The 115,041-nt window shown below is 32.5% G+C and overlaps 3 protein-coding genes and 1 non-coding gene across 8 annotated transcripts; 1 reads left to right on the top strand and 3 right to left on the bottom strand.

Annotated features, from left to right (window-relative positions):
• Positions 1-9,771: 9,771 nt before the first annotated feature.
• LOC148282546 (PRKR-interacting protein 1 homolog) lies at positions 9,772-11,455 on the bottom strand. Of its 3 annotated transcripts, none has more exons than XM_088224907.1 (3): positions 11,090-11,455; positions 10,835-11,014; positions 9,772-10,375 (listed from the first exon to the last, which is right to left on the bottom strand). In XM_088224907.1, the coding sequence occupies exons 1-3, from the start codon at positions 11,204-11,206 to the stop codon at positions 10,016-10,018; spliced, it is 657 nt and encodes a 218-aa protein (XP_088081033.1). In that variant the 5' UTR covers positions 11,207-11,455; the 3' UTR covers positions 9,772-10,015. The 3 variants fall into 3 exon arrangements, with proteins under 3 accessions (XP_088081033.1, XP_088081035.1, XP_088081034.1); XM_088224909.1 differs by having other exon boundaries at positions 10,843-11,014; positions 11,090-11,435; XM_088224908.1 differs by lacking the exon at positions 11,090-11,455 and having other exon boundaries at positions 10,843-10,981.
• Positions 11,456-11,533: 78 nt separating this feature from the next.
• Eno (alpha-enolase) lies at positions 11,534-19,687 on the top strand. Its single transcript, XM_088224906.1, has 6 exons — positions 11,534-11,646; positions 12,156-12,249; positions 16,389-16,583; positions 17,496-17,748; positions 18,060-18,256; positions 18,673-19,687. The coding sequence occupies exons 2-6, from the start codon at positions 12,178-12,180 to the stop codon at positions 19,255-19,257; spliced, it is 1,302 nt and encodes a 433-aa protein (XP_088081032.1). The 5' UTR covers positions 11,534-11,646; positions 12,156-12,177; the 3' UTR covers positions 19,258-19,687.
• Positions 19,688-24,659: 4,972 nt separating this feature from the next.
• Positions 24,660-84,665, bottom strand: LOC148282543 (uncharacterized). 3 transcript variants are annotated; one of them, XM_088224903.1, is made up of 6 exons: positions 84,130-84,665; positions 32,707-32,905; positions 31,935-32,085; positions 26,736-26,878; positions 25,705-25,890; positions 24,660-24,971 (listed from the first exon to the last, which is right to left on the bottom strand). In XM_088224903.1, exons 1-6 carry the CDS (start codon positions 84,211-84,213, stop codon positions 24,784-24,786), a joined length of 951 nt encoding a protein of 316 aa, XP_088081029.1. In that variant the 5' UTR covers positions 84,214-84,665; the 3' UTR covers positions 24,660-24,783. The 3 variants fall into 3 exon arrangements, with proteins under 3 accessions (XP_088081029.1, XP_088081030.1, XP_088081031.1); XM_088224904.1 differs by lacking the exon at positions 84,130-84,665 and adding an exon at positions 46,634-46,800; XM_088224905.1 differs by lacking the exon at positions 84,130-84,665 and adding an exon at positions 46,349-46,772.
• LOC148282544 (U2 spliceosomal RNA) lies at positions 61,089-61,281 on the bottom strand. Its single transcript, XR_015822072.1, has one exon. It is a non-coding gene; the product is annotated as a U2 spliceosomal RNA (small nuclear RNA).
• Positions 84,666-115,041: the final 30,376 nt, after the last annotated feature.

The raw sequence follows: 115,041 nt of genomic DNA, 5'->3' as shown, positions 1-115,041 counted from the left end.
GGACTATGAAATATTCTAGTGTAAAAACCACCTTTTTAAATAAATATTTCATCTCAACCATGTCTGGAATCGAACCCGAGACCTCTTGTATGGTAGGCAAATGCACTGACCACTGCTCCACGAGGCCGACAAACATATACACAAGTATTTCAATATTAAGGCTATTATCCAACTATCCAAAAAAAATAACCACTTGAAATGATTAAGAACCTAACATCTGAGTAAGTATGTGCATCGATATAGTGAAAATATTTTGTCACTATTGAACAAAATATTTTGTGTATACTGGACTTTATTTAAAATAAATTCACACTTTACGAAATCAGTCGTATGACGCATCTGTACATATAAAAATATATACATGTACAAAGTGTAAAATATTTCAGTAAAATATGTTTTATTCTAAAGATATACTAATCAAAACGTCTTGATGATTTACAATGAAAATTATTGTGGTGCCGTCAGTTAATAAAATGAGGCTTTTCATAATAAACAGAAAAAAATTCAGGAAACTCTTAAGAGAACTTTCATACCACCTTGTCTTTATTCTGAAACAAGGAAAGAAGCAAATAAAGTACAAACCATTTAACGTTCTGCATGCAAAGACTTTGCATGCAGAGCTCGCTTCCTCTTTTTAATTATTTCGACTTTTGACATGCCCATCTTTAAGCATTTTTTGTTGAATTTGGTCATGGCATGTCTACCTTGGTCTTTCTTATTTTCTTCCAATACAGCACTCTTTTTACTTATTTTGTCAATAATGCTTGTCTCAGCCTTAGATAATGCACGGATCTGGACATTTCGAAACCGTCTACGTATAATATCATAACCCACAAAACACGAATTTACAGGAGAAGGATTTAATCATTTTATTATTCATAAATTTAAATATAGACCGATTTAAAAAAAAGTGCATTTACATTTTTATATCTTTTTTCATATATGCTTACAAAAAACTTGAAATGATTTGCAGTTTTTTTTAAAAGGCACATACGATATTATGCTTGGTAAAAGATGTAAAGTAAAATATTGAATGAATGACATACAACATTTTTCATCAGAATTATTTGAAAAAAACAGTTGTATTTATAACACATTTGATACAAACAATGTATTTAATACAATAAACTGGTTTGTTTTATCAAGCATTTTGTCTTTTGAATATGGGCTTTGGTTATTATTAGATGAATCTGTTGTTGGAGTTTCAATTGTACGTAGTGTAGATTAACTTTCTAAGGCTAAATCACATTTCTGTGCTCTAGTTGGCTTAATTCTTTTATTTGTCATATCAGCGGGATTTATTTTGGAAAAAAATATGGTCTGTCTAGTCTGGAGAGCACAATCTATCATAACTGATACTTACGTCGCTAACGGTCATCTCTTTAGTCCCCCGAAAATGAGTGCAAGGGTTCATACAATAGTATACTTTTCAAAAAATTTCAGATACGACAATATACGTCCCAAAAAAAGTAACTAATTGCAATTTTTTTTTTCTTTGTTGGAACTAAAGATGTAATAATATTATATAGACTAATTTAAAAAAAAAATTGAACATTTGTGGGTTTAGACATTAAACATTGGAGAGGTCGATTTGGGCATAATTTTACCACACATTCGCCTGAGAGATCACATTTTGACAGCATTTGGCCTACTTTAATCCTTGTTTTTTCAATTTCATAGGTACTTCGCTCCCATACATAAGGATCGGCACCAGAACTCTATTGTGAACTGATAATATTTCCTCCTGAGACAAACATTTATTTACCGATTCAATTGCCCTGTTCACCCTGTTCCCGGCACCCACCCTCCTTTCACTAACTTTCCCAGTCTTTTCGTCCCAAGTAAACATGTAAATAACGTATTCTGTGGTAAGTTTTTATTTGATGTTGTTTTGTTAGTTGGTGAAAAATTAATACATCAAATAATTTCCTTATACACAAAAAAAGACGCATTGTGAATACCATATATATATTTTTTTATACGACTCCACTCGCTTGCGAGTGATTTTGGTGAATACTATTTGCCTCATTAAAATGATTACGTAAGTATGTATAGGTACACGTGTAACTTGACATCATGCAACAATAAAAATTTGACAGTTCACCTTCTCAAATAAATTAACATCAAAATAAATGGTATTTAAAAAATTTCTACTAGTTTTGACTTGGATTTGAATTGATGGAAATTGTGCATATATTTATGTGGATTGGATATACATTGTTTATAATAGCCACAATGGTTTTGATTGCATTTAAATGGTGAGATTTTTACAAATAATTGATTTGAAATAAATTATGAAAAATAAATCCATTACAATTAGTTACATATCCTAGCTTCTTTTTTACATTTTGTTTTGTGAAACTACAAATTCTGCTGTTATTTATAGGTACTGAAATTATTTATACATACTAACTAGTGACCTATTAAACGGATAGTGGTTTGGCTGGGTATTGGATATTCGGCGAGCTCCTAAGCCAGATACCTGAATATCCGTCTCATTGTCTAACAGTAAAAACATTTCGGTACTTGAATTTATCTCATAGTTAGAAACAAAACTTTTAATGAGCATAAAATAAAAAGGCTATATTTTGAATGACCACTTATCGATATAGTTTATAAGTTTATTATTTTAACATTTTTAATGGATTTGGGTAGTTTCACTACTTGTGCTTTATTCTTTTCACAAAAATATATATTTAATTAAAAAATAATTTTTGATTATCATTTTTGATTTGCAAGTTAAATTCTTTTTTTAGTGTTTACTAAATACCGACAAACATTTTTATGCACAAAGTTAATTTAACAAGGGTTACCTCCGTTTTCCCAAACGTGGTCGATATCAATAAACCAATTTAGTGGCATTCATTTCATGAACTTTTCGCAGTTTAATGAATATTACGTATCCGCCGGATATTGAGCTGTTATCCAGTATCCGGACGATAGTAAAATTAGGCCGGATACCAGATAGTTACCAGATACCCGTTTCATCTCTAATAGTAACAAATGCATATTATTATTTATCTTCTTTTTTACTGTCATGTTTAAAACCCCTGTGTTATCTATCTTCTTCTAAATATATACAAGGCAATGTTCAAATGGTTGTAAATGTACATCTTTTCCACGAGAAGCTCATAAAATCTTCAATTTATTGAGTACAAAAAAGTTGGGAGCGTAGATGTTTTTTTTATCCATCACCAGGGTTGCATTCGTAGAGAATGCGTGTACAAAAAAATGGATGGATGTTATTTTTTTGTGTATAAAAAAAGTTTATTTTTGAATGTTTACAAATGACATTCGTTTTTTATGGATCCCAATCAGATTATTTCATTGAATTCCTTATAATTTCTACCCATTTATTTCTTTTTACTGGATTTTTGGTTATACTAAAATAATTTCAGCTGACATTCTATACATTTTTGAAAATCGCATTCCTGACTAGAGTGCATCCCTGAGCAGAGTTTGACATTTGCTAAAAGAATTCTTTATTTGAAAATAATAGATTATTGGTTTAAGTGGCTACTTCACAAATTCACTTTACAATTCAAAATCATTTCTTCACTAATTTCAAGAATGGAAGAATTGAAGAAATATGGATATTCAAACAGGCAAAATTGTGAATGTTACACAGTGTGTAAAGTGGCCACATAAACCAGCCAATGACAGGTCATAAGTCCTGTAAATGCCTAGACTTCCATATTCCCTTCTTAAGGTATTTTCCACTCCGGTTGTAATTTGTTAATCATTTCAGTTTTATTAAAATGTATGTATAGATTTTTTATAATTTCAGTTGGGAGTACAGTTGCAAACGCTTAGGGCGAAATACCATGCTGGGTACAGAAGTAATACCTTCAAGTACCACGGCTAGTAACAGCTTTACTTATATTCCGTCTCCTAAGGCTAACTACCTGATACCTCCTGGAATAAGCGATGGTTTATCAGAATTTGAGTATGCTGCATATTTTTATAGTAAAATAATTTTTAAAAAACATATCGGCCCTGTTGATTGCTTTAATTATTTGGTATTTTTGTTTAGTGACAGCATAATGTTTGATCAGCCAATGATTCTATCATCCCCAAACCCGTATTGTCAACAGAAAGCTGAATCTGGCTTCTCAACAACAGATTACCAAAAAAATGATAGATACACCTCGACAGATAATGCAGACTGCCAGAATTTGGACTCGAAATACTTTATTGAAGATGATTCGCTACAGTATTTTATTAACGGGTAAATTCATATGATTATTTAGTTAGTAGATAACTTCATAAAAATAATTACGTGTTACAGTTAGTAGCAGATTTTTGTGCTCAATGGAGTAAAGTACATATTAAACAAAATTTATTTTGTTACAACTAGAAATTAAATTAATTTTGCAATCACAGTAAAGCTCCAATTCACCAGATTAATGACTGACAGATTTTATTGCTTTTGAAATAATACAGCAAGTTAGAATTACATTAAAAACTTACTTTAACATGTCCAGCTAAGTAAATTTCATAATGAAAAACTTCTCCTTTATTTTTTATTTCCTGATAACAATCTGGATGTTTGGCAATCCGAATTACTGGAGTTCGGATAAACGGAGTTCTACGGTGAATACATAATATAAAGACGTAATTTATTTATTCACACTCTTTATCAAAATACAATACCATATTCACTTTGCCCAGCTAACAAGGGTACATACCCCGTTCCAAGCTAGGCAATTACATTTTAATATATTATAATACTTAACAAATTAATATAGAGCACAGACAAACAAAATATAAACTTATTCGGATACACATTTTGATTCATATACATACAGACATACACATATATACACACATGTATATACAAATATACACATATATACACATGTACATACACACACACGTACATACACCCATGCGCATACACATACATACATTCATAAAAACATAGACAATTTATTAATTCTATCGACAGTTCGTTTTTGATAGAGTTCCATTAAAATTTGATAGTTATTGGGAACATTATTATGATGTAGAAAAGCATTATTTTATTTTGGTTCGGAATTAGTGCATACATCAGATCTTGTACAAGATTTTTACAGAACAACACATTTTGTGCTTTTTTCAAACATATTTTAGTTTTGTTATGAGCAGCAGTGAAATCTTCATGTTTATAATTATGTACATTTGAACAGTTTCAGTAAATCTGTCTTGAGTTTAAACTCCAGCAACGATAATGATAAGGATTATTGTGAACAATCTACAATACTACTTTTAAATGAAAAAGAATCACCAGATTCTTCTCAATCAGACGAAAGTATCGAAAAAAGTTTACCATTTTCCGGAGATTCAATGAGTAAAAGTTCAGAAGAAATTAATGATTGCCCAAATGGAGGCAACGATTTTCATTTTACGAATTCCCGTATGATTTCATGTCTTGTATCTGATATATTATAATATGTAGTAAGCATGTATGATTGTTGCATAATAAATTATGATAGGGATATACCTTCTTTACGTGATGAAAATAGAATATTAATGTAGAATGGAAGTTTCTCATTTCATAAGAATGAGGAAGTTCAGTGCTAAGGAAAATGGATATAATTTATTTATTTTTTTATAAAAAGAAATATTTGCGTTCTTATAATTTAAGCAAATATTCAATTTTGAGGCCCATTTTTAACGAGTTGTAATTTAACCACTATTAGAAAATAGGAATCAAGTTGGGGTCGAGGGGGATTCGAGACACTAGCCACGGGACCACTCAAATGTTTTATTACGCATGTTAAAAATTAGAGCATTAAATATGGTGAAGTTTCTTGAAAATGTATGAAAAAAAACTGCTTGAACCACGTCAATAGTTCTTTCGAATCAACCAATGATAGAGTGCTGTGATAGATTTCCGGTTTACGGGAACCGATTTCTACAATCAGCAGAACTCTCGAAGAGAACTTGTGACATCACATGCGGAGTAATTTCAAAATTACAAAACTTAAAAAAATCGTAATGCTGATAAGACAATATGTAAAAATACTTTTGGCTTAGTTTGATGGTCTCCATTGACAAATAAATGAAAAATCCACTAAACTTCTTCATTTGTCGGGATTCTTTCAATTCATGTGATTCTATCGTGATAATTGTTCTCCCACCTCTTTTTTCAGTTTCAAAATTACACAGTGCATAAATTAAATTAAAAAAAATAAATGCTTATTTAACAACGGGTAATAATAATATTATGAAACTATTTGAATTCCCTAGATCGCTCTTTTACTTACCAGGTGCAGGGCAGGTATGGCGAGGTATTTGCAAAGGAAGGGTGATAGTGAATAATCTTTGTTACGATTTTTTTTAAAAAGGTACATAAAAAAATAGTAAACAATTAAATTTTTTAAGATCCCAAATCGATTTTTATACAAGGAAACCTATCCACAATATTTGAGTTTGTCCAAATGTTTGTAGACAAAAGACTGGATTTCACCCCCTCAGGAGTCATTAAGATTAACAAATTACAACAGGGATGGAGAATATCTTAAAGAATGGAAAGGAATATGGAAGTTTAGGCATTTTCAGGCTTTATGACCTGTCATTGGCTGGTTTAAGTGGCCACTTTACACTGTGTAACGTTAACCATTTTGCCTATGTTTGAACATCCATCATAAATTCTTCCATTTGTTGATTTTAGTGAAGTTAAAGACCCGAAACCTTTATTGTTGTGAAGAGATTCATCTAGCTTAATTATTTCACATACTAGGCAACGCATGAAAACAATTTTCTAATTTTCAAACTTCTTCTTGGACCAGTTGGTTTTATTAATAAGGTTTCGGCTCTTTAACTTTACTAAAATCAACAAATGGAAGAATTGAAGAAATGTGGATGTTCAAACATAGGCAAAATGGTGAATGTTCCACAGTGTGTAAAGTGGCCACTTAAACCAGCCAATGACAGGTCATAAGCCCTGTAAATGCCTAGACTTCCATACTCCCTTCTTTAAGGTATTCTTCTTCCCTGTTGTAATTTGTTAAACCTATCTACCATTGCTCTTTTTTGAGTATACTTTTTTTGCACGGTATTGCGTGGAACATATCCCCCATGTTAAAAAAGATTCCGGTGTTTTGTCAATATTTAATGAAGGAAAGAAAAAGGTGAAGATCACCAATTTGGAGAGCTTTAATAAATATGCCAATTGCATTTCATTGTTAAGATTTCCTTGCTCAATATGCATTTAAAGTAATCATTTACATACTGCGTGAAATATTATTTTTGATCTGACGCCTTTTTTGACTCCTACGCAAATATCTTCCACTTCTCACTTAGTTGCATGCCTCAATTAAAATATAATTGAGAAATCAATTTAGTTCTTCGAATTGAAATTTTGAATACGCCCTACTAAAAAAATTACAATAAATCATATTATAAAGTAAATAAAATTACTATTGAAAGTAAATCACTCAAACGAAAAAGTTCAGTGATACGAGAAATTGAATATGAAAATGTTTACTTACACACGGTAAAAATTAGAGCATTTCATTATTAAACGGCAATGATTCTCAAAATATAATAAAAATGAACTACTTTGCGATGTCAGAAGTTCATGTGACCACGTGTTTACAATAACCGATCAATAATAGCGTTCTTATGTTGTTGTGGCAACCGGAAATTTGCCGGGGTAGCCATGTTCTTCGACATTAAGCGTGTTTACATTTAGTGGGTACAAATAATTTATTTAAAGAATTGTACAGAATTAACCTTTTTAATGTCAGAAACACTCACCGACTTAAACTTGTAACTTTTAAGTTTCAATGGGGATTTTAAAAATTACAATACTTTAAAAAATCATAGCGCTGATAATATGATACATATAAATATGATATTATCTTGTTTAGTTTGATAGTCTATTACAAATTTTTAAAAAACACTGAACTTCCTCATTGTCGCTTGTATCACAAAATATTAGAAAAATTTATGGGTTTTTTTCCTAACTTTGTATGCATATATACATTTAGCTAGTCTTAAGAAATTAATATTGTTAAAGTGTTGTTTTTTTTTCGAAACTGATACTACAGCGCTACTGTCAAGTGGCAATGTTTAATTAAAATGTTACAAATAATCTAATAAAAATTGCTACACAATATTGCATGAATATATTGAATTATATATAACAAACTATCTGATTACATATGCCAGCTGAAAGAACATAAAAAAAATGTTTTTAAAGTTTATTCCGCAAATAAAATACTTTTTACTGTTCACCAATGCCTTTTAATCAAAATAATCGGAGTGATCAGACCATAGATTCTCAATTTAGTAGGTGTGATTTAAGAAGAGCGTAAATCAATAGGATTTTTAATTCGATTAATTGTATGATTTAACGTGTTCACCGACACTTTTCTCATAGGATCCACTCATATCATAACTTTATTTTTAGAATATTTCACTTTCGATTATTCGACTAACATACTGGGACACTTTTGTTGCTGACTGTTTTTTATTGAGACACAATATCTCTTCCTACCATATAATTACTGCAGTTTCACATAGGATATAGCGGTCTTTTCACTACCAAGAATTCTGACGGCTAAAGCTGGCATAACCGCGAACGTGTTAGAACAAAATGAATTGTTATTACTATACTGCATGAAAACTCTGTGTACGGGCAGACAAAGAATACAATTCTGTTTGTTGAATAGAATCAGAATCCTGGAGTCTTTTCAAATCGATAGCTGCTTTCAGGTCTAAATCCTGAATAAGGAAATAGAGTGGAGATAAGGCTTATGATTTACCCAAATATTTCATTTTGAGGGCCATTTTCAATGAGTTGTAAATAACTCACTATTAGAAAATGAGAATTAAGTTGGGGTAGAGTGGGATTCGAACCACATACCTTTGATCTGTGAGTCCGAGACACTAGCCGCAGGACCACAGCCTGATTATTGTTATTGTTTCTGGACTTTTTAAACGGTGATGATTCATATCAATGACACTTATAGATTACGCTGACAGGGATTATAGATTAAGCTTATAACCGAGTTGCACAGTTTAAACTTGCGCTATGTCAGCGGGTATCCCACAAAACATAGGACCTTCCTTACCAGTACCCGGATTGTAGGACTGATCGTCATACCCTTAATACGCTGTATTTGGTTTACCAATGCACTACTGGGTGTGGCTTTTCCCTTTGAGAATGATGATGATGATGATATGGACACATTAGAATACATACAGAATTGATTTAAGGGTCCTCGTCACTAGGATAACTTATTCTATAGAAATCTATTATAATAATAGTGTTCACATGTCTCAAATATTTTAAAAATGTCTTCTTTTTCAATATTATGTTTCAACTAAATTATTTTTTTTAAATAAATTTAGTTGTAATTATATATATCGTCTGACTAACTTGCAAAACTCCAATCTCCAAAAAAAAAAGTTTTACAGGAGAAATTTGTTGAAATTATACTGTTTTTTCACCCTCCTGTAAAATTTTGATTGATTGGAGATTTGCAAGTTAGTCAGATGATATATAATAAGCTCTTAAATACCAAGACTTCTTTATTACCTTCTTTAAAATGTCAGTCTTGATAGATTTCTTAGGGAGTGAAATCCGAAGATTTGGACAAAATATTCAAAGCACTGTTGATATACATAATAAAAGGCGGCCTATGTGGTGTCGTGGCCAAGACACTTGACTCAGGCACGCAATGTTTCCGGCTTCGATTCCCGGTGAGAACACAACATTTAAATGTTAATTGCATGGTGTAACTGGGCCTCCTGGCCTGTTGCGTTGCAAAAAATCATGTAAAATAAATAATAATTTATTTGAAAAATGCAAAAGTTATAGGTTTATAAAATTAAAAGTTTTATGCATCATTTCTTGCTGATATTTCGGATAGCATTAGACCCCTCATTTGGGCTAGTGTCAAAATTAACATTAGCGCTACAATGCTGTCGACAGCTCATCGATGAGTCATTAAGAAATGCTAATATAATAGGTATTGACATCATCTCAGAGGAACACACTCAGTATTCAAAAGGCTGTAAAAATCTAAGAAGTTGGATCATTGTCAATTTTATCTATGCTTTCTTCGTTGCTATTGGCAATATCTAGTTTTTGTTTCTGGTTACTTTCATTGGTATGATCATCAAGAGTTTCTCTAGTACAACTATCCTCTTCATCTTTCTGTGCATTTTCTTTCTCTGCACTATGATCACCATCCACTTCTTCATCTTCCTCGCTACTTTGCTCTTCACTACTGTTCTTTGGCTGGTTTGGTTTTGGCTTTTTCTCTTTATTTTTGGCTAGTTGCTTCTTTTTTGATCTTTTAGCCCTCTTTTTTGCAGTTTTTTGCTCCGCGGCCATTTTGTTATCCTCCAATTTCTGGTGGTATTGATCATCCAAAATTTCCTGTAAATATTTGAGTTGAGAATAAATAATTCGGATTGAGATTAAACAGTTAGTGCAGATTAAGGGAATGATGATGATTGTCAAAAGCAGACCCAGTGGTGTAATGGGTAAGACACTTAGGTTCCGGGTTCGATTCCCGGTGAGATCACAAAAATTTAATCTGATTTTTCTAAAGCCTAGGTACTTCTTGTCGATGTGGGCCAGTGTGAAATAAGCTACTGATGGTCAATACGACCTGTGTAGATCTATTGAGCCTCCTGGCCTGTTGTGGTGCAGACAAAAAAAATCTTAACAAGATGAAACCAATCGCCGGGTGTTTAAAATCTATGGACAAAATGATCTGATTGTGGGTTTTATTTTTTTTCTTAAACATTATTAATAAAATAAAAAATGGGATGTTTTGAAAACACAGATTCTAAGAAAAATGTTTTTTTTTCTTTTTACAAAATAATATTTTACCTTTTCACCTTTTTCCTGTATGAATTTTTGTCTGGAATATTCCTTTCTCCGTAGATGTCTGTAAACATGGAACTCTCCGGAACCTGCTCCAGCACTCGAACCCATCACATTCCTTACGAAGTCAGGTGCTGATGGCATATTCTTGCCTTTCGGGCGCTCGGGAATTATGACGGGCTTTTCCTGAAAATAATACAAACATAAGACGCGGACAAATCATACAATCAATACCAATTCTAGATAAATATTGTAACATACGGGATTTTTCATTAATTTTTCCAGCCGCAAGCGTTGCAAGTCTGCTGGCCCTTTCACGACCCTTGGTTTTTCATCAGGATCTAATCGCGACCTTCCTTTATTCTTTTTTTCATCCATGTTTACAGGTGTTGTTATTTATTTACTCCCAATAACTGTTCGTCTTTCAAAAATTATTGGCGGAAAAATATATTAGATTGATTAAAAGTTTCAAGAATGATTCCTGGTTTACATCAAAATCATTTATGTCGTTTTTCATAGAGGAACTTCAATTTGAATATCCGTAAAACTTAAAATCTAATAAGGAAAACAAGAGGCGGCATGACCAAATTCACAACCAAATTGACATAAACAGATGTCATAGACAGTAATTGTATTGTCTACTTCTGTCATCTAATAGACCATAGACTATAAAAAAATATGAACGGTAGGAACTTCATCGATTTTATTTTTGTATTATGGTAATAATTTTAATGTCACCTTGGGAAGGTCAAATTCATCGTCTTAAAAGTACTTCGTTTTCGGGAGTTTGCGGCAGCCGGTTATTTAACATTTTGATCGTAAGTTTTTTCCTTTTTATTTGTTTTCCACGACTTTTACATAACCCTTTTCATAAATATTTAGTATAATTAAATTTTATACATTTTGACACTCTAAAAGCGTACCGGCTGGATTGTTAAATAATATCTTCATCGTTATCCACCTTGATTTTATTATTAATCTTTAAATTACGAAGGATTTTTTTGTGTAACTAAGGTGTGTTATTATTCTCCTAAATTATAATGTGATATTTACAAATATTATATGATTCTACAATATGCAATTCAGGTACCTACTACAAAAAATATATATTTGTGTCTCTCACACCTATTAAGAATATAATGTTGATACTGTTTTCTAATCAGCCTCATCACAAAATATGTGAAATTATAATTTTCTATATGTTAGAACAAATTAAATATACTTTGATTCTTTCTTCTCCAGATTCCGAGTGTTTAATACTGTTTGTTAGCAACATATAGTGTAATTATTTCATTTTTCATGCCGGTGTTCAATTATTTATTTACAGATTCCCAAGTAATATATTCAAGATGCCAATCAAGAGTATTGTTGCCCGCCAGATCTACGATTCCCGCGGTAATCCCACCGTTGAAGTTGATCTGGTAAGTACAACATTTTAAATGTCATACAATGTCATACTGTCAATAAATCCAATGCCTTATTCCATAAAACAAAGTTGAAAAAAAGCTATTCAGTATGTAGGCACCAAATTAATATTAATTGTTCATCCAATCTATTAATATTATGTACTTAAAAAACATGTTTTTTCAACTTTTATTTGGCAAGCCTGTATCAAATTATTAATATTACGTATAATAACTACGGAGTTTTTTGTAATTTTTTACTTAAATGTTTAAATTTATTATATTTGTTTTATTGTCTGAGCCCTACTCAATTTACACACATAGTTAGTTAATTTTTAAGAAAGTTAATTTTGCACATGTTATAATTATAAATAAGTACAACCATAAAGAATTTTCTCTGTATCCCCTTTGTTTTGAAAGTATATGTATAATATACATAAATATGTTACTTTATTACAAATTATTGCAATTAAAAAAAAAGTTTTTTTCAAACAAGATTTGTTGAATTTAACCTTTGAATGACCTTATACCAGGAGTTTCTTTGAAATTTTGTAATTACTCTTAATTTAATCTTCTAAAGATACATATAGTTCAATATGTCATGTTTTAATTAATTTTAATTCAGGTGTTATATTTATTTCTTTATTATTTGTTTTTAACTGACCTTGGAAGATAAACCTGTGAACAATAAGTGTAATTGTTATCATACACGGGACACAATGTGAGTGCAAAACTGTGTCTAGAAATTAACCCTTATACTGCTAAACAACGATATATCGTTGTTGTTAATCCCTATCATAAAGTTCCAACTAGACTGATGCTGACGTCATAATCCCCAAAAGGGTAAATGAATTTGGGAACTGCTTGTTGCACTTAACCGTCAGTGGTATAAAACATTTTCAAAACATACAAATTACTTATTCGACGGGTTATCATTTAGTTTCGTACCTATTTCAGCCCCACGGAAAATTTAACACAAAAAATGTTTTCTTACGCGCGGCTAAAATTTGAGCATTAAATTGTACAGCAAAGTTTCTTGAAATGAATAAAAAATATTTAAATAAAAACGAACTACTTTGAATGACGTCACTTGTTCATATAAATCAACCAATGATAAGAGGATTGTGGAAGATTTCCGGTTTGCTAATCGTCAATGGACCAATTAACAGAACTAACCGAGAAGAAGCGGAAGAGAACTTGCGACGTCACACGCGGGTTAATGTCAGAAATACAAAAAATTAAAAGATCGTAGCGCTGATAATACGATACTTAAAAATTAAAAAAGCTTTTTCTAATAACAATTTTTTTTAAACCACTAAACATCCTCATTATAAATTTACTTATGCTGTTTAAATTCGCAGTGCTTTTAAGAGAAGAGAAACGACTAAACACATGAAACTTCTAGCTAGTCGGGACCTGAAACAGTGGACCTTTTTACATTGCAAAAACAGTCAAATTAAAAATAAATTAATGTTAATAGTTAGTTTTTTAATCACTTATATGATATTTGAAGAAAATAATTGCATTCGGTGTTTTTCCCGCGATTAAACCTGATCCAATAATTAAGAAAATATTGATGTACTTCCGTACTGAATAACTAATTAAATACTTTACTTTTAATATAATAACTCTTATCTAGTGAGGTCCCTATATCACCGGAAAACCCCAGAATTAAGAATATAAACAAATAATTAAAGAGCCATAAAACATAAAAATAATTCACCATGGAACCTAATGATTGTCAATTAGGACGTTTGAATATTAAAAAAATCATTTGTTCATTTATTATAATAGGTGCCCACAGCAATGGGAAATTCAAATGTTTTAGCTGTTCATTAGGTAGTAATTATTACTCTACTAACAAAACGTAATTATTACTATACAAACACTATTCTACAAACAAAACGTAAATGAGGTATATCAGCTCGATATTGATCCAAAAATACTTTAGAAAAAGCTTCTTCGATTTCGTGCTCTTCGTAAGAGTCATATTATAAATTATTATCACTATCACTTAAAAAATGATAGTTATTGTCTAATTCACTTTCGGAATAGGTTTAGCTGCTAAGCTTCCGAGTTTCTCGGTGAGGTATTATTATTTCTATATCACTTTTAATATCCGTTATCATTTTGAATGATATACTTTGTATATTTATTCAAAATAAAAAGGACCCTTTGCAGAGTTAACTTGTCAGTTAGAGTAACAAAGTAAGATTAAAAATATATTTAAATGTAAAAATATGTAATTTACCTAAGCTGTTTGTAATTTCGGCAACTGTTGTCTATCTCGCTCAATCCATTATGCGTGAACTAGCTATTAGTGAAACGGAATATTTTTCTTAGAAGAGATATCAATTTGTGAGACAGTTGTACAAAAACATTATTTTTTTTAATTAAAATTATATTAAAACATCTACCAAGAAATAATATTACTTCTTAGTACATTTACCGGTTACTTTTAAGTTTCAATCTAAATAACTCCCTACAAACATTTGGACATACTCAAAATATTGTTGATTAAAATTAAGTATTTTTAGGCATTACCTAGGTGAAATAATTTATCCAGGTGAAACTCACCGACATCAATGAAGGTTTCAGCTCTTTTAGTTTGCAAAAGTCAACAGATGGAAGAGTTGAGGTAATGTAAAAATAGTCATGAATGTGGATGTGTGAACATACCTCTAAAATAGTGAATATTTTGTAGTGTGTAAAGTGGTCATTTAAACCAGCCAATGACAGATCATAAGTCCTGTAAATGCCTAGACTTCCATATTCCCTTAGCAAAAATGTTTTCCCTCTCTGTTGCAACTAATTTCAAGATATATTTTACACAATTTTTGTTTAGCATGCATTGATGGAAGTGGTAGGTTTGATAATATATAACAGAGCACTTTGCCCCGCAATCAGCAAAAAACGATCATTATTATTTCGTTTCAATAATAACTATTCAAACAATGCGCCTTGAGATTGCTGTACGAGATCAGTTTTGTTTGTATTTATTTTCAATCTTAATTAAAAGGGTTTACAACCGCTGTACGAAAATTATCTATTTGCGGCACGAATTGTCTATCTTGCTCACTCCACTGGGCTTGAATTAGATATTTATGAAATGGAAGATTTTTCTTGGAATTGCTATGAATTTTTAAAACAGTAGTGTGTTTGGAAAACAACGTATTCGATAAAATATTTTTAAAATGTATTAATAATAAGATTTCTGATTAGATTCTTGAAAAACTGCGTAGCAGCGTAAGGGTTAAAACAGTTATGCTGGTTTTCTAGTAAGATTTTAATTAGTTTCATACTGGGTTTATCTTATTTCAGTCCAGGCAGAATAACTTATGATTGGGCGTGCCCACTAGCCCTGAACAAAAATAAATATTTAAATTTTAAAGTGTTTTGGTACCGTGGTTGTGTTGCCGACCCACAATTTAGTCCATATTTCTACCAGTTATTGAATAAGTTGAAAATGGCCTGGGCGTCATGATCGGATTACGTTCATGATACTATGAAAGTACCTAATTGGTGTTTTCGCCGACAACATTGACAAAGTCACACTGTTGAAATTGCGTGTAATAACTCTAAGCTTTGTGAACTCAGTAAGTATCGGCTTGGCACCTCGTTACAATTTGTAACTTCTGATTTTTGTGTGTGGCGGTTTGACTTCGTGAGGAATGAAGAAACGAGAGAACAGACACAGCAAACTCAGGTGACAACCGTCATTGAGCGGAGGCAAAACGGTTGGCTGGGCCATATACTGCGGATATCCCGTGAGAGCCTTAACCACGCTTACCTACTTTACGAGGCATCAGGTTCTCGAGGTCCTGGGTGTCTGCCGCTGACTGTTCATAAGCAGTTCATGTCAGAATTACGTGTCGCAAACCTGATTTAGGAGGATGCTCATTAACTGATAGTTGACAGAGATGCCGGCCTGCTCCAACTAGGGACCTCTTCCGCCAGGCTACTACTAGATCAACGCCCATGTGGGTTGTTCAACTGTTTTGTTAGTGGCCAGGCAGTCCCATACTTTCGAAGTGGATCTTGGGGGTATAGTTGTAGTCCCAATCTTGTAATAACACTGTATTGCTCCACAGTTATCAAGATTGATATATATTGCATAGTACTTATGTATTTATGTCAACGTGTGTTTTGCTGTTCAGGTGACCGAGCTGGGACTGTTCCGTGCTGCCGTACCATCGGGAGCTTCCACCGGAGTCCATGAGGCCCTCGAGCTCAGGGACAATGACAAGGCCAACTACCACGGCAAGGGAGTCCTCAAGGCCATCGACCATGTCAACAAAACTATCGCCCCCGAGCTGCTGAAGCAGGGGTTGGAAGTCACCCAGCAAACAGAGGTTATATTTTATTTCAAATTAAAAACTTGTGTTATCAGTGTTTGTTTGACCAGCTCATTACTTAAGAAGTAAGGAAATATAAATTAGCTATGGGGTTCATCTTTTAAATGTCTGAAAAACTAACCAACTTAAATTCGTGACATCGCGCCCGGTGTAATTTCGGTTGGGATTTTTAACCTTTCCCTTACTGTCCTATAAACACTCTCGAGTTACGGTGCTGTGTAGTCACTATACATTAATAAAATAAGAGATTTAAAAGGGGAAAAATGAAATATTTATAGGGAATAATGGCTTTAATTAACCATAATTTAATTCAAAGATGATAATATTTAAAATCTAACTGCTGAAAACATGAAAAAACCATTTAGTATCGCTAATGACTCAGGCGAAACGTGCACCCGCGCCAACTTCCCGAGAGCTACTGAGTAGCTATATAGAACTGGACTGCGTGACTGACTGAGAGTATATTTTTGATGATATTTGTAATTTATCCCCGATTTACGAAAAAAGGATTTTTTTTGTGCCTAATAAGTACTTATTGTTTAGTAACAAATTATTTCAGTCGATACGTAAATGTGTAATGGAGGAATACTGAAAATCTAAACTCAATATTTATTATATTTATAAAGATATTATAGTTATTAGACGCAATGTGTACTAGCTACACATCACCGGGGAGGGAGGGTTAAAATTACAAAACTTTATAATATGATATAAAAAATAATAATAATTCAGCTTAGTTTGATACTCTATTAAAAAAGATAAAAACCACTAAACTTCCTAACTGGCCATGGCCACAAAGTTAAATTGATTCAGTAAATTATAAAATAAAAAATACCTATTTATAAAAAGCATTAAAAAGGCCAAGCTTTTGTGTTGAGAATTTGTGTCTAATATTGAATTTGTTTACAGATTGATCAGTTTATGATCAACCTGGACGGTACGGAGAACAAGTCCAAGTTCGGAGCCAACGCCATCCTCGGCGTGTCTCTGGCCGTGTGCAAGGCAGGTGCCGCCAAGAAGGGCGTCCCGCTGTACAAGCACATCGCCGACCTTGCCGGGAACAACAACATCATCCTGCCCACCCCCGCATTCAATGTCATCAACGGGGGCTCCCACGCTGGCAATAAGCTCGCCATGCAGGAGTTCATGATCCTTCCCACCGGTAAGTGAATTAAAAAACAAAAAAAGGTTTATAATAACATTTTGAAAATATATTTCTTTAATTCTTCCATGCAGAAATATGAAAGTTCAAACTTAGGCAGATTGGTGAATATTACGCTGTGTGTAAAGTGGCCACTCAAACCAGCCAATGACACGTTATAAATGCCCAAACTTCCATATCTCTTTCTCTAAAATATTCTCCATCTCTGTTGTAGTGTCAAATCATTTATATTTTGTTAAAACTACTGTTTCAAATGCTGCTGATGTAAGTTTAAATATTTTTTAAAACTGAACTGTGTCTTGTTTATTCAGGAGCCACTTCCTTCAAGGAGGCCATGAAGATGGGCTCCGAGGTGTACCATCACCTGAAGAAGGTCATTCACGCCAAGTTTGGGCTGGACGCTACCGCTGTGGGAGACGAGGGTGGTTTCGCTCCCAACATTCTCAACAACAAGGATGCTCTCTTCCTCATCACTGACGCTATCGCCAAGGCTGGATACACTGGAAAGGTGATGATTTGTACTTTGAGTAACTTTAGGTCCCCAGTTCTATTCTTCAGTGCTCTATGTATAATGAGCCAAGAAAAGATATGACTGGTAAAATTAGTCTAAAGCTATAAACATCAAGACATGTTCAAATAACAGGTACCCTTAAATGCTCTTTTTTTTATTCCCAATCCAAATACTTCAATTTTTGGGTAAACACTCTTTAACTCTTACAGTTTCATTTAGCCGCGCTTCGAGATAGCAGTTATTGGAAACATTATGACTCAATAACGATTTACATTTGAATATAAAATATTTTATTAAAACAGGATTTATGGTACCGCAGACAATATGGAATAATTAAACTGAGTATTTAAAAATATACGTTTTAACAAATATCCAGTTTTTAGTGTATTCTGAAAGTTGTTTTTTTTTTGCAGATCGAAATTGGTATGGATGTAGCTGCCTCGGAATTCTTCAAGGATGGAGCTTACGATCTGGACTTCAAGAACCCTAACTCTAACAAGGCAGACTGGCTGAGCCCCGACAAGCTGCAAGAGCTGTACATGGAGTTCATTAAGGAATTCCCCATGGTGTCTATCGAGGATCCCTTCGACCAAGATCACTGGGATGCCTGGACCAACATCACCTCCAAGACTGACATCCAGATTGTCGGAGACGATCTCACCGTGACAAACCCCAAGCGCATCCAGACCGGTATCGACAAGAAGGCATGCAACTGTCTCCTGCTGAAGGTTAACCAGATCGGCTCCGTCACTGAGTCCATCAAGGCGCATCTTCTGGCCAAGAGCAACGGCTGGGGCACCATGGTCTCCCACAGGTCTGGCGAGACTGAAGATTCCTTCATCGCCGACTTGGTGGTGGGTCTATCCACCGGGCAGATTAAGACTGGCGCTCCTTGTCGCTCGGAACGCCTTGCTAAGTATAACCAGATTCTCCGCATCGAGGAGGAGCTCGGGCCTGGTGCCAAGTACGCTGGAAAGAACTTCCGTCACCCTGTTTAAATAACGCAATTCTAGTATCGCTGTTGCATTTATAAGCGTAACTTATCTTCGATTCCTTTCATTCTCTGTAATATACATATGGCTATATTAGTGTACATCCCTCTTTAGCTGTTATAACAATTGTATAATTAAAGACATTTTTACTAGTGTAGTCTCTAAAATACACTGTACTATTTTTGTGTAGGTGTATCATTTGAAATCCTATCGATCTGGTCATTTATTTGATGAATTTGCTATAGTTTTGTGATATAAGCGTATGGTTCTATTTTTGAGCACACCCCATTGTATTATTATTTATTTTTTAATATAAAATTTTATCCATGATATTGATGACTTTTGTTCATCCTATTGAATAGAGAGGAATAATTGTTGGACATTATAAATACATGTGCGCATTTTGAATGAAATTATAAATAAATGTTGAATGAAATTAGTGTTATTTTTACTTCCCATTCCTAATAAAACTATTTACACTCTTCTAAGTAATTTGAGGAATAATCCAAATACTAAATATACCTTGCTTAATATTAATTTTATAAATTTAAAACTATAAAAAAATAATGACTATTTACCTATTAAGGCTATTTATACATTATGTTCATGGCGTGTGTGATAAGAGGTATGGGCGGGGCAGAAACTCCCTGCTTTTGCATCTCACACCCGATGGGTCCTCAGTCCTCACTGTCAGCTATCAGCGCTGTTCATGCCGCTTTGATGTGGTCGATATTTTTTGTTTCTATTAAAAATAATCCAAGTTTTGTTTCCATCTAAAAATCTAAAGTACATATGCAGTTATCAATAGCATTACACACAAATACGTTTTTTTTTTGTTTAAAATATTTTATTTACCACTTACATTGTGAGTAGATAGGTACTTGATATTACTGATATAAATATAATATTCCTCCATTTTTTTTTCATGGATACTTTTATTATCATCATCATCATTACCTTTCCGAACCTAATGGTGCATAGGGCACTGCATTTGTACACCAATTGCAGCGTATCTTGATCGTTTTTATAATCCCTGGACTGGTACCTGAAGCGTAATACTGATCATCTTACCTCCATGTAACAAAAATGATGAAGATACGCTGTGATTGGTGTATCAATGCAGTGCCCTATGCACTACTAGGTGCGGAAAGGGATCGATGATGATGATGTAATAAAAAATGTAACAAATGTAAACAAAAAAATATATAAATAAAAATATTTTTCTCATAGCAACCAAAATGTTTTTTCTCTATAATAATAAAAAAATTGCGATTTTTAACATGTACTGGACATGTAAATATCCGACTCGTGATCTAATGGTCCGAGCAGTTACCTATCCTATGATCTTAGGTGTTTTAACACGAGAATATTTCCTAGTCCCAGGATTTGCACCTGAAGTGTAAGACTGATCATCTTACCTTCATGTAACAAAAATGATTGATTTATACGATTGGTGTACCAATGCAGTGCCCTATACATCATTAGGTGCGGACAGGATGATGACATAATTTACAGTAGGTACCTACACGTAAATAATATTATATTGCAATTATTGTAATATTTTACAAGCTAACTGAATAATATTGTTTAATGTAAAATAGTCTTTATGCAAATAACACATGAATGTTATTTTACCATACAACATTTTTCTTACAGGTGCTTGTTTAATTTCATGCTATTATAAAACACCTCTGGGCATCTGTCAAAATTTTCAACTTTCGACATTTTCGAGTTTAAAGTTCGAAGGTGGTTCGAAGCCATTCGAAGAGTCCGCCGAAGGTTTTTTTTAGCAATAATAAGTCGTGATAAGTGAACAGTCTTATTTTAATATGTTGTCACAAACGGTGAGACGATTTTCAACGCGTGTTCCAATGATCAAGTTTCGACAGGGCGGAATACCACAAGGGGGACATTCTGCTCCTGCTGTTGCTCCAGGATCACAGGTTATTATAATCTACAAATGTTTCATAACTTAAAACTGTGTTTAACTAAGTGCTTATTTTAACCTTTTATCAAATATACATCGCTTTTCTAGAAGGTAATCGATTTTTTTTTAAATTCTGCCAAATTTATAAAAACTAATTATTACCTCAATCAATCTTAACGCACGTTACGGCGCTCTGTGAAGTCATTACACATACAACAAATGATAGGTTTTTAAATTTATATTCCTATGATGCCTATGCAATTGCTTCAATTATTTATAGTTGAAGTCAAAAGTAATAACATTGTAAATCTAATAACAGATGTTTTTTATTAGTGATGGAACCACTCAATTCTATGGATGGAACCTTTATTACTTAATTTTGAATTTCATTTGCAGCCCAAATCGAACAAGGTGACTTCGTCGGTTGTCATTGAAGATTGGCAGCTTCCTAGACGCTACTGGCGGCGCCCTATTAGTGAGGATGAGTGTGACGCCATCAATATGGGAGGTGCTCCATCTAACTAAACTTCCTGCAACACATCACTTGTCACAAGGAATATTATTTTCCATCCTTAATGTGGGAAGAAACTCTCAGCATATTGAAATTGTAACCGACGATGATTCGAGGTGACAAATATACACTCCATAGCTATGAAATTATTCACACACGCTGTTAAACAAACATTAATGCGTTTTTAAACTAACTGAAAAGTCAAGATGCTTTATTTAATTTTATGTAATTTATTTCCAAATATTCATTTATTTCTATAGTTGTTTAGTAACAAAATATTCCATTTTGCAAATTGTCTAAAACTAAAGACAAGTTTTACAAATAAAAATGGAGTTATTTTGAAATGAGTTTTAATATCATCTGCGTCATTCTCCTCCGGCGGTCCGAGGGCCGTGACAATCCTCCCCATATGTCTTCAACACGTTGTGGATTGTCGTCCCCCACCTCTCCCGACACAACTCCGTTCGCATCGCTCCAACCACTGATGTTCCTGTGGCAGCCTTGATTCCGCCAGTCCATCAAGATGGACATGATACAGCCTTGACTTGCACCTTTCTGGACTTGGAGTTCTGAAGTTGACACGCCTGAATAAGTCTGTGTTTTAGTGTAAGCAATACCAAATTTGTCATATTTCTATACTGATCAGTTTACTCGTTGCATGTCCTTAAAATTATGGAATAATTTGGGTTTTGATAGCGTAAATGGAATGAGCATCTGCAGAAATTTGAGACATTGAGTTCTTATAGGGAAATTTAATCAATTGTATGTTTATTTATTTTTTATATACATACTCTCAAATGGAGTAAAGCTATAATAAAACAGAGCTCTATCTCCTATTTAATCTCTATAAAATCTATTAAACACGTGTACTGTTTGATTATCGTGGGTTTATTTACCTAAACAAAATAGTAGGTACAATTTTGGAGTGTATATTTTGTACAAATATTTGTTTATCGTGCTGTCTTTCTTTTTCACTTTCTCATTATTTAAAAAATACTATTTAGTTATGTCATGTTTGTAAATAAAATTGTTAAAAAAAAGCCATTATCTTTATTTATATAATTCCTCTGTACGTGTGATGTCACCGTACTCCTAAACGGCTCAACTGATTTACATGCTGTTTTTAGAGAAATATAAATCTTTGCGCTGTGTGTTAGTAGATATTAAAATCTCCAATCTAATATGTAAAAAATAAGTAAGGAGCATAAATGTGTTATTCATCGATCTACCAGGGTTGCATTCGAGGAGAATGCATTTATAAAAAAATGGAAAGATGTTGTTTTTTTGCAGATAAAAAAAGTTTGTTTTTCTTAATGTTTACAAACAGTTTTTGTTTTTTGTGGATCTCAATCAGATTCTTTTCTTAAATTCCTTATAAATTCTACTATTTTTTTTATTTTTGCTGGATTTTCGGTAATACTAAAATAATATTAAATTCAATACATTTTTAAGAATCGTATTCCTAGATAAGTACACCCCTCTGTTGGTGAGAAGACTGGAGTTTGACGTTTGCAAAAAGAATGCCATATTTGAAAAAATATTAATTTTATGTTTTGGAATTCAACCATAAACAAGTACCTAGGTACCTACTTATCAATGAAAAGTCTTTTTCCAAGATAGGATAATATAATAATAAGCAGGCGAACCAACGTTCGGTCAGGACAACGTCTGTCGGGTTTGCTAGTTTTTATATATAAATACAATGCACCCATATTTATTTACTTTAGGGTATTTGCTAGAGAACTGAAACAACATGGGTAGGTTCAGAATAATTCATTTTGGCCAAATTAAGACTTGACTACACTCGTCATGTTAAATGTCACTATTGTGATTTTTAGGAGGATTGTCAGTGAAATTTTAAATGTATACAATCCCTTCTAAAAATTATTACAATCAAAAAACAATAAAAAATATCGTGGCCTTCCAAGTGTAGTGGTTAAGTCGTTTGACTCGCACACAGAAGGTTCAGGGTTCAATTCCCGATGAGAACACAAAATAAATCAATGTGATTTTTCTCAAGCCTGGATGTTCTGTGATGTAATTCACTACTGTAATTGGGCCTGCTGGCTTGTTGTGTGGTGTAAAGAATTAAAAATTTCAGCGTTCAGATAAAATGATTAATTTAATTTCAAGAAACGGTTTATGCCGAGCTTTGGCACATTGTACAATCAGTTTATATTATAGTCTTCATGCCTATGAAGATCTTAAGAGGACAGCACAGGGCAGACTAGAGTGTCAGATGAGATGCAAAACTTTGCTGCAAACTAATCTATCTTAAGACTATTGAAACCAGAGAAAGACAAGCAGTTCGTCTTCAAGATATTAAACTTTCCCTTACTGTCCTAAAAACACCCTCGAGTTACGGTGCTGTGTAGTCCACTATACATAAAAAAAAAAAGAGATTTAAAAAGGGAAATATTGAATATTTATGGGGAATGGCTTTAATTAACCACAATTTAATTCAAAGATGATAATATTTCAAATCTAACTGCTGAAAATATGAAAAAACCATTGGGTATCTAACGACTCGGGCGAAACGTGCACCCGCGCCAACTTCCCGAGAGCTACTGCGTAGCTATACAGTACTGGACTACGTGACTGACTGAGAGGATACTTTTGATGATATTTGTAATTTATCCCCGATTTCCCATAAAATGCTTTTTTTGTGCCTTATAAGTAATAAGTACTTATTATTTAATAAAAAAATATTTCAGTCGATACGTAAATGTGTAATGGAGGAATACTGAATATCTAAACCCAATATTGATTATATTTATAAAGATATTATAGTTATTAGACGCAATGTGTGCTAGCTACACATCACCGGGGAGGGGGGTTAAAGGGTCTACCCCAAAATTCTTATATTATTCCTCTCATTTGAATCTTAGGAAATAGTTCTCTTCCATTCTACATAGTCCACGGTGGTAAAAAATAGAGAACACTTCATGTTATGTTTAATTAAAGACAACATTTTACAACAGTAGGTATAATATAGATTTAGAAAAATATAGGTTGATTGGAATGACACGTAGCTTAAAGCTCGTATAGATATAGAAGGTACACGTTATACAGTAGTAATAAAGTCAATAGAATCCTAATAATAAGGAACACTAAATTTGGTCCTTTTTGCCCCGTTCTTATTTAAGATATTTTCATCTTCCTCGTAATTACATTCTTTGTTGGGCACAAATTTCAGAACCCCGTACTTTGCGAACCGCTTCTTCCACTCTCCATCGTGTGGCAGTGTTAAGAATATTTCCACAAGTGTTTCTTTAAGTTCCGCTGAAATTGAAATGCACTTGTTAAACAGTAAAAACAAGGTTATGAATGAATGATTATAAAAATTTTCAACTAAGGGTAATTTCAAACACATAGGTACCCCCTTCCTAGAGGTTTAACTTGTATTATTTTCTACTTTAAAATATATTTATAAAGGTAGGTTAACTTAAATGTAAAGTTATAAATGAATAAAAACTTAAGCATTATTTCAATGTCTTAAATCTTCTTTCCAGGACAAATTTGTTGAATGATAAGAAATAAATAATTATACATGTACATACTTAAATAGAAGAGAAAATATTGATAAATCACACTCCGTTGCAAAATAAATATAACCTTTTTTATATGTTTGTGAAGAACAAAAATTATGTTCCAACATTGAATCATGATGAAGATTTTTTTAAATGTCAATTTGCAGAATTTAAAGTTTACAAAATACTTAAACTAAATAAAATATTTTTAAGTTCAAAATTCAAGAAAACAATTACATTTCTCCTTGGTTTTTGGTCTCTCAAATTATTTTATATATTGGCCAGCAAGTTGCATGCCAAACAACAATATTATGTATAATAATCAATATTTGAAAGCGGTTAATTTTTTAAAACTGATAATAAATCATTTTAAAAACTCGTTTTTTAGGAACACAATATTATGCAAGATAGCTATTTTACTTAAAAAAAAACATAAATGTAAATAAAATATTTTGAAAAAACTTAATTTTTAATGTTATTTTTACCTGGTAACCTGGCATTGACCACAATGGGATAGGCAGGTAGTGGACCAATGGATTTAAGGACTACAATGTCCTTTCCAGCATCTTGCATGTACTTCTTACTATAGAGAAGTGTTGTGGCATCAACCGAGGCCCATTCTGCCTGCTTTGTGAGGACCATCTGAGCAGATGCCATGTGGGATCCAGATTCTGATGAATTAAACATTTTTGAATCTTTAGAAATCAACACACATCAGAAATCAATACATATATCTGTAATCAACAAATATTTTGTGATGCTGGTAATGCATCTAAAAAATATTGTATCTAAATTTACAAAAAGTATGTTCTCAAGTTGTAGGGTATAAAAAGACATATTTTATTTAAATAAATTGGCATTTTTTTGTAATGAATTCAGTGTATTAATTAAAAATATATCTGAATCTAGTACAGTGTAATTACCTTTAATAAAATGTTTGTATTAAAAAAAAATCAACACATGTGAAATCAAATTATCACGCTTTTGAATTTGGATTATTAGATGCGAGTGATACTTATTATATTTTTAGTTATTTTATTCAGAAAACATAGTCATTCATATTTGATATTGAAACATAGATTTTTAAATATAAAAAGAAAGTTTTAAAATGAAGTTTTTTATAAATTAAGTTAAAAAATGAAAAAATTAAATGTGACAAAATAACATGTTATGAATAACCAAAAATACCAAATGCTCACACTGTCTCACTCATACACTTGCATATTGTCCTTGATACTGCAATACCGCGTAACCTGTTTTTAAAAATGAAAATGTTTTACTGCAGTACATTTGTTATAGGGACTAAGAGCCGTTAGTTTTAAATTATTGCTTAAAATTGTAAGTAATACATTGAAGCTTCTTAGGTTCCCCTGGTGAAAAATTCAATTGATAGTTACGCAGTGCAGTATCACCGATGATATACAAAGTTATGTATGTGATTTTTCATTCCTCGCTCAGCCTAGGGTCTACAAACTAAGTGTATTGAAGTTTCAATCGTTTGGCTCCGATTACTTACTTAGGGTGTTACCAAAGAATGTAGCGTTTTCTCCGGCTTCATGCAAAGCTTGGAGAATGACGGCGCTCCCACTGAGAGAATCTTCGCTACAATATGCAAAACTGCTTCCCCTCAGGTCCTGAAGATCTGTCACATTGTGTGCACTAAAACAATGCAAAGGACGATACAATACAATGTGGCTATTAATCGGCAAGAGCTGGTCAAATTTTCAGCAAAGTCGGGTCACAATAATTATGAGAATCCTTAGGGATTGATATTAGTAGCAGTGCCCGTGTAACAATGGGAAGTTTAAAGTTTATTATCTACAAAGTGAAATTAAGTTTTCTGTAAGAAAAATGGAAAATGGATAAAAAAAAAATTCTAAATATTTATTTATTTATTAACGCCCAAAAGGCTAGAAAGAAAATACTAGAAACTAAAAATACTATTCAAAAATTTCAAAGAATAATTGGACGTAGTTATGCAGAAAGCGTTCAACCCTCAAAATGCTAAAAACGCGTTTAATGCAGATCTTGATAGCATCGATATCTTCTTGCGTTGAAAATGTCCAAGCTCCCAAGTGCTTTACTTTTTTGCCAATTAAATAGTTGAAAAAAAAAGAGCTGCAGAAAACAGTTGAACCACTTGGATGTTTTTAAAGTTAACATTTCTCTCACTAAGCATCCAAAAATTACACATGATCCGAACGGGGGGACCAAACGACCCCGGCGCCTACTTGTATATGGCATTGGAAGAATAAAATGTTGGAAGTGTTTATGACCGTGCAATAATTTATTCATATTTTCGCGTACACATATTTTACTCATTCGTGTATTTTATTCATTTTTGTTAGATTGCCGATTGCTTATGTGCATAAAGTGAAATTGACCAAATCAGTCTATGAGGGATTCGAATCCCCCCCCAGCCGGGACGGCTAGGTTTATATAACAATGATAGCCGTGATGCGGGTTAGAAATTTCTTTAATTGGCATAAAAAGTATAGCACTTAGAGCTTGGACGTTTTCAGCACATAAAGATATCGTAGTATGCTATCGAAACCGTCATTACTCATTTTTAGCATTTTGAGGGTTGGACGCTTTCTGCAAAACTACGTCCAATAGGCTCTTGAAGTTTGATAAAGTTCTATATACATTTTTGGTCATCAGTATACTTGTTCCCGAGAGAGTGAATTCTCGGGAATAAAGAATTAATGTGCGAATTGGATTTAGATGTATTAGTATGTCTAAAGTATTTACTTATATAATGCCTCATTGGCCTATTACCCTATTAGGCACATTGAGATAGATACATTTGACCATTTGGAGCATCAAAAATATTGTTTACAACTTTATACAAAAAAAACATATCAGATATTATTCTTCTTTCACTAATTTAAGTAAATTTAATGTATTATGTAACTAGATAGTTCATATTTTCTCGCGGTAAATGCAATTTAAAATTTATGAACCGGAGAAATTCATGCTGGATTTTTTCAATTTTATTACAATAGGTAAATGAAATTAAAGTATTATTAATATTTAAAGCATTAACTTTGTGGTCAAACATTTTACTTTATGTTATTAAATATTTGTATATAACCAATATTTGTATATCCACTTACCGATTTTTTTATGTCTACCGGTTTCGAGACATACCCGTCTCTTTGTCTGGACACCAATTAAACCAACATGCAAAACCCACTATACACCTTCACCATAGTTTCAAACAACAGAATATTTTCATTATTCAATCAGTGCATGTTTGTCCTAATCAGTACATGTGCTTATTAAAATGCGTGTCGTGTTGGTTTTATATTTTTGTGCAACAACTATGGTGAAGGTGTATAGTGGGTTTTGCATGTTGGTTTAATTGGTGTCCTGACATCTTCTCTTGACGGGTACGTCTCGAAACTGGTAGACATAGAAAAGTCGGTAAGTGGTTATATACAAATATTTAATAACATTTAGTCAAATTAAAGGTTTAATTGATAATACAAATTATAGGTAGGACAAAGATACATTAAATTTTCACACAAATATATACATTTTCATACATAAATATTGTTTTTACTTTATACCGTCTCGATTGTACCGATGAAGATAGCGTTTGTAATCGCGGCCCAGGTTGTAAAAAGGATCTCAAAGAAGTTTCCTTATGCAAGGGAATAAATTCCCTTCATGAGTCATTTAAAAACAAAATTGAATCTCAGACTGAATTTCTTCGGAAAGAGATTGCTTTGATGGGCTTTAAATTTACTATCTCGGGCTGAGATTATTTTTTTTTAAAGGAACCATTTCTTATTTTATTTATTGTTTCAGTATTTACTTCGTGGAAAAACATTTTGAATTTACCACACAAGAGTTTAATACATTAAAACACGACTAGTTTCGGGTAATCAGTATTACCCATCCTCAGGTGTAAGTTTATATTTGTTTAAGTGGTAAATTTATAGTGTTTTATTTTAAATAAATTCAGACCCATTTCTTCTCTTATCGCTCAAAGTAGGTACTGCATATTACATTATTTAAATAAATACACAGTTACACTACTTACTATGAACATGATAATTAAATTGGTGGCTAGTGACAAACTAAGATAAAGATTATATTGCTTATTCTTGTCCTATTTTGGTATTGTCCTACATTATAAAGATTATTTGTTTAGAAATGTCTAAGATAAAAATATCAATTGTCATAGGTCAAACTATGTCTGAAGTGATAAAAATACCATTAGGTATTATTAATTATGAAGAATATTTAATACAAAGAAAATGATTCATCAATTTGAAATTAAAATACTCTTAAAATAAAATAAGAGAAAATGTGATTGTTTTTGTAGCTAGTGTGAGTTCTTTCACTCTTTTTTAATCTTTATGAAGCAGACAGTTTAGTCTAAGCCAGAGACGAGCAAACCTTTCAGGAACGGACCAAAAACAATTTTATGGGGTAGTGATGTTTTCACGAAAACGTCTCTTTGGCCAATAGAACCAAAATATTGCATTTATATGCTTATGCTAACAGTTGATTTTGTAGGACCGTCCGATTAAATTTTATTTTAAGCAAATAAGCGTATTTTAATAACTTTATCTATATTTAAGTGATTTTTTAAAACATTCAAAAATTGTGTATTGTTTTAGTATCTGTAGTGGGCTGGAGAGAATCTATCGGGCCATCGTTTGCCCGTCACTAGTCTAAGCCATTGTTTCTTAGGTCTTTTAGTTTATGACTCCCTAAATAACCAAAAAATAAGGCTAAAAAACCTTACAACCCCTTCACTATATATTTTAATGTTTCACATTACTAACGTTACATACGTAACATATAATGTGTAAACCACTTACTACAAATAATGTCGAGCAAACAGGACATATCCTTTTGTTATCATATTGCCTTTACCAGTTCTAGCTTATGCCGATATTTTAATTAGTTGTTTGTGAGATTGTACATAGTTTAAATGTTTGTTTTCCTTTTTCCCAAAAACTATTCCCTTTGAACACAGAATTAACGTTTACGGTCTATGGATACGAGAAGTCTCATCATACTCATTGAGAACACACCTTTTAATATAAATATTTAATATCAGGTTGTGGTCCCGTGGCTAGTGTCTCGGACTCACGTCTCAAAGGTTCGTGGTTTGAATCCCACTGTTCCGGACGCGCGGGCTGAAGAACAAGACTTATAAATGTTATTAAATTGTGTATTTTATAAAGATTTAACTAAGGATAGGGCCTCGGTACATGTAAGAAAGTCAAGTGCCGAATCCCCAATAAAGACGAGTTGTTTCACTTTCGGATTCAGCCTTGACAAATACCGAGGGTAAAATATAGCTTAAAAAAGGAATTTATTTGAATAATGTAAAGTATTGGATATTTAATTTTCGTATATGTTTATTTATAAGTATGTGTATTCATTATTGTATGTTGTGCGCCGCGCGGCATACTGTCCACTGAACCCGGCGGACGACGCTATTTACGTGGCCGGCCGTCGGGCAGAATAGAGTGGGGAAGGCCGGGCGAATGGTCGCCCGTACCCCCACTCCCCGGCGGCGGCTTGCGTACACGGCGGCGGCCGCGCGCTCGGGCGTCGGGCAGTCGGGCAGTGCGCCGCGGGCGCTTTATGATAAGCGATCAGTTCGCTCAAGGCAGTTGTATTGTGCGTAAAGCTAGGGTTTCCTAGGACAGCGGTGCCCGTATCTTAACGGCCGCAGTAAACGGTGATGCGATGGACAGCCGTCGTAACGATGACTTGAGAGTGGTTTCCAAGGAAAACGGTGTTAATAAATGTTGTCGAAACCGTTTTCCTAAGAAACCTCTCTCTAGTCACTGTTACGACGGCTGTCCACTGCATCACCGTTTACTACGGCCGTTAAAGCTAGGGTTTCCTAGGAGCGCGGTGCCCGTATTTTAACGGCCGTAGTGAACGGTGATGCAGTGGACAGCCGTCGTAACGTCGACTAGAGAGTGGTTTCCTAGGGAAACGGTGTTAAATGGTGTTGATAAAACCGTTTTCCTAGGAAACCACACTCTAGTCACCGTTACGACGGGTGTCCACTGCATCACCGTTCACTACGGCCGTTAAAATACGGGCACCGCTGTCTTAGGAAACCCTAGCTTAAGATACGGGCACCGCTGTCCTTGGAAACCCTAGCTTTACTCTCCGCCTCCGCGCCCTTCGCTTCCCGTCGGACTTCATGCTTCGCTGCTGGCTTCCGCCGTGACTGCTCTGACTGCGCTTGCCTCTTTTCACCAACAGGACCCGTTGAAAAGCCCTTTTCAGGGCTACTGAGGTTGACTTAGCGGTCAGTGCTTTCTCGGTGCGCCGGACTCACAGGCCTCCCGTTTACACCGAATGGGCCGATTGAGTGGAACCAGGGAGACGAAGCCGCCAGCCCCCCTGTAACGGGTCGGTTACACCCACTATACCTCAACTTGATTACCATATTCAAATAGTGAGTTATTTACAACTTGTTGAAAATGGCCCTCAAAATGAAATATTTGCGATCTAATATAAAAATAAAAATAAATCTATTTTCCAGAAGATAATTAACTTCAAATTCATTATTCAATAAACTAATTTTGTACAGCTATTTGCCCCTTTTTGACAAATTGAGATCCCCCATATACCAGCTCATGACCCCCTGTTGAGAAATGATACCCTTATTCGAGTTCCATAATCACGAGAGCAGGTTTAGTACCTACGATAGTTGTTAAAATATACTCACGTTTTGTCTCTATGGATGATGATGTCAGCATAGTATCCGGATTCTTGGTTCACATTTTTTGGGTGAGAGAAAACTGGAGTGACGGGAAGGATTTCAACAAACTCATTGTTATTTTTTTGCAGCTTCATGTAAGAGGCTGCAGACATGAACGCTGGAAAAGAGAATCAAATTATTATACATTGAGCTGAATTTAATTTCCATAGAAACAAAATGCTTCATTTCTAAAAAAAATCAAAGTAGAAATGTATCGAGACACTGCACACCATGGTGTATATATGACTTTTTTTCTTAAGATAACTAAAGTAGTGAAAGTGTTTTTTTTAAACCGCAACAGGCCAAGGGCTCAATTAGTGATGAATTAAAGTACAGAACACCCTAACCTTATGCACAAAAATAGAATAAGCAATATGTGTATATAAATAAATTAATATCGATACTAGTCAATAGGAAAAGGACAATAAAGGGGAGAGGAAAAGGAGAGGTTAAGGAAGAGAAATGAGATGTTTTTTAGGGCGTAATTTAAAGAAATCTACTGTAGAAACATCCTTGATACGGGATGGAAATTATTCCACAGTCAAGCTGCATGGACACTATAATATGAGTTAGAAAAGAAGGAATTATGGATGGGAATAAGAGGGTGCTTTGAGAGTGAGAACGAAGAGCCAAACCATGAATTGATAAGCGTTGAAATATAAGTACAAAGAAAAAAACAATATAAAAATAATCAACAATTTCAAACAAATTGACTTGAACAAATATAATTGTAACTAACCTATATCCGCTTCATCAGCTTCGAAAGGATCATCTCTTCCTTCCAGTGGTCCTGCTCCCCTACTCTCGTATATCAGGGTACAGTGGCAGTCCAGCGCCTTCTCTAGGAGTTCCATGATAAGCTCGTACAGCTGCACCGGGTGAGTGGGGCACATGTACGTTAGCACCCGCAGGTTCCTCTTGGTGTTTGGTGAAGACATCTGGAAATATAATACGCATACGTATTGACATATATTTGATTAACACAGATGGAGAATATTTTAGGGAAGGCGATACGGAAGTTAAGGCATTTACAGGTCTTAGGACCTGGAACGTGAAGTTTAAGACTGATCATTTTACCTTCATGTAACAAAAATAATGATTAAGATACGCTGCAGTTGATCTACCAATACAGTGACCTATGCATCGTTAGGCGCGGAAAGGGAATGATGATCTGAAAAATGATACATTTGCATTCTTATGATTTATCCAAATATGTCAATTTTGGAACCCATTTTCTTTTAGTCGTAAATAACTGTGTTAGAAATTATTGAGAAACAAGTTGTGGTAGGACGTGATTCGATCCTCAGACCTCCTGCTCTGGAGTCTGCACACTACTCACGGCGGCCTCCGTGGTGTAGTGGTCAAGAAGCTTGACTCACACACGGAAGGTTCCGGGTTCGATTCCCGGTGAGAACACAAAAATTTAATGTGATTTTTCTCAAGCCCGGGTGATCGGTGATGTAATTCACAACTGCAATTGGGCCCCCTGGCCTGTTGTTGTGCAAAAAAATAAATTAAATTAAATAAAAAAAAATAATTAAACATAACCGATCTATACACTGTGTACGATTCTGACTATGTTTGAACTTCCATATTTCTTCAATTCTTCCACCTGTTGATTTTTGCAAGGTTTTAAAGAGATGAAACTTTTATTGATGTAGGTGAGATTCATCTGACTGAATTATTTTTTTTTTATTTTATTTTTTTTATTTTCTTTTATTCAGGAAACATACAGTACAGTTACAAAGTTTAATATTTTACACAATTGGACTTAATTCTAATGGACCAGTGAAGTTTCCATATTAAAAAGCAATTAAATCTAATGTTAATTATGAAAGTATAAAAAAGAGAAGGAAAAAGAAAACATAAATGAAAGTTGTTTAAAAATTTAAATTTAAGTGAAAAAAAAAATATATTTTAAGGTTTGTAGTTTGTAGTGAGTATTTACAAATGGAAATAATATTAAAAATGAAGAAAACTTGTAAGAGTAATTAAGAATTAAGAATGGAAATAAAGAATGAAAAACATACTCAGATGTAAAAATAAAATAAAATAGTAATAACATTTTTTTTAAAAAAAAGGAAAAACATAAACACATATTTATTTTAAGGGATTCAAAGAAACGATGAGAAGAATCTTTAAGTGAAATATAAGACAGTAAATTTAAATTTAGGTCAATTTAAAAAACATCTTCAAAATTAATGACACATTATAGTAAGAACAGCAATATATTGATTTTATTAACATATATAATATAAGTAATTAAAAGTAGTTTAAAAGTATAACAAGTATAAAAACATGCCAATGGCAGCAGAGAAAAAAGAAAGAAAAAATAAAGAAGGAATAACAAGTATGGCAAGTAATCATTTAAAATTTGAAAAAGCAATATAAGGAGAAGATTTTAAACCAAGAGAAGTCGATAAAATTTCATTAAAGCGATTTTAGAAGTAATACAAAATTTCAAAAGAGAAATTTAATTTATAATAATATTATGAATGTATGTAATTTGAGTGATATAAGAGAAAAAGGGACCAACCGGAGTTTTATTCAAAAGTTTTCAATACACTATTTTTAAATAATTGTAATCCTGTATGATATATATCTATATGGTTAAAAAAGCTGTTAAAAGTGGAACATGATCTGTGTAAAAACGAATTCTGGCAATAGTTCGTATTGACACTAGGTATTCTAAAGGTTGGGTGATTTCGTAGGGCAAAACACTTTCACTGAGATACTGTATATGCGGCACCTGAAAATATTTTCAATGTTTGTGTTTTTTGTTAGACCATTTTTTTTGTTAGACCATTTTTTTTCAATGTTTGTGTTTTTTGTTAGACGATCTAACGATCGACTAGTCGATCGCGATAATTACTATTGAAAAAAAATGTGTTTTTGAATTTTGAATATATTTTTTACTTCATAAATTATTTAAAATTAATTATTAATGAGCAATGAATCTCTTTGTATTATCTTTTAAATGTATGTCCATTCAATCATATAAGTTTAATTTTAGTAAAACGTATTTTAAACTTGGCTTAAATATAATTTGTAAGGACTAGAGAATTTTGCCTCGAATCAAACAAAACAGCCAGAAGCCAGGTGCCAAACTAAAATACGAACTTTTTTCTTTTTTAATATATGAAGAAAAAATAAAAAACTTACTTATGGATACCATTTTTTTAAAATAAACTCGTCGCTTTTCAATTTTGGTAGGAAGTAGTAGGTTAGGTAGGTAGATACGCCAAATAAAGTATGAAGAGTATTTAGAAATTAATGAACGTACAATGTCAATGGATATTTTTTAAAACTTTTTTCCCCGAAAAATAATATATATATTTTACGCGTTTGGTGGGAAATCGTAGGATTCGAATGACAGACTTAAATTTCGTGAATATTTGAATAAATTCCCTTGCAGAAAGGGTTAAGTAATATATCGTCATGTTAAAATTTTTAAGAGGATTATCATCATTAATAGATGGATTTCTCATCAAAAAGTAACGTGGAAGTGAAGGTATTTAACAATAAAAAAAAAAACAACATTCTTAAGACACGGAAATATTCATATTTTACATTCCTAAAATATGCCGGTAGCTTGATAAAAGTACCTGATTAAAAACACATTTTATGTGAAGCAGCGGCGAACAGTGACTTTTTAACAGGTAATATATATTTTTTTTAAATTTGTAGGTACTTGCATGTTTTATTTTATTTTATTTCATTAGAAAGCCAACAGACATTTAAAAATTTATAAGATACAATAATAATCTAAATACATATCATAAAGTCCAATTAGAGCCTTCCACATAATATTGTTATTGTAAATGTTGTCACATAAAAATTATACATAATATAAAATAACTAATCATACTGGTGGTTTAACTTAAGCTGGCGCGTTCAGAAAACTCAGACTAACGCATTTAAAATCTACAGGATGTTGATTTTAAAAAACGTTGTATTAAATTTTAACCAAATGTGCTATCTTTTTTTAAAATTCGATGTTGGATTAGAGGGTTGTGTATATGTAAAAAAATACAATGGATTAGGAAAATGTGTTATTTATTTACTAAAATATTTGTTTCATTATTTTGTATTTTTAAAATGTTGCGTTTTACTAATTTTACTAATGCGATTTTTTTTTAAATATATTTTTTTCAAAGTCAATTACTCTACAACTAAAATGCGAAGTTGTGTAGATTGTTTGAATTTTTATGAATAACAAGATTTATTGTTTATATTGATAAATTGAAGTGTGCACTTATTGAAGTGTGTTTAAATATTTTTTCCGATATAATTTGTACTGTGCATTTTAATTACACTATATTTATTATTAACAATATTTTGAGTTTGTCCAAATTTTTGTAGACAAGGACTGGATTTAACTTCCTGGGGAGCTGTTTATATTAACATATTACAACAGAGATGAAGAACATTTAAGAAAAGGTAATATAGAAGTCTAGGCATCTACAGGGCTTATGACCTGTCAATGGCTGGTTTAAGTGGCCACTTTACGCACTGTGTAAAATTCACCATTATGCCTATATTTGAACATCTATATTCCTTCAATTCTTTCATCTGTTGATCATCAACTATGCCGTGTGTTGTCTTTTTAAAGTGTAGAAATACTGCTAGGATCTTAAAGAAACAGGACGCAATCACATTTCATGTGTAATTAGCAAATTAATGTGTATATAACAAATGCATTACTAAAAAATTGAATTATTTTTCCATCTGTCAGATTGTCGAAGAAACAAAATGGAAATTTCGTTAGTGCTGCCAGGGTAGTAATTTTTTTAATCCTACTTTGCTAGGTGGATATTTGACCGACATTATCTTCAAAACATCAAATATTATTTAACATGATATAAAAATATACGTTTTATGTAAAATAAAATTTGTTTTATATTTTCAGTTTAAAGTTCATTCATTCAATGAGGAAGTTCAGTGGTTTTTATCAAATTTTTTATTTGTTAATAGACTGTTAAACTAAGTCAAAATTATTTTTTTTTAATTTTTACATATCGTATTATCGGTGCTACGATTTTTTAAAGTTTTGTATTTCTGAAATAACTCCGCGTGTGACGTCAGAGGTTCATTTCCGCTAATTCTCATTCAATTCTTCCCATTGGTCCAGAAGCGATAAGCAGACCGGAAATCTTCCATAGCTCTCAGATCATAGGTCGATTCACATGAACCAGTGACGTCATTTAAAGTAGTGCGTTTTTATCAAAATATTTATTATTATTTTTTCTGTACATTTTCAAGAAACTTTGCCATACAATTTAATGCTCTAATTTTTACCCCGCGTAAGAAAACATTTTTTGTATCCAATTTCCCGTAGGGCTGAAGTTCCTCATTACTCTTATTAAATGACACTTTACTTATCTACTCTGTTGGGTCAGCCAATATTTCCGCTCGCACAAAATTTTTTTAGAGAAATTAACAGATTGCTTCTTTTTTACGTTACCATCAAGCAACATTACGCTGCGTGAAAGTATGGCATAGTGGGGAAATTATTGGACACAGTCCGATGTATTCAAATATGATTCTACGCTCCTTCTGGACTATTCTTAATTCTATGTTTACAGCGTTTGTATTCTTTTTCATCGAGTGCAGCGTGCAGTATTATGCACAGTCTGTATCTCCCTATGCAGAATTACAACGAATGTAATATGGCTATAAATATGAATACTGATTAGTAAGTCAAGTGCAGTAGGAAACCTTTTGTTCCTTCGTCTAATACCTTTAAAGTCGCGATGTATCGATGTAATTCAATTAGCAAGTCTAGTGGAGTCAGTAACAAGTTTAGTAACGAGCGCACATCATATTAACATATTATTTTCTACTAATGAGACACTGACATACATGTACCTATACCCATATTACAGGGGCGAACCGTGTATAGAAGCGATTATGCGCAGCTTACCATTATATTTGACCAACCATAAAAATGTTTTATTGTAACTTTATTTACAGAAAACAAATAAATAATTATCATTAATTTTAAATCATTTCCACCGTTTGTATTTTCATCCTAATATAAATATAAATTTTAATAAAGCGCGCCCAGCGCCTGCGGTGAGCCAAGAAACTAGCCGATTATTCCAGCTTATTTTTTCATACAAATAAGTATACTATATTTTGAATGTATTAACCCCAGTGCGGGTTTATTCTCCTAGATTAAAAACTTGCAGATTACACAAATTATTTGAAGATTCTTGATTTGGAAAACAGTATTTCAAACATTTTTTCTTAAGGACTATTTTTTTTTGAGATGGTACTTTTGACATAAGACCATAATTACTTTCATGCGTCATATTGCAGGACATATAGCGCTCCACGCGGCCGTTTTTAGCACTATTAATTACTAGAACAATGCGGCCACTTGACATTTCAATTGAATACCTAAAATCGACTGAATGAGGAAGTTCAGTGGTTTTTTTGAATTTTTTATTTGTTAAAAGACTGTTAAACTAAGTCAAAAAATAAAAAAATAAAAAAATTATATATCGTATTATCGGCGCTACGATTTTTCAAAGTTGAGTATTTCTGAAATAACTCCGCGTGTAACATCAGAGGTTCATTTCCGCTTATTCTCATTCAGTTCTTCCCATTGGTCCAGAAGCGACAAGCAGACCGGAAATCTTCCATAGCTCTCAGATCATAGGTTGATTCACATGAACCAGTGACGTCATTTAAAGTAGTGCGTTTTTATCAAAATATTTATTATTATTTTTTCTGTACATTTTCAAGAAACTTTGCCATACAATTTAATGATCTAATTTTTACCCAGCGTAAGAAAACATTTTTTGTATACAATTTCCCGTAGGGCTGAAGTTCCTCATTCACAGTGGTATTTTTATTTATTTTTTAAATTAATTGTATAATAAAGCAATGCATAATATATTTATATAATATATTATATCACGAAGTTACATCGTTTGAGTTGATTTCATGGATGAGGGTTGTTGTATCACACAGAACCACAGAAAATATCAATTTATAGTATATATTACTTATATTATATTATGTACCTCCTTTGTAGGTAAAAATAAATGGTATTTTTTTATAGCTTACCTGTAAATAAAATCACAATTTGCAACTGTCATATTATAAAAAAAGTATTTTTAGATTCAAGTTGCTTACTGCAAACGTTTCTAACTACAATTGTTCACCGGCAGTCTTGACACTTTAAAACAAGCTGTCTCAGCAGGGCCTCGATTATGATGGGAAGATAAAGACGTCATACCTTCACCTCGACGGTATAGTTGAAGATAAATTCCCTCTAGCGATTATAAAGATATATTAGAACCGACCCCCTACCTTCAAGTTTTGGGAAGGTACATCGATATGAATCAAGGAGAAGCGTACGTCACGGTACACATATCTACGCTCTAAAATGACATAGCTTCAGTATGACGTCATAGTTGAGGATAAAAGTCTCCCGACCGACTACAAAGGTACAGTACCCCCAGCATCAAGTTTTGATGTAAGTACATCGTTTTATACCGATGGGTCTAGAACCCCTCGATACGTTTATCTACGCATTAAAAGTGTAAAAAATTTTGTTCCACCGAGTAATTTTTCCTTTAATTATGATTTATCAAACATTTTAATCGTTTTGGGGTGGCACTTTTTTTCTTAAAAGCCTATTAAAACTAAAAAAGAAATAAGTAAGTTTTGAAGTCGAATTAAATTTCGACATAACTGTCACATTAATAAAACGAGCGCCTAGATGTGAAAATAATGTCGCTGGGTTCTGTCCTATTAACAAATAAGAGTATCTAGGCGTCAGACACAGATTATATGCGTCAGAAAGTTACCACTCTTAAAAAAGAATTTAGTTATTATATTTTTCCATTTGTTTTACTATCTTTCCGAGTGTATGTATCGAGAAGTTAAAGGAGCCGGCTTTGTAGTCGATCGGTAGATACATACAGACGATCGTTAAGCGTACCGTCTAGGTGATTTCCAAAAGTCATGCAAAATTCATGTTCAAGCGAGCATTTTTTGCTTGAATTGGGATTTATTGGAGATTAAAATCGCTTTGAAGTGAGCATTTTTTATTACAGAAGCCTATTTAAAATATAAATGAGAATCATTTTAAATGTTAATGACGTAAAAAATGTACTGTAAAGTTGCAGCGTCTACTGGCTATTACGATGAAGAAGACATCGGTACCTTCTAAAGATGCCACGAATAGAGATTTGGCCGATTACCGAATATTCGGCCACGCTCTCGGCCGAAGCGCCTAATAGCCCCGCCACACTATGCTCCTTGCGCTGCTCCTCACTTTGCTCCTCGCGCTGCCGCCCTCTCGCCCGGCGTTGCCCTCTCTGCCCACACCCTGCTCTACTCGCGCAATTAATCGCACTTGTCATTCGTCTTTCTATATAATGGACGATGAAACTGTAACAGCGTGCGCGCTATGCATTTTTAGTATGGCTAATAAAATCAATGTCATACAAAGAAATATACATCATTCAAAAATGACGCGTGTGTCTTGTGTGAGCGCTCTATGCGTACTGCGATTGCGCGAGTATGTGACCAGTCACTCGCGCTCATATTGCCGGTCCTTGCGGACTCGCGCTCAAAAACCGACAAAATAGGGAGCGGTGGGCACGTCGAGGAGCATGACGTGCGGCATGACGAGTGATGTTGCCACACTACGTCTCTGCTTCCTTTCCTCGCTACTTCCCATGCCATTCGTCGAGTGTGTGGCAGGCCCATTATATTCGGGGGCCGAATGTTCGGTAAAAGATGTGCGCATCTTGCGCGTGATCTGTCCTATTGCGGTGCGTGTGGGGGTGACAGGGCGGGCGTATTTGTTTCATTTGCGAGTAGACCATGTCGCGTCACGCGCCATTGTTCTTGGACTTTGCAACAATGGTGATTGGACTCATAAAGGTAATAAACCAATATCAGTGATCGAACATCCCATTTCCAAGACAAACAAAAACGATTTTTTCGAGTACCTTAGCCTTGTACATGACACGTAGGATACAGGGGTCCAAAAATATATAAAAAAAAGAATATAAAAAAATGAATATGTTATTTTCTATATTTTAGTATTTTCCTAGTTAGGGCCTCGTGTATCGTTACTGGGTTGAAGCTGTGCTATTATACACAGGGACATCTCCATGGTCGGTGGCCAGACGCGTAACAGCAAATTCAATTATATCAAGTTACTTTACAATTTATTTTATTTAAGCAAAACCAGTTTGATTACGCATAGGTATGAGGTTTTAAATTTGTGATTCGGATAGGAAAAACACTTACCTTCCGATTGGTTAAGATATTTTCTGTAAAATCAGACGGTATAGTGTAGAGAAAAAAACCCGTATCTGCGCGTAGACACACGAATTCGACACACGCACCTCACATTTCTCAATTTTAATTTATTTATTTAAAAAAATAACATTTACATTACAAACTTAAATCTAAGGCGTACATGTTATAAAAAGAAAACATATATGAAAGTTTGTCAAAGTAGTAGGAGAATCCCGCTTTGGAAAACCCCTTCGGATACATCGAACAGAACAAAATTCACAGCGATGTTGTTCAGCATAGCGGTAGCCTTTCCAACAGGCGTAACCATCAGCAGGTTGGACTGTATATTGAAATATGAAACAACCTATGCTGACGCTGTCTCAGGAACAAACAAACCAATACTCATCATAATCTCAAGATTATCGACCATACCGCGCAACAATAGAAAAAAATGTGTAGTCAAATACGCATTTTTTCTAGCCTCTAAACTGTTGTAGCCGAGCATACCCCGGACAAACTCGGTCGGGTAGAGCCAAGGATAATACCCGCACTCTCTCATGAGATATATGAGATGTCAGAAATTTCTTTTGGATTTTCTTTACATATATGTAGGGTTGTTAGCCCATTATCGATGACACACACGTGCTAGAACGTTTCACATGAAATAGTGTGATGATCAAAGAAAGCTATGTCACAATTTTCTATAAAATTCAATAAAACATTATAATCTATCTCTAACAGTATTGCACATACATCGGGAGCATCGCTCTTCAGTACATTCACATAGTCTCTACCATGAAGAAATGAACTATAAAGAGACCACAGGATGCAACGCCAGTCAGTCAGCCCGATAAGTTCAGTTCAGTCAGTCAGACCAGCTCGACGAAATCACTAAATTCCAGCATGTAGTTCAAGTGCAGTATCTTCAACCCATCATCGCTGCTTCGCTTAAGCTACACAACCAAGTGCTGTATCTTATACGCCATGTAATAAATCAGCATTCAAACCGCAACTACGTCTTCTCTATCAATTTCTAACTGGGGTAGAAACTTCAACCTTCAACAACCTAATTCCTACATATACGTATAATAATATTTGAAATAATATTGAATTACTGATCATTATCGTCATTCATCACCTCCCTTCTTCGCACCCAGTGGTGCATAGGGCAGCAATGGTAATTGTAATATAAGTTATTATTAAGGATCTTCTAGGGATGGCGCCAATGCATGGAAGATGATGTGGATGCCTTACCGAGAGAGGAAACCGTAGGGAGCATGGCGCCAGGCTCGTTCTCTCCATAGGTACATCTTTAGTCTGTGGTTCTCTCCTATTTCGGCCGTCAATCAGTTAGCATCTAGGAACTCATGTTTAAATATACTTTTCTGTACGAACCGAGTAATTAATAAAGGAAAAAAAAAAAAAAGGTTTTTTTTATTCTAACGTAAGGTCATCCATCAGCCTCGGCGAGTTCTGCTGATTGGTCAGTTGACTCACCTCAAACCGGAGATCTACAACACATCTTTTATCATCGGTTTATTCGGAAAAACTAGTGACGTTGTTCAAAGTATTTCGTTTTTATTAAAATATCTTTATAATTTTTTTTCATACATTTCAAGAAACTATGCCGTACAATTTAATGCTCTAATTTTTACCGCGCGTAAGAATACATTTTTTGTATCTAATTTCCCGTAGGGCTGAACTTCCTCATTTTACCTCGATGCACGTGTTGATACGAAACCGGTCGGTAATTAAATAAAAAAATAAATTTACAATATTCGAGTTTGTCCAAATGTTCATAGACAAAAGACTGGATTTCACACCCTCGGGGGTCATTAAGATTAAAAAATTACAACAGGCATGGAGAATACCTTAAATAAGGGAATATGGAAATCAAGGCATTTACAGGGCTTATGACATGTCATTGGCTGGTTTAAGTGGTCACTTTACACACTGTGTAACATTCACCATTTTGCCTATGTTTGAACATCCATATTTCTTCAATTCTTCCGTCTGTTGATTTAAGTGAAGTTAAAGAGCTGAAACCTTTATTGTTGTGAAGAGATTCATCTGACTGAATTATTTCACATTCTAGGCAACGCCTGAAAACAATTTTTCAATTTTTAAACTTCTTCTTGGACCAGTTGGTTTCATAAGAATTTTACAAATATGGATGTTCAAATATAGGCAAAATTGTGAATGTTACACAGTGTGTAAAGTGGCCACTTAAACCAGCCAATGACAGGTCATAAGCCCTGTAAATGCCTTGACTTCCATATTCCCTTATTTAAGGTATTCTTCATCCCTGTTGTAATTTGTTAAAAAAATAAGTGGTTATATGCAAAGTTTTTTAATTTAATTTTTTATAAATAACCACAACGTAAGTGCTTTTTAAAATAATTTTACAGAATAACACCTTTTACAAACCTTACAGACAAAAAAAAAATCTCAATAAATTTTGTAGCGGTTTGTCATCACTAAGCTGATTTATACAATTAACATCATCGGAAAAAAACAGAAATGAGAAAATAACAAAAAGCAACATGGCAACGGTCGAAATGGGGTTAAATATTTTACTCTCATAACAATTTAATTTCTCTCTAGGAACATAAAATTGTTTTTCGCCAAAAAGTCGCATAAGATATTTTAGATTTACAACGACGAGATATTATAAATTATAATATGTAGAAGTAACAAATTGAATAATGTCCTCGCGTATAACCGGCCGGCATTAGTATGAGTCAAGTATAAGAAAATAAATAAATAACTAAATTATTTACTGTACTATATAAATGTAAGTACTAAATTGAATTACAAAATTATTAAAGCAATGAATAAAAAAATTAGATCATGATCTTAACTTTGCTACAACATGTATTATTAAATAACTTAGCTGTATTTTTTTACATGTATAAATTTTTATTATGTATTTTATAAATGTATTGATTTATAAATGTATTGATTTTTAATACGGACATAAAAAAAAATAATGGTGCTTTAATAAAATTGTGTACTTTGTATATTTAATAAAAAATAATCAAAATGTAACGAATTTTAATGGTTAATTTCGTAATGTTGGATAATATCTGAATACTTTTATAAACGCCCCTAATACGTCACGAATCATGATTATTTGTTTCTGCCATTGAAATGTGTGTAGAACAATTTCATGAATCTTGACGTCACAACAACCAAGGACAAAAACACGTCACATTTTTCTACAAACATATTTTTATTAAATTTCTTTTTTACATTTATGTATGAAAACATTTCTCTGCAATATCCATATTGATTTAGAAAATACAATTAATTATTATAAATCCATTGCATATATTTTTATCGGTATTCGCAGTATGTGATATTTCCCGATTCAAAGTAGTTCATATTTATTAATGTTTACATACATTTCCGAGATACTTTGCCAAACTAATTTTTACCGCGCGTAAGAAAACATTTTTATATTCAATTTCCCGTAGCACTGCACTTCCCCGTTGTGCATGTGACATGACATATTATTATAAAACTAATTGATATTTCGAACAATAAACAAATCAATAAATTTAAGCGTATGGACGAGAGCTGTCGATATTTTTTTCAGCAATATATAAGTATTGTCTAAATGTTTCTAGACAAGGCTTGATTTCAGTCCTTAGGGAGTTATCAAGATTGAAATTTATTGCAAAAGAGGGAATTTCTTTATTTTTTAATTTTGTTTAAGCTCAATAACAAGGCTTCAAGAATTATTAATAATAATAGATTGTCATTAATGAAACATATATTATACGATGGATTAAATTAACCTAAACAATTTAAACCTATTACAACAGAGATGAAGAACATTTAAGAGAAGGTAATACAGAAGTCTAGGCATCTACAGGGCTTATGACCTGTCAATGGTTGGTTTAAGTTGCCACTGTGTAACATTAACCATTCCGCCTATATTTGAAACTTTCATCTGTTGATGTTTGTTAAGTTAAAGCGCTGAAACCTTTATTTATGCGGGAGAGATTCATCGAATTGAATTATTTCACCTACATATTAGGCGACGCCTGAAAATCTTATTTTTTCAATTTCTATACTTCCTTATGGACCAGGTGGATTTATCAACAATATTTTGAGATTGTCTAAATTTTTTTACAAAATATGTTGATATTAACAGCTCCCCAGGGAGTTGAATCCAGTCCTTGTCTACGAACATTTGGACAAACTAAAACATTGTTGATAAACTATCTTAGAATCCATTTAAATGTACAATAGGTATAGTCATGGCACGACCTAAGCAGACATGGCAAGTATGTCATCTCAAGTCAGGAGTGATAGCACCGCTTGTTTCTTGAATGCTTGCCTTTGCTGTGGTAGTGAGATCTTGTTACCTGTTCTGAGGATCCTTGGCAGATGGAAAAGAATCTTACGTTGGTCCTAAAATTTCCGACAGCGATGACAGCAATGGTACGCAAGTTACGGTGAGGTACATTAAGGTTAATCTGAGCAAGAAAATCATGGGCATCTAAAGTACATTCACGGAGACTGAACCGCTGTGCACGTGCAAACCACGAGCCCACTGCGTGATATCGTACGATTGGCCCATTTCACATTTAAGATATTTATTGTTCTAGAACTATTTATTTATTTCATGCCCAGCAAACGCAATAACCAGTACCCACTAATCTCTAGTCGATTTCCTTTTGCAGGATTTTTACCTCAGAGTGCTCGCTAAATTGAAGTAATGATTTTGATAAAATTATCATTAAAATCTCTTTTGTTAAGTTTTACTATACTATTTGAATCGGGTTGTGGTCCCGTGGCTAGTGTTGCGGACTCACGGATCAGAAGTCCGAAGTTCGAACCCCACCTTTATTTCCATTTTCTAATAGTGAGTTATTTACAACTCGTTGAAAACAGTCACCAAAATTAAAATATTTGGATAAATTATAAAAAGCCTTTTTTAAATTATTATTTTTAAATTTGAAATACTAACCGAGGCGTTTTTATTGATATTTTTATTAAAATCATTAACTATGTAGTTTTATAAAAAAACGAAAAACATAAATATTATCAAATTTAAATAATATGTACAAACGAATCTAATAAATATTAATCCACTATAATTTTACCTTGCCGTTTAGATTTAGATAAAATGTGTGAAATAGGCTATTCTCCGTCGGATATTACGCGGCTGGTTTATTTATTTGAAAATGAACTAATAATGAACAGACTTTATATAGTAAGATATTATTTTGAGAAGGGAACATGGAAATCAAGGCATATACAGGGCTTATGATCTGTCATTAGTAGAATTCCGATACATTATGTTTCCTTCTCAATCATTTTCCTCACTGTTGCAATAAATTTCGATATTTTTTAAATGTAAAAAACACATTTAAAAATGTTATTCTCACCCTTGTTAAAGAAATGCGCTCAATTAAAGATAATCCCTTAGCAAAACACCAGTAAACTAAACTTGACAGCCTATCTGACAATCAGCTGATTTTGACACAGTTAGCCATAAACCTTCCACACACACTTCTCTTTGTGACTAAAGTATGCTAGTATTCAGCTTAGTACCAAGTTATTGCGTGAATACAAATTTAAATGATACGAGTAGTGATGCACACAATCGGTTAAGACAATCGAATAGTAATATTATTTGCACAACAGGGAAATTATCACATACTACGAATACCGATAAAAACATGTTAAACGGATTTAGAAAAATCAATTGTATTTGAAAATCAATATGGATATTGTGGAGAAATCTTTTTATATACGATTTTTAAAATAAAATTGTTAAAAAATATGTCTTTGCAAAAACGTGACATGACAACTCTGACGTCGAGATTCGTCACGGTGTTTTATTTAAATTTAAATACTCCGAATCAACCGAAAACAACCGAATCGTCACGTATTAAGGGCGTGGCAAATGCAACGAACCGTTTTCGCGAGAAATGAAAATTATAAGTTTAAAAATATTTTTTATGTCACTAAGAATATTTTTTTTTTACTTGACAGTATTCCATAGACAATTTAAAATAGTAAAAAAGTGATACTTCCCTATTATTAATTTAAGAATTTTCTTTTTTGTATTAATTAATATATTTCATAAATGGAACATGTTTTTTTTATTCTATCCAGATTTACTTTTATACACCTAGTAAATGTTATGATTGTAACTAGGAGCAAAAATTTATAAACATTTTCTTGTATACCCACGAAAAGGCCATGCCTTTGTGGGATTTTTTGTTTACTATTTTGACTATTAATATGTATTTCATTGTTATGTAATTATGCTTTATTTTTTTAATACTCTGTTTTACCTCTTATGTACATTGTAAAAATTAAAAATAAAAAAAACTCTCCAAAAAAAAGACTAACTCTTGTGCTTAGAGAGTGACTTACACTGTTGTAGTTATTTATTTATCAGAATTTATATAATTTTAAATATACGAGTACATGAGAAAAAAAACTTATAGGTTACCTATAAAGAAAAACAGAAAATAATATTACAATTATACTAATTAAAATTAAATGCAGTTTTTACACTCGTTCACAAAATTTATTTAAATTTGCTTTTAATTTATTTATTGATATATTAGTTTTTAGTTCATGGGGGAGATTATTGTAATTTTTGACACCTTTGAAGACAAATCTATTTTTAACCATGACTTGGAGGAATTTAGGGATTTTAATATTATTTTGGTATCTGAGTGACTTATTCATCTTAAATTCAATTTTATTTTTACATATTTACGTACGCTTAAATGACTTTTTACTAAAACAAAAAAAACATGATAAATTTAGATTTAAAGAGAAGATACACACAATATTTGGAAAATAAACATTAACGCTGATGATAAAAAATATATAAATTCCAATAAAAAATGGCAATTAAAAAAACCGTCACGCCGTTTCCTTGTAGGGGTAGGCAGAGAGGATAAAATGCCATACCACTATGTCTTTGTACACAGACCTCGCTTACTCTACATTTCAACTTTTGACATGTTCGTCTTCAAGTATTTGTTGGATATGGTCATACCACGTTCTTCTCGTTTTCTGTATTCACCAATAACGTTCGCGTCGTAAACATGTTTAACCGTTCTTTCGTCGTCCATTCGCTTTACATGTCCAAACCAACGCAGAGCTCCTTTCTTGGTTTTGTCAATAATAATGTTAAAATCTTCCAGAAAATGCTGCAAAAATAATCAGAAGTATTTTGAGTAGGTATCTCCAATTTTTGTAGACATGTACAGTCGATTCGATTCAAAACTTTAATACACCTTGTCTGAAATGTGGGTAGCAAAAAGTTTTTATATAAATCTAAATTTACCACTCGACGCACTGTTCGGGGTTTTATTTCCTCGGGAGATAATCAAAATTGATAGACAAAAGAGATGAAATAGTTGGAATGAATCTCATACATGTCAATAAAGGTTTCAGTTCTGATGCTTTAGAAATCAGCACATGGAAGAGTTGAAAAAATATGGATGTTTAAACATAGGCAGAATGGTGAGTTTTACATAGTGTGGAAACCAGCCAACGATAGCTTGACCACTACATATCACATCAAAGGGCATAAGTTCAGTTTCCTTAGCGGTGCCAATATCGAAGCAAAAAATTCTCCTTGCCGATCGAGAAAAGCTGCCCGAAGGAGCTCATGTAATCTGGTAGCCATGGCATCTCGGTGCTGAATAATGTAATCCAGGCGCACATAATATATACTTCAATGGATTGAGGAAAAGGGGGAAGTGAGTTTTTCTCTGACTGGCATTTAACTGATTGGGCATAGTCAATTCGCCAAAATTACAACAAAACTTTTTAAAAGCCTTGTTTTTAAAACCACCTTTTCCAACCACATTCAATCATTCTTTCCGTTTCGATAAATCAAATGAATATTTTCATAACCAGTTATGTGTTCTAATGTTATTAGTATTTTTGTCCATCACTATATTATTGTTTAGTGATAAGGTCAAGCAGTAAAAATATACATAACTCATTAAAAATAAATCATTTTATTTGATAATTTTTTTATATATTTTAAATCTTTAAAATATGTGCTTTTTTAAGCATGCGCTTTAACGATTTAGGTGATTTTAAACAAAAATATTAAACAATACTTTGAGTTTGTCCAAATTTTTGTAGACAAGGACTGGATTCAACTCCCTGGGGAGCTGTTTATATTAACATTTTACAACAGAGATGAAGAACATTTAAGATAAGGTAATAGAGAAGTCTAGGCATCTACAGGGCTTATGACCTGTCAATGGCTGGTTTAAGTTGCCACTGTGTAACATTCACCATTCCACCTATATTTGAAAAACTATATTCCTTCAATTCTTTCATTTGTTGATGTTTGTGAAATTAAAGAGCTGAAACCTTTATTTATGCGGGTGAGATTCATCTAATTAAATTATTTCACCTACATACTAGGCAACGCCTGAAAATATTATTTTTTCAATTTATACACTTCTTGAAGTATAGAATATAGGCAGAATGGTGAATGTTACAGTGTGTAAAGTGGCCACTTAATTCAGCCATTGACAGGTCATAAGCCCTGTAGATGCCTAGACTTCTCTATTACCTTCTCTTAAATGTTCTTCATCTCTGTTGTAAAATGTTAAAAATATTAAACTTATTATTCATAGATGTATTATGATTTTTTATTGAAAAATGCAATTTTACGTTTAATTTCATTGGAAATTTTACAAAACTTGGTTTGCGGAAACTTCTGATTGTAACAAATACCATAACAATATATTTTAGGCCCTCTTCACAAAATGGTGTACAACACAAAGAAAAAAAAGTTTCCGCAAACCAAGTTTTGTAAAATTTCCATTGAAAATAAATGTAAAAATGTAATTTTTCAATAAAAAACTGTGTAACATTCACCATTCTGCCTTTGTTTAAACATAAACATTTCTTCAACTCTGCCGGATAAACCTCACCTACATGGTAAAGGTTTTAGTTATTTTACTTCACAGAAGTCAACAGATGGAAGATTTAGGGAATGTGGATGTTTAAACCTAAGCAGAATAGTAAATGTTGCACATTGATAAAGTGGACACATAAACCGGCCAACGACAGGTCATAAGTCCTGTAAATGCGTAGACATCCATATTCTCTTACCAAAATGTTATATTTTTCTGTTGCAACAAATTAAAGTTTAAATTAAGTTCAGTGGTTTTAAAAAAATATATATTTGTAAGGCATTTGGATAGTCCTAGCTCCTATAAAATACATTTTTGAAAATCAGTAAAACCAAAAAAGCAATTAGGGACATGCCAATTGTAGATAACTGGTGTGTAAAAAAATCGCTTTAGTGTCCATAATTCAGGGATAAAATACGGAAATATGTTTGTATGGAGAAAATTAAGACCACGCATCCTCTTTATAAACCAAATTAAAGCCTTATTTCTTTTATATAATATTTTGTTCATTGATTAATATAATTGCATAATTGATACACGTTTTTTTTCTGTACAATCTAGTTTAATAAATTTTTATGTTATAGATGTAACTTTCCAGATAAGAGACTAGCTTTTATATTTGGAGAGTGACTTAAACTGTTATATTTATTTAGTAACTTTGTAGTTACATAATTTCGAATATACATAAGAAAAAAATTGACATTTTTGAAATATTAAGAAAAACAGAAAATAATAATATAATAATACCAATAAAAATTGAAAGCTGTTTTTACCGTTGGTTCAAAAAGATTCTTTAAATTTTCTTTGAATTTATTTACTGACATATTAGTTTTAATTGTTATTAGTTCATTGGGGAGATTATTGTAATTTTTTATTCCTTTGAAAATAAAACTATTTTGACCATGACTTGTGTGGAATTTAAATTATGATTATTCAAAACGTTTTAGTTCGTAAAGTCAGATACAGTTCAGAATAATAAGCGTTAGTGATTGCCACCTATGGTCAGGTTTTATAACTAGATAAATTAATTCTACCCAAACACAGGTGGAGAACAATTAATTTATATGGATTCAAGTTTTTCTTAATTTTACAAATTAAAAAATAATCACTCAATAATGATAATAAAAACAATACAGGTAGTTTTTTTAAACAAAAATAAATATTAAAAGTATTATTCGTCGAACCGCTTCTTAAGATGGTTGTATGGGCTGTATTTTAGAAGATTTGTAAAGCGATACAAACGGACGAAAGTCCCACCGACCCGTCAATTTCCGGCCGTTGTGCGACTATCGTCCGGGCGTAGCACTTTGTAAAATAGACAGTCAGTCATTTTCTTCGGAAAATTTTCAGGAAATCCATTTAGGTAGTTTGGCACGACGAAGACTGTAAAATAACATTATGACATAGTATTTATTTGATCTTAAAATAGAAAAACATAATTATGACAAAAGCAACACAGTATTTTGATAAGTAAATAAAACGAAATTCAACAAATAATAATAATTTAAACTAGTAGGAAACATGCTATAAAATTAATGACATGGGTAATAGAAAGGTAACATGCTAGAAAATTTATTACGTACAATAAAAGTTACAAGCTAGAAATTTCATTACATGCTGGAAATGTTACAAGCTAAAAATCTCATTACATAGTTAAGTTAAAGTAGAAAATTTACAGTGCTCTAAAATTAATTTCGTACTTGAAAATGTTATTTGCTAGAAAATTCATTATATAATAGAAAAGTTACATGCTAGAAATCTATATATGAAAATCAAGCAGATTTTGCTCCATATAAAGATTTACTATTCATTACGTACAATAAAAGTTACAAGCTAGCAAATTCATTATATATTGGAAAATTTTACATGCTAGAAAACTCATAACACGAGTAGAAAAGTTACAGTGCTCTAAAATTCATTCCGTAATAGAAAATGTTCTACGCTGGAAAATTTATTGCATAATAGACAAGTTACATGCTATAAATCTATATATGAAATCATATAGTATAGATTTACCATTCATTACGTACAATAAAAGTTAAAAGCTAGAAAATTCATTACATGCTGGAAATGTAACATGCTAGAAAACTCATTACATAACACGAGTAAAAAAGTAACAGTGCTCTAAAATTCATTTCGTACTAGAAAAGTTACATACTGTAAAATTTATTATGTACTAGAAAATGTTATATGCTAGAAAATTCATTACATAATAAAAAAGTTACACGCTAAATGACCGCATTTCCACCGCATTCACTCTGCTTTTATCCTTCTTCTGCCAGTTCCATGTCTCACTTCCATACATGAGTGTCGGGTCTCAAACCCCCTATGCACTGTCAGTCTAGCTTCACATATTTTTAGCAATTATCGCGCTTAGTGGGCCGTTCATTTGGTTGCCCGCATTCGCCACTCTTTCAACACCTTTTTCTACCCTTCCATCTCTCGAAAACATGCTTCTCAGAACGTACTTTAATTGAAATTTTTATGTGCAAGCCTTATCTTACCATTCAAAAACAGCTGCTATTTTTATTTAATTAGGTTTTTTCATGCATGCATCTTTTGATACATATTTTGTTTTTTAGTACAAGTTTTTGACCAGTCTGTTGTTTGGTTGGCTGGAAGATATTGCTTTCAGCAATAAGTCCGCCAAAGTACTTGACACATTTGTATCTTAAAAGACGTTGCAAGACACATTTATATCTGAGGAGACTCGAGAGAGAGCGCAGTTTGACTTCTCTTGATGTAAACATATTCCCGTATTTTTTTCCTGAATATAGCACAAGAACGATGCTTTTTTACACACTGTAGATATCCACCGTTGGTGTGTTCTATTTGTTTCATTGAAATCAGCGAGAGAGTGACAGATTTTTAAAATTCAAATTTATAAAATTTTCTTCTCTGCATATCTTCTGAGGGTTTTCCAATCATTGTTGCCCTTGTCAGTGGTTGGCAAATTCAAAGATCATTACTCATTAGTCAAAAGAGCCAAAGATCAGCAGTACACCATTGAAGATTCATTTTTCGTCATAAAACCCTTCCTTTAGAAAGCCAATAAACCTTATCATGCACAAAAACATCGCCTATGCACTCGACATATCAACTAGATTTTTTAAAATTAGCCATGATAAAGAGCCTGCTGTCATTAAGAAATATTATATTATTGAACTCGATAAAATATCTTCTTGAATAATTGGTAATTCATTTCGTTTTGACTCATAGTGTAGACTAGAGTTACAGACAACACGCGTCATATTAAAAGTTGCTCTAGCAATTCCAAGGCGGATTGCGAGCTCTGTCTGCATGCTTCCATCCTCAGTTATGTGAGCCTCCAAGTTGCTCTCAAATAAAGCTGTGAACTTTCTCGATCTTCTGTCCATTATTATCGAGAGGCTAATCAGGGTCAGGTTATTGCATATGGTGCCGAATGCTGGGTTATGACCAAAAGAGATGAAAGTATGGTATTAGTATTTGAAAGAAAAATATTAAGGAAGATGTTTTGTGATGTCTACCAAAACGGAGTGTGGAGAAGACGGTTTAATCATGAATTAGAGGCACTGTATGGCGAACCCAACATTGCACAATTCATAAAAATAAGAAGATTATAATGGTTGGGGCATAAGCACAGAATGAATGATAACCGTATCCCAAAAAAGGTTCTTTATACCACTCCGGAAGGCAGACAAAGCAGAGGAAGACCAAAATTAAGATGGCTAGATAATGTGGAAAGTGACATTAGAGCGATTGGCCTGACGAACTGGAGAAGAGCCGTAGGGTGCAGGGACGAATGAAGACAAATTCTGGAGGAAGCCAGAGCCCACAACGGGCCGTAGCGCCACTGATGATGAATCAAGGTTAGGACAGAATTCGTTGAACATAATCTGAGCTTCTTTCGTATTAATAGTAGTCACGGATTCGATTCTTGCCAATAGCAAGAAAAAATCCAAGAAAGATTTTTTTCTCAATTGGTCTGGGTGTTGTGGTGTATTTTTTCATTACCTACTTCCATATGCTCTTTATCTCCCCCGCTGACAAGCCTCTAAATAAAAACTTAGCAGGATATTATTTTTCCTTTAAAAAATACATGTTAAGTCCCAGACAAGCAGAGTATTTCTGCAGTTTGTAAACAATTTTCTAAAGATCACTAACAGACCTTTCAAGAAGAACCGCATCGTCTGCGTAGTCTAAGTCGCACAATTTTAGGAGGAGTTTACTTCTATGCCCCCCGATCAGGTAGTATTGATTTGCATAAGATAAAATCCATCGATATGATGAATAAGAACAGTGCAAGGACGTAGCCTTGCCTCACCCCAGTGGAGATCCTAGACCAATCAGTAAAATAGCTGTCGATTGTCACACGACAATTGCTGCCTACGTGGAGCGCCTTTATGACAGGAATAATCTTAGGAGGAATACCGTGCGCATCGATAATTTTCCAGAGAGATGGCCGATGCGGACTATCAAATGCTTTCCCGTAGTCAATGAAGCAACACGTAAGGGTAAGTTCATTTCATTGCTCTGTTGGAGAATGTATATTATATTATGGATATGGTCTGCACATGACTCACTAAGAATAAAACCAGTTTGGCTGACTCTCAGAATCTGCAGTACAGGAGCTCGTATTCTGCCCAAGATTATGTGTGGAAGAATCTTTAGGGTAAACTAACATAACGAATATGGGTGTCTTAGAAAATTTAACAACAATTGTGATATCATCTCTTTAAATATTGTGCTAAGAATCCCTTAAGAGAGGGCGATGTAACGTCGTGATATATTAATCAAAAGACGAGTGATTAGAAATCCAGATGATTAAAAAAATGCATTTTAATTTATCGGTTTTTCATACTTTATAAAAATAATCATATAATTTAGGCCTATTAAAGTAAAATACGACTTCATTACTTTATAAAATCAGATAGATATATCAAGACTTGCATTCTATGTAGACTCATATGACATCATAGCCACACAAGGATTATTTCACTACATCGTTATTATTCATATTATGAACACAATATTCGATATCTTCAATACAAATTCTGTTCATGAATTAAAACGAATTCTCACTGGTTATTTTTTAGAAAAATAATGGATTTAATTGAAAATATATTATTTAATTTAACTTTGTTTCCTGGAATACGTGATTTTTTATTTCTTTACTTAACATGCTAGACATAATTTTAAATTGTACATTGGTGGATTTATTGCCAAATGGCAACTTCTTCCAACCAACTGATGTTGATGATTTCACTAAATAGAGGTATTATTATTTAGTAAATTAAATTTTCTTATTTTTTATTTTTGTTTTATTACTCAAAAAACTTTTATTTTTTAAGTACAATGGTTGTATTATTTTTTAATTATTATTATCTAGTTATTCTCAACTTTACAGTGTTATATTTATATTTAGAACGTAAGATTTTCTCATGGTTATTGCTATCTTTATTTAGAAATGTTACGTTTCTTTTTTACTTATTGTATTATATGTTTACTAAATTGTTTAGTTTTAATTATTCTATTATTGTATACTATGTCCTACATGATTATTGTGCACTGCTGTGATTATTTCTGTAAATTATTATTTTTTTGTAAAAGGTTCTTTGAACCGTTGATGTATAAATAAATAAATATTGCAAAGGTCTATGCAATTCTGATTTAGAGATGTTTTTTTTTACTGTTAATGTTTTTTGAAATTTTAACAAAATTGTAGAATACACAGTTTTATAATTTCATTATACTACTCGTATAAAAGTTCTTGAAACTTGGGAAATATAAATTGTTTTTGCGTTATAAATATAATCATTCGAGTCACCCACGGCACCCACGGAGCCCATTGAAAAATATGACAACTAAATCAAAACACCATGTGTGAATATTAAACAAACTAAAAATATAGTTGTGTATTCTAGAGAATGTAGAATCTATAGAGATCTTCCTACACTAACATTATTCAGAACCCGTCAAATGTTTGTGAGAAATGCTGTAATCATGAGCTAGTGGGAAGAGAGTTAAAAGCGGAGAGTAATGTTGTATGAAGCAGGGGCGAGCGGTGAGGTTTTTGACCAGGGACCAACCAGGTTTGGTTCTAAGTACAAAGGTAAAACATGTATCTACTACCAACACAGTTATTCGAGTCAGTGCGTTGAAATAAACCAAATAGCATTTTTATGTCATAATTAGAAAAGAGTTAAATTTCATGTTTTAAGATTATAATACCATAATTTTAACCTATCTAAGTGCTAAATTTGCTATAAACCGTCACAATATATGAAAAATAAACGTGAATTGCTTCCATCGACATACTAAATATCTCAATTTGCGCGTGCGCGGACTTGTAAATTCCGTACTGGGCGACCGCCTTAAAGGAACTAAAAGACTTTCGTATTTCAGAATAACATACATATGTGTATTGTGATCTCATTTTTTTTAAAGTTGAAGGTGACGTAGTATTTGCTACATCTCCAGCTGTTTGGACGTCCTTGATTTAACGAACCTCATAACATTTAATGTACCTTTAACTCGGACCCGTCAGACTAACAAAACGCTATTTTATATAAACTAATCAAGTAGTATTTATTATATTCACTCGCCTATTCATAGATTATATAAACTTGGCAATGAATTTAGCTCTATTGATATCTTTTGCTGTTCAATATCCAAATTTAAAGAAATACTTTTGTTAATGATAGCCATTTTGTGTTCGAGTCCCTATTGTTTTTATGGTCTAATTTTTTTAAATTTCTTTCTTTTGAATTTGTATTCTTGTATTAATTTATTGTGTACTCGCTGTCACTATGTAGTTTATAGTTTATATTTACCATATCTGTGTATTTTTTATAATGTAAAAGCCCGCTAGGATGTATGTAGGGACATAAATCTGTGATGTTGCTAATAATAATATTGTTCCTATGAAGGAATAACGTGTCCTTTTATTATATGTCATCGAAAACAATCTTAATTTTTTTGAAGAGTAGAAAAAAACTATATTAGTTTGCATTTAAAAAATGATGAGAAGTATAAACGAATACAAGAACCTTTAAATACATTTTTAATTTTAAAAAGGCGATGCATAATAATTCTAGGTCTTAAATTAAAAATAATAGGGAAATATCACATACTTCAAATACCGATAAAAAAACTTTAAATGGATTTAGAAAAATTAATTGAATTTTCAAAATCAATATGGGTATTGTGGGGAAATGTTTTCATATTTAACTTTAAAAAATTAATTATAAAAAATGTGTCCCTAGAAAAACGCAACATGTTTGGAATTGATTATCTAACTCTGAATTGCTTGATAAGTTAGAACGATTGCAGAATATTTGTATTCGTTATATCTTTAATCTTCGCAAATTTGACCACATAACCGAGTATCGCACGCAACTACACTGGCTCAGTATCAGGCATAGAAGAAACATTCACATTCTATCACTTCTTCACAATATTTTAAATAATCCCACTTCGCCTGTTTATCCGAGAGAGCTCATCCAACCTCTTTCACAACACAGACTATCTCTTCGTTCTAGTAACGAGAGAACCCTTTTAATACCCTGTCATCGCTCTAATTTTTTTGCCTCCTCTTTCACAGTAGTAGCCGCTTGATTGTGGAATAATCTACCCACTAATGTTAGAGACGCCGAAGGGTCATTATTTACATTTAAGTCAAGATTGAAATGTCACTATCTAAATATTTAAATTGTTCCTTTATCCTTCTTCTTTCCTTCCCACCCTCTCTCCTCTCTTCATAGTAGTGTTATTTTTTTTTTATGTATATATTTATTTTTGTTAATCTTTGCTTTTAATTTTTGTATAAAATTGTAAGATTCAATATGTCCATGTATTTATAATTTTATCAAACTGAACGGTTTGGGTAGGTAGGAAGAAGTTGCCTTAAGGCAATATGCCCGCCCTTTTATGTATATTTATTGTATATGTATATAAAGTGTCAAATAATAAATAAATTATCAATTTAAACTTATTTTTAATGATGCTAATAAATGCAAAAAAATTTTTTTTTACTCGACAATATTTAGTAGACTCTATTACTTTAAAATTGTAAAAAACGTGGTCCGTAAAAAATATTTCTGTACAGAGTACCTAGAGATGTTTTCAAACCTTTCAGACCGGGTGTTTTTCATTCAAATATCTATGATATTTAAGATTTATTTACCCGTACCTGCCAACATTAAAAAGCGGCGAGTTTATTTTTAAATTACTGGTATCTCTAAGTATGTCTCTTTTTCTGACAGGATTTAAGTCAAGTTTTCAATATAATTCACTAAAATAAAACTAATTTGATCAAATATACATAACTTGTTAGACCATGGGTTCCCAAAGTTGACTGGGCTCCGACCCATCTAACAAAAATTTCTAATCTTGGGACCCACCTCTTAGCTGTCTTAGAGAAAAGAGAGCATACATATTGCTTATGCTGAGATTCCCTAGTGGCGAGTCGTCGAGTCGAAAACTACTTAATGCTGTCTTATTTGTTCTAATTAATTAAGTATTACCAATATGAATAAAAGACTCTTGAAATAAGACACACAACTTTTTTGTTTTTAATTACTAAATACCTACAAGGTTTTTTTTACAAAGTTATTTCAACGGAAAGGATGTATTTGTTTCTTATTTTTCTTCATTACAGTTTTAGCATCAACTTCAACATTAGTTACTTTTAATCGTAGTGAGTTTGGTAAATCCAATATATTTCGGTATGTAGTTTTGATGTTAACTATAGCCGAAAATCCAAACTCACATAGATGTGAGGTAGTAAAGAGGAGGAGAACTTTCATAGCTTCACCGAATAGGCAAGGATAATTATCAGCGAGAGGCAGAGTACGTTAACTGTTTACGATTGAAACTATTTTTCAATGACGTATCTTTTGATAAATCAATGAGTTCTTTATTTGCTTTTGTTGACATAGTAGTTGGTAAGTCGTCTTGAAATGGGTTACTCGACTGTGCTGCCATCTGCAGTGCATTGGCAATTCAAATTATTATTATTTTATCACAATATTTTCGGTAACTTAAGTTTATTTAAATTTTTAGTAATTATAAAAAGCTAAATGAAATATAAAATTTCATATATACAGCTATAAAGGCCCACTCAATATTCGATAGCGACCCACTGGTGGGTCGCGACCCATAGTTTGGGAAACCATGCGTTTGACAATAACCCACGTTAAATGAGCTTTTTCGATTTATAATAAGTTTGAGATTCATTTTTCGTTAAAAATGAAAGTGAAATATTTTTTAAAGTATAAATAAATATAGGGGTTCAAACTGTCAGTCGGGGCGCAGTGAGTCACATCTCGCTGGAGGGTGTGATTTTTTAAAGTGCTTGAACGCCCAGTTGCATTTCACCGGCAACACTACTAACTAGTTTCTGTCGCCTCCAAACCAGAACCAACCAGCTAAGGGAAGGTAGCCCCGACAGAAAATCCACCATAGAAGCAACGCAAAACCACTCTGGCCATGTTTTCCTAGGCGAGTAGTTTTTCACAGCGAGTACATCAGTAAGCAGTCGTGTTGGCTGCGGAATATAAAAGTAGCACGGAACAAAAATGCTTTCGATACAGTGATCGCCAACGTTAGGGCTACCCGACAAGGCACCGGAAGAAGAAGACAAAATAAAAAAGTTAAAACATACCAAATTTTTTCCAATAATTCCATTAGTAAGTACAGAATACAAAATATTTTTTATATCCACAGAAATTAATTCAGGACTGAAAGGGTCAAATGGAAATAAAAATGTCGCCTTTGTGTGATTTTTTTTCCTTAAAGCACGCATTTTAAACAGCTCGCATTTTTTATGAAAAAAAAGAAAAACAGCAATCAGTCAATAAAACAAACATACGTCTGCATTGTTTTTACCTGAAAAAGAATCACAAAAAAAACATTACAGAATAGAAAATCACAGCAAAATCGGTGCATAGTAATAAATATTTTGCTATCATTTTAATGAAAAGAAACTTGAAATCATTTTAATGAAAAGAAACTTGAAATAATGGACGCATTTTTTCTGAAAAACAAAAATAGATAGAACATTATTTTTTTGAAGAAAAGGTTAAAAACAGCTGAAATAATAGACGCATTTTTTCTGAAAAACGAAAATAAATAGTGCATTTTTTTTCGAAGAAAAGGTTAAAACAGCTGATATAATGGACGCATTTTATCTGAAAAAAGAAAATAAATGGTACATTTTTTTTTAAGAAAAGTTAAAAACAGCTGAAATAAAAGACGCATTTTTTCTGAAAAACGAAAATAAATAGTACATTTTTTTTTAAAGAAAAGTAAAAAACAGATCACATTAGTTCCCCGAAAAGAAAAATAAATTGTCCAGGATTGTGAAGCACAGCAAAATCGCAGAATGACTTTTAAAAAATATTATTTGACATATATAAACGCGGTTCGTTTTTTAGGGAAAATTAGAGCAGAGGAAAAGGAGGTTGCCATTTTATTTTTTAAAGAATGTAATACTGCATGTAAAATGACAAATTACTGTTTGTAAAAAAGATAATAAAAAATGGCTACTGTGAGCGGAATCGGAATCGACACTGGAAAGAAAAAAGTTACCAAGCGACATTTAGCAACTTTACAGAATTGCCATTTACAGTATTTTTGTTTCTTTTTTTAATTAATAAAAAAATATGCACACGTACTACTCGTATTTTGGCGTCATTCCTCGTAATTTAAGTAAAAAAATAAAATACCAGATTCTTTATTAACTAAATCATTGATTAGCTCTTTTGTAAAATTACTTTACTTTCCATAGTCGATATTACTTGAGTTCATAATATGTACACATCTTAATTTTCCCGTGCCGAACGGAATGAACCGAAGGTTGGTATAACATGGGGTCGCCGGGGGCTGTCTGACCACCAATCATGGCTCAGAGCACGCCGGGGACCCGAGGACACCGTCAGTTTTTAAGAGTTTAAAATGGGCCGATCCCGGCGGCACTGCAATGCCGGGCCAACCCGCGACAGGAGTGGAGCAAGCCCCGAACATCCCGTCACATTCCAAAAATCAGTTTAATATACTGGTCCCGCATTGCGGGAACTATCAGATATTAAGCTGATAAGAACAGATACTACACTTTGATCTTAGCCAACAGGCCGAGAAGCGATACCTGTACACACTCACCATGAAAATTTATAAATTGTAAATAGCGTTTCGCAAGCGCGCTGCAAACGCTCATAGCGCCATCTATTGGCAGAAAGAGTGAGACTATTTCGAAATATTTTGAAGATCTGGTTGTGGTCCCTTGGCTAGTGTTTTGGACTCACGGCTCAAAGGTCTGTGGCCCGAATCCCACCCTACCCTAACTAGATGCCCATTTTCTAATAGTGAGTATCAAAATGAAATAATTGAATCTTTAATGTGTAAAAAGAGTTCTGCGCTGGTTCGGACATGTAGAGCGAATGGACAACGAAAGAACGGCTAAACGTATTTACAATGCGAATGTTCATGGATGTAGTAATAGAGGAAGACCGAGACGGACATGGCATGACCAAATCAAATAAATACTTGAAGATGGACGTGGCAAAAGTCGGAATAATCAGCGCGCGTGCATGAGAAGATGCATGAATGTAGAGGAAGCGAGATCTGAATGCAATGATAGAGTGATGTGGCGTTCTATCCTCTCTGCCTACCCTTACGGGGAAACGGCGTGATAGTTTGTTGTTATTGTAAAAAACATTTCTTTAGTGCCATAATTCAGAGAGAAAATACGTGAATACGTTTGTATGAAGAAAAATCGGACCGTATTTCCTCTTAAGATTAAATTTTGTTGTTATTGTAAAAAAACATTTCTCTAGTGCCATAATTCAGAGAGAAAATACGTGAATACGTTTGTATGAAGAAAAGTCGGACCGTATTTCCTCTTAAGATTAAACATAAACATAATTAAGTATACTTATAAAACTTTACTAAATTTTTTTTAGTACAAACCGTTCGGATAGACGTAAAAAATATGTTGGAACTTTTCATTGGTAAGTAGGTACCTAGGTACTTGTTTACGATTGAATTCCAGAACTTGAAATAATTAATTTTCTTTTCAAATATAGAATTCTTTTAGCAAATGTCAAACTCTGCTCAGGGGTACACTAAGTTAGGAATGCAATTTTCAAAAACGTATCGAAGTCAGTTGATATTATTTTAGTATTACCAAAAATCCAACAAAAATAAATAAATGTTTAGCAATTATAAGGAATTCAATAAAATAATCTGAGGATCCATAAAAAAACGAATGTTGTTTGTAAACATTAAAAAAAAAACTTTTTTTATACGCAAAAAAATAACATCCATCAATTTTTTTTGTAAACGCATTCTCGGCGAATGCAACTGTGGCGATGGATAAAAAAACATTTACGCTTCTATTTTTTTTGTATTAAATTAATTGAAGATTTTATGAGTTATAAATCTTCTCGTGGCAAAGATGTACATTTATCTGAAAACTGCACGTAAATCGATCCAGTCCATCCAAGACAACCGTTCGAGCATTGCCTTTTATATATGATATATAAGAAGATAAATTGATAGAAGATGTGGGAGTAAACGTCTCCTTGACGAAGGACGAAATTAGCAAGTTCTTACGGTCAGGAAGATATATTCTGAAATGAAGGTGATATTTATTAACCCAAAAGAACTTCATAGATTATTCTATAACCATAAATTAATTTTGCTTCGGGCCTTATTCAAACAAATAATATTTCATCATCATTTTCGTATCTGTACCGGTGGTGCAAAGGGATTTCCTCATCATTATTTTTTATGGAATATAAGGCCACCAGTCTCACGCTTCAAATGATTGTCCAAGAACAATGAACCATTGCGGTGTAGAACCACCTTTAAAATGTAGTTGCAGCAGAGCTCCAATAATGTAAACCCGGACTATCCGAATCGCTGATTATCCAAATCGCTTTCAGAATTTTAGAAAAAAAATAATAAAACGGCTACGTATTGCGATTCACGACCTTTTCCTTTTCTTGTTTCCAGGACTCATCTTACTTTGAATGTCTTTCTTTGTTTTTCCAGTCCTAATAAATATATATTACAACAGAGATGAAGAACATTTAAGAAAAGGTAATATAGAAGTCTAGGCATCTACAGGGCTTATGACCAGTCGATGGCTGGTTTAAGTGGCCACTTTACACACTATGTAACATTCACCATTCTGCTTATATTTGAACATTTTTAAATTACCTGGTCCATGAAGAAGTATAGAAATTTTAAAAAATAACATTTTCAGGCGTTGCCTAGTATGTAGGTGAAATAATTCAATTAGATGAATCTCACCCGCATAAATAAAGGTTTCAGCTCTTTAACTTCACAAACATCAACAGATGAAAGAATTGAAGGAATATAGATGTTCAAATATAGGCAGAATGGTGAATGTTACACAGTGTGTAAAGTGGCCACTTAAACCAGCCATTGACAGGTCATAAGCCCTGTAGATGCCCAGACTTCTATATTACCTTTTCTTAAATGTTTTTCATCTCTGTTGTAATATGTTAATATAAACAGCTCCTTAGGGAGTTGAATCCAGTCCTTGTCTACAAAAATTTGGACAAACTCAAAATATTGTTGCTAATAAATATACTTTCCAGGTATACAAACTAGAAAAGTGAAGCTGAGATAATATCACTTTTGTGAAAAGAGTATATAATCAAATATACACAACAGTTAGAATGTTTTTTACTTTGATAAATGAAAATAATGCATGCATCTGTCTTATAACAATAATAATTATACAAAAAAGAATTTAATTCTGTATTCAACCAATGATTTTAAAAGTCTGGCTGATCACACAGCCTGAGATGTGCAGTTTGCAGAAAACAGTCAGCTCTAGTAAAACTCTAATTTATATTGTGTCATTATGTATTGAACATTTTGTTTTATATTCATACTAGCGGACCCGATAGACGTTGTCCTGCCCAAACGTTGGCTTGCTTGCTATTATCTTGGAAAAATACTTTTCATCTCGGTACTTGTTTGTGATTTAATTCCATAACTAAAAATGGTTAATATTAAACAAATATTGAATTTAAGTAGGTACTTGTTTATGGTTGAATTCCAAAACATAAAATAAATATTTTTTCAAATTCGGAATTCTTTTTACAAACGTCAAACTCCGGTCGTCTCACCAACAAAGGGGTGTGCTTTTGTAGGAATACGATTTTTAAAAATGTATTGAATTTAATATTATTTTAGTGTTACCAAAATTCCAATAAAAAGAAATAAAATGGGGAGAAATTATAGGAATTTAAGTAAAGAATCTGATTGAGATCCACAAAAAACAAATGCTGTTTGTAAACATTCCGACAAATGCCGTTTTTGTGATCAACACTATTTTCAGAAGGTGATTATTACAGTTTTTTGTACGAAAGCGGCCTGGCTGTTTTAAGAAGAACATAGAATTGTCTTTATTGCACATGATAACACTTATATCTTATTTTTTCAAAACTGTGGACTGGCTGCATGCTGCATAACTACATTCAAATCTCCTACCTGTTTCAGGATATCTCCGTTCACAATGATCTCACATTTAGTCGCACTTTCATATCTTTAAAAACCATCACCTTTCATCAACATTCATCAGCAAATCGCCGTCTTTGAATACGTCGTAGACCTTTGTAACCTTTATTTTTTTATTTAATATAATGTTTGTTATGACATCGTTAATAGTTATCACGCCGATAAAATAACAACTACGCTTAAGCTAAAACCTGACCTAATAAAATTCGTATTAGCACCGGATTGTACAAAATTTTCGGCAAACAAAAAAAAATGATTTTAAATAAACTAAACAATCGATAGACATTTCAACAAAAACGGACGAAAGTCGAGGATTCATTTTTACAAAAATATTTTTACAGATTTTCTGTTGCATTGTTTATTTTCTTTTACTTTTTACAATACGTAAATATTGATTATTTTTCTAATACATAGATTCTTATCAGTTTTATAATATTATATAATCTTGAGTCATTAGTTAGGTAACGTTTTTGTTAAAATTACAAGTTTCAAGATTATATGCAACGGGAGATCATTATTATTTTTTGGCCCAGATGTAACGCGGGGTATAACTTTTCTTCATACAAACATTCTCCAGTGTTTTCTCCCTGGATTATGACAGTGAAGCAGTGTTTTTTTTTTTACACATTATAGATTTAACCATCTCATAGTTTTATTTTTCAGATAAATTATTTCTAATGAGAGCTAGGATCATCCAAAAGCCCATTAAAGTACCCAGTTTTATCTGCCGTCTTCAGACGGTACGGTATAAAAATAAAATAAATAATTTTGAAAAACAAAAAAGGTGCCGATACGGAAAGTTTAATTCTGATACTGTTTCTAAAAATAAAAAAAAATAAATCGGTTCAGTTTTGAAAATAAAAAAAATTAAATCGGTTCAGTTTTGAAAATAAAAATAATTAAATCGGTTCAGTTTTGGGGTGCAAAAAACGGACAACGAATCCTCGATTTTTTAAATTTTAGTTAGGAATAATCAGTCCGACGTGACGTGCAGTTGTCTTTTTCGCACAGTGTCGTGGAGGCGTTTGCGAGATAGTGACAGAAAAAAAGATCTAATTTCTCTGACACAGCATTTCCGATTGAAGGTAAAATGTCGTGCAAAATAAATTCCATATTATTTACAACGGACCAATAATCTTGTTTCTAGTTTAGTTTTTGCTTTCTTATTATGCTGACAGTTATTCTCTTTATTTTCTGATTTTTCGTAGTATAGCTTTCAGGAAAATTAGTCCTTTATCTAGTCCTTTAAGATTTATAAATAATGAAATTTATTTATATTAAATTAATATAAAACAACTTTGTTTTTAACCACTTATTTTTGTTTTTTGTACCGACCTATACTTAAGTATACCTTGATAAAGAAGCTTGTGCTGTTTTGAAACCAGTCGGTAGAAAATACAAAAATAAATGTATTTGATTAAAATAATACTAAAAATAATAATAATCATAGTTTATTAACAAAATAACAATAACTTTATCTACTACATATACACATAGGTAATAGATTTCTCAGGATCATGTCTAGTCTGCCTAACTAGGTACAACCTGTTTTAAGGCAGACATTTTTATGCAAAAATAAACAATAACATTACTACCTACTAGTTAATTTACCATACTGTTATAAAATATTAATTTATACCATTTATTATTTAAGAATGTAATTTGAGTAAATTTTCCGATTTTTCTCGACCTTAACCTAGTAACCAATTTTTAAAAAAATTTTGAAAATGAATTGAATAACAAAAAAAATATTGCATTAAATATTTTTTAAGTATAAATAATGATTTGGTCGCATTTGAGAAGGACTTAAAAAACGACTCGAATGATGCTTTTTGAATTTTTATTAGTGGATTTAGTCATGTGATTTATGATCCACCCCATCCCGTAATACCATATTCAATGACTCTCACATATAGCAAATTACAGAAAGTTGGAAATGTTTCTCAGCACTTTATAGTAAAATAGTCAATAAATTCTGAGCTTTCCGGTTAGGTTATCTATACAAGCTTCTCATCTAAGCTTATCCATCAATCGTAATCCCTAAGTTATTAATAGTATCCGCGTGTTTGATGATATCACATTTGCAGATCTTGGTCTTAGTACGATCGCTTGTATGTAAATAAATATCAGGATCATGATTAAGGTTGACCGATAATATTTGTTCTAAAACTCAACTACTTTATTTGAGTTGACCCTTTCCGTATGCTGTTCAGCCTTCGCAAAAACACCATTACAAGTAGAAGCTTTTGCCTTGTGGAGCAACGTATTTGATTCCTAAAGGGTCACTTCGTAAATTATTGAGTTTGATATTTGAATTATACTCGTATTTTCCATATAACTTATAAACCGATGCCGGGATTTTACTTTTACAGCTATACTTTGTAACTTTTGTATAATATGCAATGATATTTAGCTAGATGAAAAAATACACGGATGACCTTATCCTTTGTCCAAGTTTCTGGCAATTTATTTAGTTACATACATAAGTTTACTGTACATTTTTTGACACATTAGCCCCAATTCCACGGGACTAGCAATTAGTTGACACAGACACATGAGTTTACCACCACAAATATAGGATCAGAAATATTAAAAATATTTTAAAAAAAACATAAATATATATGGCACATCAATATGGTAAACAGTAAACTCAAACATTAGGAAAATCATCAAGGAGTTTCCCACTCAAATCCCTCCCACTAAGGAAAATCCAGTCCTTAACTACTTTCTTGAAAATAGTTTTTGTCCTTGAGAGTTTAATACGCTTTTCCAAAATATTGAACACTCTCGGTGCGATAAATGAGAGAAGTCTCTGAGCAAAAGTCGTACGGAGCAATGTACTTATTAAGATGAATTTTCGCGTTTTATGTTCCCATTTTGGCTCTAAAACCGTAATGTTGGTTAGATAGTATAATATTATTATTTTCTAAGTAAGCCATTAACCGGTTTTCAACTGCTTTCTCGATTAGCTTAGAAATCGTATTACGAGGTGATATTGGTCGGTAATTGACAATAGCAGTTTTGTCTTCGGATTTATAAATAGGACATATAAAAGCTTCTTTATGAGTCGGAAAAATTCAACTTCTAAAACTTTTGTTGAAAATATGAGTGAGCGGAGTCAAAATAATTTTACTAAAAGTTTTTCAGACATATTATCCGTCCCCGTGAAAAAATTTACTGTAATTTTTTTTGTATTTTGTTTTTAAATACATTATAGAGATAAAACATGTACTCTGGCGACAGCGGGGAAGTTGCACTATTTTCTGCAAGTTGGGCTTCAGATTTTTTTTTTCCATACATATATTATTTACAAAGAAATAAAATTACAAAAATACACTTAAGAAAAATATATCTTAAAATTAATCTATAACATGAATTGGGAAAAATGCCCGCAAAGACTTTAGCGTCTGAGCCTGGGCCATTATTTTTTTAATTATTAAAAAAATTATAGCATATATGGTATATCATGACCATGAAAAGAAAAGAAAAGAAAAATAAAAGAAAAATAAAAGGAAACCCAAATTAACATATACGAAAACATGATATATTTGCAGTATGTATTTACTTTTAATTTTGTTTTTTTTTTTAAATATAAACAATACATTCAGTAAAAAAATTGAACACTTAAGGTTGAACTTGTCAAAAAAGATTCTGGCTCTTGTGTTTGACTATATCTATGATGTATTCATTATTTGTATAATTTTACACGCAATCGGATCCGACATTTATAAAGTGCTCATTCATAATATTAGCAACGGTTTTAATGTGCTCGTCATTGATATTAAGTTTTTGGACACATTTTTTATTGGTTTGTCCGCGAATAACTTTTTATTTGTTGTAAATTTTCTGGATTACAATTAGCTGACTAACTGTCCTTTGTAATGGTCGAATTTGGAATTTTTATGAGTTTTTGGCACATGCTTCGATATGGTTTATATTATGATTTGAGTATTTTATTACGAAGATCAGAACAATCATTTGGTTTCTTTTATGAATTATTGTCACGATCCCAGGTGGGATTCACGTAATTCTTAATGAGATAATGTCTTAATAGGTTTAATTTGAGAGGAATTTTCAATTTGGAAATGCATGCAAAAATTCTTTTGGGTTACAGGTGCTCGAAACTCCTGTGCACGGTACTTGTCTTACTTTTCGTTAGATTGCGCAGCTTAATTATTTGGGTCCTTGATGATCTCTAGGGTAGTAGTGTAATGGTCGGTGACTGCAGTGGTAAACATAACATTAGTTGAGGGGTTTTTTTGTTTTAACAAATATATAGACATAAATGCAGGACTTCGTTTCTTCTGTGATTCTAGTCGGTCGAAACAAATCCGCAATGGAATAATTAACTTATATTTTGATATTCGGTTTATTACTAAGGAGATTAATTTTTATGTTTCCTGCTATAACAATATTTGTAGTCCTTATATATTTAAACATATTGTGCGATGAATTTATAAATGGTCAAAGGTTAGTTCGGTTAAGAGATCTATAAATTGTATATACCGTGTTTGTGATATTTACATGGAATTAGCATCAACTACCTTTATTCCGGTAATGCAAACAATGATGGTTTCTTTAACATATTTCACAACTCTGTCATTTTTATTGAGGTTCCATAAGATGTCACATCGCCATTTAGATTATATATATATATATAAAGGCAATGTTTGTATGTATGTCCTCGATGGACTGAATAACTACTGGACTGATTTATGTGCGGTTTTCAGTGAAATGTAAATCTTTGCCGCGAGCGTGTATATAGCTATTAAAATCTTCATTTTTTTTAAGTAGAAAAAAGTTAGAAGCGTAAATATTTTTTATTCTTCACCAGGGTTGCATTTGCCTAGAATGCATAAATGTACGAAAAATTGGAAGGATGTTATTTTTTTGTGTATTAAAAAAGTTCGTTTTTGAATGTTTACAAACAACAAACATACGTTGTTTATGGATCCCAATTGGATTATTTCCTTAAATTTCTTATAATTTCCACCCATTAATATCTTTTTACTGGCTTTTTGATAAAACTAAAATAATATGAACTGACATTTGATACATATTTGAAAATTGCATTCCTGAATAGAGTGCACCCCTGTTGATGAGAAGAGCAGACATTTGCAAGAATAGTTTTATATTTGAAAATGAATTATTTTATGTTTTGTAATTCAAACATAAACAAGTAGGTACTTAGCAACTTACTGAAATTCATTGTTTGAATATGAATTATTTGTAGATATGGAATTCAATCATAAACAAGTACCAGGGTTCCTACTTATCAATAAAAAGTTGCACATTTTTTTTTTCATAACAACGAAATGTCGATTTTCTCAATTTTAGTTAGCCATAAAAGGTCCGAAATACAGTTGTCTTTTTTTCATAGCATCGGGGAGGCATTTTCAAGACAGTAACAAGAAAACAGTGTTCGAATACCCATTTATCAAAATTCCCTGTCACCGCATATCCTCATAATTTATGTAATCCGAAACACAAAAATAATAATGTTTATGTACACATTTAATTTGAACTAAATACAATAATTGATCAAACTTTCGACTGTGTTCTTTAAATTTATTTATGTATTTCATTGCCATGTATTTTGCCAGTTGCCAGTTATTTTACTTTTTATGTATATTGTAAAAAAAAACAAAAAAATATATTTAAAAAAAAAACACATAAACTAGTATGTAGTCAAATCTAGCAACAGCAAAGCATTACCGGGTTCAGCTCGTTTGGTATAAAAGACAAATTAGTCTAAAATTCCGATTTTTATTTTATTTATAAATTATAAAATACAATGCATTTTACAAAGCATAATACAAATGAATTACATTCCTAGGAGTTGTTACAGCTCATTTCGGGATTTAAATAATACTATTATTTTTTTAAAAATCACAAATGTATAACAAAAATGAAACAAAGCAAGTTTGATATCTTTATAACTAAATATATAACAACAATGTATAGAGCAAAAAACTTTTCTTACACGAACAAAATAAATAAATAAAAGTGATTTTTAAATATGCATAAAATTACGAAGGTTAAGGAATTAAGTTTTTTTGTTGCGACGAAGGATAAATTTTCTATAAAGGTTTAAAATCTTCTTATTTTGAATTACCTCAAAACGAGACGTCACGCGCCCCGCGGGACCGACGGCACACAATATGACGTTTTAACGCCAAATCTGTACGCAATGTTTATTAGAAGCGCAGTCAGCGGCCATAACCAGCGTTGTCAACCCTACCGATTTCGGGCTAAATCTACCGATCTACCGGATTTGATCGAAATTCTACCGATTTTTGAACATTTTTTTTTCTCCGTAAAACGTTATTTTTAACTACCTATTTATTCGTTACAAATATAGGCAACCCTTTTATAAATGAATAAACCAAATACTGTTTTTTTTCTGTTTGCTATTTTTTGCGAGGTTTCTGCCATCTTTTTAAAAATAAAAACTATTTATCCTTCGGTCGTACATTATACATACGTTTATTGGTGATTTGAGCTAATTTTTAAAGTTTGTAAATTAAAATTATCTATTTTTCTTCATAATTTCATAATTTATTATTAATTAAATGAAATGTAAGCGAATAACTAATTTTTATTTATTTTTTTAATTTTTTTTATTTTGTTTATTCAGAAAAACAACAGCAATACAAAAAAATATACACAACATTATAAAAAAATATATAAAATAAAGCCAAATCAGTTTTCCACAAATACAATTATAAAAATCCAGTTCAGTTAGATATAATTCATAGAAGTGCATGTGTGCGAGTTTTTTTTTGTGTGAGGATGCGTGTGTAAAAAAGTGGAGTGTGGTTTTGGTAGGTATGTGAATATGTGTGTGATTGTATATGGGTGTGAGGGTAGGTTTAGGGACAGGGTGAGTGTGTGTTTGATATGAGTGAATATAAACATCTTAAATTTATAATGTAAAAACATTTTTTTTTATAAAGAAACATAAATTTTTTCATATAATATTTTTTTAATTTTGGTTTTAAAAGTGAGTTTACTGCATAGTTTATAATCATTTAACGTTTTATTTCATCTGTAGCTATTTTCAGCTCAAATTTAGATACCTATTTCAGCGATCAGCAGTTATTATTAATTTTATTACGCCGTAAACGTGAGAATTGACGTAAATTATTGTGATCTCACCCGAAATTGAATCCGGAACCCTCCGTGTGTCAGGCAAGCGTCTTTGCCATTAGTCCGCGGGGTCGCTATTTGATTTAAGTTGGAAAAGAAATACAAAGTTTTACTTGTAGTTTTAGCGAAATTTTTAAAGAAAAAGTAAGAGAAATTTAAATCCCCCCCTCTTCCATTCCTCACCGCCAACCGCCCTTATGACAATGAATCTGCCGATTTTTGCTTATGGAGGTTGGCAGGCCATAACCAACACCGCATCCGTTTCTTGATTTTGTAGATAATGCTTGTCCTTTTAAGAGATTTTTAACATTCCGATGGCCGCACCGGATCTAACAGATCCATTCATGTGTCCAGTATTCGGATTGATTTAACATTTTTTCTTTAGGTATAACCAATGTAATCTTTTTTAAATATGTCTAATAAAAAAAATGAAAAAGTAGCATTTTGTGATTATTGTTGTTTACCCAGTTTAAGTTAGGAAAACACTAAAATTTTGGTGTATAGATCTGACTGATCCAGTGCGACTGTTCACGTGACTTTAAGAACGCGCCCATCAGAGTGTTAAACACTATAATCCCTAAAATATAGATCGAAAAATTACAACAGGGATGGAGAATACCTTAAATAAGGAAATATGGAAGTCTAGGCATTTACAGGGCTTATGACCTGTCATTGGCTAGTTTAAGTGGCCACTTTACACACTGTGTAACATTTACCATTTTGCCTACGTTTGAACATCCGTATTTCTTCAATTCTTCTATTTGTTGATTTTAGTGAAGTTAAAGAGCTGAAACCTTTATTGTTGTGAAGAGATTCATCTGACTGAATTATTTCACATACTAGGCAACGCCTGAAAATACTTTTTCAATTTTTAAATTCTTTTTGGACCAGTTGGTTTCATTACAATATTTGAATCTGTCTAAATGTACGTAGCTTGATTAAAATGACAGCTGCCGAACTAATGTGACTAATGGTGGCAAAGTACTGATCACTAACCATGTACCGATCAAATCGATTTTATCAGTTTTTTCATAAAAACATGAATTTCTGTTTCCAAAAATTGATATGAAAATGCAAAAACAAGCGTATTATAGTCTGTTTAAGACAATTATTCACCAAAAATAAGACATTTTTTGCTTTTTTTCATGAACAACATAAAATGAATAATTTTTTTATTCGATTGATTTACATTGGTCAATTTGTCCAATATCTTACATTTTTGCAAAATGATGTAACCTTGTTAGAACGTCAATAATAACTAGATTTATTTTAGTATTTTTTTAAAGCTGATTTTATATAATTATATTGATTTATTTGTGAGGCATTGTATTGAAAAAATAAATTAACACGCCAGATGCAAATGATTTTTCGAGTGTCAATATAAATCACTCTTTAGACGTAACTACAAAGTCACTTTGCTAACAACTGTCATTCTAATCAAGCTATATTTTAAGAACTATAGTCCAGTGTTTTGGTCCTATTTCAAACACAGAACGGAGTTGTGCTCCTGTGGCTAGTGTCTCGGACTCACGGACCGACGGTCCGTGGTTCGAAGCTCACTCTACTCCAACTTTATTTCCATTTTCTAATAGTGAGTTATTTACAACTCGTTGAAAATGGCCCAAAAAAAGGAAATATTTGGGTAAATCATAAAAACGGAAATATTTATTTTTATAAAAAAAGAAAAAAAAAAGAACAGTATTCTTCATCCGCCTGGACACGGAGAAGATGTAGTAGATATAGATGAAATAAATTCAGGTCGCAAAGGGTAAAATATATTTCTTTCAAACAATATTATTTATGATGACGTCTGGCAACACATTAAAATGGCGACCAGTGATCGAAATGTCTGCATCGCCATCTAGGGCCGGATTTCCGACGGGTCGTAAGGAATATTAATTTTTAATACGAATTGCAGTGGGATGCAGGTAGCTAAATACATACGAGTAATATACATTATGTACTAAACGTTTATATAAAGGTTATTCGGAGGTGGATCGGGCATTCTTGTATATTATTATTATTACAGTCTGTGGCCCGGAGAATGAAGAACGCATTTATGAGTGGGAAACATAACCATAACACTACATTTATTACTTTGTTTTTATTATGTTTTTGCTACGTTTTTTTTACTACATTTTTACTATGCTTTTACTACATTTTTATTATGTTTTTGCTACATTTTTACTATGTTTTTACTTAATTTTTTACCATGTTTTTACTGCATTTTTTACTTTGTTTTTCACTTTGTCCTGTATCTTTAAAACTGTTTCTATATATTGATTACTTTTTTTTTTTTTTTTACTCTCTTAGAACGGGGTAAATAACCCTAGTTAGGGAGTCAAAGCTACTTTGCATAAAATATAATTTTGTGTATGTAATATAATAAAAATTAAAAAAAAAAACTATTTTTTTACTCGGTCGCGTATTCAAAAAGTTGTTTTTATTGTTTTTATAATCTAGGTTTTTTTTAAATTTTCGTTGAACATTTTCAATCCTTTCTATGTTTGTAAATGTTTTGATCTCTGCAATATTTTTCGTGATAGCCTTTAATGATTATTATGGATAACTTATATAGCGCCATTTTCGTAATAAGTTACCTCAAGGGCTATTGTTTAGGTATGTTAATAATTAGTATATATTTTAATGATATTTAGATAAAAGTTAATATTAGGACATTCATGTATTGAGTTTGTACTATTTTTAGACTAAATAAAAAAAAGTTAATATTATAACTATGTAATTGAAGATATATTATGTATGCATGTAAAATTGTTGAATTACTTGATAAAATAAATAAATTATTGAAAAAATAAAATGATATCTTATTAAGTCACCTAACAAAATGACGTCATATAAAGCGATGACGCCATGGCAGTGCTCATACTTGATTTGAACCAGTTTTAAAGACGTTCATATAAAGATACGAGTATATTCAAACACAATGTTCATTTAATCCTTGACTTTTTTGTCGACCAAATCTCAACAAAGATGGAGATCATTATTTTGAAACGGAAGTATGAGCTAGCCAAATATCCGTATAATTTCATATCATATATTTGGCTGATTTATTAAGCGCTTTTTTGTGGAAAATCACTTCAAGGGCGTTTTATATTTTTGAACTTACCTATACATTTCTATATCTATATTTCAAGGGGGAGATCAAACGGAGTCTAGTAACTATAGACCTATAGAAAATTTAACTGTATTGAATAAAATCTTCAAAAAATATATTCATAAAGGATTTTTTTTTTTATTTAACTTTTTGTACATAATGTTATTTGTACATTAGCGGGCTTATTGCCAAATGGCAATTTCTTCCAACCAACCAATAAAATAAAAGTTTTATTTTTATTATTCAAGTTACAGAACATATTCAATAGAAAAAAAAAAGATTAAAAAGTTAAAACTACTTATATAAAAATAGAAATAAACGTATTTGTTTATAAATTACCTTAAATCAAAACTATTACTCAATGGGAAAAAGGAAAAAAGCAGAAAGAGGAAAAAGGAAAGGAGGAGAGATTAAGGAAGAGAAAGGAGATGTTTCTTCAGACGTGATTTAAACAGAGATAATGTAGTAACATCTTTGATGGTGGATGGGAGATGATTCCACAGTCGAGCCGCATGGACACTATATGAGTTAGAGAAGAAAGAGGAATTGTGTATGGGTATTAAGAGAGTGCCTTGAGAATGAGAACGAAGAGGTAAACCATGAACTGATAAGCGTTGAAATTTTTCACACAGGTATATAGGAGCGTTAGGACTATGAAGTACATTGAACAGAAGTGAGAGGGAGTGATAGTCTCTCCGCTGTCTAATTTTGAGCCATTTCAGTTGCCTACGATAATCAGAAATGTGGTCATATTTCCTAAGACCAAAAATGTACCTTATGCATGTATTCTGAAGTCGTTCAAGTTTATCGAGTTGCTCACAGCTTAAATCAGTCATGGAAACATCAGCGTAATCTAGAATGGGTCATATAAAAAATCTCAAAAAAACCAACATGGTTTTCAAGAGAAAAAAAGGAACCGGAACTGCCCTAATAAATTTAATTTATTATATTCAAACAAATATGCATGACAGAATTCCACCACAGGAGTAATATTGGATTTAAAAAAAGCCTTTGATACAGTACATGTGAGATCATGATAAAAAATTTAAACGATATTGGAGTAAAATCTCATGAATGCAAACTGTTAAAATCATACTTAAAAAATCGAAAGCAGTATACTCTTGTAAATGAAAAAAAAGTAAAACACAAACAGTAAATTTTGGAGTCCCACAAGGATCTATTTTGGGTCCACTATTATATATTTTATATATTAATGACTTGTCACTGTACAATTTTAAAGGAAAAAATATTATGTATGCCGACGACATTGGACTTTTCTATAAAAATCAAACAGACGTTTTGACACAAACGAAGGTCTTACTATGTTGACTAAATGGACAAACATATACATATACAATATATATACATATAAGGGCGGGCATATTGCCTTAAAGCAATTTCTTCCTACCTACCCAAACCGTTCAGTTTGAGAAAATTATAAATATGTGGACATATTGAATCTTACAATTTTATACAAAAATTAAAAACAAAGATTAACAAAAATAAATGTATTTATAAAAAAAATTAACACTATACTATGAAGAGAGAAGAGGGTATGGGAAGGAAAGAAGAAGGATAAAGGAACAATTTAAATATTTAGATAGTGACATTTCAATCTTGACTTAAATGTAAATAAAGAAGGGGCGTCTCTAACATTAATGGGTAGATTATTCCACAATCGAGCGGCATCTACTGTATTATCAATTTTGAATGTAGAAAAAAATATCATAAAGTAGATGCTTACATAAATAATGAACGACTAACTGAAATTGAGCATGTTTAATACTTAGGACTAACAATAGACAGACAATTGACATAGAAAATTCATATCAACAATTTAATTAGCAAAGTGGCGACATTATCGAGTCTTTTTTTTAAATCAAAAACTTTGTTCCAAAAACGGAAAAAAATATAATGTACGAAGCATATGTAAAAACTAAAATATGTTATATGTAACTACCATGGGGAATAGGAAATCAAAATTACATAAAAAGACTACAAAGACAGCAAAATAAAATATTAAAAATAGTATATAACCTACCCTATCTAACAGAAACTAAATAACTTTTTAAACAAACTAAACCTTTAAATGTAACTTAATTCTTTAAACTAGAATCCTTAAAATGTATTCATTAATTAGCCACTGATGTAATTGTAGACGAAGAATTAAAACTTGAAAAAAACTGTAGTAACCATGAACACAATACAAGAATATCAGAAAAATATCAAATATAACCTTCTAAAACGAGAAAAGGACAATCGAGACTAATAAGCCATGGACTGAAATTATACAATAAACTACCACACAAAACTAAACAAAAGACTCAGACAACCTTTACAAAAGATGTTAAAAATATTTTTATTCACAGTAGAATGTGAATTTTAAAAGTAAAAATATTTTGTTAAATGTATGTAACCCGTAAGGGTTTACCAATGAAAAAAAAAATCGTGTTGCCATTCTAACTAAACTTATACAAAATTTTGAGTTTGAATTGGAAATATTATATTTTTTTATTACTTACTAGGCCCTCGACTTTTAGCACATAAATGGTTCTTGAAAATGTGTGAAAATGCAAATGTTGAATGTTTTTAAGTCGAGGGATGTAAAAAAATTGTCAAAAATTATGATTTTAAAATATTTATTTATCAATCTTTCTTTATACATATAATTCTTCTGTACGTGTGATGTCACCAAACTCCTAAACGGCTTAACCGGTTTACATGCTTTTTTCAGCGAAATGTAGAGCTTTGCGCTGCGCGTGTTCGTAGATATAAATGCGTGCATAATACAAAAAAAAATGGAATGATGTTGTTTGTTGGGGTTCATTATTTTTTGTTTTTGAATGTTTACAAACAGCATTCGCTTTTAATGGATCCTAATCAGATTCTTTGCTTACATTCCTTATAATTTCTTCCCATTTATTTGTTTTTTCTGAATTAACAGACATTCAATACATTGTTGAAAATCGCGTTCATGAATAGAGTGCACCCCTGTAAATGAGAAGACCCGAGTTTGACATTTGCAAAAAGAATCCTATATTTGAAAATTAATTATTTTATGTTTTGGAATTCAATCATAAACAATTACCTTGGTACCTACTTATCAATGAAAAGTATTTTCCAAGCTAATAGCAGGCAAGCCAATATTCGGGCATGATAACGTCTGTCGGATCCGCTAGTATATTATATAATTAAGTTATTGATGCATTTTTAAGTGCTTTCGTTTGGTTTCTTTATAAATTTGCCTCAACACGATGGCCTGATTAATTATTTTCCTCGTTATAATATCGTTTAAACGTAGCTATCACTATTTGACCGAGGAAGCTACTGCACGAAAGCGGTCATTTTTTGCATTATCGATAAAAATCTGGTAAAACACTTTTTTTTTTAATGTGCGAAATAGCGAGTTGTGCGAAAGTCGAATTTCATCAAAATAGTCAATAATGTATTCTCCTTCATTATTTTGCAACAAATTGAAAATATCGCGAACAGTTTTGTCAGTTTTATTCCCTCAATTGAATGGGAACAGAAGGAGGTGTCAAAAATGTTCGCATTCATCTGTTGACATTCCATTTTAAAGGCTTGTAACCAAATACAATAATAAAAGCACCGTAAAAGCAAACATAGCATCTTGTAGAACATAACATTTTCGTATAACACGTATAACATTTACTATTTTGTTTTACTTTTAGTGCTTATTTTCAAATTTGTAAAAAAAACGGACACAAGTTGTGTAAACACCAAATACTTATTTAAATTTCCCCCAAACTGCAAACGAGGCTTTTCACCCTTTAAATTTTAAGTAGTGTAAAAAGAGTACCAATAAATTAGCGACAAAATTAAAATAAAAAAAGGGTTTTAAGAAATAACCTTACTAAAAAAAATGAAAAAAAAACGAATAACTCCGTTTTTAGCAACAAAAACAAAACGAGATGTTTTTTTAAGCTAAATTTAAAATTCAAGATGAATTTTTCCTTATTTTTATTAATTTGACTTATTTTTCCTCATTGGGCAGCCAATTTAATAAAGGTTTACGTGTCAACCATGTCGGGAATTGAACCCGAGACTGTAGGAGAACGCGCTGACCATTTGATGACAAAGCTGAATTTTTTTACTAGTTATAAAATGTATTGGTATGTTCGTACGGTAATATAAAATTGATACCAACGTTAAATTAATTTCTGAATTTAATTAAGTTGATTCGTTCTATAAACCCACATTACCGGCTGAGTCACTGACTGATTTTCAGTAAATAATATTTGAATAGGTAATGTACATACTAATACTTAGAAAGTATAAATCTTTTATTTGGGTTATAATAAAAAAATAACACAATAATGAATGTCGACATTCATTTATCATAGCTGTAGAAAATTTTGTAATGCATTTCTTAACCTTTTATGGGTCAGATATTTTGTGTTGATTTACTTCTTGCAAACCTAAGAAAATATAGCCCCACGAGTTGAATTTATACCGGATGTGGTTCATAAGTAATTTCTGAGGAATCTCTACTTAAGGGAGTATGGATACCCACTGTCCGCGATTGTACTAGTCCGACTTCATACTGGAAATGCTTGGCTACAGTAGTTTGGAGAAAAAAATGCATATTTGCTTATGTACTAGTATTTTTTTCAGATTGATCCATGGTATTACGATCAACTTAGGTGTAACGGAGATTATTTTTCTTTATGCTCTTACCTTAGACATAGGCAGCTTAAGTTGTGTTATCTTCCTGCTTGCAGAACCAGTCTGCCAATGGTAATACCAGTAGGAAGAGCAATGTCTTTAGAGAACTGTGTCTCTTCGGATATCGACATCTTTCGTGTTACCGAAAGAAAGTTCACACAGGACAGCTTCTTTTTACTCTAATTAAAAAGTATTTTTATTTTACTATTGAAATTGTGTTGCTATTTTTTTTCTTGTTATGTATGCCTTGTTATGTATGGTGTATGAAACACAAACAGGAAATATAAACACTGCAGCACCTTCTCAAGTAAGTTAAAATGCAGATGATGGTACGACAGAGATAAGAATGAAAGAAATAGGAAGTGCTGCCCAATATATGAAGAATGGAAAAGCGCAAGATTTCGATAATGTTGCTACAGAGTTTATAAAAGCGGGTGGTGAAATAATTTTATATGGCTGCACAAGCTTTTTAACCAATGTTTAGGGAAGAATGCACTCCCCCAGATAAGAGAAGGGCTGTTATTATGCCTTTATATAAGGGAAAAGGTTCAAGAGTGGAATGCGGAAATTATAGAGCAATCAGCCTTTTTAGCGTTGTTGGCAAAATGTATGGAAGAATACTGATTGAGAGAGTAAGAAAAATTAAAAAGTTACTGAAGATAGAGTGTGGAATATACAGAGTGTATTTATGAAAGGAAGAGGATGTATGGATCAAATATTTTCTTTGCGAAACACGACCGAAAAGTTTCTTGCTAAAAACTAGAAACTTTTCTGCGCATTTGTTGATCTGCAAAAAGCGTTTGAGTTGACATGATATAAAAAATGGAAGGTGTTATCGGAGTATGGAGTGAGCTTCCACCAGATTCGGGCTTTTGCTTCTCTGTATAAAGGCAGCACAGCATGTGTTAGAATAAACGGATCATACTTATCGTGGTTTGACATTCATAAAATAGTCAAATAGGGATGTGTGATGTCATCACAGCTGTTCAACGTGTATATCGATAACTATATGAAAGAACTGAAAAGCTTAAGAATGGGAGCAAAAATGGGTGATTTAACTGCCAATTGTCTTTTGTATGCTGATGATCCCGTGCTTCTTGCTAACAACAAAGAGGAACTGCAATTCTTGGTAACAAAGGTCTACGATGTATGCAAGGGAAGCGATTTGCTAATGATTGTCGATAAATCGAATGTGATGGTTTTTAAAAATGAAAGTATGACTAAATGTGAAATCACTGTAAACGGGGTTATACTAAAACAGGTAGAGGAATTTGTGCACCTGGGAAGTATATTTACTAGGGATGGAATGACTGAGAAATATATTGAAAGGAGGGTGAGTGCCGGGAACAGAGTGAACGGTGCACTTAAATCAACCTTGCCAAATAAATGTGTGTCGCAAGAGGGAAAATTAGCAGTTCACAATGAAGTTATAGTCCTGACCTTGATGTATGGGAGCGAAGTATGGACTAAGAAAAACAGGGATGAAAGCAGGCTGAACGCTGTCGAAATGCGATCTCTCAGGCGAATGTGTGGTAAAACTATGTCCGATAGATGCACAAATGTTGAGATCCGTACATTATGCAAGGCTGAGATAAGCATTATCGACTAAATCAAGAAAGGAGCTATGCGTTGGTTTAGATTAAGATTTTGGTATATCTGATCATGCCACGTCTTCCTTGGTCGTCCTTGTCCCACGTTACCGTTCATCCTCGCCATATATACTCGTTTTACCATTCTTTAGTCATACATTCGATTTACATGACCAAACCATCTCAAAGACCCTTTCTCAATATAATCAATTAAACTTGGCTCAGATTTTTACTCTTGCCCGATCGCATCATTTGTAACCCTGTCATACATTGATTTACCACACACTTATTTTAGAGATCGCATTTTGACCGCGTTCTTTCTGCTTTCATCCTTGTTCTGCCAGTTCCATATTTCCCTTCCATGTATAAGCGTTGGGACAAAAACTCCGCTGTGCACTGCCAGTTTAGCTTTGATTGACATATGTTTATTAGCAATTATTACGCTTAGTGCACTGTTCATTTTGTTGCCCGCATTCACTCTCCTTTCAACATCTTTTTCTACTCTTCCATCTTTTGAAAACATGGTGCTCACTTCATACAAATTAACGGATAGAAGATTGAACGGTTTATAATGTTCAAACACAGGCAGAATGGTGAACGTTACACAGTGATTAGTAATTCTACTACACAGTACATTCCTCAGTAAAATCGCTATGTAAAGCTAGGGTAACCTTACTCATGAGGATACGCGGTGCCAGGTGCCAATTTTGATGAATAGATATTTAAACATTGCTTTTCTGTTATTCTCTCGCAAGTGCCTTCCCAAATAAAAAAAGGCAACTGCACGTTGGATTGATTATGGCTAATTATAATCGACAAAATCGACTTTTTGATGTCCCGTTTTCCGCTCCCGAAAACATAACCGATTTGGTTGTTTTTTTTAGAAAAAGCTCAATTTTTTTTTGTCGGCACCTTTTCTTTTTAAAAACATTTATAATATTTGTATACCGCACGTCCAAAAACGGTAGATAAAACTGGGCGCTTTATGGGTTTTTGGATGGTCCTAGATTCCATAATAAACAGTTAAATAAAAAAGCAAATCTACCGAGACACGCCAATGATAAATATTTAATGTTATTTAAAAAATCACTGCTCTAGTGCCATAATCCAAGGAGAAACATCGGGAATACGTTTGTATGAAGAAAAGTCAGACCGCGTTTCCTCTTAATGATTGTTTAAATAAACAATGTCTCGTGTATGTCCAAATGTTAGCAGACTGGCTGGATTACCTCCCTAGGAAGTTATTTTTCCTTCTCGAAAATGGTTTACCTCTCTGTTGCAACAAATTCAGATCTAAATAACTCCCTAGGGAGGAAATCCAGCCAGTCTGCAAACATTTGGACATACTCAAAACATTGTAACTGGTAAAAGAAGACGTATAAAAATTGGATAAATGTTTTCAGGCGTTGTCTAGTAGGTAAATTGGTTCAGCCGGATGAATCTCACCCACATGATAGTGGTTTCAGCTCTTTAACTTAACAAAAGTCAACAGATTTAAGAGTTGAGGAAAAGTGGACTAGTAAACATAGGCAGAATGGTGAATGTTACACAGTGTGTAAAGTTACCACTTATACCAGCTAATGACAGGTCACAGGCTCTGTAAATACCTAGACTGCCATATTCCCTTCTCAAAAATGGTTTCCCTCTCTGTTGCAACAAATTAAGATTTTAAAAATATATTACAACAGAGATGGAGAACATTTCATGGACTATTTGATCAAGGTGGATCCTAATCACACGAGTAATAATTTTATAAGTAATTTATTTATAATCATATATAAACTAATGGTAACAGTCAATATAAATGATTTAACATGTTAAAACAGAGATTAAAATAATTCTAGAGAAGCGAATAAAGAAAACTACGCATTTATAGGTCTTATGACCTGTCATAAGCTTGTTTAAGTGCCCACGCTGAGTAAAATGAACTATTCTGTATATGTTCGAACACTTATAATGATTCTTTCGTTTATTTTTATAAAGCATTTTCCATTTGCATTTTTGTATTTGTATATTTTGTATGTAATAATTGCACAAAAGTAAGAGCCCGTTTAGGGCGTTAAATATATAAAATAAAATAAAAATATGAATAAATTTGATTGAAAATAAAAAATGCAAGCAGCGATGATACTAAAAAAGAAATAATTTTAAAAAGACAAAAATAAAAAACGTACAAAGACGGGAAAAATACAAAGTACAATCACGATAGCAAAAATATTTATATCTGACGATCTTGCGACATAACGTATTATGATAGACATAAATAGACACACTACATAATATTATATTTTTTTGTGATGGCCATACTTTGATTTTGAATGATTCCAAAATTAGATAATTGGCCATATGTATCTTTATTAGTTTTTTTATTTTATTATATTTAGCTAAAACACATCGATATAAAGGTTAAATAAGAATTGCATTGTATTTCGTAATAATTAGAGATATTGCCGGTACGGCGTTGTCAAAAGAACAAATACCCATGAAATCGATGAAATTGTAAAGTTATTAGTTTTTTTCGTGTGTTACGTATGAAAGAGGCCATTAAGGTTACGTGTATTTATTCTGAAACATTAATTTATGGAAATGATTGTGAGATGTTATCCATGGCAATGAACTTTAGAAAATGCTAATGGTGATGTGACAGTGCCACGCCTGAATATATAAAATATACTGGTTAAAGCGTTGTACGTCTACTAAAGGTAAGTTACCTACTTAACACCGAGAAAATGAGTTGCAAAGATTGCTCTAGCATAAATGCTTCTCAGAACAATATTGTCAACTTAAGGCAGTATTACATATTTATTGTATACAGTTGTATTGTTCAAACAATATATTTAACAGCCGTTATGCGAATAAAAACACCTGTTTCTAATCACAATGCTTTATTACTTACTTACCTCAGCGCCCACAGTTGGTAAATTTATCCATAATTTGTCACACACGTGTACAATTGGTATTGAAAATTGTGAACATCGATTCATTTGAACGTAGTTTTTCCGACATTTTTTCCTAAATCAAAGGTTAGTGTCACAAAAAACGGAAAATAATTCTTGAAATTACGCGCAATTAAAAGACATATCTTTAAAATTATAATTCTGTTTTTAGTTAAGCACAAGTTTGTACAATATCACTGCACTGTCACTTAGTTTGAACGAAACGTTTTGCCGGCATTTTTGCGAAGTGTCAAAATGGTCCGCCATGTTGGCAACACGACCAATAGGAGCGCGATGCGCGCGCATCGCAGGCTAGAGCCTAACTAGTAGTTCTGCGGGCCATCGCGCACTATGTGGGTCAGCCCCTTCTCTCGGAAATGCCTCTTTCCTTTGCATATTTTCGTACAATTCTAAATAGCATTTCTTTCGCGAACGGTATATTAGCGATAACCGTTTAATAAGGCACAAAGTACTGCTGGAATGCCGTCTGCCCGCGGTCTACGGAATCGAACGAGAACATTCCTACTCACCACTCACACGCCGGCATCTGGCGCTGGCGACTAGAGTCGAATCAGCAACACATTGTTCGACTGTTTGCTCAAAATATATGGCCAAGACGCGTGTCTTCTGTGCTAAACAATTCGCTTGAGTCAATAGTATATTAGGGGGAAAAATATTCATAAAGGATAACAATATTAGGAGCCGTATTGTGAGTCACTTCAAGGACAATGAAAACAAGATAGAACCTCAAGATGGGAACGTTACATAAAATAATATTTTAGAGTATCGGAACGCTTTATTTTATGTGTAATATTATATTTTAAAAATAAAAACAAATGTGTTAATATCCAAGAAAGCGCAAATACGGCAGCATTAAATAACTCACCTACTACAGAAGAAACATTTACGAAAGCCAGTTCACCGGTTAAGAAAAATAGGACTGGACTGTTAATGCTAATTTTAATTAGATGCCTACAATTTCTGAGCATCCAGCGTTGCAAAAAACACTTGATTGTATCGATACACCAATTGCAGCATATTTTGACCATTTGCTGTTCTTCTTCTTCTTTTTTGATGGCGCTACATTTCAATTTGAGCCTTGGCCTCTTTCAACCTTTGCTTCCAACTCTACCTGTCCTCAGCAGCCGTTTTCCAATTTGCAACTTGTGGAAGCTGTGTTGCACCTTATTTTAACGTCATACTCCTAACTGAGCCTAGGTCTTCCAATTATTATTTTACCCCTTGGATGGCCAGTCATGATTATTTTAGGTATTCGTGCGTTTGGCATTCTTTGTTCATATCCAGCCCATCTTAACCCGAGCAGTTTTATGTGTGTTGAGATTTGAGATACTAGGGGCTTCATAAATGACGATATTTAAATCATGATTACTACATTATTGAATGTATTTATAGCCAGTCGTGATTAGAACCAACTCTGTCGCATGAGGCGGACGTTACCTAAATCAATACCCGCAGAAAATCAGTCTACAGAAGCATCCTTGTTTGATAAAACTCACTCGAATGTATGACTTGCCGGTAAATGAACGGTGATTCTCCCCAGTGAAAAATATCCTCATAAACGTGAGATCCTTGTATATTTTTATTATAATTAAGATTGCTCGATAAAACCAGTTAATTATTCTTAATATCTATCGTTCCAAATATCAACTTTATCGCTCTAAAGAGTTTAGAGTGAATCGGATTTTGACTAATTCGATATTGTGGTTTTGAAATTATGGGGTATTGCTTTTTTTAAAAACATTAAATATTAATTAGTATGAATGTATTATTGTTTTATGTTTTTTCTTTATAAGTCCTATGTTTTTATTTTTCTTTCTCATGTACTCGTATTTAAAATTATATAAACTCTTATAAAATAAACAACTAAAACAGTGTAAGTCACTCTCCAAGCACAAGAATTAGTCTCTTTTTTTGGAGAGTTACAGTGATAACATTTACTAGATGTGTAAAAGTAGATATGTTTAGAATTTTACAAAAACATGTACTCTTTATGAAATTAATAAATAAAAAGAAATCATGGTAATATTTTTGTTTGCTCAATTCAAATAGTATTCTTCTCATTTTAGACCTAGGCATAAACTTATGGTAAACATCTGCATCTCAAGAGACCAATAGAGATATGATATTTAAATCATTTTCTGGCATGGAAGCCTTACCTATGCGCCCTCGACTACACTACCGGGGAGACAAATATTCACTAAACGTGATTTTCCAGGATTTTTATCTAAGAGTTACCTCGTCACATCCCGAGTTCTGGGTATATTTTAGACACAGAAATTTATTTTTTATTCTATCGGACACGGAACAATCAGTATACCAATAATATATCACCTTGTTCTATCCACTAAAATTGCTTGTCATTTACTAGTCATTCTATTGAATTTTTAAAAAATATTCCGACCTTCAGAAATCATTAGGTAGGTACCTACCTTATCTTACGTTTTGGTGTAAATGATGGCAACATTGCGAACTTAAATTTCGGTCTAATTTGAAATAATAGTTATGTCACCAGACACAAGAGCACCTTGTGTTTTCACCTTGTATTGTAGGTTAAGCACCTTCAGCCATTGTCTTTCGAGCCGGATGCGCAATGCCCACTGCGCAGTTAGTACCGCGGCAACAGGGTCGCTTCAGGATTAATTTAGATACATTTACATTAAATGCACTTAATTGATTGTATCGAAACAGAGACGGAGAACATTTTTAAAAATGGAATATGGAAGTCTAGTTTACACGGCTTATGACTTGTCATTGGCTGGTTTGAATAATCACTTTACACGGTAGGTAACATTAATTTATCACTCTGCCTGTATTTAAACATCCACATTCCTTAATTATTTAATTTTTATGAAGCACAATGATTACATTATTAATTGTTAATAATGCTTTGCATCATTCACATTCAAATGAATGTATTTCATACTTTTTTTTTTACAATTAACGTTACAATTATTTTTTTATTATGTATGCCTCACCTCATGTATATTTTGTGTGCCACACTACACGTTAAATATGTTGTTTTGTTCTTAAATAAAAAACAGAATATTACTTATGCCCAAGCAAAATCTTTTTTGATGTAGGTGAGATTCATTCGAATTATTTCATCTGCTAGGCAAGGCCTGAAAATAGTTTTCAGTTTTCATTCAGGCTTTTCTTTTAGATATAGCGATATAAATAAAAGAGGGACATCAATGAAAAAAGTATTATTTATTGACAACTGAACATATTAGGAAAATAATTGTTGAAAATAATGTCATCTAAATGTAATCCTTCTCTCTCATCTAAACGAAGAGCAAAATTCATCAGGATGGTTTGGCACGTAGTCTCTGTAATGGCCGCCCTTTTGTGTAGGATATTTTCTTTTAACTGTACCAGGGGTAGAATTCTAAACGCTCTGGCGGCCGTATTATCTCGTGTTTACATACAAAATGGTGAATGGTAATTATATTTATTTATTCATTCATTTCATAATACATACAGTTTTTTGTTCACTTTGTACAGCTGTATGAAACAGTACTTATGATTTTCTTGTTGTATTATTGTAGAATGTTTTATTATTTAATTTTGTTTTTTTGCATTTATTCTTGAATTATTTAAACTTTCTACTGAATATGTTGAATACTTTTTTAAATATAAATCTTGTATAATTTTGAGGTTTAATTTTTTTTTTTTAAATCTTGGGTATAAGGAAATTTATGTTTTAAAAACAATATATATACATATATTAAGCCAAATATGTAAGTATTATAAATTTTTGTAAAAGGCAGATTTGCCGTTTATGTTAATAAAATAAAAAAAATAAAATAAAATACACGAGAAAAACAGTTTTCTCGTGCCGCGAGAGCGGTTCAGAATAGTACCCCAGAGAACCAGATATACCGACGTAAACTTTCGGTTATAGATTTTCCACAATAAAAGTCCATAGCGGTCAAATCAGGACTGCTCGCAGACCAATTTGAGATCAATTTGTCACAGAAAATTTCACGAATTCGTGGCACAGACGTGTCGGAAGTGTGTGACGTAGCTTCGTCCTGCTGGAACCATGTTCTTTGACCAGAAAGCTATGCAGTTCTGGTACCAAAAAATAGTCAAATAAATTGATATGCAGTGAGCCAATAAATAGAAACTTTCTAAAGAAAATAAAATTAAAAAAAATAATTTAAAAAAGTAGTTCATTGTTATGAGTTAATTCATACATTTTCGAGAAACTTCGTCGTACAATTAAATGCTATAATTTTTACCGCGCGTAAGCAAACATTTTTTATATCCTATTTTCCGTAGCACTGAACTTGCTCATTGATTGTTTTCCATTCACGCAAACCTAATATTGAAACCGTTAGTGATTATTAGTTTGGATTATTAATAGGCATTTTGTATTTCAATAGTGCCAGCCCCAGTCCTTGTTATATAGTGCATGTTACCTACCAACACTTGATCAAGGAAGTATGTTTGCAATTATCAACTTTTATCGCAACACCTGGACTATTTATGACGGTACCTATTCTGTCAAATTCAATATGGGATTATACGTTTAATATGTAGGATTTGATGGATGAGAGTTGGAGCTCCTACCCTAGTTAGAGAGTGACACAAGACACGAGGTTGCTGTTTAATGCATATTTTTTACATGGTGAATAAATAGATGTATGACAGGGTTACGAATGATGAAATCAGGCGAGAGTGTAAATCTGAGTCAAGTATAATTGATAAGAATAAGAAAGGGTCTCTGAGATGGTTTGGTCACGTAGAACGAATGGAAGACGAAAGAATGGTAAAACAAGTATATATGGCGTAAATGAACGGCAACGTGAGGCGAGGACGACCAAGACCGACGTGGCATGATCAGATAAACCAAAATCTTAAGTCTGGTCATGTCAAAAGCAGACAGAACCGAAGGGCGTGTGTGACGAGATGTATGAATGTGGAGGAAGCTAGGAATGTGTGCCAGGATAGACGTATGTGGCGGTCCATTCTCTCTGCCTACCCTTACGGGGAAATGGCGTGATGGTAGTAGTAGTAGTAGTAGAATATAAATAGTGAATTGTGTTGCGCGAGTGTAACGGCGACGATGGGTTGAAGAGACTGCACTTGAACTACATGCTGGAAATGAGTGACTGCGTCGAGCAGTCTTCGGGCCGGTTGGACTGACTGAACCGAACTGCTGGGCGTTACCACGCCTTGTGGACTCTTTATAGGCCACGTTCCTTTGTTTTTTTTAAACATTTTTTAATTGATAAAAAATTATGAAATACAGTTCAGTGTTTTTTTTTTGCTAATTATTAGTAATAATAAGATAAGTTGTTTTTTGTTTTGTACACCATTTTGAGTGAAGGATTTAAATTAATTTACTATGGTATTTGTTACAATCAATATAGTGTAAAGTTTCCGCAAACAAAGTTTTGTAAAATTTCCGTTGAAAATAAACGAAAAATGGCATTTTTCAATAAAAAATGATGAAAACGCCATCTATGAATAATAAGTTTCATATTTCCGTTTAGAATCACCTTAATGTTCTACATCACGATACTCGTCTTTTATTTGCTGTGAGAAACTATGAAAGATACGCCAACGCTGGATTTTTTCGCATAATATGAAAAAGAATGGTCAGGCTTTACAATGGCATGTCAAAAGACAGCTTGGTTTATGTTTTCTTACAGCAAAGACAGTTACAATACAAAAATATAAAGGTAATAGCTGACTTTTCGGAACATACCGACAAGTGTCGTCATTTCTAGGCCGCGATAACAAATGCAATCTTCATCATCATCATCATCATTCCCTTTCCGCACGTAATGGTGCATTGGAAACTGCATTGGTACACCAATCTTAGCGTATCTTGATCATTTTTTTGTTATATTTATTTTTATTTTATTTGATTTATTTTACAGAAACAAACAGTCGACAATGATATAATAACATAAAAAAGATACGGTTTAAAGACAGACCAACGAAGTTTCTAAATAAAAAGTATCCATATTAAATTGTGTTACAACAAAAGGGTGTGTTTATGTGTATTTGTATGAGAGTAAGTGTAGAGGTGTGTTTGTGTGTATTTGTGTGGGATTAAGTGTTCAGGTTTGTGTAAGGGTGCGCATCATTAAATAGCAAGTGGGATCGTATCGCAGTCATAAAGAATGAGTCTTGATTTATTTTTAAATAAATTAAGTGGCTTTTTTAATATATCAATGGATGAAAAAAAACATTAAAGTTAGAGCATATGAAGGTAAGATAATCAGTCTTACGCTTCAGGCACCAGTCAAGGAACTATGAAATATTTTAGGGTAAAAACACCCTTTTTTTATAAATATTTCATATCAACCATCTCGGGAATCGAACCCGAGACCTCTACCATGGTAGGCAGACGCGCTGACTATTACGCCACGAGGCCGACAAACGATATCTTCATCGGTACATATCGAGACGGTTTAAAGTAAAATCAATATTTATGTACGAATATGTGTATGTTTGTATGAATATTTAAAGTATCTTCATCGGCAACCTGTAAATGAACACGTTTAGATTGAAATTGTATGTATATTATATTTTTTATGTGAAAAAAATAATTTTAATTTAAAGTTAAAATAAAATGGGACTAAATTTGTTGCAACGGAGAGAAAACAGAAAAGAGAATATGGAAGTCTAGGTTTTTACCGGGCTGATGACCTGTAATTAGCTGTATTTTTATTTACATTTTTTTTGTTTCGATTTGTTTATTTTTTTATTACGTAATACATATATCAATTTATTAAGTGGCCACTTTAAACGCTGAGTAACATTCACATTTTTAACATCCAAATTTCCTCAACTCTTCCATCTGTTGACTTTTGTGAAGTAAAAGAGCTGAAACCTTTATCATGTGGGTGAGATTCATCCGGCAGAATCATTTCACCTACTAGGCAACGTCTGAAAACAATTTTTCAATTTTTATAACTCTTATACCAGTTAGTTTAATCAACAATGCTTTGAGTGTGTCCAAATGTTTGTAGACAGTTTGGATTTCCTCCCTGGGAGTTGTTTCGAGCTGATTTTTCAAACAGGGGGAAAATACTTTTGAGAAGGTAATGTATTTTGAGAAGGAAGTCATTGGGCATACTCGAAGAACTGTTGATTAAAGAGAACTGTTAACCTTCCATCGTAATACAGGCCCAGGTTTCTCTACAGATAACACGACGGACGATGACGTAGGCAATGAATCGTTATTTTCTACTTTAGTAATAAATCAGGCATTTCTACAGATATGAGTAAGACGTCTTTCTTTTACCAAATCTACAGATATAAATAATGTATCGGCATCTTTTTAATTTTCTTATTATTTTGTTAAACATTAACTTCTCTAACCATGCTAAAAGCATGCAGTACCATGGAAAAAAACTCTCTTAAAAATTGAAGAATAACGTTAGACTAGCTATTTTTATTCAAATTAAAAAATAATCAAATTGATTCTCCTAACCTACTTGAAAGACTTCCATTCCGTATGCCATCTAGACCAACAAGACAAAATCTTCTGTTTTACACAGAAAACGCGTCAACAAACTATTTGAAACAATCTACAATATCTAGAATATGCGACCAATATAACAATAGATTTACCGAAGCTGATATTTTTTGTGACAATGTATGTAAATTTAGGTCAAAAATCATAGAAATTTTGAGAGATTCAGACATTAAACTTTATTATTATAAACATATTTTTTCATTGAGTTTCTTTTACATTTATTATATTTAACATAATTTAAATTATTGTATTGAGTGCAAACAATTTTTTTGATGTGTGCATGAGTGTCCTGCACTAATATACAAAGAAATTGTCAATATTTGTGTACATACTGTTTGTTCACCCAATAAAATAAATAAAATATAATATCATATCTCTTTTGTGTTACTGATCTTTCACACTTGTTTTAACTTGTGTACTATACCAGTGGTCGGCAAACCGCGGCTACAAATTCTTTAAGGCTAATTATATTTCTTATAGTTTTAAAAAAGTATATTTGCTTTTTCAATTTATTTTTAATAAATATGATCAATTTGATTAGTCCATCTTAAATTCCCATCTATATAAATTCCCAAATATTTAATTGAATCTACTTTGTCCAACAATTTACTAATACATTCAATATTCGGAATTTGGTTATTATAATTACAGCTGTGAATAGTTAAGGAAAGATTTGGATTACATATAGTTTTATTATTAGTTTTATATGTTATGTATTTTGTTTTCGAGTGATTTAATTAAAAGGTAAGAATTAAAATAAATAATTCAAAAAATGCTCAGACGCATAAAAAAAAAACATTTTCAAAAAGAAAAAACATACATGTCCATACATATTTTAAGGGATTAAAAGAAATGAGGAGAATCTTTAATGAAATATAAGACGATAAATTTAAGTTTATTTAAATACATATTTAAAAATAATGACGCGTAAGAAAGGCAATATATTGTTTTAAAAAGCAATTCTAAAAGTATTAAAAAGTAATCTATGTTCCATACTTGTAAAAGCTCTCCAGACGTTAGTGTGAATTAGATAAAATAAATAAAAAAATCTTAAGTAATGAATATGCATTTTCTGCAGATATAAGTATAATGGATTTCTTTGTTAAAATCGGTCTTTTTCGCAGATGTAAACAAAAATGATTCGTTATATTTGTCCATCCGCCCGTAGAGTAGAATGACGATATTGTTGTCGGTGAGGTCAACAGATTGGTGAGGTGGAGAGTGGAGAGCCGTGAGTTGCCTTCTGGTTACCTCATCAACTGGCTGATGATTTGGTTACTAACGGTGGATATTCCTGGTATTTGGCATTCACTTGTCATTACTCACCGCTGGAACTGATTGTCGCCTTGCATGTTAATTAAACATTCACAAAACGGAGTCTTGCTTGATATTACACGAGAAACTAACACTTTGAAACATTTATTTAATATTTTGTACATTGTGTAAATGGGGCGTATGCAGAAAGCGTCCGACCCTCAAAATGCTAAAAATGAGTAATGCCGGTTTTGATAGCATACTACGATATCTTTGTGTGCTGAAAACGTCCAAACTCCAAGTGCTATACTTTTTTGCCAATAAAAGAAATTTCTAACCCACGTCACAGCTTTCACTATTATATTAACTTTAAGAACGTCCAAGTGGTTTGACTGTTATCTGTGGCTCTTTTTTTAAAATATATTTTTTAATTTCTTTAGTTTTCAGTTTTCAGCTCGTGAAGATATCACAATGTGCTATTGAAATCGGCATTAAACCCAATTTTAGCATTTTGAGGGTTGGATGCTTTCTGCGTAACTACGTCAATTATTGTACATCGGCGGTCATTTTTTTCAATCAACTGATAAAATAAAAGTTTTGTTTATACAGGATGGCCGGAGAAGTGACGTCCAAAGGTAAAATGTAGGTGCCTTGTATTCAGGGGTATCCGAATCACCACCATGTATGTTCCGCGATTTTGCGTAGTTTTCAAGTTATGATTTTTTAAATGGGTTTTTAAACATTTTTGACCTGATCGGTTTTCAATAAAAAAAGAAAAAAAAATGAAAGGTTTTTTGAGATTTTTTTTTGAAACTCATTATTTAAAATTGTACTTTCACGCCAAAATCAGCTTCGAATCATTAATGAAAGCTACATAAGTTTTGGCCTGAAATGCAGAATTTAAGTTTGAGCGAGTCAGACTTGAACTTTCAACTTTAAATTATATATCTAAAAAAGAAATTTATTAGTTTTTTAGGAAATTCAAAAACTGCACTAGACTCTAAACTTTTGTAATAATACAAAAAAGTATTACTTAAAAGACTATTATTTGCTGAAATCAGCCTTTCAAGATACTGAGGCGAAAAATTCCCAAGGATAATTATGACAGAAAGTGTGTAAACTAACAAAAAAAAACTAAAAAACTAAAACTAAACTAACTGTTAGAGATAAAATGGCGACACGAGTAGCAGTAAACACAAGGTGAGAATGACTGATAAATTTTAATAAATTAATTAAGGTTTGCCCATTAAAATGCATGGCATGTTGGTTATATATTTTTGTGCAACATCTATGATGAAGGTGTACAGAGGGTTTTGCATGTTGGTTCAATTGGTGTGCTGACAAAGAGACGGATACGTCTCGAAACCAGTAGACATTTAAAAGTCGGCAAGTGGTTATTTACACATATTTAATAACATTTAGTAAAATGTTAGACCACACATTTTATGCTTAAAATATTAATAATATGTTAAAATTATTTCAGTTGAAAAATAAGGAATTAATGTAAGGGCTTAATGCGCAGTCAAGACAAAAACTTCAATATAGCTTTGCTAGGTAGTCTTTCTTCCCTTTTTCTTTTTTCTTCAGCCTTGTTCTCTCCTCTGCTGGATAAAGGCCTCTTCCAAACGTCTCCATTCCTTCCTATTATCCGCTTTCATCATCCATGTTTCACCGGCTATAGAGGCAATATCATCAACACATTTTTTCTGTGGCCTTCTAATACTTCTTTTGTGTGCCCATGGTCTCCACTTTATCATTCTGAGTGTCCACCTGCCATCATTTTGTCTCGCTAAGTGTTCGGCCAACTGCCATTTTAATTTTGCTGCACGATGCATAATATCCATGACTCCAGTTTGGCGCCATATTACTTCATTTCTTATTCTGTCTCTTAGACATACACCGAGCATCTGTCTTTCTATGGGTCGTTGTGTGGATATTAATTTCTGGCTACTTTTCAGTGTAACAGACATGGTTTCTAGTCCACTTGTCGTCACCGGCAATGTGCACGATTCATAGACTTGTCTTTTTAAGCATATAAGGACTTCCTTACTTTCAAAAATATATTTTAGTTTGTCGAAAGCAGCCCAACTTAGCCCTTTTCTTCTTGGTAAATCCTTTGTGTGGTTATCTTTACCGAGTTTGACTTTGTGTTCAAGATATATGTATTTATCAACCACTTCGATTTTATTATTGTTAATGAAAATGTCTCTCCCTGTTGGACTCATTGCTAAGTAGTACATGTTGAAAATCATCAAATTACAAAAAAAATAAAAAATTTAAAGTTTAGAAGACCATAGACCATAGTCTAATTCATTACCAGAGCGATTGCCTGCAACGAAAAAAAGCCTCGTTGACATCTCATTTCATGATCTCAAACCTCTTGAATGGTAGGCAAAAGCGCTGACCATTAGACCACAATTTGTAGAAAACCAGGAAAGCATTTTTTAATGAAAAAAATCACTAGCATTGTAAATGCCTAGACATGTAAATTCCTTCCTATAAAATACTATCCATCTCATCATCATCATCATCACATCTTCATCCGCACCTGATGGTGCATACGGCACTGGATAGGTAGGCACACCAAATGCAGGGTCTCTCGATCATTTGTCACATGAAGTCTTACGCTTTAGGTATCAGAACAGGAATATTTAAATATTGTAATTTAAAACCACTTATAAAACCAACATTTCTCATGTACTTTGCCAGGAATCGAACCCAGGCAAAGTATTTTAATGGGAAGTTAAAATTTATCTTCAATTATATATACAAAGTAAAATTAAGTTTTCTGTATGAAAAATAGGATATGTTTGTTTCTCTAAACATGTTCAATTACCGGTTACAAATATACACACTTTCGTACATAAATATCGATATTAGTTTAAACCGACTCAGTATATACCGATGAAGATAGTCATTCATAATCGCGGCCCTGGACTTTAAGAATGGTAGGCGAACGCACCCACCACTACAAAATGAGGTGGTCTTATCTCCACTCGATTTTGTTTTTTCAGGATTTTTACCTTAGAGTACCATCGAGTCAAAAATGCTTGTCCAGTGTTCTGGTTCTATTTCATATTCATAGCTGTTTATGTATTTGTTCCCCTAGACACAGAGAAATACATAATTAGTTAGGTTTTTAGCCCGCTGAAACATGAATTAAATCTGGCAGTTGCTAAAAATAGCTGAAAAACTTCGTTTTTTTTCCCTCTGTAGTTCTGAAGTCATTGATAGGTATATTTTGAACGTACGTTAGGTTTCAAAGGGTGTTTTTTTATTAGTATGGGAAAAAAATATCATTTGCAAATATGTACGTACTAAAATCCAGTTTATCAAATAAAAAATGACAATAATAATGATAACATCCATAAATTTAAACATATTAGGTCACAGAACAAGTGGCATTTGATATTAAACGTAAACAATAACTGTATTTCTATGAATAATTTTTAAAATGACAGTACATATCAAAATAAAATGTCAGGAACTACTGATTTTTTTGCGCTAAAACATAGAACAAAGGACTTCATATTGTTATTTCAACTACAAAAAGCATTTTTATGACGAAAGTTGACCTGTGTTTTATTTACGTATAAAACAACTTATTACAATAATTTCTGCACTTTTACCTTCAAAACGGAAAAAAACGGACTCCCTTGTTTTATCTTAGGTAAAATAATTAAAATACAAATCATTTTACAAAGTATAATATACATGAATTACATTCCCAGGAGTTACTACAAATCAATTAGGGACTTAAATATTATTATATTTTTTTTAAAGGTACCTACATATTAAGAACAGCAAAGAGACAAAACAAGTTTTACACAAAAAACTTTTCTTACACAAACAAAATAAATGTATTAAAACGTTTTCAAGAACGGAGGAAGTTATAAATCTAGAACTACGTGATATAAGGTCGTTAACATCGCATGCTACGCAAACCAGGCAACAATATTGGCTGTGGCAATTCATGATGATTAAAACATATCTATCTCAGATAGTAAAATAAAAAGTTTCAATATTTAGGTTTTAAAATCTCGAGCTACAGCGCCCTAAATTCCGAGAGGGAGGGAGCAACCGTGTAAAGCCTTGTCAGCATCTGAATGCCTGAGAAATCGAACTTGAATCAGGTTGTGCTCCTGTGGCTATTGCTCGGACTCACGGCTCAAAGGTCCGTTGTTCGAATCCCATTCTACCCCAACTTGATTCCCCTTTTTTAATTGTGAGTTATTCACAAATCGTAGAAAATGGCCCATAATAAGAACGCAAGTATTTATTAAAAAAGAAATGCGGATTGGATTTAAATTTAATTAAATTATTCGTTTGAACGTACATATTGTCTCAAAGGGTCAAGTTCGTTATTCAAACTTTTGAATTTGCCAACTAGCGAGCTAGGTATTTATGGAAACAAGTTTCGCAGAAGCTAAAAATATGAACTTAATATCTAGATATACACCTTTTTCTTACACGAATGATTGATTGAATGTGTATACAATGAAAGCATCTACCCCTTTCCCGAAACTGTTCATAAAGACTTGAGTCTTTCTTCAGTTTCGCATATCAATATCAATTTTTAAAAAACTAATTAAGCAAAAATTTAATATTTTCTTACAATCAAACCACGGAAATAACAAAACAAAGATACTTTAAAAACTTTCATTGTACCCCTCACTGCAGTATTGTCAATTTGTGATCAATCAAATACACATGGTCAGCACAATCACCTTTTTCTAATTTCCCAGTATGACAGTGAAGGAATACAGTGTTAGTTCCAAATTGAGACCGCGGCCGCACGCTCCAGATCCCGCCTCGGAAAGGAAGAAAAACGTAGTAATACAAACAAATGAATCAACGACACAAAACCCAAATACATATAGGAAACATTAAAATAATTTGCTCTATACAACATGCACTCAAGCAACAGAAGAAAAACAATACGTATCTATACCAAATCACAGAGGAACATCAAATTATTAATGACGCACGGCGTTTGTTTTCGAAATAATTCGTAGTATTTTTTCTTTTTAATTTACATTTAATTACTATTCATTTTATGTTCGAGAATCTTTTTAACTCACTGTGATGCTACTTGTGAAAACCTATAATTGGCTTATTTGTTTTTTTTTTGTAATATATACAAAGATAATTATAGCTGTTGGTTATCCAAATAAATAAAATAAAATCATAACACAGATCCTAACACGATCCCTATCGAACTCAGGCGAAATGACTTTTCGTCAAAGTACTGAACTCCTCGCAAAAACCATTATCCTAATACCAACAGTAGAAACAATCCTATGCAAATACCTTAATCGTCCTTACAATCTCTCATACCTGAATTGAATGTGTATAGTGATTTGCTAAAAAATTATTCCAACCTGTTGAGGACAACGCAATATTTTATGTATTTTAAATGCAGCCAGTATAAGAATAACGTGCCTTTTTATTTAACGTCAGTGATTCGGTTTGATCGAATGACGTTTTGATGTTTGCGCTGGGATGTGGAATTTTTGGACATGATCACCCACTAATTGTCGAGTCCTCGTGTGGGTTGCTGTCGCTATCACAGTGATGACGACTCGCCTCCGATAATCTCGTGCAATGCCTCGATATGGTAGAGCCTTGGGAAACAGCGAGCGATGGAGCGGCGTCATACTCCCAAATACACGTCGTGTGCATAAGTGACAACAACACCCATTTCTTAAAATGCGCGTAAAACTATTTATTAAATGTGTTGCATATTTATAAAATGAACTCTGATGATGCGATTACGCATTATTCTCAAAATGAACTTATCACTGTACAATTTTAAAGGGAAAATAATTATGTATGCCGACAACATTGGACTATTTTACAAAAATCAATCTGACGCATTAACAAACAAAGACATAAACGATGACCTAACTATGCTGACTAAATGGACAAACACAAACTTACTTACACTTTATGAAAAAAAAAGTAATATTATAAATTTGGAATCCAAAACAAAAACGACATTAAATAGATGATTACATAAACAAAGAACGACTAATTGAAATTGAAAATATATAAATTTATTGCAACAGAGAGGGAAAACATTTTCGAGAAGAGAATATGGAAGTCTAGGCATTTACAGGGCTTATGACCTGTCATTGGCTGGTTTAAGTGGCCACTTTACACCAGAATGGTAAATGTTACACAGCCCTGTAAATGCCTAGACTTCCATATCCCCTTCTCGATAATGTTTTCCCTCTCTGTTGCAATAAATTTATATATGAACAACTCCCTAGGGAGGAAATCCAGCCAGTCTGCAAGCATTTGGACATACTCAAACATTGTTGATTTAACTACCTGGTAAAAGAAGAAGTATAAAAATTGGAAAATTGTTTTCAGGTGTTGCCTAGTAGGTGATTTGGTTCAGCCGGATGAATCTCACCCACGTGATAAAGGTTTCAGCTCTTTTACTTCACAAAAGTCAACAGATGGAAGAGTTGAGGAAATGTGGATGTTCAAACTTGGGCAGAATGGTGAATGTTACACAGTGTGTAAAGTGGCCACTTAAACCAGCCAATGACAGGTCATAAGCCCTGTAAATGCCTAGACTTCCATATTCCCTTCTCAAAATTTTTTCCCTCTCTGTTGAAATAAATTTTAATATGAACAACTCCCTAGGGAGGAAATCCAGCCAGTCTGCAAGCATTTGGACATAATCAAACATTGTTATATGGCAATTGACCGCAGGTTGAGGGATTATTTTCAAACGCTCATATTTACTCTAGTTATATACCTCAATGTTTCTTAAATTGCGCGTAAAACTATTTATTATGACGCATTACTATCAAAATGAAATTGGACATAGCCGAGAAATCGTAGATTTTATCATTAGGTAATATTATTGTAAAAATTACTCCACAATCTATGGGACTATTAATAACTGTTATTAAATTAAATAAAATCAACATTCGTATCCAAAGACTAGGGTCAGCCAGTTGTTTGGTCAGAATTTTGAAAAAAAAGTTTATTTTGTCTTTTAATTCTAAATTGCAACAATTATTTAATGAATATTTTTATATTTAAATTTTGTGCTTGTTGCTCTAACTTTGTGGTTATTCATAATAATAAAATAAAATAAAAGAACTTTGTTTTTAACCCCTTATTTTTTTTTTCTACCGATCGGTTTTAAAGCTATACTAGGTTCTTTATCAAGGTATTTTTACGAATGAATTCTATTCTATTTTGTTTTTTAAATGTTTAGTAAATATAACGCTGCGTATGGAGCAAATAAATCAAACATTTTTGTCTTGTAAGTATGGGAAGCGGATTATGAGATGGATACGACCTTTAAAACAAGACAGGAGTGTGCTAAAGAAAATGATAATTTTATTAAAATCATTATTTAAATTTAGCAAGTACTTTCAGTTAAAAAATCATACTAAATGAAATCGCCTGGAGATTAGTCGGTCTCATGGTGTACTGGTTATTGCGTTTGCCAGGAATTAAATAAGTAAATAATTGTAAAACAATAAATATCGATCCACCGTATTGTATTTTTATCATGCCGTGTAGATTTTTGCAGTGGTGTGAAATGGGCCAATCATGCGATATCACGCAGTGGGCTCGTGGTTTGCACGTGCACAGCGTCCAGTCTCCGTGAATGTACCGTACAAACATTTGAACAAACTCCGAATATTTTTGTGATTGAATTTTTTTAACTTTGGAGCAATTTTTTACCACCACCCGACTTAAATAACTGCGCTAGAAAATGTTTAAAACTATCGACGTGAACAAGATGGCATTTTTGTAGATATTCTACGTTGTTAGGTCGAGAAAAGAAAAGAAAATTGTTCGCTGTTTTACGAGTTGACATTACGTCTGCGTCTGGCGGAGTCGGGGCAGTAGATATGGAGCTGGGTTCGAATCTTGCCCGAGACGTTCGCCAAGTCAACTTTCCGGATGCGCCAAAAGTTATTCACGCATCCGTCACAATAACAAACCCAGTGGATTTTAATATTTGAAGAGCAAAATTTGATTCATTCGAATTTATTCTGCGGCTCAAAACGGTGTCAATACAATAAAAATGTGGCTGGATAGCAATCTCTTAACTTTAAATATCGACAAAACAAAATACATAACATTCAGTAAAACCACAATGGGACAGCCTAAACAAAACCTTCAATTAAAAATCTGCTCTGAAATACTCGAATCAGTACACCATTTAAAATATTTCTGAATAATTATTGATAAATATTTTAATCGGACAGAACACATAGAATACATAACACAAAAAATTAGAAAACTTTCCCTAATCTTCAAGTCGTAACATCTTGTCCCTAATCAAACTCAAATAACTATATTATATTTTATGTAACTCAATTATAACTTATGGCATAATAGAATGGCACTAATAAATCAATATTAAAACCTCTCGAATCTGCTCAAAAATCGATTATTAAAATATTTTTTAAAAAGCCCTTCAATTACCCCAGCGTCAAGTTGTTCGAGGAATGAGATATATTAGATATAAAGCAATTATATGTATCTAGAATAATTATGTTTGTGAACGGAAATTGAACGTAGTTATGCAGAAAGCAGCCAGCCATAGAAAAGTGAAGCTGAGATAATAGCACTTTTATGAAAAGAGTCAATAATGAAATTTACACTACAGTTGGAATGTTTTTGACTTTGACAAATGATAAACGGTGAATACATCAGGTTTTTTTAATATTACAAACAAGAATTTAATTATGTAATTGACTAGTTTAAATGCTTTTTAAAGTACTGTAAGATTTTTCTAGTGCTGTGGGTGTTTTCTGCATATTAAGAAATGCCATTTTTGTGATCGACACTATTTTAAGACGGTGATTATTACAGTTTTTAGTATGAAAACGGTCCGAGTGTTTTTAGCAGAACATAGAATTAACCTAACTGCACTCGATAACACCAATATATATTTTTTTTAAATTGTGGACTGGCTGCTTTCTGCATAACAACGTTCAATTGTTCTCCCGAATCCCAAAAGAAACACTGCCAGAAATTAAACTAAAGGATGAGTCATGGTCAGGGGTCTACCACAAACTCTGCATTCGAGCAAAGAAATATCAGGTCTCTGGGCCCCAAAATATTACAATATGTTACCCGAAAATTGCAAAACCATGACACGGATTCATTCAAATTAATTTCTAAAAAAATGGTTACTGGATTTACCTAGAGAAAATCGGAACACTTACTAAAAAACATTCTAAAATAAAAATGGTATATTTAAATATCGTATAACTCTATAATAAATTAACTTGTACGGAGTCGTGTTTTTATTTGTTTTTGCATAAAAATGTCTGCCTTAAAACAGGTTGTACCTAGCTAAGCAGACTAGACATAATCCAGAAAAATCTATTACCTAAGTATGTATATAATATGTAGTATATAAAGAAATTGTATTTTTTTGTTAATAAACCACGATTATTATTATTATTGGTACACATTACACAGAAATGAAGAACTTTTTTGGAAATTGTGAAAAGGGAATATGTAAGTCTAAGCATTTGCAGGTCTCGTGACCTTGGGTGGTATTCTGAATCTTTTCTACCCCTAGACACTTGTTAATTTGAGGATTTTTATTTTAATGCGATGACAAAACTGATGATTAAACGTCAAATAAAATATATAAAACTGTTTAAAAGCGGAAAAAAACGAAGACGGTTTGATCAATTTAACCTAATTAAGTGTTTTGAGTAATGCTTAAGGCCGCAATAATGTTCTAAATAAAAAACCACCCTGTTTGGTTTCAAGTGTTTATAATATTTTGACGTATAATCACCAGTGTGGCCAGAATGAGGAAGTTCAGTGCGTTTTTTATATATTTTATATTTGTAATAAACTATCATACTTTCAAATAATAATAAACTATCAAACTAAGCTAAAAAAATATTTTTTATATTTATAGATCATATTATCAGCGCTATGATTTTTTACATTTCTAAAATACCTCCGCGAGTGACGTCAGAGTTGACGTTCTCTCGACTGGTTCATTTAAGGTTAGCAAACCGGATATCCTACACAGCTCTCATATCATTGGTTGGTTTATATGAACCAGTGACGTCGTTAAAAGTAGTGCGTTTTCATTAAAATATTATTTTTTTTTCGTTCATTTATTAAGAAACTTTGCGGTACAATTTAATGCTCTAATTTTCACTGCACGCAAGATTTTTTTTTTTGATTTATTAAAAAGAAATAATTGCGTTCTCATAATTTACCCAAATATTTCAATTTTGACGGCCATTTTCAACGTGTTGTAAAAAAATAACAATTTTGTATCCAATTTCCCGTAGGGCTAAAATGTCTTATTCTAGGGAGTAGAAAAGATCAGAATTCAGCCCTGGGATGCTATTCTGAAACATTTCTACCCCCTAGAGAGTGATCAACTCTTAAACCCCGGTGGCTCAAAAAATACGTGAGTGGCGGGAGGTGGGTCATATTTAGACCCAGTTTTAAACGTAGCCTGTGAGGCATTTTTTGTGGGTTTTTCAATGTTATTTTATAATTTCAATATACGTTGAATCATAAAAAAACAGGTGGTAAAATTTTGTGTATGATATCTGATGACTTCGTTAAGAAAGGTGACTGAAATTACTTCTCACATAATCGATCATTCTTTATACTATTGGGTGTAATCAGACCCATCTTAAGTTAACATGGGAATTTTCATTTTTCGCATGCGTTTACACCTTGCTTTATATCTGGCCTCACTAATGATTAAACGTCAAATAAATATTATCACGTGAAATCAAACATGATGATTTTCATTTACAAAAATTGTTTATGATTTTCATTTAGAACATTTGGTATTTGCTGATTTCGCCGAGGTGCTGGAGAACATGTTAAATTTGAAGTACAGCAAGTCCACTGTGCTTTCGGCTGCTCAAAATCGGACAGCATCCGTATCCTGAACAAACCACTTTCACTATACGAGAGAACTTCACTCCTATCTGATCTATCTCTAGATGTCTGGACGATTTATTTCTTCTACCGTTTCAATGTATTTACGAGTATATCTGTGTGGATTTAAGTATGAATAATTATTATTTTCTGTAATTTTTTTAGACACCATAGGTACATATTAAATCATGTCAATGAATGCCCCGACACGGGTTGTGCCCAGTGAGGTATTCATATCTAAAAACATAAGTGTTATGTAAAATGTGAAATAAAAAAATAAACAAAAAATGACCGCTTCTCCATCATATCAAAATATCAATTTATCAACTTCTTATAATTAAAGCACGTGATATGATGTTTTGCCTATATTTGTTACACTATAAAAGTTCTTGGTGTAGTTTTTTTTTTTTTTTGTTTTACCAACAAATATCTACGAGGGTCAATCATAAAATGAGATTCCCATATTTAAAAAAATATATAGTTTTATTGTTTCTTAGCATTATACATCATTTAAAAGCTTAAAATTTATTTTATTTTTCTACAGAATTGCCGTTTTTGTCTAAACACTTTTGCAGACGATGCTCCAATTTTTGTATCGCCAAGTCGTAAAATTCTGCCGCCATTCCTCTGAGAAAACGAATAACCTCTTCCTTGACTTCATCATCAGTATGGAAGCGCATTTTATCCAAGTGTTCCTTTAATTTTGGGAATAAGTGGTAATCATTAGGAGGGGCTAGGTCCGGACTGTAGGGTGGGTGGGGCAAAACAGTCCAGTCAAAATCTGTCAGCAGTTCTTGAGTTTGATTTGAGACATGAGGTCGAGCGTTGCCATGAAGAAGCCTTACACCACTGGACAATCTTCCTCTCTAGCGGTTCTAGATCGCACGTTTCAGTTTTCTTAATATTTCGCAATAACTATAATTTATTGTTTTTCCATGAGGCAAAAAGCCGATTAAGAGCAGGCCTTTTCTGTCCCAAAAGACGGTTGCCATGACTTTCCCAGCAGACTGCATTTGTTTGAACTTCTTCGGCTTCGGTGAAGTTGAATGACGCCATTCACGTGATTGCTGCTTGGTTTCGGGGGTGAAGTGAAACACCCATGTTTCGTCGCCTGTAACAATGGAATCCAAGAATTCTTCCTTCTTGTCTTCTTACTGTTGAAGAAACTGCTGGGCACACTCAGCACGTTTCTGCTTGTGGTTTTCTGTGAGCATTTGTGGTACCCGCCGCGCACACACCTTTCGATAGCCTAATTTTTCAGTTGAAATTTTGTGAATTGTGGTGTTGGAAGTCCCAGGAATATGACGAGCAAGTTCGTTAGTGGTAATCTTCCGATACTCAAGCATTATGCTCTCAACTTTAAATATAAAATAATTAAAATTAATACTTACATATCCCATATTCAAATATCTAAACTCCATATTTAATTAGGTATCTACAAATATTTCATATACAAAAATGAAAAAAAAAAAATGAACCGAAAAATGCGACATTGACTTTCTTTTATATTTGATAAAAAAAAATCTTTGTAACTAACCCAAGTATCAAATGATATACATTTGTACTGATCAGGTTGTAACATAAAGTGTCGAAAAAAAAATTAAACCGCTCTCATTAAAGTGATGAAAATTACATGCGTCGTTGTTCTACGATCATGACGATTTTATCTGTGTATTCTAGAGCGCATCCTATAATAAATTAAGTTTCAACACTGATTCTATAATATTGAAGTAGGCATCCCATAGTCAAGTATCTACACACATTCTACTAATATATTCAAGTACGCATCCCATATTCAAGTATCTACACACATTCTACCAATATATTAAAGTACTACATACATTCTATATTCATGTACACATCCCATATTCAAGTATCTACACACATTCTACCAATATATTTAACTACGCATCCCATATTCAAGTATCTACACACATTCTACCAATATATTCAAGAACGCATCCCATATTTAGTTATCTTCACACGTTCCATATTTATATTACTACGCATCCCGTATTTAATTATACACACACATTAAATATTAAAGTAATCTAAACATATTTCGTATTCAAATACGCATATTCCTTGTTCTCACACCGTGCACTTTTTATTCAATTATCTTCATTTGAGGTCTACACAATATTTAATTTTCAAGTACTTACACATTTTAAATGGTTTGAGGAGTCTCACGTAAAACATCCCATTTTTCTGAGTAAGTAAATACTTTTTTTTATGTGTTTACTTAGCACAAGTTATTATGAATGTTTTTGTATTACAAATCGTTTTAATTAAGCGATGAGTGTTTTTTTACTTGCTGGTGATCATGTGATGCGTCATCCCAGAACTAAGTAACTGCACCTTTGCGCCGTCACAGATCTAGCTTGACTTCTTGCATCACCACGATGCATTAGTTGTGCGAATTATAAAAAAAATAAAATATTATATTATTAGTAATTAAAGAATTAACTCTGTGGTCAAACATTTTATTAAATATTTGTATGATATCACTTACCGACTTTTCTTGCACGGATACCGTCATTGACAAGTCATCCAACCACTCTACTTCCCAAAAATATTGCGCGTTTCTTCTTCTTCTTCTTCTTAGTTTTTCATAGGATTTTTCACCTTCCAACTAGTATTGCGCGTTCCATTGAATCTTGCATCGTTTAATAATCTTCTCTTTATGAACCTAACTTCGAAAATAAATTTAATTTAATAAAAATAATTGCTTTTAATAATAAGTATACAATCGATTTGATAAATACTATTTTCAATGGAAAACTAAATAAAAAAATCAGTTAAACAATTTTTATATTCTGTTAACAGTAATTGCAATAAAACAAATAATGATAATAAATGGACAACAATTCTTTAAGTAAATACTATATCCATAATTTTTTTAACAAGTAATGTCAACCCTGCTTTATATACAGAAAATAATATTGGTAAGTTATTGCTTAAAAATAAAGACAAAAACAGTTTATTAAATAATTCAGACGTTTATCAATTAAAATGCAATAATAAATATCAGCCCTACGGGAAAATGGATACAAAAAAAAAGATTTATTGCGGGCGGTAAAAATTAGAATATTAAATTGTACAGCAAAGTTTCTTGAAAATGTACGAAAATAATAAAAAAAAAAATCTAATATTGTACTAATAATAATAATTCAAGTTTGAATGACGTCACTGTTTCATATAAACCAACCAATGATATGAGAGCTGTGAAGGACATCCGGTTTCCTTACCTTAAACGAACCGATCGGGAGAACTGACAGAGAAGAACCTCTGACGTCACACGCGGAGTTATTTCAGAAATACAAAACTTATATAAAAATAAATATTGGCTTAGTTTAATAGTCTATTAATAAATAATAGTAATAAAAAAAAACACCGAACTTTTTCACTCTTGCCTTTTAGTTTAAGTTGGAAGAACATCAAGAAATTTTTATATTCGTCTTAAAGAACGCATGAGGTGTCTTCACAATAACAATTTTTTCGTATCCGCAAATCCCCTAATCAATTTTATTCACGACTTTAATAAAGACACGGGAGTTAAAATCGTACATTCAAATAATAAAGAGTTAAAAGTAAATAATATGGAAATATTTTTTTTGCAACAGAGGGAAATATTTTTGAGAAGGAAATATGGAAGTCTAGGCATTTGCAGGGCTCATAACCCGTCATCGGCTGGTTTAAGTGACCACTGACACCATATTAAAATTTCTGTGCATGTTTGCTAGAAAAAAAAAGTATTTTTTTATTTATTTAAAGAAATTAAGAGAAAAACGCGTTCATAAACCTGGTTTTGCATTTATCAATTTTTAACTGACTTTTATTTTAATACCTATAATGTCCTTCATCAATAACTTATATCAATGTGAAAAATTGATAACGACTGTTTTTAGAGTTTAGGATTCTAAATATTCTTATTTTCTGAATGCAATACGTGTAAAAACTTTTGTTTTTTTTTCCCAAATAAATAAATAAATCATGGCACCAGAGCAGTGATTTTTTTACACTATAAATATTTAGCATGTCGGCCTCGTTGTGTACTTATAAGCGCGTTTGCCTACCATGCGAGAGGTCTCGGGTCCGATTCCCGATATGGTTGATATGAAATATTTTTTAAAAGGGTGTTTTCACACCAGAATATTTCATAGTCCCTGGACTGGTACCTGAAGCGTAAGACTGATAATCTAACCTTCATGTAACAAAAACGAATAAGATACGCGGTGATTGTTGTACCAATGCGGTGCCCTATGCACCATTATGTGCAAAAGGGAATTATAATGATATTTGCCATTGGCGTGACCACCTGAAAACCCTAAAACGCGCCCTGAAGCTCAATCACAAATAATTATCTACGTGCTAATAAGCGAAGTGATAACAATATCTCACCATGGTTTTTTATCGTATTCGCGATCACAATGGAACCTCCATGAACACCTATTTAAATGTCAAAATATTTACGTTTCGCGACGTATAATCCTACTGCGCAATCACATATTTGAATTTCGCCGGTGTAAATATGGAAAATATTCCAAAACTGCTATTTTTATTTATTAACTTAATATTGATCATGTTATTCATTGCATTTAGCCAACGATTGGCAAGCCAAATGTTAAAAAAAGCAGTCGCCATAGAAATTGTAATTTATTTTTCACTTTTTTGTATTAGATACTCCTTACTATTTTGCAAATGCAAAATATTGTATTATTTTTGATAATAAACGCCGATTTTTCACCAATGAACTGTATTTATTTACGAGGAAAATAAAAAATAAACCGACACGAGCGTTGACTTAGAAATTACACATGAGTTGAATTATGACTGCGATAACTTAGGCATGTTCATTATTGTTCATTGTGATAGCTCACATGCTTAGCATGTTTTTAAGCACGTCTATAGTTATTTGTGATTGAGCTATAGTTGTATCTGCCGTCTTCGGACGTACGACATATAAATATGATTTAAAAAATTGAATAACGGAAAAGGTACAGACACGGAAAATTTTATTCTGATTTCTGTCTCAAAAAAACAACAAAATCGGTTCAGTTTTGGAGTGCGGAAGCATTCGCGAGAGAGTGGCAGAAAAACAATGTCTAAATACCTATCCATTAAAATTCTCAGACACCGCCTATCCTCTTAAGATAGATATAGCGTAAGCCAGTCTGTCCGGAAAAAAGGCATTTATGAGTCTGAGAATGACGCCAGACTTAAATGAATCAATCCATGTCAAAAGGGCACAAGTCACACTTTTGATGATTTCGATATTTTTATGTAAGGTTATTTAAAAAATACATGTTCCATACAAAAATACAATACTCTAATCTAACAAATAACTTGTATAAAATTGTCACAGCGATTTTAGTTCTAATTTAAAAGAAGACTAGTCCATTGACAAGTCCCCTTTATGTCAAATTAGAATGAAACATTTTATTTAGTGGCAATACATATTTTTTATTTTGTTAATCTTTGTTTTTGATTTTTGTATAAAATTGTAAGATTCAATATGTACATGTACTTGTAATTTTCTCAAGCTGAACGGTTAACCCAAACCTATCCAGGAAGGAAGAAATTGCCTTAAGGCAATATGCCCGCCCTTGTATGTATATAAAGTGTTAAATGAATAAATAAAATACTATATGAGAGTCCTGGCAATACGACAGCTGTCAGTTTAGTAGTTTTACTTTGAAAACCTAAAGATAATATTTAAAGATATTTGAGTCATTTGAAATTTCAACATGGATAAAGAGGAGAATCCGACGAGAAAACGGAAACGAAATTCTGTTTTCAATATGTTTTTTTTTTGGGTGATACCGTGTGTGTTGGATTTGTTCCGACGTTTCGGCTTCCATTGCAGGAGCCATCTTCAGGGAAACTGATTGTTTTGTAGAAAAAAGTACGTGTTTAAGTACTCGTAATCTGTACCGTGTCGCAGTCGGCAGTATGCCCATTTCCATGTCGAGTTTAATTAAAACCCGTCGTCTTTGTTTATGTTATTAGGGTGTCAGTGTATTTCAATCGCCTCTTTTATTATTCATGCACTGTAATCACCGGGCTTATGTAAAATTTTCGGTTCGGAGGCGAAAAAATGTCCGGTGTCTAAAGTGTTCCGCTGTTGCAGATTTGTCAGGGTGCCCAAGTTTACACGCTCTTTTGTGTTAATCAATCATGTTCTTTGGTGTGCGCCCTGTTTATCCTATGCCGCTTTATCACATCCTTGGAAACATGGTATATAAACATTTTCCGTTTCCAGAGGATTCTTATCTTTTGGGTTTAATAAATGGTTCTTCAAAGTAATATTGTTCAACATAAAGATAGCCCTTCCAACAGGCATAACCATTGGCAGGTTGATCCTGTATATTGAAATTTGAAACAGTATATGCTGACGCTGTCTAAGGTAATTATCCCGAACATAAAAGCTAATGCTCCGTATAATTTTAGGGTTGTCAATAATAACTCGCAACAATCGTAAGAAATGCGTAGTTAAATATTCATTCCTTCTAGTCTTCAAACTGCTGTAACCGAGCATACCCTGGAGGAACTCAGTGGGATAAAGCCCCGGATAATATCCGCACTCCCTTATGTAGAGAAACCGAAGAAATTTCTTCTGAACCCTCTCCACCATAAAAGAGTACTTCAACACACACGGTCCCCAAATCATCGAGCCACTTTCGAGTCTTGTACCAACGAGTTATAAAGAATTCTCAGTACTCGTGTATTACCAAACACCCTGGCAGAACGCAGGACGAATCCTAACATCTTCGACGAACTATTACAAACTGTTTCGATCTGATCATGAAATGTCAGGGAACTCATCAAAGTGATACCCAGATCGACGTCCACACAAGATTCTGGTCATTCATTCTATAATGGTTCATTCTATAACGGAAAAAAGCGTTTTGTGGGCCCTGGTGAAAGACGTAACTGAGAATTTTAAAATATTGAACAATGTTAATGATATGAATATTTAATGGTTTATTGTCAAAAATAAAAGACTCAAAATGTACAACAAATTTAAAAATAAAATAACTGCACGTATAAAATAGTGTAGATAAATATTTTTTTGAAAAGTATATGTAAATCAAAAAACGTAGTACTTTATATAATTGGTACACATATTATTTATATTTTTATGTATTTCATTGCTTAATATTTGTTTTTTATTATATATTATACTAAATTATTTTTGTTTAAGTAACATGTATTCTTGGTACATATATATACTTTATATTTGTATATTAACGATTTTTTATATCTTACATTTGATTAGCTAGGCATTTATAATTAAGTAGTTTTAGTTTTTTAATGTTATTGTTTTATTAGTAAAGGACTACTTATGCTCTAAAAGATAAAAAATCTCCATCTTAGAACAGGCTGAGCCACGTTAGATGGAGACTATCATAAACAGAGTACACTCCATATTCATTTTATATCAATTAGTTTTATATAGATTCCCTGTTATAAAGTATGTATACTAATTTTATACAATAAATTAAATTTTAAAAAATGACTTGTGCCCCTTTAACGCGGATCGATTCAAATAGTCTAGGAATGATATCATCGGCATGGACTGGACTTCACCTTATTATGACTAATACCAGAAACACCGTCCTACTGTAGCTGGAATTCGGACGTTGTTTCAAAGAAATCAATTTCGAACAGATACCCTAAAATTATTATAAAATAAATGTAAACAAGAACAGCATGAGGAGGTTCGGTGGTTTTATTTAAAAAATACATTTATTTATAGACTATCAAACTGAGCCAATATTTTTTTTGTTTTTAATTTATAAACTAACAAACCATCACGCCGTTTCCCCATAAGGGTAGGCAGAGATGATAGAACGCCACATCACTCTATCTTTGCATACAGATTTCGCTTCTTCTACATTTATACATCGTTTCATGCACGTGCGCCACTTATTCTGACTAACAAGTCCATCTTCAAGTATTTGTAGGATTTGGTCATGCCATGTCTTTCTTGGTCTTCCTCTATTTCTGCATCCACCAACATTAGCATTGTAAATATTTTTAGCCATTCTTTCGCTGTCCAAACCCGCGCAGAGGTCCTTTCTTGATTTTGTCGATAATGCCTATCTTGGCCTTACATAATGTACGGATCTCAACACTTGTGCATCTATCGTACATAGTTTTACGACATATTTACCTAAGAGATCGCATTTCGACAGCATTCAGGCTACCTTCATCCCTTTTTTTCCAAGTCCATACTTTGTTCCCATACATCAGGTTTGGGATCAGGACTCCATTGTGAACTGGTAATATTGATTTTATGCGTTTTTATAATTTTTTAAAAGTTTTGTAATTTTGAAATTACTCCGTTTGTGACGTCACAAGTTCTAGTACAAGGCTTTTGCTGATTGCTGAAAGAGGAACTTCAGCCCTACGGGCAATTGGATACAAAAAATGATTTCTTGCGCGCGGTAAAAATTAGGGCATTAAATTATGCATCAACGTTACTTGAAAATATAAAAAAAATAAAATAATTATTTTAATAAACACGCACCACTTTAAACGACGTTCATATGAACCAGTCAATGATATGAGAGCGATGAAGGGAATCCGGTTTGCTTACCGTAAACCAACCAATCGGGACAACTGACAGAGAAGAACCTCTAACGTACACGCGGAGTTATTTCAGAAATACAAAACTTTAAAAAATCATAGCCCTGATAATACGATATATGATAATTTTTTTTAAAATTTTCGGCTTGGTTAAATATTCTTTTAACAAATAATAAAAAATATAAAAAAACACAGAATTTCTTCATTGGCTTCCCGTAAACTCAAAATCATCACAACACTAACATTGATTGATTCCTGAGAACCAGACTGTTTAAATACAATCAAAGTATTTTTTAAATTATTTAAATTTGAATTAATTTATTTTTGAAACCAACACAGTCATAGTTATAAAAAACACATGCAGAATAACAACAAATAACAAGACCAATTACAAGTTTCATATAGGAACGAAAATATAAAAAAACAAAACGAACAGTTCGCTAGGGGTAAAAGGAAGGGGGATGGGAAAATAGGGAAGGAAGAGAAGAAGGAAGAAAAAATAGTAAGCAAATATAAAACAATGAAAAAATAAATATCAATGTGCACATACAACATACATACATTTTCATAAACACACACATTCATATACACACACATACATACATACATATATATACACATGACAGTGGCGAATTATGATTTTATTTACAGGTAAGCTATAAAAAATATATATATTTGTACCTACATAGAAGGTACATAATATAATGTAAGTAATATATACTATAAATTGATCTTTTCTGTGGTTCTGTGTGATACAACAACTCTCATCCACGAAATCAACTCAAATGACGTAACTTCGTGATATATTATATTATATATATATATATATATATATATATATTATCCATTACTTGAATACACAACTGTTTAAAAAATAAATAAAAAATAACACTATGAATTCAGTCGATATTAGGTGTTCAATTGAAATGTCAACTGGCCGGATTGTTCTAAAAATTAATAGTGCTAAAAAACAGGCGCGTCGAGAGCCATATGTCCTGCAATATGACGCAAGATAGTAATTATGGTCCTTTGTCAAAAGTAGCATCTCAAAGAAAAATAGCCCGCAAGAAATAATGTTTGAAATACTGTTTTCCAAATCAAGAATCTTCAAATAAGTTGTGTTATCTGCAAATTTAATCTAGGAGAAAAAATCCTTACTGGGGTAAAAGCATTCAAAATATAGTATACTTATTTGTGTGAAAAAATAAGCTGAAATAATCGGCTAGTTTCTTGACTCACCGCAGGTGCTGGGCGCGCTTTATTAATATTAATATTTATATTAGAATAAAAATACAAACTGTGAAAATGATTTAAAATGTTGTTTTTCTGTAAATAAAGTTTTAGTAAAACGTTATTATGGTTACTCAAATATAATGGTAAGCTGCGCATAATCGCTCCTATACACGGTTAGCCCCTGACACATGAACATTGCATATATATCAGTGACGAGCGGTGAGTTTTTGAATTGGTAAGCTATGAAAATTCTGATAAAATGTCCATGGCGGTAGTATGGCATATAAAAAACAAGTCTATTTTATATTTAATAAATAATTCCTAACAAATGGCTCCAGCGGCTAATAGTTTCAGTAAAAATATTTTCTAATGTAGCACAAACATTTGATTTAAAAAATACGAGTTTTAGGTTAAAGACGTATTTGAATTAGTGATTTTAAAGTGAGCAGAGTAATCTCGTCTAATCCAGTAGTAATAATTTTGGCCAATAGAGGCGTAACTGGTCGCTGTATGGAGTAAAGGAATATGATATAAATGTACTTATCCGAGAAAAGTAATATATATTTTTTTGGTGGTGTGTTTTTTCCTTATAATACTACAGTATTATAAAACATTACTTACGATGTTAAAAAAATATGGTAAGCTGCATGTAATCGATTATAAGGAGCATTTGCCCCTGATAAATATATGCACATACACATACACAAATGAACATATACGCATACACAAATGCACACACATACGCGTACATATATATATAATTAATAACAAAAGAAGGAAAACTAATAAATAAAACGTCAAAAAAATATTAACTAAATATTTTGTTATTGTGACGTCGCAATTTCGATATGTTTTTTTAAACAGTATTTTCTTTCGTTGAAAAGATCTATCTTGCTAAAAATTTTATCGTATGACGAGCATACTCGATAAATGTTTTTTTTTTTTACTCATATTCGATTGCTGAAGAGATGTTTTTTTACCCGTATGCAGAGACAAAACTTAAGGTGAGGAAAGTACATTCTATTGTCTTCACCTTCGGGTTATTCTTTGCATATGAGGTTAGAATGTACTTTCCTCACCTTAAGTTTTGTCTCTGCATATGCGTATGAGTCAACTATTAAACCTGGGTATTCTATTTTTTTTTAGTGATTATAGTTCAGCAGAATTAAATTTGTTATTTAAGAAAATTATTATTTGTTTTGTAATTCAAATGTTTAATAGCATAATAACAACCATTATAACATTACGTAAGAGAAATATTTTAAATAAGGTTTTGAAAATAGGTATTAACGGTTTTTTTTACTTTTTTTATACTTTTATGCAACAACTATGGCGAAGGTATGTTCAGCCGGATGATTCTCACCCAC

This window comes from Micrasema longulum, unplaced genomic scaffold (assembly GCF_059751315.1).
Source record: "Micrasema longulum isolate JH-2025_06_02 unplaced genomic scaffold, ASM5975131v1 h1tg000319l, whole genome shotgun sequence".
NCBI lineage: Eukaryota > Metazoa > Arthropoda > Insecta > Trichoptera > Brachycentridae > Micrasema > Micrasema longulum.
This window is presented reverse-complemented; position numbering and strand designations above follow the sequence as displayed.

Excerpts from the sequence above, each read along its gene's own strand:
- LOC148282546 (XM_088224907.1), bottom strand. The coding sequence starts at position 11,206 with ATGGATGAAAAAAAGAATAAAGGAAGGTCGCGATTAGATCCTGATGAA. Across the intron at positions 11,015-11,089 it reads AAAAATTAATGAAAAATCCC|GAAAAGCCCGTCATAATTCC; the intron begins GTATGTTACAAT and ends TATTATTTTCAG. Across the intron at positions 10,376-10,834 it reads TACAGGAAAAAGGTGAAAAG|GAAATTTTGGATGATCAATA; the intron begins GTAAAATATTAT and ends AAATATTTACAG.
- Eno (XM_088224906.1), top strand. The coding sequence starts at position 12,178 with ATGCCAATCAAGAGTATTGTTGCCCGCCAGATCTACGATTCCCGCGGT. Across the intron at positions 12,250-16,388 it reads CCACCGTTGAAGTTGATCTG|GTGACCGAGCTGGGACTGTT; the intron begins GTAAGTACAACA and ends TTTGCTGTTCAG. Across the intron at positions 16,584-17,495 it reads AAGTCACCCAGCAAACAGAG|ATTGATCAGTTTATGATCAA; the intron begins GTTATATTTTAT and ends ATTTGTTTACAG.
- LOC148282543 (XM_088224903.1), bottom strand. The coding sequence starts at position 84,213 with ATGAATCGATGTTCACAATTTTCAATACCAATTGTACACGTGTGTGAC. Across the intron at positions 32,086-32,706 it reads AGCTGATGAAGCGGATATAG|CGTTCATGTCTGCAGCCTCT; the intron begins GTTAGTTACAAT and ends TCTCTTTTCCAG. Across the intron at positions 24,972-25,704 it reads GGTCAATGCCAGGTTACCAG|CGGAACTTAAAGAAACACTT; the intron begins GTAAAAATAACA and ends TTTCAATTTCAG.